We start from the raw sequence: 141,828 nt of genomic DNA, 5'->3' as shown, positions 1-141,828 counted from the left end.
TACACTCTAATTGTCCCACAAAGGGTAAGAGTGGCATCAGCAACCATCTCTTCAGCCACACCCCTAACACCAAGGTTTCACTCTTAGAGGCCTGGAGCCCCCTCCCAGCTCCGGGCCTAGGACTTCCAGGGGTCCTGGCCTGGCAGAGCTGGGGGAGCTTTGCCCGCCCCCAGGTAGGCTGCCCCCACCCCCAGACCAATGTGAAAGGCTGGGCGTTCCCACAAACAGGCAGGGTGCAGCCTTGGAAATCCTTACCAAGAGAAGGCAGGGCCAGCTCCAGTACGAGGCTGCCCACAAGGGAGGCCCCTCCCCAACCGAGGCAGGGCAGACAGGCGCCCTGCGGTCAGACGGTCAGACGGGGAGGAGAGGAGGCACTTGGCCGACTGAGGCATTTACAGCCCGAGCAGGACCTCGTGTCCTCCAGGTCTGACAGCCGACCCTCCAGAAGGACACAGGGGTCCTTTCGGCCACCTTGGACAGCTACTCCTTGTCACTGTCACCCACTCCCAGTATACAGGACCGTCCCCCTGGCATTCTTCCTGATGGCAGCACCCATGAGCCCACTGGCCTCCCCTGGAGCCCTGTCAGGGCAGACCTAGCCACAGGGAGCTTGCTGGACACCCACAGTCCAGAGGACTAGGTCCCCTGACCATCTGCTGACACAGGAGGTCACAGTCGGCCGGGAGGCGGAAGGCTGGAGGGAACAATCTCCGGCCTCAGGTCTGCCTTCCAAGTACAGCCAATGCAGTGACACTCCCACTCCCAGAGCAAGCAGAGGGTCCTGTCATGCTTATTTCTGCAGGAAACAAATGTGTCCTTTTAAAAACGAACACTGACAGTACACAGGCAACCTCATTTTATCGCGCTTCACCACACTATGTTGTCACAGGCAAAATGGCCACCTCACCAAAGGCTCAGGGGATGGCATGCATTTTTTAGTGATAAAGTATTTTTAATTAAGGTATGTGCATTGGTTTTTTAGACATAGTGCTATTGCACACTTAATAGACTACAGTGTGGTGTAAATGTAACTTTTCTATGTGTGGGGAAACCGGACAGTTCATGTCACTCACTTTATTGCAGCATTTGCTTTATTGTGGGGGTCTGAAGCCAAAGCCCCACATCTGCAAGGTGTGCCTGCACTTGACATTCAGGGGAGGGGCAGTGGCGGGTATGGGCAGGGGCCCCACCCTGCCAGCCTCGCTCAGAGGGGTGGTTCTGAGCTATGTCATGACCTCGGAGAAGCTACAGCGAGGGCTCACTCAGTACAGTCGAAAGGTCTGCGACCTCAAACGTAGTGACGTGTAAGGAAACCGAAGGCACCATTGGCTAATTGATTGAAACAAGAGTGAAGTCCCTAGTTATCACACCAATGTTACCACAAAATGACATTTGATGAAATGATGTCGTTCAAGGACCTGCTGTACATGAACCTCGCAGGCTGCAGACAGTTAATAGGAAAATGAAGAACTGTTCTTGAATTCCACCCAGCAGGGGCTCGCTATGCACCCCCATGTGCCCCGGGCTGCTGGAGGCAGGGGTACGGAAGGAGAGGGTCGGGAGGGGACATGGTCACAGTCACAGGCAGCAGCCAGACGCAGCGACGGTTCGGTGGCCCCAGGTTAGGCGGCCTCAGCTGGCCTGCCACGCTCTGCCCCACAGCCCTGCTTCCTGATTGTCCTTCTCCCCTGTGTCTACAGAGGCAGGATAGATGGACAGATGGAGAGATAGACAGATAAAAGCACTTGTTGGGTGAAGAGCAAGCAGATTTTTCTCTGTGTCCTCAGGCTCTGGACGCAGAGGAGGTTAGGAGGGGGGTCTCAGAGCCGACCAGAGATGCAGGGGTCCTGAGACCAAGGACCACAGAGCCCGTCCTGCTGGGAGCTCAGCACCAGGCTCAGGGAAGGGAGCAGATCAAACACCTGGGAAAGCCTCGTACACGCTCCAGGGTACCGACACCCCGACTGACTGTGGAGACAGGAAGAAACCCAGAGAGCCTTCCACTCTGGTGCCCCGAGAACCCGTGTCGGGAGCGCCTTGCTGCGTGAACCTGGATCTGAGCATGCGGCAGCCCCAGCCCCAGAGCCACACACGGGCTGGGGCTTCGGGCTTTAAGAAGAGCAATCAACCAGGGACCAGCGTTGTCAGGAATTTAAACGCAGAGCCAGGGCCTGGACGTTGTCCCCACCAATTCAGTGTCGGCCAGTGAGGCAGAAAGTAGGGCGCTGGCTCCCCGGTGCCAAGGCGCTGTATATTTTTATAACTAGGTTTGAACATCATCAAGTGATGAGCTTGTAACATCGCTGTCCCTTAGGCCACGGCCTCAATTTATGAGCCTTATTTTTAACAGAAGAGGAACGGTTCTGAATCAGACACCACTAATACCTCAGGATCCCCCCGGAGGAGCGGCATCCGGCGCAGAGAGATCAGAGGCAGTCTCAGGGCGGATGGCCTGGCCACAGCCAATCCTGCGTGCTGGGTGCCGGGGCCACCTAGGCCGGGCATCCACAGGGCATGCCGGCTGTGATCTGCCTCCTCCTCCTCTTCCTCTCCCCCCACCCCCCCCCCCCAGCAGAGCACTTTCTCCTCTCTGGGTACCTATACCTGCTCCTCGGACAACTCAGAGGGGCAGGCTGGGCTCATCGGATATTGGAGCCACGAAGGGTGCGAGGCCCCACCCGGTTGCCTGCACGTAAGTCAGGGCTGGAGCCCAGCCTTCATTTTTCTCGGGGTCCCTGGTCCTGTCATGGCACCAGGCTTTCAGCAAGGGGTTCGCCCAGCCTGGAAGATGTCCCAGGGAGACACCCCAGCATTCTGAGGCTGCAGTTGGCCCCCATGTGGCCAAGCCAGGTCTGCTGGCAGAGCACGGAGTACTCACCAGAACTTGATTCCCGCTCCTCCTGGACCTCCAGCTGGACGGCATTTCCCAGCTGCCCCTCTGGTGAGGTGCGGCCATGCACCCAAGTCCTGACCAACAGAAGGTGGGGGCACAGCTGTGGCCCTCGCCAGCCTGGCCCATACAAACCTGCCGTGGGAGGTGCACCCTGCCACCTTCTGTTCTGGCCAGAGTGCCAATGACCACGTGGTGACCATGGCTCCCTGAAGCCGGCCACATCATGACATCGAAGGGACCCAAGTCCGTGAATCAATAAAGCAGCTGCCTGACCAGGGTCACCCCCACGGAACTAGGGCAAGTGAGAAACAAACGTGATAGCATCGCTGGTCTGAGCCACTGAAACGACAGGAATTTTCTGAAGCCCCTAGGTCCCCCGAGGGGCTGTAGCCAGTGCTAACCAGCTAGAGGGCAGACGCAGAGCCGGAGTTTAAGGGTCAGGGACCTGGCAAAGGGCACACAGCAGCCACCCAGAAAAAGAATGGAGACCCTCGAGGGCTCAGTCCTGGCCAGAACTTACCACAAACAGACGCAGCTGGGTCCCCGGTAGGCACTCTGGCCTCGCCCAATGAAAGGCGGGAGAGAAGCGCCTGCCCTTGGGGAGCGTGGCTCCCACAGACCCCACCCCCATGAAAAGAGGCACGCCCACAGCTGCCCACAGAACTCCCAGAGACTCCGAGCAGTGGGCCTGCCCCAGTGATTCTGCTTTGACAAGTCAGTGCATTACTCAACTCCAACTTCTCCAAGGGAACCTCCGGCCGAGCGCTGCATCTCACTAGGCCCCTGCCTTGAATGCTTAGGCTGACTGCCAGCCGTGACCAGCCTGCAAGTGGGACGTGTGTTCGGCAGGCCTCACACGGCTCTTTCAGAGAAGCCTGTGACTCCTGGGCAGGGAAGGAGAAGCAGGACCCTGGGGCAGGCACTCGCTGGAGACCTCAGGCCTGGCTTCGCCGCCCCACTGTCCTGGGGCAAAGGGGGCTGGTGCAGGTGACACCAGAGGCCGCATGCGGGGCACTTGGCGCACAGGAAGCCTTACTGACTGTTGGCTGATGGTCCCAGACAAGGACACATGGGGAAGCAGGAGGGGCTGAGGGCTCTGGCTGAGCCATGGAAGTGCCTGAGCCTCTGCACTTTTCCACCCTCCAAGCCCCGAGGGGCAGACCCCTGGTCCAGAAGCAAAACTTGGTGGAGAGAACTGCCTTCCAGCCTTGAAAGCCCAGCTCGGAGCAGCCACATTGGTGCAGAAGCGCATCCTTACCTCGGACGCCATGTGATTCCAGACCTCCAACGATGGTCCAGCCACAGGCAGCCAGGCGGATGGACTAGAGGCCCTGCTCTGGGGGTGGAAAGGGAGCCTGGAGCTAGGGTGTAGGCAGGGGAGCTCCAAGCTGCCCACCAGCAGTGCTGGGGCGGGGCGGAGCTGGGCACGGGCACAAGTGCCCACCCAGGGCCCCAGGAAAGCCCCGAGGACTTCTGCCTGCCCCCAGAGCGACAGCCTCACACACCTTCTGCAGACTGGCCACTGCCTGCTGTATGCTAACCAGTTGGAAGCCCGGCTTATGGCAGGGGATCGGGGGCACCTTCGGCATGCCAGCATGGGAGCTGCACTGAACAGACCACCTTCTCCCTACCCTGAGCTCATTAAGACCTAACATGGGGTCACCTGGGGCCCAGGAGCATCGCCCTGGACTGTTGCTGCAGCTTCTCCTTTGTCCCAGGGCGCTCTTGGTGTCTGGAGACCAGCCCTTGGGGAGCCTGCCCCCCACTCCTCCCGGCCCAGCCCCTCTCTCTCCTCAGCCTTCCCTACTGACACTCTCTTCTTCCACCTGAGGCCACCCCAATTGCTCAACAAGTAGAGGGAAAAACTGCATTTAATGGTGCCTCATTCAGGGGCTGGGTAAACAAATCCCTCTTTCTCTGCCTGAGGTCTGAACTAATTCACGGAATAAGATACTTAAGAAGGGTCCCCCCAGGGGACCCCCAGGCTCAGGCTAGCAGGGCGGGTGACTTCACCTTGGCCACATAACACTCCCTGAGCTGAGCTGGGGTGGTTAAGTCCCAGCATTGTCCAGAGCTGTGCTGTGAAATAAGTGATACACCTATGGAGCACTGTCACCCACCCCCCTCCCCAACCTACCTGGGAAATTGATGAATAGTGTTTCTTTGCAACCATGGGTCCAAGCTGTTTCCAGGAACTTTGTAGCAGCCTGCCAGCATTGTTTTTTGGTAACAGTGAGATCAGTGACGTACGCCTGGTCTCAAAGAGGCATCCAAAAGGCCTCCACAGTTAGTTAGGCCAGGACCATAGCAAGAAATACTCACTCCTGTGTGACTGGCAAGGTATTAGGAGCCAAAACACCACCCCCAGCTCCTAGGTTCAAGGTGTCCCAGGTACATGTTGGGGATTCCTGGTGCAGGAGAAAAAGTGCACTCAGCCCGTTGGCAAAGAGGACAATTGCTACAGTGCATCCTTGTCCCGCAATAAGCCACAGATTCTTCAGCACCACCCTGCGGGTGCTGCAGGTCTTGCTCAGCCTTCGTCTTCCATGCTGCACTCCAGAACCAGACACTGCAGCGGGATGGGACTCAAAACTGAGAGCATTTCCACCTTCTTTAAGAAACAAAAACATTTTTCTGCATTAAAACTTGTGGTCGTGGCAACTTAAAGTCAAATCAGACTTTCTAACTGAGTCGAACATTATGCAATTAAGCAAATGAATGACTAATGAGATGATTATAAAGCGCTTTGCGGAAATGTCATGTAGACGCAGGCAGAAGAGAACAAATGCAGCGACGCCCCGCCACTGCTGGTCTGGAGAGTGCAGCGCTGCGTCCTCCTGCAGGACACCAGGCTCACCTGGGTCTTCAAAACCACGCCTTGGCCCCACAGCTCTGAAGCCCGGCACTTTGGAAGAAGTCGAGCACCCTTGCCGCAGGGCTTGGGATCTGCCTGTGAGCCTAGGTACCCACTGCGTCCCACCTGGGGAGCAGTTGGGGTGGTGTCCAGTGGGGAAGCTGGAAGAAGTTCTGCCCTGTGTCAGGAAGTGGTCCCTTGCTGAGCCCTTTCCCCATGTAAGTGACTTGCGGCCACATAGATTCGTAACCTGTTTTGAGGCTCAAGACTGTCTGCACATACCCCTTAGCCAGGTGGGAGCAAGGACTGCACCCCCACCCCGTATCCCAGGTCAACCAGGTTCATTACAGTGATGGCTGGGACCCAGGGAGTCCTGAACACATGGCCCTCGGCACGGGAACTGCCTGGGAGCCGCTGGACGGAGTGGTCCCCCAGGCATGTGGGTCCCTGCTCCTTTACCCAGAGAAAGCTTCTCAGGGACTCGGGGGCGTCAGGAAGGGACTGTTGGTGCCAGAGCCAGCTGAGCCCCTCGGAGGGGTGGTCCTGGGGAAAGGTAGGGGTGAGAAAAGAAGAACGAGAAAGGCCGTGCATCCCTTGCCCTGCCGTGCAGCCGAGTCTGTGCAGCATCAGCTCCTGTCCCTCCCGGCTTATTGCCCGTCACTCCAGACTGGCTTGTGCTTGGAGCAGCCAGTCATTTCACAGGCCATCAGTGCCTGGCCACGCACTGGGGACTGCTCTTCTGCAATTAAAGTTTCTAGACTATAGTCACAGTTTGACTGTAAATATGATGTAATTTTAATTAAGTTTGCTTTCCATGAGGGAAAAAACGTCCAGAAGCCAAACAGCATGGGTGGGACCGCATCAAAATTACAACTAAACTACATTCAGAACCGCCTGCAACCTAGCTGAATGGAGGCCCTGCATCTAGGGACTTAAGGAGCCACATCAGACCGGTAGGAGGGGCAGGGACGGAGAAGGGGCTGCTCCCAAACCACGTGTGGTGGACAAAAATCAGGAGGATTGTCTTGGCTTCTGAGGTTCCCCCTAGGGAGCAAGGGGTCCCAGACGTACACCGGGCCCCCTCAGCCCAGGGTTCCAGTGCCAGAAAGAGAAACCCCCATAACTTCTGGCTGTAAACACCAGGAGGGATCGAGACTGAGGGAACCAGAGGGCTTCTGGAGTCCCAGGCAGTTCCTCTTAAAGGACCCATGCACAGACTTACTCGGACTCACTCCCTCTGAGCTCCAGCACTGGGGCAGCACCTTGAAAGGCACCAGGAACAGATGGGGAGGAACTGAATTGCCTGGAGTCGGGGCAAGAGCTGCAGGTGGGGGGCAGCTTTCTCCCAGACAGAAGTGCTGGCAGCGGGCATTGCTCCTGTGATGAGCCCTCCCGGGATAAAGCCGACAGGCTGCTGCAATGTCTGAGTCTCCGTCACCCTGGCTCACACTGTTCACCCTGCCCCACTCAACTCACAGGCCCCACCCAAGACATTTCCACTAGCTTTTCCATATGAATGGTCTGTCTTGGATCATGCTTCAGATTTTCCTAACACTTCTGAAGCAAGCAGCATCTGACCTCAGCGAGCCCCACACCTCTCACTAAGTGGGCCCAGGCCCACCCTAGTGGCAGCCAGCCGTGGTTCACAGCTTGGCCCCACCGAGGCCCCCCCAAGCCCAGCACAGGGAGCGGCCATCTGCAGATCACTTTGTAGCTCATCAGGTGGCAGCTGACATTGGCCTGCCCCTCCCAGGAGGCCCCAGAGCCAGCTCAGCCAGTGGAACGCCAGCCACCTCCACAAGGGACACACTCAAGGGGCAGATTCAGCAGACACCAGAGTCCCATTGAAGCAAGTCCTGCTCCATGGGGCGGGTCCCTGCACAGAGGATCCTCCATGTTGGTTGGTGGTCACAGCCACTCCTTGCAGCCAATCAGCCTGGGGATAAACCCCTCCCGTTGATGTGCCAACAGCAACCAAGGGTCAACTACAAGAGGAGGGTGGGGCAGGGCACCTGGAGTGCCCAGCCTGGAGGATCAGAGGCCGTGCCACTGGGTGCTACAGGACACCTACTACATAAGGCCACTCTACCGAGCCTGGGAGTCATAGCAGCTCCACCTAATACACAGAAACAAACACAGGGAAGCTGCCAAAATGAGACAAAGAAACACGTCCCAAGTGAGAGAACAGAACAAAACTCCTAAAAAAAGAACTAAATAAACTGGAGATAAGCAATCTAATCAATGTAGACTTCAAAACACTGGTTACGAGGATACTCAACGAACTGAATGAGAACTTCAACAGCATAGAAAAGGACACGGCAACCACAAAACAACCAGCCAGAAATTAAGGATGCATTGACTGAAACAAGCCCTGACTGGTGTGGCTCAGTGGGATGGGCGTCATCCTGCAAACCAAAACATCACTGGGTTCGATTCCCAGTCAGGGCACAAGCCTGGATTGTGGGCCAGGTCCCCAATTAGGGGTGCGTAAGAGGCACCCAATGAATGTTTCTATCTCACATCAATGTTTGTCTCTATCTCTCTCTCCCTCCCTTCCCCTCTCTAAATATAAATAAATAAATAAGTGAAATGAAGACTAATTTATAGGGAATTAACAGAGTAAATGAAACAGAGAATCAGATCAGCAATTAGGAATATAAGGAAGCAAAACACACACAATCAGAACAGCAAAAAGAATCTAAACAAATGAGGATAGTGTAAGGAGCTTCTGAGACAACTTCAAGCATACCAACATTTGCATCATGGGGGTGCCAGAAGGAGAAGAGAAAGAGCAAGAAATTTAAAACTTATTTGAAAAAATAATGAAGGAGAACTTCTCCAATCTGGCAAAGGAAATAGACTTCCAGGAAGTCCAGGAAGCCAGAGAATCCCAAAGAAGTTGCACACAAGGAGGAATACACCAAGGCACATCATAATTACATTACCCAAGATTAAAAATAAGGAGAGAGTCTTAAAAGCAGCAAGAGAAAAGGAGACAGTTACCTACAAAGGAGTTCTCACAGACTGTCAGCTGATTTCTCAAAAGAGACCTTGCAGGCAAGAAGGGGCTGGAAAGAAGTATTCCAAGTCATGAAAAGCAAGGACCTATATCCCAGATTATTCTATCCAGCAAAGCTTTCACTTAGAATGGAAGGGCAGATAAAGTGCTTCCTAGATAAGGTCAAGTTAAAGGAGTTCATCATCACCCAGCCCTTCTTATATGAAATGTTAAAGGGATTTATCTAAGAAAAAGAAGATAAAAAACATGTACAGTAAAATAACAGCAAACTCACATCTAGCAACAACCAAACCTAAAAAAAAACAAAAACAAAAACTAAGCAAATAACTAGAAAAGGAACAGAATCACAGAAATGGAGATCACATGGAGGGTTATCAGCAGGGAAGGAGGGGGACAGTGCGGAAAAGGTACAGGGAATAAGAAGCATAAATGGTAGGTAGAAAATGGACAGGGGGAGGCTAAGAACAGTATAGGAAATGGGAAGCCAAAGAACTTATACATTCGACCCATGGACAGGAACTAAGGGGCGGGGGGGGAATGTGGATGGGAAGGGTGTGCAGGGCAGAGGGGAATAAAGGAGGGAAATGGGACTATTGTAATAGCATAAGTAATAAACATCTTTAAAAAATAATCTTTTACTTTGGGAAAGTATTCACCTGGAGTTTGAGCAAACTTCCTTAAGGTATTTAAAATGTGATCTGGCCCGGGAAGGGCGGCTCAGTTGGTTGAAGCGTCATCCCATACACCAAAAGATCACAGATTTGGTTCCTGGTCAAGGCACATACCTAGGTTTCGGGGTATCCCAAGTCAGGGTGCATATGGGAGGCAACTGACTGATGTTTCTCTCCCTTCCTCTCTCTGTAAAATCAATAAACATATCCTCAGGTAAGGATTACAAATAAATAAAATAAACAAAATGTGGTCTGATTTCTAATGTTTGGTGTCCTGCCCATGACCCAGTGGGAACCTATGTTTGCCCCTGGGTACCCTCTCCTGCTGTCCTGCCAAGTTCCCCTGCAGGGAAGGAGGCTATGTCTGCCCTGGGCCGGGGCCTTCTAGCCCAGGGCAGGCTAGTTCCCAGCCCTCTCTGCCGGCCTTGGCTTCTTCCCTTGGCTTCTGCCCTTGGCTTCTGCCCTTGGAGAGAAGTCTGACTCTGTTATTGGTGCAGAGGCCCCCACGCAGGCCCAGACCTGCTCAGTGACCTTGTGTGGGCAGCTCAGCTCTTCATGCAATGCTGTAGGTGAGTAACTCTGGGGCGCCCGGTGTATTCAATTAACGATGTAAAGCACTCGGACACGTCAGCAGTCCATGAGTGGGGCCAGTACATTACCAAGGATGGAGCCCCGATGTTTCGTTTGCGCTTGTTCTCAGTAATGAATAATTATCGTCTCATATCCACAGCCAAACTCCATGTCCAAACATCTCCTCCCCCGCAAGCCTGCTGGACTCTCGAAAGGTCATGGGCATAAGCCAGATGCAATGCTCCGTCTTTGATTGGTTTCTCGTGTGAAGAGACTACTCTGTAAGGCATGGTTGGGGAAATCTGAACACAGACAGGGTATCAGAGGGTGTCAGGGAACTGTCAACTTTGCCAGGTACAATTATGGCTGTAATGGTTAATTTTATGTGTCAGTTTGATTGGTCGCGGGGTGCTCTAACATTTGGTCAAAATTTTTCTGAGTGTGTCTATGAGGGTTTTTTAGGTGAGGTTAACATTTGAATAGGTAGACTGAGTAAAGCAGATTGCCCTCTCTCACATGGGTGGGCCGCATCTGATCAATAGAGGACCTCCAGAGAACAAATAGGCTGGCCCTCCCACTAGTAAGAGGCCACTCCCCCTGCCTGGCTGCTTGAGCTGGGCCACTGGACTGAAACATGGGCTCCTCCTGGGTCTCAAGCTTGCCCACTGCAAACCTTGGGACTCCTCAGCCCCCACATTGCATGATCCAATTCTGATACGAAGTCTTTTTCTATATACCCACATATCTCCTATTGGTTCTGTGTCTATGGAGAACTCTAATTCAATGGCATTATGATTATGCATATTACCTTATTTTTTTAGAGGCACATCTTGAAATAGTTATGGGTGAAATGTAATGTCTGTAACTCATTTTTAAATCCTTCAGGAAAAACAGGTGAAGCAAATATGATGGATATAAACAGTGGTTAAGTCTAGGCAACAGGCATAGGGGTGTCCATCATACTATTATACATATAATGTATGTCATTACACTATTCCCTCTACTTTTCCACATATAAGAGGGAGGCCCTCCAAAAAACTGGAATGATCTTATGGAGGACAAGCCCCTTGTACTACAGGCTTCCCCTGCTAGCTGAGTCTCCTACAAACCCATCTGTATCAGTGTGCCAGCTGGCGTTGTTGTGAGAGGCTGCATTCAGCTTCAGTGAATGTTTTTGAAGACTCTTTCAACACCTTTGCCCATTTCATGATGGGTAATTTACAAGCACACCTGCCCACACCGTGCTGAGTGTTCAGCAGTTTTTGACCAAAACAGGCATGACCCCCATGTCCCTCCTTCCCTATTCACCTGATCTCACCCCAAGTGACATTTTTTTATTTTCCTGGATGAAAAAAGTCCTCAAAGGGAAATGTTCTCCTGATGTGGAAGAGGTGAAACAAAAAAAGGCAGAAGCACTGAAAGGCATCAAAATCAGCAAGTTCAGAAAACTGTTCTGAGCAGTGGGAAAAACATCTCAATAGGTGAATTGTATCAAATGGAGAGTGCTTTGAAGGTGACTGAAGTTTAAATATATGAGAAGAAATGCACAATTTTTTATAAATAAATTTCGGGATTTTGAGAGGTCTTCTCTCATCTATTTTTACAATTTAAAGTTTAAAACAGAGCACACAAGCAGACCACAGTGACTTCCGAGAGCCGCTCTGGCTGAGGGCGCGGGGCACGGTTCTGACCCGCGAGCAAAGGCGCAGGGAGATGAGCAGGTTGGCGGGAGAGCGCAGCCTGGCAGGGCCTGGACCCGGGGTCTCATGCTGGTACATGGTTTGTGGGCAACAGGCACCCAACAGGAACCCTAAATATGTGTAAAGACTGAAACACAATAGCAGTTCTTTCATGCATCACATAACAGCTTAAAGCAAGGGTCCCAGGTGGGCAGAGAGTGTCCCTCCACACAGTGACTCGGGGACCCGGGACGGCTCCGGCTGTGGCTCCACTGTCTCTGACGGCCTGCGGTCACCTTCAGGCAGCTGATGAGAGGAGGGAGAGTCTGGGCCTGGGAGCAACACGCATCCCTCCCATTCGCCTTCTATTGTTGAAACCTGGTCACAAAAACTATTCACACAGTCTTGCTCAGGGCGTGGGAAGGAGGTGAGGGCCCAGGGGTATGACTGGGAAATATCCCCGGCTTTTCAGCTACTGCTCTTTGCCATGGCCAGGGCTAGGCGGGGGGGTGGGGGGGAGTGGATTTTGGTGCCACATGTGGCTGAGGCTAGTGACAGAGTCACTACCGTGTAGAGCAGGTGATGAGTGCCTTGGGTGAGGCAGAACAAGTCGAACAGGAACCCCAACTCTGAGTCTGTCCCTGTGCCCCAAGTCTGTGCTGCGGGGACCACAACAGAGGGCAGTGGCGGGGGGCACCCTGGAGGAACCCCCAGGCCTGCGGGACTCCGATGCATACAGTCACCACCAGGTACCCACCCAAGGCAGGGGATCATCGCGTGCTGAACAGTGCCCGGCTCAGAGGTGAGGGGCAAACTCTTTAAGGGAAGAAACTGGGTCTCTACGTTAAAGGCTGAATCCTCCATGCTCAGCAGGGGTCTGGCAGAGTCCCCAGCCTCATAAGATCTCTGCCCATTCCAATTAAACTGTCTGGAGGAAAAAGGGCAGAGAAGTGGGAAGGGGTGGCCCTGAGTGTCTGTGACCTCCCTTTGAAGGCTTAGTGGGGATGGGGGTTACTTAGTAAAGGCCTGGGACCAGAACCAAGTCCATCAAGCACTGGCTGCAGGGGGGTCCCTGTGGCCAGAGGGCAGCTGGGAGTGCGTCACGGGACTGGGAGTTGATTGAGCTCTTGGTCTTCATGACCCTTGTCATTGGTAATTGTGTTTATTTCCATGCTCATATCTTCAGAATGTACTCCGGCCCCAGGCTGTGAGCCCCCTGAGGACAGGGGCTGCCATTCCTCAGCACCACTGGGCGCTGGGCAGGCCCCGCCCCTCCCTCTCCCACCCCAGGAGCTCAGTGAATGAGTGCATGAGGAAATTGCTGCAAGGCCAGCTGGAGGGACAGGGAGAAACTGTCCGTACCATGACCAACCATGTGTGTCCACCCTGCCTGAAGTTGGATTTTATTTCCAGCCTTAACTGTTGTTCACTCATTGATTCAGTATATACTGTGTTCTACAAAGGAACCTCAAGAAGTCAGTATGGCCCTGGCTCATGTGGCTCAGTGGACTGAGCACCAACCTGTGAACCAAAGGGTCGCTGGTTCAATTCCCAGTCAGGGCACATGCCTGGGTTGCAGGCCAGGTCCCCAGTAGGGGGTGTGCAAGAGGCAACCACACAATGATGTTTCTCTCCCTTTCTCCCTCCATTCCCCTCTCTAAAAATAAATAAATAAACTCTCTTTTTTAAAAAAGATGTCAGTATGTTTTCCTTTTCCTAAAAAGCACACTCTTGCCCTGGCTGGTGTGGCTCTGTTGGTTGGAGCATCGTCCCGTGCACCGAAAGGTTGTGGGTTTGATCCCTGGTCAGGGTACGTAGGAGAGGCAACCGATCAATGTCTTTCTCTCTCTTTCCCTCTCTCCCTCTTTCTCTCTCTCTAAAATCAATAAATGCATCCTTGGATGATAATTCTTTAAAAAAGCAAATTTTGTTTGTCTCAAGTGATCTGTTTTACCTCACAGTGGCCCCCAACCTGGTGCTCCATCCTCTCCCCACCTCCATGTCCCCCTGGAAGCAGTGACCTGCTGTGGTTCTACTCTGTGTCTCCGGAGAAAGTAGGGGGACCTCCCTGGCATTGCCTGGAGGCGAGGGTGAGCAAGCAGCTCTGGGATTCCTCCAGGGGCCCCCGCTGCTGCCAGGTCCCCTCCAGGGGACGTGAGATCCAGCTGTGAGCTCCCAACCTGTGTCCTCGTCCCCCAGAAAGCAAATGTTGGAACACTGGCGTGTTGGGGGACCACTTTTTACTTTAATTAGACAACCATATTCGAACAGCTTCAAACAGTAATGAGGCTTTCAGGGGAGTCGCTCCTAAACAAACTGATCTCATTAGAGTGCGGCCGAGCCCTCTCCCCACTGCCGGGCTGTGCGTCCTCCCAGCGTCCCTCCAGGCTGATTAGTGAGGAGAGCGCCCCTCGGATGGCCATGCTGCTGGGCCAGGGACTCCCAAGTCTCTCCCTGGCCCAACGATGGACTTTTTCTGCTGTCCATTAATCCTCACATCGATTTCGCTATAAACCCACATGGCACTCCCCTCCCAGGCCAGGGGAAGAACCCTCCATCGATTATATTGGAATAAGGTTCGTTGTAAAAAAGCGAAATGCCTAAAACATTGAAATGAAGTGAGCCTTTGAGAGCCCATAAATCACCCAGGATAATGCGGCGAACAAACAGGGCTTCTCAAGCACCCGGAGAGCGCGGCACCATGAGGCAGCTCCGGCGAGAAGGCGCGGCCCCCTCTCCCTGCAGCTGCCAGGGAAAAGCACCATCAATAACGGTTATGGCCGGTGGGTGAGCGAAGCAGGGAAGTTGTGTCCGTCTCCTTTAGAAAGTCCCTCAAAGTCACTTTGCCCAAACGGCAGCGCGGCGTTTTCTCACGCAGCAAATACATCCCAATTATGAGCATGTCATGTTAGCTTTTACAGTTCACTAATCACAGACTTCTGTGTATGTCATTGCCGACCGGCATCTTTCCCTAATCGGAATTTATGACTGTGTTTGGCCGCTCGTGGAGATCAGGAGGGTCACCGCTGTGTCACTGTTTCGGAGCCGGAGGGCCTGACCCAAGGTCATCTCCTCCTGCCCTCCCCCAGTCTGAAGGCCGGAGCTCCGAATGTCCCAGCAGAGAGGGTGGGGGCTCCTGCAGACAGTTCTCCTCTGGGGCCCCCCATTCCCATGGTCCTGGACCCCAGGCCCAACCTAGGCCCCCAGCCTGGCTCGTCTCTGAGGGCCCACCTTGTCCAAAGCTCCAACTGACCAGCAAAGCCTGAAGTCAGGCACATGTTGACGGAATTAGCTTTGGCTCTTCCGAGAGGAATGCTGAGCGAGTAGATAGAACCCCTTCCCTGGGTCAGACCAGGAAGCCACCAGGGTGGGTCCACCACAAGCCTGCTTTCTCGAGCCCTCGGGGCTCACACTGTGCGCTCCCCCAGAAATCCCTCGCCAAATCAGATCAGCCTCCGGGCCACCAGGGCTCACAGCGCCAGGCTTTCTCTCAGTTGCCTCCTGGCCTCCCCAGCCCCCAAAGGGCCCTGCAGTTTGGCCCATCAGCCTTCACAACAGGGCTGCTCCCAACCAGGCAGTTACAGAACCAGCGGTGGAACTCGCAGCTGTGGTGATGACAGTGGCTCCTGACCTGCACATTGACGGCACCTGTGTTGCCTGTCCAGCTACATGGCCCTGGTGCACAGGCAGGGGAGGGGGTGCAGCCAGGCACCAGGTGCCGTTCTGTACTGGGGAGGGCTATCAGGCTGGGGGGGCCGCCCCCTGAGAGAAGCAGCCCTGCAGACACCTGGGCACAGGGCCCAGAGCAGGCCACCCCACAGCTGGGGGTTACATCAGCCACTCTGCGACCATGGCAAATCCCCAGGGGCCACAGCGCAGCTGTCAGGAACACAGGGCCACAGCAGGCTTGGGGCCTCGGGGGTCCAGGCAGTGGTTCCAGATAAGACCAGATGGTATTGAAAGTGCAAGGTCATTCAACGCTGTTCTCATTTCCCATGTGTTGACCTTTTTTTTGCTTTTTCAGGCAAAATTTTTTCTTGGTGCCTATATGAGTTTCATAAGCCTGCCTTAACAAAGCATCACAAACTGGGCAGCCTAAAACAACAAAAATGTGTTCTTTCATATTTCTGGAGGCTAGAAGACCAAACCCAAGGCCCTGGGGGAGAACCCTTCCCTGCCCCCTCCAGCCTCTGGCTTGAGGCTGCGGAGCTGTGACCTCTGCCTGTGCCTTCACACCACCTTCTCCTCCACATTCATGTCTTACTTCTCTGCCTTTATGGTTCTTTCTCTTTTTCATCCTCACCCAAGGACATGCCTATGATTTGACAGAGAGAGAAAGAAAGAGAAAGCATCGATGTGAGAGAGAAACATCAGTCCGTTGCCCCCCCCCCCCCTGCACACAACCCAACTGGGGATCAAACCCTCAAGGTTCTGGCATACAGGACAGAGCTCCAACCCGCCCAGCCGCCCAGCCGGGGCTCTTCTCTGTCTCTTATCAGGATACTCGTCTCTGGATGCAGGATCCAGGCCATCCAGGACCATCTCATCACCTGATCTTAACTTGATAACATCTGCAAAGGCCTGTTTTTCCAAAGGAGTTTACGGTCCCGGGTTCTAGAGTAGGAACACACACTGGGGGAGGGGGCAACTCATGCAGGACCTTTGCTTTGTGGGTCCCTTAGTCCATGCTTAGCATTCTGGCTGGTGGTCTGTTACTGCCCAAGGTCCTCTCCACTTGTCACGACCCTCCTCACCGCAGACATCACCTTCGCCTCGTGACTGATGTACTTCAGAAGGTCTCCCCGAGAGACCCATCTGCAAAAAGGAGTTCAGTGTGTTCTCTGTGCCCTGCCCGTCAGGGGACCGAAGGGGAAAAAACCAGGGCTTCTTGGAAAAACAGCTGATTCCATTTCTAGAGCAGCCGGCAAAATACAAAGTGAACCTGGGATATTTTGGACCAGAAAGCAAGGGACTGACCCTTGTTTTGATGGGGCCATGTTGGAAAGGCACAAGGACCAAATTTGGGACACGTTTCGCATCAAAAAGAACAATGGTATTCAGAGAGCCTGACACATGAAATGGGGTAAAAAATGATCCATGAGTCCATCATGATACTCCAAAAAAGAGGTCCAGGAAAGGAAAAAAGGACAAAAAGGAAGAAGAAAAATCTTTATAAGAAAATGCCAACTAATAAATGCAGAAGAAACGATAGGATTAGAAAACTGAGTCAGTGAAGACTCAGGCAAAGGGGTGTCACCGCAGGGAACCCGGGCAGTCGCCACCCTGCCCATGAGGCCACACGTCACCAGCAGTGTCTCTGCCTGGCCCCGTGCCTCCCGGTCCGGAGGCTCCTGGTGGAAGCTCCCAACGCAGTGTTCTTGCCGGAAATGTCCGCCTTGAATCTAGACATCAGAAAATGCTCGGGCAAACCCAGATTGCGAGATCCAGTGCAGACCACCCATCTCGACCCCAAAGAGCCAGCCTGCTGAAGAACAGGGCAGTGGGGGACAACCGCAGCTAGAGGGCGCTGCAGAACCCCCACAGCCAGGGGCGCAGCAGGAATCTGGATGAAACCCGAGTTCTCGAGACCGCAAGCTGAAGCATTTCAGGGTCAAGTGTCACAATGTCCCGGCCCATTGTTGGGCAGTTTGGTCAAAGAAAAGAGAAAATTAAGTGGGTACAGCAAGATACTAACAGGGGCACATAGGTACTCGCAGCACAGTTCTTTCAACTTTCCTGAAGGTTTAAAATTTTTAAGGAAAAAGAAAGAAATGTATAAGAAGACAAGGAAGAGCTGGAGCACCTGGTGCCAACCCTGGACTGCTGACCTACTTGCTGTGTGACGTGGGTGAAGCTCCTGTGCGTCCCCAGCCTGCGGTCCCCCCTGCAATGGGCACGGCCGAGACTGCATCTCCTGGGCTCCCTGGGAGGACAGACAGGCTGGGGAGCGTGAAGAATTCAGCTCAGAGGTTGGCACCTATTAAGTCCTGATTAATAACAGCTAATGCTACTAACGTTCACAAGAGAACCACTCAGAACCAGAAAGTTCCAGAGGACCAGCCCTTGGGCTTCCCTCGCAGGGCTGGCTGGCTGGGGAAGGATTTCAGGAAAAGGAGGGACTGGAGTTACCAGCAAACACTGAGAAGCACAAAAGGAAGTGCAGTGGGGAGAAGAGGGCTTCAGGGAGGGACTTCCTGCAGCCCCTGCCCCCATCTGGTCAACCCATGACCTCCGTGTGAGTGATGCAAGAGCCCCATGAGTCCCACCAAGGCCAAAGCTACACTGGGGGGGCAGGGAATGGGACTGGGATCAGTAACTGGAGCAGGGGGAAGGGGCCGGGGGAAGGGCTCAGTCAGAGGTGGGGTGCAGATAGGTCTGTGACCAGCACTGGGGCTCATCTTAGAGAGAGGTGGGGGGCCGTCAACAGTCAGAGTTGGGCCCCAGATATGTTCTGGAACACAGCCAGGGGCACAGGCCCACAGGCTGGAAGGCACTCACAGCCGCCGCCTTCCCATGCAGTGCTGGGCCCCAGCCAGGGGATCCTGACTCTGCGTCCTGACTCTGCATGCCCTCAGCCACGAGCTCCTTTGGGCCCAGACGATGTGGCAGCTGGTGCAGGGGCCAGAAGCATGTTGGGCTCTGGTCTCCAGGGCAGAGCAACGACCCTGCACTGCGACTCTCCTTAAAGGGACACAGAGCAGGAGTCCCGTTCTGGGCCGGGAGAGAAGGAATCCAGGGCCATGGAGCTGGAACACAGGCAGCAGCTCACCCACCACCCACCCTCACCTTCCCTCCCAGAGTCCTCCTGACCTCCTCCCAGGGTGTCCTCCAGGGGAACCTCATCTCTGTGCTCTCCTCTTGCCTTCCTGCACACAGGCTCTCTCCCACCCCCGGGGCCTGGAGGCGGCCATCTGTCCCTCTCTGGCCTCTGAGACACTCAGGTGCAGGCAGTGTGGGGTCTGTGTAGGGAGCGACACTACGTGCAAAAGTGGGCTGTGGCTGTCCCCTAGTGCTGGTTTTCCTGCCTCTTTTTGCAGGATCTGAGGCTTGTGACCACCAGCCGTGCCTCATCAGCCCTTGGGGCGCACCTAGCTCTTGGTTTGGGTGATTACCCCCAAGCCTCCCCACCTTGGACAAAGGGACGAAGGGGGTCTTGCTCTGTGAAGTGGGATCTGGACGGTGATCACTTGTGACTTGTATTAATATTTACAACAATAACATTTTTCATGGTTAGGGTTCATTTTGTCACTGCGGGAAATGAAATGCAAATTAACAAGTGTAAAGATTATAACATAATGAAATGGGACATAAGAGAACTAATGAATTAAGTAGCTTCAAGGCATGGAGGGAACATGCCCTTCAAAGGCAAACATGTAAGCAGAGCTGGAGATGAATCACATGGGGAGGGGGCCTGGTCTCTGCCCCCCCTTGCTGTGACTCAGTGGCTCTCCACCGTCCACGCAGTTGCTTTTAGCAAGAAAAGAATAAGCAGAGTCCTCCTGGACCCCATTCTGTCCCCGGCCCCTCAGGTCACTGCTGTACACCTCTAAACCTTCGGCGTCTCTCAAGCCCGTTGCCCCACCATTCCTGAGTTCAGGGGCTTAGTCTCCTGCCCTCCCTCCCCGCCCCTCCCCCAGCCTCGGCCATCTCTGTCACAGCCTGTGGGGAGAAAAGGCCAGGTCTGGTCCTGTCATCCCCCTCTTTAAAAATAAATAAGTAAAGCAAATCATTATAATAAATAGCAAGCATTTTAAATTCATAAACATTTAAAAATAATAATAATGCCTTTTAAAATCGTTTTTTAAAGCGAATAACAAACCACCAAGCAAACAGAAATGCTCTCCAGTGCTTCTCCCATGTCCTCTCCTCCGCCCCCTCTGCTCAGCCCCGGACAGAGGTGCTGACTGGAGGGTGTCCCTGTGGAAAGAAGATTCAGTGCTACGTGGGACAGGGGTCCAACTTGGGGGAACCAGGAGCCTCAAGATGGTAAGGGGGTATTCTCCACATGGTGGTATCAGAGTAGGGGCACATTACACTTTGATCAGAACTCTGGTTGCAAATGACAGAAATCCCAAACTGACTTAAGCAAAACCGGGAAAGTCAAAGTCTGGGGCTTTCAGGCATGGTTGGATCCAGGGCAGAAATGATGTCACAGGCTCTGTGTCCTGGGGTTTGATTCTGTGCTGGCTGCTCACTCCAGTGGGTAAATGGCTGCCAACAGCCTAGGCTTATCCCCCAGCTAAATACCACGAAGGCAGTTTTTGCTTCTTATTCTATGTGGTCCCAGTAAGAGCCCTGAATGCACTCCAATTAGCCTGACCTGGGCCATGTGCCTGAACCAAGCACTGTGGCCAGAAGAATGGCAGACCTGGCGGCCTCCTCCTTGGAGCTCTCATCTTAGCCTCCAGCAAGTGCGCCCTCCCGCTCCTCCTCCCACCTTCTGGAGGCTTCTGTTCAGAAACTTTGTCACGCCCTCTTCATCTCTCCCACGGTTTAACATTGGCTAGCTCAGGGCACAGGCTTCGGGCCTCCCCTCTCTTCCACCAGCAACTCTCCACCTGTGATATCGGCCAGTCTCACGACTTCAAATGCCCTGCATCTGTCCACCCGCCCAACTTTATTTCTCCAGCCCAGGCTCACTGGACAGCCTCTCCTGGGTTTCTAAGGGACAAACCCCGTGTGTCCAAGATGGACGTCCTGTCTTCAGGCTGCAAGCCTGTCCTCCCTACACGCACCCACCTTTTGGCTGGTGCACATCCGTTCTTCCATTTGCTATTCTAAAGTCACACGCACTTACTCTCGGTCTCATCTCACATCCAAATGGACAGCACATATTTTAAACTCTGACCCCTTCCACTACCTCCTCCCTGGCCCAAGCCACCCACTGCCTTCTCTCTCCTGGGTGACACTGTGTGAGCCCCCTAAGGGCCCCCTGCCCTCTCCCTCGCCTCCACCGGCCCGGACTTGCATGAGGTGCCATCAGACCTCCACTCAGAACCTTCCAGTGACTCCCATCTCCCTCTGAGTAAAACCAAAGCCCTACCTACCTCTGCCCCACCGCCGGATCCTTTCTCTTTCGTCCCATTAGGCCATCGCTCTAGCCACCGGCCTGCTCCTGCCTTCGGGACTCTGCGTCCACTGTGCGCCCGGTCAGTCCACCGCCAACCACGCCTCCTCGGGGCTTTCCTCTCACTCCTTCATTCACGCACAGGGCACCTTCTCAGCCTGTCACCCACCGTAATTCCCACTCCGCATACACCCTATTCCCCCCACCTCACCTTTCTTTTCCCCCCAGCCATTCCTAATCTCTCATACAGTCCATGCTTTCCTTATTTACTTTGTTTCTTGTCTTTCTCCCTCCACTTGAAGAAAAACTCCCCGGGGGCAGGGATGTTTGCCTGTTTCATTCACTGCGTAGCCCCAGCGCCCAAACAGCCCCGGCCACGCGGCAGGTGCTCCAGAGTCCTTCGCTGACCGGCCGGGCTGGGCCCAATGTCTTCCTGCAGGTGGGAGTGCGGTGCGGGTGGCCCTTCCAAACCACACAGACCGATGGTGGGTTGGGGGAGGCTCCCCCAGGCAGACCCGACACCCATCTGCAGGGTGGGCCGGCCCCAGCCCCACCCTAGCGGTGCCCCTCCCCAGCCTGGCCTTCCTTAGGATCATCCCCGACCCCCCAACCCACTGGTGGTGGGCAAGGACTTTAGAATTTGCAGCTGTGAGACCAAGGCTGCATGATCGGGAGCAAATAAACCTGCACTGTTGTGACCACCACCGTGTCCCAGTGTCCCAGTGACCCGGTCAGCTCGGGCAGCTGGCAGAGCACCAGACACTGGGGGCCTAAGCAGCAGACACTCCACCCCCCCACCTCCCCCGCCCCCACCCTGTGGTTCTGGAGGCCAAGGTCTGAGATCAGGGTGTGGCGTGGTGGGGGTCCAGTGAGAGCTCCTTTCCTGGCTTACAAACGGCCTCCTTCTCCCTGGGCCCTCGCCTGGGAGGAGCCCTCCTGTCCCTTCCCTGAGGTGCGGGGAGAGAGCCCACCTGTCCCTTCCCCTTCTTACAGGCCGCTCACCTCACAAACAACCTCAGGGCTCCCTCCAGACCTGGTCACTCCCAAAAGCCCCACCCCCAACCCCATCACTCTGGGGACAGGGCTTCGACACACGGGTTTGGGAGAGACACAGGCATCCTGTCCTCAGCACCCGTCCCGAAAACACCACACAGAGGCGAAGCGCCCTGTTCACATGGACAGCAAAAGAGAGTGCCCATTTGCACCTGGTCGGGCCTCTGCCGGCTCGCACCCAGGCCTGGCTGCTCTCGGCGCTCCCTCACCTCACCTCTCACCGGGTTGGCCTGTTAACAGTCATCCAGCCCCAGGCCTCCCCAGCAGCCCTTCCTGGCCCAGCAGGCTGCCGCACCCTCCAGCCAGCACGCCACAGCAGCCCTAGAGGGCCGGGCTGGCCTGGACATCATACCCTTGGGGACGGAGCGACACGGTGTCAATTCTGAAGCAGAAGCTCCTGTGGCCCAGGGAAGCCCACTCCGGCCATAAACCGGGGCCGGATGGCATCCCCCCTCAGAGGCCAGGAAAGCCTCACGTGGGAGCCGCACAGTGGGTGTTGGGCTGGGCAGATTGCCCCCCGCCCCGCCCCCTGGTGCCTCTGCCCCGGCAGCCTGAGCAGATGAGCCCCTGCAGACGGGGAGTCCACTCTCACACGGATGTCTGCGGTTGTGACAAATGCACGGCTGGGAGGTGGAAACATGACATACAAGCCACGTCGATTCTGTGGAAGACGCTTCCTGGTATCTGGGGGCCTTCAGAGAGCCGTGTTGGCCGCCTGGCAGAACCGGGGTGGGAAGCAGATGGAGTTCTTGGAGAAGCACCAGACAGGCCCAACGAGTCTGCACGGAGAGCAGCAGAGTTGCCGGCCCAGGAGCTGCGGTGGGGTGGGCAGTGCCGCTCAGAAGAAGCGAGGACCTAACCATCGGACTGCTCCCCCCGGCTGGGGGACGGAGGACAGCTGCCGCCACAGGAGCTGGCTCTTTCCTGAAGTGTTGCACACGCTCTCGGCCCCCCAAGGCAGCCACCCTGCAAGGGAGCCCAGTCACCCACCCTGCGAGGGAGCCCAGCCACCCACCCTGCGAGGGAGCCCAGCCACCCCTGCCCAGAGGAGCACCACGCACCAGAGCCAAGGATGTCGCCAGATCTGAGGTTCCGGCCATGATGCCCCGTGTCCTCCCCTCTCCATGTTATTTCTCACCTGCAAATGGAGAATGAGACTCTTGCTGCAAAGAAGAAACCAAGACTGAGGGTGAACAGGCTGTCTACGGCAGGACGTTTCTCACTGGAATGAAGGGAAGGCGGAGGGAGGAAGGCTTGCAAGGGCCGAAAGCACAGGGGAACGCCACGCTCAGGTGTTTGCTGCTGCGGGACGGCCCAGAAATCGGGGGATGCGGGACGTGCTCCACTGAGTCCTCCGAGAGAGACTGGAGCTTGCAGACTCGCCACAAAGCTTCCTGGGGGCCTGGAGTTCGTACAGCATGTTCTTTAACACGCTGGATGAGCCGGCTATTTCCAGAGTCAGAATTAGCAAGAACTGATTCCACACTGACCCAGGCTACAAGGCAGGACAGCCAGTCCCTGTCCTGGTCCTGCCCCTCCCTGGGTCATCGTGGGCAAGTCACCTCGCCCCACCAGCCCGGTTTCCCCACCAGGCACACGGCGACCATGGCACCTGCCCTCCCTGCCCTGGCTGCGGGGAGGTGCTCGGAAGGCGGTGCCGGCATCAAAAGTACATGTACCGGTTGTTCCTTTTTCAGCGAAGAGTTCAGCCCTCTGGATCCCTCCCACATGGATTTGGGCTCACTGTCAGAATGTGCCTCTGTAGAGCAGCAATGTTTTTCTAATTTATTGGTTTGATCAATATCTACTGAGCACCCACCATGTGCCAGGCACGGTCCAGGCTCTGGGGACACAGCAGAGGAACCAGGGGCAAGCCCCACCCCCTGGAGCTCACAGAGCGAGCAGACACGCCACCGTCATCAAGTAGGTAAGGGCTGTCAACACCCATGAGGTCTGAGCCCCAAAGGGGACTGAAGGCTTTTCAAATATGACAGATGACAAAAGAAAAAAGGGGAGGGATAAGAACGTTTCCTCTGAGCCCCACCGTTCAGGTTGCTGGCTGGCTTCAGGGAGGGGACATTCTCTCCACCAAATCTGCCTTAACTGAGCTGGCCAAGGCTCTGAGGGTGGCGGCTGCATCCCCACAGACCCAACCCAGCTTTCTTCCTCATCGGTGTCCCCAGAGCACCCTCCGCCCCCGGCGGTGCCCCGGTCTCCGAGCTCCTTTGACATTGAGAGAGAAGGGGAAGCACATGAGACGCAGGTCCGTCCCCTTTCCGTCCCCCACGGGGACTCCATGCAAAACTATTTGTGCTTTCTGGTTAAAAGAGAAAAAGGAGGCATTGTAGAAAGTGATTTAAAGACAATTACTTCACACTCTTGTGTCTTGACATACAAACTCCAGTCTCAGCACTGACCCCATAACCACGAAAACTTCTCTGCCAGACCGGTCCTGGGACCGCACACGGTGGGCGGTGGAGGATGTCACTGGGCCCGCACCAGCCAGGGAGCCGCGGAGGTGGGGAGGCCCCAGGGGGAGGGTGGCGGGAAGGCGGCCAAGGGTGCAAGGCCAGGGGCCATGCTTGGAGTGTGTTTTCTTTTGTTTGGATTTTGGGTACAAAACACAGCTCTCAAAGCCCTTCCTTCCTCTCTCGAGGACACCTTCACCGCCTGCAGAAGTGAGGGAGCCTCAGGTGGGCCAAGCACCCCAGTTCACCCCAGTTCCCAAACGGGTGACGGGGAACAACAGAAATGTCTTCTCTCGGTGCTCTGGAGGCTAGATGTCTGAAATCGAACCCTTCTCACCGCCGCTGGCTTCTGGTGGGTGCCCGCCATCCTTGGCACCCCCTGGTTTGTAGACACATCGCTCCAGTTCCTGTCTCCACCGTCACATGGGTACTCCCTGTGTGTCCCCACATGGCCTTCTCACAGGACACCTTCCGTCTTTAGATCTACGGCCCACCCTAATCCGGCATTACCTCGTCTCAACTAATTACTCGGCAAACCTTTTCCAAATGATACCGCATTCTAAAGTACCAAGGGTTAGAACTTCAACATATGTTTTCAGGGGACACAGTTCAATCCCCTACACACACGCTTCAGCATCTCGGTCTCACTTGCATTTTCTTCATCAGCACCTCAAGCTCTGCCAGGAAGAATATTCCAGAAAGGGGGCCCCGTTGCAGGATGCTGGAGTGGAGGAGAGCCCCGCGTGGGCGGTGGTGACTGAGGACTTACGAGTGCCGCCCCCAGTCCGGCTCTCCCTCCTCAGAGCATCCATGCAGGAGGCTGTGGGGCCCGGTCCCTGGGAGGCCAAGGGCCTGGCAGGGGGCCCTCCAGAAGCACCACGGGCTGCCCTGTCTCCTGGGAGCAGCTCACAAACCTCCACGGGCTGCAGGAAGCCCCCTGCCAAGGGGACCATTTCAGAGGCTTGGAGCCCAGCAGTGAGTCACTGCAGGCCCCCACCAGGGCGAGACATTGCTGCTCCAGTGGCGTCTTCACAGCTCCTTCTCACAGCCTCAGATGTGGGAGGTGGAGGCAGACAGCAGCTAGGAGCTAAACAGATGCAGAGGAAGTGCCAGGCTCAACAGTCCCGAGTTGGGGGCGTTCTGAACACCCGCCGGAAGGCGGAGCCAGTGAAATGCTGTGGGGAAAGTGAAGTGTGGCGGTGGCGCGGGGGTGGGCACAGGAGCCGGCCTGCTGGGAGCGTCAGATCTGCGTGCAAGTCGGAACCTCCTCTCTGCACTAAGTGGGTCACTTACTTTTTTCTGTTTTGTCTTTAAGTTCCAGCGATGACCCTCACTGACTCTGTGGCCTTGGGCAATCAGATGTCTCTGTCTGTTGCCTCCATTCCCTCCTCTGTCACCTGGGAGCGGGAGCAGGTCCACCTCACAAGGCTCCAGGGAAGAGTTGGACAAGGTCGCGTAGGTGAGAGAAGCTCAGCGCCCACCCAGCGCACATCCGACCACCCTCACCGAACAGCAGAGGAGAGATCTGAAAACAGGTGCCGCCTCTGGCTCTGGTCCCCCGGGTCGGGAGACTCCTCCACTCACAAGCGGGGCGGGCTCTTTGCACAGCAGCACTTGACAAATCACTTTACCAATGACCCACGCAAAGATTGATGTGCAAGGATATTTAGTGCAGCAATAGCCAAAAATGGGAAACAGTCCAAATAACCCAAAATCGGGGAAGTGGTTGTGTGATTGCAGACCCACTGAGTGGAATACTGTAAGCCATTCAATCACAGGAAGTGAGCAAAACGCTCTGCCGTGAATCCCCGTCCTGGGAAGGGGACATCCCCACATCAACAAACGTGCCGAGTGGGACTTCAGGGAAAGAGCAAATGAGGTTAGATCTCCCCTCTCGGGGGAGGGCCTGCGCTGAGGCTGCTGGTCTTTGTCCTTGCCCGCATTTCCCAAACTTTCTAAGACACATTGCTTAGGAAAAAATGAGCATGCAGCGGTCCACGAGCCTGCTGCTCACCACAGCTGATGAGACACCCAGCATGTGACAGGTTTGAGGGTGGCCTCTTCCCCGCCTCGAGTCATGCAGTGTTCCTGGGGGTCCTGCACAGGGAGGAATGTTCAGGAAGGATCTTGATGTCTTCGGTCTTCTCTGGTCACCCCTGACATGGCATCAGAATGCATCTCCCACCCTGGCTGGGTGGCGCAGTTGGTTGGAGCGTTGCCCCCACACACCAAAATTGTGTGGGTGGGGTCCCCGGTCAGGGAGTGTACAAGAGGCAACCAATCGACACCCCTCTCACACAGCGATGTTTCTCTGTCTGTCTGTCTGCCTGTCTGTCTCTCTCCCACCACCCCCTCATCTCTCTCTAAAATCAATAAAAACATATCCTTGGGTCAGGTTTAAAAATAAAAGCAGAAAGGATCTCTGCCAGGCCACCACACCTCCATTCTCCCTGAGGATCCAGAGTCTCGAGAGTTTCAGGACTTGGGGGGAGGGGGCACAGGGGAAACAGAGGACACTCTGTGCGGCTTCTGGCCCCCCAGAAGCCTGAGCCTGCCCCTGCCAGGGCCAGCCTACCCTCTGGCTGTCTGGGCTCCCGGCCTCAGGACCCCTGGCCCAAGGACACCCATCAGGTCAGAAACATGGGCTGTCTTCTACTGGGACTAAGTCCGATTTGGTTTAAACACAGCAGGGGCAGCCCCAAGAAGTACCCACGGGAACGTGCCAACAAGAGGAAGACTTTCAGTGGTCTCCCTGGCTGCCTGCCCCCGCCCCCAGCAGTCTCCCACGAGCCCCTCCCAGCTCTCACTGAGCTGCCTGAACCCAGGGCTGTCTGCTCCTTCTCGGCCTGTGTCCTCACACTGCACTTGAGGCAGGAGCTCATGGTGTGAGGCCTAAAACTCAGGGCCTAATATTACGTGCTACCCAGCACCCAGTGAAGCCGGGAGGGCCTCGAATGGCCTAAGCGTCAGCCCCTCCCACTCTGCTCCCGCAGGTAAGGTCCCCCAGCCAACCACCCCCCTAATCTCAGGCACCAGGCCCCATTCCTGCCTGTCCCTGGGGAGGGGGGTTCAGCTCTCTGCCAGCGCATGGAATTATTCAGATAGGAATTATTATTCGCTCACCCTGTGCCCGAGTGCAAGCTCAAACGGCCCCATAGGCGGGAACTGTGGCCAATCCCTGCGTCTTCCCTAGGCCCATCTCTGTGTCTCCTGACACACCGGGAGCCTCGTACCTCTCCTCCTGAAGCCAGGACAGCCTGCACTGCACAAGCGCCCCTCCCCAGGAGGCCTCGCCCCTCCCCAGCCTGCCTTTAGGTGGTCTCACAAAGGTGGGAGACGGTCAGCCAGCAGCCTCACCAACAAGGGCTTAATGACTGCAGGAATGAAGGTGCCCGGGAAAACCACAGTCCCTGGCCAGGTGCACCAAGGCCCCGCCCTCGCCCAGGCCAGGGGCACGGCAGTCAGAGAAAGTCCTTCTGCACAAGTTAGGCTGGGACAGGAAGGGTGTGTAGAAGGGGCCAGTGAGTTGGAGGAGCAAAGAGAAAGGTGTCCAGGGCAGGGAGTAGGCCCTGTCTGGAGTCTGGGCTTGGTGCTCATGAGGTCCCCGTGGCCCTGGTGTGGAAAGCAAGGTAGGGGGCAAGGTGAGAGTGCTGAGAGCAGCCCAGACCCAGACCCACCGCCCAGACCTGGATGTATTCCAGGTCCCTGGGCTGAGCTGCTTGGGTAGAACCCTCCGAGCAGGCCCCAGGCCTGAGCCTGGGAGCTGGCTCTTCCCCAAACTGTCCCAGCTGTGGCCTCCCTCTCTTCTGGTCTCCGAGAAAAACCACTCAGGATCAAGGACCCAGAGGTGTTGCTCTGATCACCAGGGGGATAGGGGACTGGGTGGAGCCATAAGAGAGGGCCGGGGTGCTTCTCTGTGTGTGGCCACAGGCTGCTGCCCTGGGGGCTCCCACCCCACTCCTCCTGGCCAAGCCTGGTAGCCACACTCCAGCACAGACGCCTGGGAGGCCAAGCCCACCACTGCCCACCGGCCCCAGCAGCCACACGCCTCAGGGGCCTTACTTACAGCTCTGCCGCTCCATAATTAAGCCCCCAGGGATGCTGTATTTAAGGTTTTGTCACCATGGCTGTTTATAAAAGGCTGCTTCTGGGTGGGGCAGGCGTCAGAAGCTCAAGAAGGGTTGAGGGATGGGCACGGTGCTCCTCCAGCCAGCTGGGGCGAATCCCAAAACTTTTGGAGTTCCTTCCCACTATAATGATAAGCTTCATCTTCAGGTGTTAAAAGTTCTATCTAGTGCAGTTTAAATTGAAACCTCACACAAAGGTGTGAATATACAGGAGTGGGCAAAAGTAGGTCAAAAATAATAAATAATTCAATAATTAACAAATAATAATGTGAGAATAAACTGTTTTCTATATTCACAATTGTAAACCTACACTTGCCCACTCCTGTACTTAACACTATGGAACTGTACAGTTAAAAATGGTCAAGATCAGACTTCCAGCCAAGATGGAGGCATAGGTAGACACACTGTGCCTCCTCGCACAACCAAGATAGGGGCAACAATAATTTAGAAACAGAATAACAACCAGAACCAATGGAAAATTGAACTGTATGGAAGTCGGACAACCAAGGAGTTAAAATAGACACGTTCATCCAGACCGGTAGGAGGGGCAGAGTCGGGCAGCCAGGAGGAGAGGGATCTCGGCACAAAGAGTGGTGGGACCAGGTGCATAAGGCATCCGGGGCACACAAGACCGCAGCAGGCAGACCCTGGGTGCACAAGTGGCGACTGGCAGACCCCGGCCTCAGGGTGGCAACTGGCAGACACAGCGAGGTGGTGATTGTGATGCGAGTCACTGTGAGCAACCCAGGATCCCAGCACCGGGAAATAGAGCCTCGGGGCACTGATTGAAAGCACCTGTGGAGGTTGAGGTGCAGGGAGAGACACCCAGCCTCACAGGAGAGTTTGTTGGAGAGACCCACAGGGTCCTAGAACGTACACAAGCCCACCCACACGGGAATGAGCACCAGAGGGGCCCAGTTTGCTTGGGGAAAGCAGCAGAAGGGACTGAAGTCTGACAGAGAGCAGAGTAAACACCATTGTTCCCTCTCGGTCCCCACCCCCACATACAATGTCACAACCCAGCAGCGCGGGTTGCTCTGCCCTGGTGAGCAGCTAAGGCTCTGCCCCTCATCACGTAACAGGCACGACAAGACAAAAAAAAATGGACCAAATGAAAGAACAGGTCAAAGCTCCACAGCAAATACAACTAAGCAACCAAGAGATAGCCAACCTCTCAGATACGCAGTTCAAAGCACTGGTGAACAGAATGTTCACAGAATTGGTTGAATTTGGTCGCAAAGTAGATGAACAAATGAAGGCTATGCTAAGTGAAATGAAGGAAAATGCACAGGGAACCAACATTGATGGGAAGAAAACTGGGACTCAAATCAATGGAGTGGACCAGAAGGAAGAAAGAAACAACCAAACAGAAAAGAATAAAGAAATAAGAATTCAAAAAAATGAGGAGAGGCTTAGGAAACTCCAGGACATTCCAATATCCAAATTATAGAGGTACCAGAAGGGGAAGAGGAAGAGCAACAAGTGGAAAACTTATTTGAACAAATAATAAAGGAGAACTTCCCCAATCTGGCAAAGGAAATAGACTTCCAGGAAGTCCAAGAAGCTCAGAGAGTCCCAAAGAAGTTGGACCCAAGGAGGAACACACCAAGGCACATCATAATTACATTAGCCAAGGCAAAAATGAAGGAGAGAATCCTAGAAGCCCCAAGAGATAAGGAGACAGTTACCTACAAAGGAGTGCCCATCAGACTGTCAGCTGATTTCTCAAAAGAGACCTTGCAGGCAAGAAGAGGCTGGAAAGAAGTATTCCAAGTCATGAAAGGCAAGGACCTACATCCCAGATTACTCTATCCAGCAAAGCTTTCATTTAGAATGGAAGGACAGATGAAGTGCTTCTCAGATAAGGTCAAGTTAAAGGAGTTCATCATCACCCAGTCCTTTTTCTATGAAATGTTAAAAGGACTTATCTAAGAAAAAGAAGATAAAAAACATGTATAGTAAAATGATAGCAAACTCACAATTATTAACAACCACACCTAAAACAAAAACAAAAACAAACTAAGCAAACAACTAGAACAGGAACAGAACCACAGAAATGGAGATCACATGGAGGGTTAGCAACAGGAGAATGGGAGGAGGAGAGAGGGGAAAAAGGTACAGAGAATAAGTAGCATAGATGGCAGGTAGAAAATAGACAGGGGGAGGGCAAGAATAGTATGGGAAATGTAGAAGCTAAAGAACTTAGGACACATGGACATGAACTAAAGGGGGGGAATGTGGGTGGGAGGGGATGTTCAGAGTAGAGGGGAATGAAGGGGGTAATGGGACAACTGTAATAGCATAATCAATAAAATATTTTTAAATGGTCAAGATAGGCCCTGACTGGGGTAGCTCAGTGGGTTGGGTATCATCCCACAAACCAAAAGGTCGCCGGTTCAATTCCTGGTCAGGGTACGTACCTGGAGTGTGGTGGGGGGCATGCAAAAGGCAACTGACTGGTGTTTCTCTTGCACATCAATGCTTCTCTCCCTCTCTATCTCCCTTCCTTCCCCTCTCTCTAAAAATAAATGTTTTTAAATGGTCAAGATGCTAAATTTTATGTTATGTGTATTTTGTCACAATTAAAAATAAATTTTAAAAAATATAAAGCCTTTACTCTCACAACCACCTTTCATCTGTCTGTCACCCCAGCTCGGGGACCAGCAGGCAGGCATGTCCTGCAATGCCATGAGGAGAGGGGGCGTCTGAGGGGGAGAGGGGTGGGGTGTAAGGGACTGGCTGGCAAGTCTAAAGTCTGTAGCATGGTGTCCTAGGTCAAAGGTCGTGGAGCAGGGGGATGCTCCTGCTGGGGCAGTTAGCCTTTTGTTCTGGTCAGCCCCACAGCAGATTGGAGGGCACCCATCAGGAGGGCAACCTGCTTTACTCAGTCTACCAATTCAAGTGTTAGTCTTACCCAAAGCCGTCCCCAAAGAAACACCCAGAATAACGGATGACCCAGTTACCTGGGCACCTGTGGCCCAGTCAGGCTGACACAGAAACAAACGTGCCCAGTGGTTAGAGAGCCCACAGTGGGAGCAGCAAGTCAGGTGGCCCGGGGCTCCACTCTGCTCCTGGCCCTCCCTGCCGGCTGACCGCTCGGGGCCTCAGTTTCCACATCACATCAGAGGAGACAAGGCTGATGACCCCTGTGTCCGCTGTGAGTGCCCTACAGGTGTGAGCTGCAGTTGTGGTGGTGATGACAGTCACTTCAAGTGCTCTTGGTAAGTGATGGGCGGGTTCCCACCTATAGCTGGGGTGGGGAGGGGTCATTGCCCAATACCCTGCTGGCACATTGAGCTCGGACAGGATTCATGGGCCCGGCAGCCCTGGTTTCAGGGCCACATCAAAAACAGCCCTCGGCCTCGCTTCCTCCACAGGAACTTGCTTGCAAAACACAAAACATTAGTAATGATGGGACGGAGCTGTGCAGCTTTTCAGCCTGCCTTCCCTTCTTAGGCACTGGGGCTCTCGATTTGGTTCTCCAGGAGCTTGGGAGTTGCCAGAGAGAACAGAATCCCGGAGTCCATTAAGCAAGGTAATTTACAATAGATGCAGACGGAACTGGGGAAATACATTAGAGCGTTTTTCCCATTTGGCTTGTAGAAAAGACATTATTCTAAGCACACACGCAGTGAATGCTGTTCGGTGACGCCGAGGCCACCCGTTAGCTCCGCTAACGAGCTCATCCATCCCCGCGCCACGCCGCGCAGAGAGCTCGATTCCCCACGAAAGCTGCGCCACCAGGTGAGGTTCTCTGAGCCCCCACACAGACCCCGGACCCCATTTTTGACCCGCAAAATGGGCATCGCTGGGCATGGTGGCAGGGAGAAGGGGGGAGGGCGCCTTCCTTTTGGAGCTCTGACTCCGACCTCGGGTCTCCCTCGCCCAAGGAGGGAGGGAGATGAAGCAGCTCCGAACCCCGCGCAGCCGGAGCTTGCCGAGACCCCGGGAGTGTCTGGGGAGAGGAATTGAACATAAACTGCTCTTTGTGAAACTGCTCATTTATTTTTCAGGTTTTAAATGACAACCAAAATAGATGTGTGGCGCTCTTGTAGATTTCTTCCTCAAGAGGGCCAAGAGCCGCTTCAGTCACGGGTTTCAGCGGCTGAAGACCCTGGCTCTCTGCTGTGGGGGCGAAGCGGGGGCTTCCGGCTGCGGGTCTAGTTTTTCCCGCGCGTGGGCCACGTAACGTGTTAGCATGCAGCCCACCTCCCGCGTCCCCCGGGGCGCGGCGATGAAGCAGGGATCGCCCAAAACGTCCCGGTCCCAACACTCTGAGTGCCTCACTGCACAGGGCAGGAGGAGGGAGGAGAAGGAAGAGGGCAGGAAAAATATTACGTGGCTGTCGCCGGTGTCTCCTGGCACTGGCTCTCTCTAGTCGTAACTGCCGTCGCCGAGGGCTGGTGTTCGCTAGACTTAACCTTCCTCTCACAAGTGCTTCCTCTGGGTTCTTTAGAGCCCCCAACTTTGGGGCGTTTGGTTGCATTTCTTTTGGGTGGTTATTGACTTCCTCTCTCCCTCAGTCTCTGCGAATTTGGGGCTCTGTATTCAGAGTTACCTCCCTCTTCTGGGCTATCTTTTTAGGCCAGCCTTCTGCCCGCTGTGGTCCATATTTGGCCTACAAGAGCATTTGTGTATCAGCAGCCTTGCCTTCAGCAAAAGCACAGTTGGCTCCTAATGCCTCTCCCCTCCTCTCCTCCCCTCCCCTCCCCTCCTCTCCTCCTCTCTCCCCACCCCCCACTGCATCTCGTGGTGAGACTCTCTGAGCACATGTCTGACACCAGCCCCCCAACTCCAGAGGCCACCTCCACGCTATGCAAGCACCTTCCTGAAGCTTCTTTTGCTAGACTTGCACTTTCCGGGACATCCAATGAAACTTGGGGAGGGATCCCCGTTTCCACAACACATCACCTTTGCACATGCGACTCCGTGTGCACGAACTGTCCCTGGAAGGGCACACAGAACGGTGACTGCACCAGGGAGAGGGGTAGGATGGAAACTTAGTCTGCACCCTTCACCATCCTGCACTGAGTTTCTCATGCACATGTTTTAGCAATTCAAAAATTACAAACTGATTCACACTTCAAGTTAGACCTTTTTGGAGACTGGCCTCCTTGCTTCTTGCATCCCAGATGCAGTCAGGGTCCCAGCGCAGGGGCGGCACGGCCCTGTGGAAGGTGCCGGTGCGCCAGACTAGACACTGCTGACTAGTTGTGGCACCCTGAGCAGGTCCCTACACTCTGGCCTCGGCTTCCCCTCCTGCCCTGCAGTCCTCCTGCAACTCCAAGGAGTGAATCCGTCCGTCAGACCAACGTGCAATAGGATGGCTGGCCCGAGCCTGAAGGGCAAAGCCATTCCTTCTTGTTCCTAGGACTGTGCAGAGTGGGCTGTGCTGTTCTTGCCAAGCCCTGTGTCCCCCCAAATCAGGTGGAAGCCAGGGCTGGGGTGGCAGGGATGGGACTCTCCTTGGCCAGCCTCCTCCGTGTCCCTTCCCCAAGCCACTGGCTCGAGGCGTCCTCCCTGAAAGACCTTCAGTGTGACCTCCCCGCCCTCAGGTGCCCCTCACATAACAGGGCATGTATACAGTGTATAAAACATGTGATATCATACATTATAATGCATAAAAATATGTAATATTACATATTATGTTATATCTAGCAGTGACATCATAGGGTTCTTGTGGAAATTAAATTGAAGAACGTAGCTGGCGTTAAAATACTCAGAACTGCCCGTCATTATTTTTTAACCGGGACACACAAACAGCCCCCACTCACCCACCAGGTGGGGAACCAGGGATGTTCCCGACCTCGGAGGCAGCTCAGGCCCTTTTCTCAGGATGGGCTGGTGTGAGCGTGCAGACGCACACAGCTCCCTGGAACTTCAGAACTTCGTACAGCAGTGGCCGGTTCAGCGTGTGGCCTGGTGGTGGGGAGCAAGGGGCCTTGAACCTGGGCACAGCCCTGATCAGCAGACATCTTACAGTGTGGACACTTCCTGACTGCTGTCTTCCCACTGGCCACAGGTAGGTGGATGGGAGGGGGACAGAGGGCGGCGGGGGCTGGGAATTAGCAGTCAGCAGTAGTTAGCCATTTTTTTCACAGGGCCCTGAAAAATGGGGGAGGACTTTGGAGAAGCTACAAAGATAACTCAGGGATAACTCAGGGTTGCCCTGGCTGGTGTGGCTTAGTGGATTGAGCACCAGCCTGTGAACCAAAGTGCTGCCAGTTCGATTCCCAGTCAGGGCACATGCCTGGGTTGCAGGCCAGGTCCCCCAGTAGGGGACACATGAGAGGCAACCACACATGGATGTTTCTTTCCCTCTCTTCCCCTTACTCTAAAAATAAATAAACTCTTTAAAAATTTTTTAAAAAGATAACTCTGGACTGCTTTGAACATCTGAACCAAAAGCACTCCTGAAGCTGAGGAGAGGCTGGGCAGCACCGTTGACCTTTAAGTTCATCAGAGGGAGAGCCTCCAGGGTGGGCTGAGCTGAGGGCCGGGATCTGCACGCTGCACAGAAGGTAATCAGGCAGATCTCTCGGCCTAGCCTTCTGGGGACCAGACACAAAAAATCCCTCCTAAAGTGAAAAATCAGCCTTCCAAACCCTGAGCAGTCCCCTGGGTGGGAGTCATCTGTGTATCTAGAAAAAGATAAGGTGCTAAGTTCCTGCTGCAGAATCAGCATTGTCGGCTGAGGCCAAAGCCATTTCTGCAGGTTGTGCCTGCCCTTTGCCCTCCGTGGGTCAGTGGAACCAGGGGTTGAACCTAGACTGACTTGAGGTTGGGAGTGCCCGAGGCTGGGAGGAGGAGGGGTGACGGTTGTGCCTCCTTTCACCCTCACTGTTTTCAGGAGCCTTGGGCCCACCGTCCAAGTCAGAAGCAGCATTCTCCCAGGATCCACAGAGATTCCAAGCTCCACTTTTCCTGAGACCCGCAGCTGAAGGAGAGTGCTCCTTATGGTGTAGTCACACTGCCCCCTGCTGGACAGAAGGCAGCATGGTGGTGAGGCCCCCAGTGGCCAGCAGGCACTTGCCAAGAGCTGCTGTGGGCAAGGCACAGGTACACAGCAGGCTCTCAGCACGTGTTGGTTCTCGTTACTGCTTAGGTAGGCGGCAGTGTTGTTGCCAGTGTCATCACGCAGTGAGCACCACAGGAGGTCAGCGCGGGCTGACAGGGGTCAGGGAACAGGGGGGTCCTGCAGAGCACAAGGGGGATGGTGAGCGGAGCAGAACTGGGAATGTCAAGAGAAGTGGAGAGATGCACTCCACCTCCTGACTGTCCCAGGAAAAATAGCATCTCCGAGACTGAGCTCTGACACAGGGCCCTTCCTCCAGGTTAGAGGGGAAGAAGCCACACGTAGCCCACCTGCCCCTTGCACAGAGGCCGGGCCCCAGCTGCCCCGGAACAAGGCCCTGACGGTGCCCGGTTCTTTCAGCCCAGTCCCACTCACGGAGGCTCCGCACACCCGCCCCTTGCCTGCATCGCACACATTTGCTGTGCTGGTCATCCAGCGTGACAGAATTGTGGCTCACCTATGTCGAGATCATTGTCAACATTAATAATTTAATGATGCCATAGACCTTGTAATTAAAAATAAGCTTTAAGGAGACCGCAAAGTGATTGTAATAACGTTTCAAGGGCCAATGACAGAGCAGCTCCCTCTCCCTGTGCCAGGAGCGTGAGAAGGAAGAGATCAGACTCCCAGGGCTCAGAGCAGTTTCTGCATCACGAACACCCATCTCCGAAGTCCAGTCTGTCAGGGCTTGGGATGCACTTGGCCAACAGTGGCTCACAGTTTCACGTGTTTCCCCAACTTATTTATCTAGTTGGGGGATTGTGTGTGTGTGTGTGTGTGTGTGTGTGTGTGTGTGTTGCTTTATTCAGAAGCAGCTGTGAACTCCTCTTTCTCCCCCTGGCCCCGCTGCCCTGTTCCTTCTGGTGCATTCTGGAGAGTCTCAGCACCGTTCCTAAGCCTTGGTCCCACTGCTCCCTGGTGAGCCTTGCGCAGCACTAACAAACAGGTTACTTGTTTGTACAACAGAGCAGTTGGTAGAATTGCGTCCCCTTTCTCTACTAGCATCTGCAGCCACTCTCCTGAGATGACAGAAAGAGCAGGCATTGTAGTCACCGCCTGGGGATGCCGCACTCACGCGGGTGGGGACCAGGCTCCCCTCTGCTTCTCGGGGCGGGCTCCAGCCCCCCGCCCCCCCGACTCAACAAGCCCATTCCAACCACAGAGCACAGAGCGCCACAGAGTCCTCCTCTTTCCGCCTAGAGAGCCTCCTCCAAGGTATCTTTTCCAGACCTGTTTTCTTTCATTTTTAAATCAATAAATTAATTCTGATCATCATCTCACAGACTTTTCTTCCCTTGAGATAAAAATCTGTTTCCTAAGAAAAATCTAAGCCTGCCCATGGAAGGACACAGTCATGTGAACCTCAGCACCCTGCCCATGACCTTGGACAAAAGGTAGAAAGGGCTGTGCAGCTGGTGGGCGGGGCCGAGAGAGGGCGGAGAAACCAGGACAAGGACTGTGTTCAGGCACACGGTCTGAGGCAGCACCTGACCCTGAACTGGAGGTTTTACCCACCCATGTGACAAAGAGGACCCCAACAGTACCCCCAGCAGGAGGACAGCCCTGCCTGCTGCAGGCCCCTAAGCCAGAGGCCTCATGAGAAAATGACCAAGAAGAGAAGTCAGAGGTGCATTTGTGAAGCTAATGAAAAGGAACCCGGACACCCAGAGAGTATCCGGATCCCCAGACCGTCGGGCCCTGCAGAGACGTCCCTTTAATGGAGACAGGGTTCTCAGAGAAAACAAGGTTTCATCTGAGGGTGGGGAGTCACCTACCCAAAGAACGCATGGGCCCTCAAGTGTTCACCCAGCCCTTGCTGTCCCTGCTCCACAGTGATCCGAGGCACCCCAAAGAAAAACTCCCCTTTTCTGCCTACTAGGCTGGGGGGGCCAGGAGGACGAGAGAGAGGCTCTGGTCCCAGGACTAACCCTGGCAGGGGTCCAAAGGCCCACGCCTGATCCCGCAATGTGGGGTGCCCCCCCCCCAGTGCAGACAGCTGCCCCTCAGACAAAGGAGGAGGGAGAAAACCACAAGCCTCGGCTCTCTACAGCGGCCAGAGCCTGTTCCCAGCCCCACCTGTGGAGACCCGGCTGGGTCTGGGCTCTCCGAGGGGGTCCAAGTGCATGGGGGTGGAGCTGGAGCTGGGGAGACAGGGCCAGAGGCTCCCCTTGCAACAGCGCCCCAGCCTCCAAAGTGAAATATCTCTGGGTCCCTTTCCAGCAAGTAAAGTCAGTGCATTGGTTCTTACATTGTAATAAAAACATGGAAATGAGCTCATTGAAATTTTTTTCCTCAGTTTTCTTTGGAACCAAGATCTGACCCTAGGAGCCAACTCAAACATCGTGTCCCCGGGGAACCTTCCCCTCAGCCTGTCCCCCGACCCCCACGCAGGCCCCCCCGGCTGCCCCCACCACTGAACGTCTGCCGAATGAATGAGCAGCCTGTGGGCTTCTGGCACCCAGCAGACGCCACGCCTCCTGTTCCCCAACGGGGTGTAGCATGTCTCAGAGCAGCTTTTCTGTCTTGGAGTTTGTCTGGGCCGCGCCTCCTTCCTAATGGGGTGAGAGACAAAGAAGCCTCTGTGTGCCCTCCTCTGCGGGGACCTGGGTTACTGCACGGCTCCCACCGGCAGGCCCAAGGCCGGGAGTCTGGCCCACGTGCTGGTGACTCACAGCCTCGAAGAATCCAGACAGACTTCTGAAAGCATTAGCTTCCCATCCACTGTCACCCGGGGAACAGGGCAACCTTTTTAACTTCCTTGATGCACAAGGGCGGGCTAGCACGGGCAGAGCTGGGTCTGCAGTGGGAGATGCACACACCCTGCATGTTGGTGACAATAGGCAAATGACTGATTTGATTAAGTCCATGATCCAAGAGAATCTTGCCGTCAGTGCTCAGGGAGTAACAGTCCTTCCATCTGGAATCCACGAAGAAAGGGGGTGCCAGACACCATGTCTCTGCACTCTCAGAGCCTGGCGAGTGATTCCCCATTGCTCACAGAAGCCTGGCCACAGCAGGGGCCCCGAGAGAGGCTGGCTCCACCTGACGTGTCTTCCAACATCTTTGCCAACACAAAATGCACTTCATCAAGGCAGAAAGAGGGAAACTTCTGCCTCCAACCACGAGGGAGTAGCTAGCACTATAAACAACTAAAAACCTATGTATACACACACACACACACACACACACACACCTCTACATATATACACATGTACATATATATGCATATATGGCTGGTACACTTATATGTGACAACTACTCAGGCAAGAATGGGGGCAGTATAAGCCTGTGATCCCTGAGAAGAGGGACACGTATGAGGTCAGGTGCACAGTCACTCACTGAACCATCCAGCTTTCTGGTGAAGGATGACTTCCCAATCATGTCTAAAAGAGCTGGACTCCAAACAGCACAGCAGTACCGCTGAGCTGAGGAGCAGAGGTCAGAGTTTAGAGCAGCTACAGTAGTGATAGCCTAAAAGACAGGGCATTGGAGAGGAGAAAGCTGTGCAGATAGGTGGCCCAATGGGTCAACATGGGCGTTCCTTGTAAAGCTGTGGCTGATGGCTGGGTCACATGTGTAGCAAGAGATCACCTAGGACTTGCCTGATAGTGGCTGCTATGGGGTGGATAGCTAGGGCTGAGGGAAATTGATGTGATGGCCCTGCCAGAGTAAAGAAATCTCATTAACACATGTTAACAGCACACAGTTGAGACAGCCAGAAATCTCTCAGTTGAAAAATATAACTGAAATTTACTAAAGGGCTTCAGCATCTGATTTGGGCAGGCAGAAATAAAATCAGCAAACTTTAAGATAAGACTACTGAAATTATCAAGTCTAAAGAGCGGAAAGAAAAAAATGAAGTCAACACAGTCCAAGCAACCTGTGGGGCACTGTCAAGCAGGTTGGCATATGCATTGTGGAAATCCCAGAAGGAGAAGAGAGGGAGAAAGGGCAGAAAGAATATTTAAAGAAATAATAACTAAAAACTTCCAAAATTTGATGAAAAACAAATGAATCTACAAATCTAAAAATCCAAGAAGCTCCATAAACTCCAAGTACAATAAACTCTTAAGAGATCCACACTGAGACACATTATAATCAAACCCTTGAATAACAAACAGAATCTTGAAAGCAGCAAGAGAGAAACAACTCCTCACATACAAGAGATCCTCAGTATGATTAACCACTAGTTTTTCATCAGAGACCAAGGAAGTCAGAAGACATATTATATATTTAAAGTGCTGAAAAACAGTTAAGTTCAGCAAAACTGTTCTTCCAAGATGAGACATGGCCAGAAAAACAAAACTGAGGGAATTCAGCACTGTTAGACGTGCCCTTCAAGAACGTCCAAGGGAGTTCTTCAGGTTCGAACAAAAGGGCACAGGACAGTAAAACAAAGCCAAGTGAAGATCTCTGGTAAGATAAGTACATGGGTAAATGCGAAAGTAAGTATTATTGTACTTTTGATCTATAACTCCACTTTTTATTCCCTACAGGGTTTTAAAGACAAATACATAAAAAATAATTATAAATCTGTAACAACAACATGAAGGAGGGAGGATGAAGCTGTATAAGAGCAGAGTTTTGAAATAAATTGTTATAAATTTAGGATGTTAAGTGTAACCCCCCTGGTAATCACAAAGAAAATATCTATAGCATATATACAGATGGAAATGAGACTGGAATCGAGGTGGTTTGCTACCGAAAAAAAAAATCAGCTAAACACAAAAGATGGCAGTAATGGAGGAATGAGGGACAAAGAAAGTATAAGATACACAGAAAACAAATAGCAAGATGGCAGAAGTCGCTCCTTAACAGTATTTTTTTTTTTAGAATAGATTATTTTTTTTTAAAGATTTTATTTATTTTATTATTTTTTAGAGAGGGAAGGGAGGGATGAGAGAGAGAGAGAGAGAGAGAGAAACATCAATGTGCGGTTGCTGGGGGTTTATGGCCTGCAACCCAGGAATGTACCCTGGCTGGGAATCGAACCTGGGACACTTTGGTTCCCAGCCCGCGCTCAATCCACTGAGCTACGCCAGCCAGGGCTTCTTAACAGTATTTTTTTAAGATTTTATTTATTTTAGAGGGGAAGGGAGGGAGAAAGAGAAGGAAAGAAACATCAATGTGCAGTTGCCTCCTGTGCACCCCCCTACAGGGGACCTGGCCTGGCCTGCAACCCAGGTGTGTGCCCTGACTGGGAATCGAATCGACAACGGTTTGGTTCACAGGCTGGTGCTCAATCCACTGAGCCACACCAGCCAGGGCTCAGTAATTATTTTAAATGGAAATAGATTAAACTCTCCAAATAAGTGAAAAGGCAGAGGTTGGCAGAATGGATATTAAAAAGCATGCTCTGCCCTGGCTGGTGTGGCTTAGTGAATTGAGTACCAGCCTGCGAACCAAAGGGTTGCCAGTTCAATTCCCCTTCACAGCACATGCCTGGGTTGTAGGTCAGGTCCCCAGTAGAGGGTGCAGGAGATGCAACCATACATTGATGTTTCTCTCCCTCTCTTCCTCCCTCCCTTCCCCTCTCTTTATAAATAAAAATGTTAAAAAAAAAAAAAGCCAAACCAAGACAGGCAGAAGGGATTTGTCACATATATAACCAACTAAGCGGCTATACCCAGAACAGAAAACTCCCACAAAACAGTAAGAAAAAGGCAGACACTCTATTAGGAAAATAAGGGTCTTGAACAGCAGTTCACAAATTCGAATGTCCAATAAACATGAAAAATTTTTCATTATGATTAAGCACCAGGAAAAGCAAAGTCCGACCACAATGAGATACCACCATATAGCCACCAGATGAGTTAAAATTAAGAACACTAATGATGCCAAATGTTAGCAGGATGTGGAGCCACGGGAACCCCCACCCACTGCTGGAGAGTGTAAACTGGTTCAGTCCCTTGAGAAGACTGCTTGGCACTAGCTCTTCAAGTACGCAGCCAGCCATTCAACTCCTAAGTGCGCACCCGCCAGAAATGCCGACTCTCCCCATTCTCCTGCAGGCAACGAAAGGCATGTATCTGTGTAATAATGTTCCTAAAGTATCATCCACGACAGTTTGAAACTAGAAATAACTCAAATGCCCATCAATAGCAGACTAGGTAAGTATAACACGGTGTATTTTTACAGTAGAATACCACACGGCAATGAAAATGAATGAGCTACACCTACACTCTGAACCAGCTGCTGCATCTCACTGTCGTAATGTAGAATGAAAGCAGCCAGTCACAAAAGAACATATACAATGCACGCTATGATTCAATTTGTATGAAAGTCCAAAACATGTTAAATCATAGTGTGCGGAACATATACTTAGGTGGTAAACCTAGAAAGAAAAGCGAGGTAGTGGTTACCATAAAGGTGAAAATAATAGTTCCCCAGGGAGGGCGGGAGGGAGGGAGGGTGTGGTTGGGAAGGAGAGCTTGGGGTGCTGGCCAAGTCTGACTTCCCCTCCTGCCTTGGGCAATGGCTACACAAGCATTTGCTTTGAAATAATTTGTTAAAGTTGCACATTGCTCAGTGCATTTTCATGTGGTGTGTTATGTTGCATTCACAATAAAAGCAATTTTAAAAGGAAGAGGAGGAGGATACACCTCAGTGTGTAGAGCCTAAGCAGGGGTGTCCAACCTGCGGCCCTCAAGCTGCATGTGGCTCAGGATGGCCATGAATGCGGCCCAAAACAAAACCGTAAATTTACTTAAAATATTATGAGACTTTTTTTGTGTATGTCACAATGTATTTAATGTGTGGCCCAAGACAACTCTTCTTCTTCCAGTATGACCCCGAGACGCCAAAAGGTTGGTCACCCCTGGCCTAAGGGGAGAGGACCTTTGGATAATTTTTCTTCTCACTTTCCTGCTGCGGTCTCATGAAGAACTGGAGTCTGGAGTCAGACCCGCCTTAATTCAGCTCCCAGCTCTCTCTCCCCAGCACACGACCTCAGGCAAGCTGCTGAACTGTAGACTCCTGCTTCCTTACCTGAGAAATGGGCACTACAGATGCTCCTCAACTTACGATGAGGTCGCATCCCCATAAACCCATCGCAAGTCCAAGGTGTCATTAGTGGGAAATGCACTTACCGCACCAGACCTATGGACCACCATGGCTGAGCCTCACCTACCTTAAACGTGCTTGGAGCACTAACGTGAGCCTACAGTCGGGCACAACCATCTCACACTACGAACACACTGCGGGGCGTTGATGGTTCGCCCTGGAGATTGTGCACCTGACTGGGACCGGTGGCTCGCAGCCCCTAGCCTGAAAAAAGGTCACCATTCAAAACTGGCAGTACGTTTTCTACTCCATTTGTATCGCTTTCACACCATCGTGAAGTCAAAGCTTCTTACGTCAGGCCCGTCTCTCCTGGGCTGGCGGGCACACAGACAGTGGTGAGGGCCGGCCCACCCTGAGCCCTTGCCACGTGCTTGCCCCTGCGGTAATAAGTCTAAACTACCATCCCCATGAAGAAACAAAAGTGAAGTCCCATTTTTGGCATGTAAACCTTCATCACCTTTCACTGTGATTGCTTAATTCCTTTTCTTCCCTGCCTGGCAGCAGGCACCACAGGGACAGAGGCGGGGTCTGTCCTGACCTACGGCAGTCCCCAGCACGCAGCACAGTGCCAGAGTGAAAGGGGCCCAAGTGGTTCTCTCCCACTGCAGTGCTGCAGTGATGGCAGGAGGTGGGCACCTGAAGGTGAACCGCGGCGCCCAGGCCCTGCTCCGTCCTGGCCCCCCAGAGGAACAAGTACCCTTAGCTCAGGCGTGCTAAGGAGCCTGAAAGGAGCTCTCTCTGGGTTCCTGGACCCCACCGCCTCCAGTCCAGGGCATGATGGGAAGGATTATTTGGCCTTGTTTCAGGGAAAGGGTGAGGATGGGGAACAGAGGATGGGGTTGGAAGGCTCCAAGAAGCCCCACCTGTCACCTCGCAGGCTGTGCGTGCCCAGATGCTTCAGAGTAGACCAAGCCCTGCTAAGGCGGCCCTGGGGGGCCCATGATGGCAGACCTAGGACTGGGGGCATCTCCTGGGCAGCTCCTTCAAGCTCTCACTCCCTGGTGGGCCTGAGACTCACGCCAGCTCTTCTGTGGTCAGTGACATGCTGGACACTCCTCCCCATACACAAAGTCCTTTCACAAACTCAAATCCACTTTCTCATCCTGCCAAACCTGTGAGCCACCGAGTGCCCCTTTTACAGGGATGGAGGCTGGCAGGAACACAAGCTCAGACCAAGGTCTTCAGGCCTAGACCTCCCCACACTCCTCCTTCCCCTCCATTTCCCCCCAGGTCTGTCTTCTAGAACAGTAGGTAGGTGCAGCGTCAGCGGGATGACCTTAGCCCCAGCAAAGCCTGGGATATTCCAGCCAGCTTTCAAGACCCCAGACTCTTCATGCCCACTGAGGGGATCAGGAGCCTCCTTGGAGGCTGCAAACCAGTGTGTGGAGAGGACCCTGAGTGTAGAGGTCAGGCCCGGAGTGGGAACCCAACCCAGACTGTCTGATGCCAGGGCCCACCATAGTGCTAACGCACAGCAAGTCCCTCAGGTGGGCATGCTGTCCAATCCACAGGCAAGGGGGCGGCCAGAAGACAGGCACCCAGAGCCCAATGAGAAGGGCGTGCAGGAGGTCCAGGACTCCCAGAAAGTGGCGGCATCTCTGGGTCTCCAGCAGAGAAATGAGGCGGTTTGGGGGTAGGGAGAGGAAGCAACACAGGGTTTCAGAGCAGATGTATTGGGTATCAGGTGGAGAAGGGCTTCCGAAGGAGCAAGGCTTTTTGGATCTGGAGCCCCATCACAGCCGAAGGGTCCCAGACTGCTTGGCACTAGGCTGGAAGACAGGCGGGCTTGGGGCTGATGGGGTGAGAGCTGCTACTTACTGGTCCAAAACTCGGGCTCCCCGGAGTCACGTGAGTAGCCTGGATAGCAGGTCAGCACCACGCAGAGCTACTGATATGACAGTCAGAAATGGCCCCAGCCCCACTTCCAGAACCTGCCCCAGCCATTTCCCCTCCTCATGTGGAAGTGAATAAAAATACAGGTGAACACAGTCCAGCCACAGACGAACCTCAAACCACCGGACAGCCTCCTTTTCCGTTCCCCTGGAAGACTCTGGCCCCTGGAAGACTTTAACCTCTCGAACTTCTGCTGGGAGGATGGAACCACTTACTGCTGCTCCCGGGAGGCAGGTAAACTGTTGCACCGCCAGAGCGGACTGACGGCAGAAGGCTGTCAGCCAGAGACAGCCAGAGAGACCGGAACACCTGGCGGCCGTGAGAGCCACAGCCTTCCCCACTCCTCCGCCTCATGGGCAGCAGCTGTGCTGATGGAATCCTGGGCCTGGGGGAGGGGGAGACCACACAGTCAACGTGGACTTCAGGTAAAGCCGGCACGCCACATCCTGCATGCAGCTCCAGGTCCTGGATGCTAGTAAGTCAGACTCTGCCAACTACGTGGGCCGGTGCAGAGCGTGATTTGTCTCGGTTTTCTCATCTAATTTCACGGATATGTCACTGAACCATTTCAACGGGCCCCATGGCTGCCAGGAAGTGCTGTGTGGGGACTACAGCACACCACAAAGCTTGCACTCACCCTCGTGAGTTCACACCTAAAAGCAAAACCCCAGTAGAGACATGCCTGCCTTAACGAACTCTCAATGTCTCTGTCTGCCTTACAAGGTTCAACACATTCCTTTTCAAGTGAGATGCCGAAACGGGAGATAAAGGGTAACCCAGTAACCATTAGTACCCACATTCAGGGCCAAGCCCCTGGCCTGTCCACACAGTGACAGACGACACCACATGTGAGCAGGACGCAGAAGTGCTCTCAGGCTCAAATGTGGGTCTCGGGTGCCACCCAGGCCTGGGCAGGCCTCCTTGGCCTCACGGAGTCCAGACCACTTCTAGGACGAATGTTGACATGACGTTATTGCTGAGCCCAAAACTGAAAACCATCTAAAGAGTCCACAGGAACATGGCTAAATAAATCAGGTAGCTATTAAATGTTTTTAAATAGTAATGATATAGAAAATGCTCCTGACTTGTTAGGTAAAATGCACGATACAAAACTCTATGAGCCCTGACTGGTGTCGCTCAGTTGGTTGGACCACAGTCCTGTAACCAGAAGGTTGTGGGTTCAATTCCAAGTCAAGGCACATACAGGAGGCAACTGATCACCAATGTTCCTCTCTCTCCTTCCTCTCTCCCTTTCTCTCTAAAAGCAATGAAAAAAAAATGTCCTCAGGTGAGGATTTAAAAAAAAAAACAACTCTATAGGACCTTTCTGCTGGAACCACCGCCTTCCAGTAATTCACCAAAATGACTAAGGCAAAGGCAAAGAGGGGAGGCACCTTCTTCACACTCTCTAGGCCTTTTGGAAACATGGAGTTGTCCCTCTGGCCACATACATGCGAATCTACAAGCAAGGTGATATTGTGGGCATGAAGGAAAGGGCGCCATTCAGAAAGGACTGCCCACAGGCGTTGCCATGGAGAAACTGGAAGGGTCTGCAGTGTCACCCACATGCGGTGGGCACTGTTGTAAACAAACAAGTTAAAGGCAAGAGTCTTGCCAAGAGACTTAATGTACATATTGAGCATACTAAGCACTCTAAGAGACAAGATGGCTTCCTGACACGTGTGAAGGAAAATGATCAGAAAGAGAAGGAAGCCAGACTTCCAGCCAAGATGGAGACATAAGCAGACACGCTTCCCCTCCAAACACAACCATAGGAAGGATCACAGCTAACCTCAAAACAGAAGACAACCAGGACTGCCAGAAAATTAAACTGTATGGAAGCCCACCAATTAAGGACTTAAAGAAGAAATATTCATCCAGACGACTAGGAAAGGCGGAGACGGGGAGCTGGAGTGGACGCGGCGTGGCAGCGAGGCGGCAGTGGCCAGGCGGCGGCGGCAGCCAGCAGAAAGGGTGGTTCCACATCCACGTGTGGCAGATGAAAACCAAGGGTGGCGCCTAGGGAGCAAGCAATCCCAGCCGCAGGCCAGACCACGCAGCCCAGGGTTCCAGCACCAGGAAAATAAAGCCTCGTAACTTCTGGCCATAAAAACCAGTGGGAGTTGGGGCAGCAGAGGAAACTGCCAGCCTCTCAGGAGAACCTGCTTATAGATAGGGCCCCATTGTCCTAGAACTAACGGAAACCCACCCGCTCGGGGAACCACCACCAGGGCAGCAGCTAGGGGCAGCAGTTGCATACGGGACATGGGTGAAGTGACTGGAAACCGGGCGAGTGCCGAGCAAGCAGCACTGTTCCCTCTCCGACCCCACCGCACATACAGCACCACAAACTGGTGGAGCAACCCCACCCTGGCAAATACCTAAGGCTCCACCCCTTATAATATAACAGGTGTGCCAAGACAGGGAGCCAAAGCAGCTCTACCTAATACACAGAAACAAACACAGGGAGGCTGCCAAATTGAAGAGACAAAGAAACACGGCCCAAATGAAAGAACAGAACAAAACTCCAGAAAAAGAACTAAGTGAAATGGAGATAGCCAACCTATCAGATGCAGAGTTCAAAACACTGGTGATCAGGATGCTCAGAGAACTTACTGAGTACAGCAACAACATAAAGGAAGAAATGAAGGTTGCACTAAGTGAAATAAAGAAAAATCCACAGGGAACCACCAGTGGAGGGAAGGAAGCCGGCATTCAAATCAATGATTTGTAACATAAGGAAAAAATAAACCAGTACAGAATGAAGAAACAAGAAGTCAAAAAAATGAGGAGAATAAGAAGACTCTGGGACATCTCAAATGTGCCAACATCTGAATCATAGGGATGCCAGAAGGAGAAGAGGAAGAGCAAGAAACTGAAAACTTATTTGAAAAAATAATGAAAGAAAACTTCCCTAATTAGGTGAAGGAAATAGACATACAAGTCCAGGAAGCACAGAGAGTCCCAAACAAGGTGGACCCAAAGAGGACCACACCAAGACACATCATAATTAAAATGCCAAAGGTTAAATAGAGAGAGAGAAGCTTAAAGCAGCAAGAGAAAAGGAGACAATTACCTACAAAAGAGTTCCCATAAGCCTGTCATTTGATTTCTCAAAAGAGACCCTGCAGGCAAGAAGGGCCTGGAAAGAAGTATTCCAAGTTATGAAAAATAAGAACCTACATCCAAGATTACTCTACCCAACAAAGCTATCATTTAGAATGGAAGGGCAGATAAAGTGCTTCCCAGATAAGGTAAAGTTAAAGGAGTTCATCATCACGAAGCCCTTATCATATGACATGTTAAAGGGACTTATCTAAGGTCAAAACTACTAACAGTAAAATGACAATCAACTCACAACTATCAACAACTGGATCGAAAAAAAAACAAAACCAAACTGAACAACTAGAACAGGAGCAGAATCACAGAAATGGAGATCACATGGAGGGTTACCAGCAAGGAGGGTGAACGAGGAAGATGAGGAAAAGGTACAGGGAGTAAGAAGCATAGACAGTACAAAATAGACAGGGTGAGGGTAAGAATAGTATGGGAAATGGAGAAGCCAACGAACTTACATGCATGGTCCATGACTTGATGAACTAAGCACGGGTGGGGGGAGAGATTGCTGGAGGGAAGGGGAGTACCAGGTGAAAGAGGGCAAAGGGTAAAAAAATTGGGACAACTGTAATGACATAATCAATAAAACATACTTTTCTTAAAAAAAAGAAAGAAACCGAAGAGCAAGGTACCTGTGTCCAGCTAAAGCGCCGGTCTGCTCCCCGCAACAGAGCGCGCTGTGTGAGAATCGGTGGAGAGAAGCCTGAGCTGCTGTGACCTACTCCCTATGGATTCATGGCAGGATAAGTGTGTGTGTGTCGGGGGGGGGGGCGGGGGGGGGGGACTCTGGAATGATAAAATATTTTTTTAATTCTGTATGAGATCAAATTCATTTAAAAATTATAAACATACATGTCTGGATTTTTAATCAATGTACGAACTGGTTTTTCAATATCGGAAGCTACTCGATTTCAGCACTGGGCCTGGAGTGGCAGGGAGGGTGCCTCGGGAAGAACCCGAGAGCCCTGGATGCACCGCGGGGGACGACCCCAGGACTGGGAGGCTTCAGCAGGCAGACAGCAGGGGCCAGGATGCTAGAGAGCACGCACTGATTAGCTGCTGTACTTTTCTCTGCAATCCTACATTGCACCAGTTTCCAACCTCAGCACTTAGCGGTAAACTGAACCTGAAGGAGGATTTAGAAACTAAGTGGAATTCATAGAGGCAGGGTCCTATGGCTAAAAGGGACAAAAGCAAGCTAGTCAGCTCAGCGTGCCCCCAACATGACACTAACCCTGTGACCACCCAGATAAAGGACCCCATGCCATCATTAAAATAAAACATTCTCATGAAATCATGGATTGATATGTTTGCCATTTATTTTTTGAAATCTTATTCAAAATATTAAATAATACAATTTCAGATATAAAAAAAATGACTGCAATAAAACAGTGCAGGCATATTTCCGCTGTGCTCCCCTTCCATGTTAGGACAGTAAGCTGTCCACCGCGAGAAAGGACAGACCACCCAGCCGCCCCCACCTCTGTGCGGAGCACGTGCCTCCTCGCTCACCGGGCTTCGTGAGTGGGTGTTTGACGCATATCAGGGGTTATGTTTTCCAAAGGCTATAGTGACACTTGTACGTCGACCACGGATCAAATCACATATTTACACACTGATCAATTCTTTATGATAGACAGTCCAAACTAAAATGCAGTAAGTGATTTCCCATCGCGGTTTAAATAAAAAAGGAGACAGGTACAGCGGGAGAAGACGTCGGTGTGCACATACAGTCTCTACGCACACACCTCCGTTCAGGCTCAATTCTAATTTGAAAGCCCTAAACAATATTACTTAAGTAACAATGGCCCCCAAAATTTATTCAAAATTACTAAAAAATAATAAACAAAGTGAAAAAATCTGATATAATTCTAAACTCTGCCCCCTGCCTGAAAGCTTGGAGGAACCCGTGCTATAATCAATTGCTAACTAAAAGCAATTGTACATGTATTAATATTTTACCACAATTTCTATCTCTAAATTTAATTCAGTAATTCAAACCAAAAAATAATATCTCTATAACATTTTACCCATGTCCACTGCAAACTGCAGTCTCTAGTGCCAGAATTTCTAGAAACGTTTATTAATTGACCTAAAATTGTGATCAGATTGAATATTATCATTATCTAAAATTATGTTTATCTTAAATTATGTTTAAATTACCCAAAAATATCCAAAGCAATTTTCCTGGAGAACAAAAATGTTACTTATATGCAAAGTATTATTACATACATCCTTGTAGTAACAGTTTGGGAGAAAAAAGTGTCCTTAAAAACAGGATTTGGATGGCAGGAAAAAAATCTGAGTCAGCAGTACCAGGTATGCTAGAATTTAGTCACAAGTTTGGGATCTCTTAAAAGTAGCGTTACTAATACTTCCAGAAGTAAAATAAAGACATCTAAAACAATGAAAACTAACAGGAAATGCTTAGCTCCACACTTTGGACACCTGATTGAATTCACCTCTGAAAGTGTGCAGAAAAATTATACACTCCTTGTTTGTGACATTTAATTTCCAAAGCACCAAGGCAAAATAAAGAGAGACCCACCTCTCACTTAATACCAATTGCCTATGGCATACCTCTGCACAGTATATTATAAAAAGTCAAGCAAATAAAATTACATAATAAGCAAACTCAAATCACACAGCTTTAAAAAATATAATCATTGGTAATCTTCAGAGAAGGCATTGCCTCGTTAACGTTCTGGTCTAGGCGATGATACTCCACTGTTTTGGAACAAAGGCCATCACGCCATTTCCTGCTCTGAACCAGGAGGAAAATCTGGAATGAGACAAAATAAATCAGATATGCACAAGAAAACGGAAGAGACGCTAAAAGTCTTTATAACAACTGAAATAGCCCCCTTCTCTCTTCAAACACAAAAAGTAAAAGACCACCAACAACAAAAGGGCTATTTTGTTTCCCATCTTGTAAACAAGCCGAGACAGTGTTTCTCAAGTTCTAGTGGACATGGACTGCTTGTTAGAGACTGATTCCCGGGCAGTGTCTTCAGAGGTAAGTCAGTCAGGAGTCTGTGCTGGAGTCCAGAAACCTACTGTCTGACCAGCCCCTGAAGTGTTTAGAGACGGCCCAACACTAAACACTGGGAAGAACACCCCTGGCACTCCAAACTGTGTCCACCTACAAATTTACAAAGCTAGTGACAGGCACTAAGCCACAAGTAACCAACAGGACTCCAGAATCACTGATTCTCAAAGCTGGAAGGCACTTTGAAATTACTTGGTCAGTTCTGTCATCTCTTACATGAGAAAACCCAGGCCCCTAAGGCGAAGGTGGCTTTCCAGGGATCACAAAGCAAGTAAGAATACAGTCAAAAACAGAGATTTCCTGGTCAGGACATATTACAAAGGATGTTCTGTGTTTGATTTTCCCTTTCAGTATCTGAAAAGCTGAACCCTTCGGCTGGCTGCCAAGATGCCCCCTCACACTGAATTACCCATCCAGTCCTCTGTAAGCCTCCTTTGCCTCACGGAATCCAACAAACCAATTCTAGTACAGAAATGTTCATCGCAACATCATTTCTGAACCAAAAACTGAAAATCTTCTAAATATTCAACTAGAAAACAGCTAAATAAACCATGTAGCTGTTAAATCATGTTTTTAAAGAATATTAATGTAAAATGCTCATGATTTGTTAGGTAAAAAGATACAAAACTCTACATGAGATCAAATTCATTTAAAAATCATCACATGCATATATATGTCTGAATTATATACACATTTGCAGACCAGAAATATGCCAAACATTAATAATGCTCAGCTTTGGGTGGTAGCCTACATTTTCATTTCTATACTTTTCTGTGTTTTCTGAATTCCCTAAAATAAGCATGTAATACTTTTACAACCAGGAAAAAAGTTATTAAAATATCACTAAGTTCAATGGTTAATTAAAAGTACTAAATTAATGATCTTTCTCCACAAGTATTCCCACTGAAACAGCAGTGCAAAATTAAGATATAAAAACTTTTTTAAAAAAATCACTGGGTTTGGAGTTTTCTCATTAAAAAATAATTTTATTTCCTTTCTTAGAAGCACATGTAGTAAACCATTCTGTCCATAATTTGTTAAAATACACTAGATTTATGAACTGAATAGGCATCTCAATGTTTTACCATTTTAAACTTCACTAAAGAAAAAACCCTGAATCATAAAAAGCATTAATAAGAAATATGACTGATGCCCTAACTGGTATGGCTCAGTGGACTGAGTGTCAGCCTGCAAACTGAAAGGTCACTGGTTAGTTCCCAGTCAGGGCACATGCCTGAACTGCTGGCCATGTTCCCAGCTGGGGGCTGTGTGAGATGCAACCTATTGACATATTTCTCGTACATCAATGTTTCTCTCCCTCTCTTTCTCCCTCCCTTCCCCTCTCTCTAAAAATAAAGTAAATAAAATCTTAAAAGACAAAAGAAATATGACTGAGATATTAAAAGGCAACTGAGGGGCTAAAAATCCCCAAACTTACCTTCCTTTTGTTGTGATATGTAATATAAATAATAGCAATGCAAAAAGCAAAAATAAGAAGATGAAAAAAGAAATGGCTGTCTTCCTCCTCTATATCTGAGGACGGGGTCTTGAAAGACCTCACAGACTGTTCAATCTCCACGTAGCCCCTGTTTTCCGCCAACGCCTCACTGGGCTCGTCGTCCCTGGGGCTGGTGGTCCAGTCGTAGTCTGTCTCTCCGTAATCCCCGTTGTCCAGAGTGTCTCTGGCGGTGGATGGAGAGCTATTCAGCGCAAGAAGATCCTCCTCTTCTATGCTAGGGTCTTCATTGCGATCAGCTTCCTCTTGGGACAGGGAAGTGGTTGGTGAGGGATGAGGGGAGACAGATGCCCCCCCACTCTTCTCTGGACTGGTGGTGGGAGGGAGAGTGGTGCTGATCTGGGGAAGAGGAGGTTCGGTTTGTTTTTCAGGTGTTAAAACCGCACTCGCATTTGCGGTGGAAATGCCTTCCTTGAATTCAGTCTGGCTTGATGACTCAATCGGCACCACAGCTAAAAAAAAGTAAATAAAGAACATTAAGCTGAAATCTCTAATTTTATATCCATTAAGCTAGAAGCACGTTTACCTAAATTTTCCACTAAGCATTTCTCTTTGCTGAATTCCCATACCTTGCTCTTGAGAATTAGTTAACCAGTCTCAATAGGCAGCAGTTATTGTCTTAGGTTGATTATTCACCAGATAACAGCTACCCTGCCAGGCAGCAACAGCCTAAGCAGCAGGGAAGACCCAGCCAGCACCAAAAGAGAAAGAGAAAAAACAAAGAGGGTCCGACTGTAGGTCCCAGGGCCACGCCCACACAGCGTGCTCGCCCACCCCGCGGTTTTCATTTCACAGGGGTGGGCTTCAGCAATCCTCGCCCCGCCAGGCTCCAGCCCTCACCCAGAATGGAAAGACCATGGCCGACGCTGACAAGCAGGCCACACACTAGATACGGAATTTGAACTTAAGTACTTTCAACACAACACAACAAATTCACGAATAGCTAATGTACACAGCATTTCTAAATGATACCAGAACTGAAGGATGCCCCCCACATCTTCTAAATTATTTTTTTTAAAAAGCATTCTTATAAAGAAGAAAAGAAAAACTCCTAAAGGGAAAGAATTGGAAACTGGAGCTTAAAACCAAAACACTGGAGAAGGCAACCTAGGTGTGGGACACCAAACATGCACAAGCTCTCTCCCTGTGCCGCACCCACTCAGCGCAGTTTCCAAAGTAAGAGTTAAATCAGCTACAGCAGCCCCGGCTGGGGTGCTCAGTGGACTGAGTGCCGGCCTGCAAACGAAGTCTGTGGTTTGATTCCCAGGCAGGACACAAGCCTGGGTTGCAGGCCAGATCCCTAGTAGGGGGCTTGCAAGAGGCAACTGATTGATGTACCTCTCACACTGATGTTTCTCTGCCTTCTCTTTCTCCCTACCCTTCCCCTCTCTCTAAAAATAAATAAATAAAATCTTTTTTAAAAAGTAAAATTTAAAAAATAAATAAATTAGTTTCAGCAGTAACTCTATATACCAGAAGTTCAGAGGCATGTCAGCTGAAATTTAAGTGTTTCTCATTTACAATCTAATGTAGCATCTGTTGGATAGCTTCAAGAATAGCCAGTATACTTAAAAAACTGTCACGTGAGATTTAAAAATACTCAGATAATATTTTTAAATCTACCACAGTAAAAGAAAACACTTATAGGGCCAAGATTAAACCAAATCATTCCTGGGCTTTCAAAAACATGCATGCGGGCACACAAATGAACAGTCTCACAGTCTCAGACAACTCTTTCTCCGCGAATCCTCTCTGGTGTGTGCGTCACAGCTGGCATCTATTTCATACAGAAGAAATAAACAGCTAGTCTCGACTGGACTGAATAGAACCTCAGAACAAATATTTTAGTAAATTAGTAAAAAGTTTAGTAAATTAGTAGAATTCTCTTAAAACAGCTGTAACAGTTGGTTCCTTGAAATTTTTCACTAGAAGAAAAAAAATAAGCAGGGCTACAACTGAGTACATTATTCAGAAAACTATTAACAGGAATTTCCTTTTTTATTTCATTTATTATTTTTTAGAGAGAGGGGAAGGGAGGGAGAAAGAAAAGGACAGAAACATTGATGTGCAAGAGACACATTGATCAGTGGCCTCTCACACACCCCCAGCTGGGGACCTGGCCAGCAACCCAGGCATGTGCCCTGACTGGGAATCGAACTAGTGACCTTTCAGTTCAGAGGCCGGTTCTCAATCCACTCACTGAGCCACACCAGCCAGGACTAACAGGAATTTCTTACAAGAATTTTTGTACATTTATCACTTCAATTTAATTATGATTCAGGCAAGCATTCACAAATTGCTATTTCTCTGATATATCTAATTTCTCTGACAAAGTGTTAGAAAATACGTTTTAAAGTAAAATTTTAAAGTTGGAAGCCAACAAGCAAACTTTGACTTTTTAAAAAATTATTTTTCTAGACTTGACTTTTAGAATAGTCATGTATATTTCAAGAGCACAAGCTGACAGGGATGGGAATGATCATAATTTGTCCCCAACTCCCACCCCTCCCCACACCCACAAACCCCTCCCTCCAGTGCACTCCAGAATTCACAGTCACTCACCAGCAGACCCCTTCTTTCATCCTTCACTTTCTTGTTATAACTGAAACCTGAAGCCCCCTTAAAGACACTTCCCTGCAGCCCTTTCAATGAATAGCTTTCTCCCCCCACATCCTTGTAGTCCAGCGGAGTCTGGAGAAGGGGGAACTGTTCTACTACAGAAGGGGTGGAGCCCCTTCCACACAGGCTCCCATGCCCCCAGCCTTACTCTCCTGTCATCAGCTTTCACCCACTAACCTTTGTCCTCGAACTTCCCGTCTGGGTCCCTAACTCTCCACCAGTGTAGCTTCTGGCTAGAGCTCACTCTACCCAAGGGCTCTGTCCTGATTTCAACATCCTTGACCCCCTGTATCTATTCTGATGAGCCAGCCCTCCCCTTCACCTTAACTTCTCACTCCCGTGGTCATTATCACTACAGGACTTCCAGAACCTCAATTTCATGTGTCCCACTCACTGACCTGCCTTCTGGTCTTTCAAGTTCATTCCCTGGTATTCTGAATCCATCAAAACTGCGATTCCCCGATCACTCCACCTTTTCAGTCCCTCAGGGATACCACCCCACCCTCACCCAATACACTCTCGTCCCTCTTGACCCAGATTCCATTCTGTGGTCACCAGTCTCCCTCTCTTGCATTCACTTCCCTTCACTCTTGCTCACTCTGTCCCAGACACTCAGTGAGGCTGCATCCTGAGCTAAAGCAAAAACTCTGACTCCGTCTGCACCACGCAGCTGAGCATGGCTGAAAATAAATATACAACCATGCCACTGCTTTTATTTCATTTTAAATGCAATGCCAAAATGCTGTTGGCAATTATACTGTATTTTCCTAGTCCATCCACCCTACTGCTCTCTTAGGAGACCATTCATATTTTCCCCTGTCCTCAAACTTCCACACCACCTCTGTTGTCCTCACTTTCAACTGCTGACTCCACTCCCTAACTTCTCTGGGAAAATGGAGCGATCAGAAGAGAACTCCCATAACTACCCAGACTCTACAGGTTCATAAACCCAACTGCCTACTTGGAATCTCCTCTTACATGGTGGACATCCAAATTAACATGTCCAAAATAAATTCTGCCTCTGGCCCCCAGGAAAATGGAGTAAACATACATTTTCCTATTCTTCCCACCAAACACAACTAAAGTCCTCCATGACACATCCTGGGTTGGCCAAAAAGTCCATTACATTTTTTCTGTAAAATAAAAGACACATTTTTTCATTTTCACCAATAACTTTATTGATTTGGATATTTTGACTGTGTCGACTATCTCCTGCTATTGGCTGTAGTGGGTAGAGGCCAGGGGTGCTGCTAAACATCTTCCAGTGCATAGGACAGCCCCACAGCAAAGGGTCATTTGGCCAAAATGTCAACAGTACCAAGAAAGTTCGCAAATCACTTTTGACGTGTTCGATCAATCACAGCACCTTCCCCATACACTGCACTAATCTGTTTTGCATTTCTGTTGCATTTTAACCTTTCTTGAAATAATAAAACATAATACGCCAAAAATGTTGTGTATCTTCTTCCATCATCAATATTAAAATGGCTGCACAAAAATTTACCGATTTTGATAAGGTCTTTTTTTTAATGCAAGCTGATATGAGAGCTGCCACAATACAGTCTAACAAAATTGTTTCAAATGAAGTTAAAGACAACCGAAGCACTACTAGAGCCATTATGGGAAAGAAACAAATGAACTTTTTGGCCAACCCAGTGCAACATACCACATGCAGACTCTGGAAGGTGGAGACTAACTCAGCAGAGCGCCTATAGACCTTTGGACCTGAGAAATGACCAATGGTGACTTCCTAGATTTTCTTTTTGCCTCAGGTACTAGAGACCTGGAGCTGAACAAGGCAGCGACCTGGAAACATGAGGGGTACAGACAGAAAGAGCCCCACGAGAAGCCTGCTCTCTCTAGCCCGATCAGGAGCAAGACATCCTGGCAAGAAAGAAAACGTTCACACAATGACTGCTCCGCCCGTCCCCACCAGGGGAGGCCAAGTGGGTGCCTAGATCCCCACCCCCCAGACAGTGACAAGGCGCCCCTCCCCTTCACAAGGGGGTGGGGCCAAGAGGCCCAGTAAAGAGTCAAGACTGGCCCATCACCCAGCAGCAAGGCCACCCCCCCCATTATGTGGGCGGAGACCATGAGGGGGACCACCCACCCTCGCCCAGAGGTAACAGGCAAGTGGGGATTCCTACCTCCCTCTGTCAGTGCTGTGCGGCAACCCCTCCTCCTCTCCCCTCCCCTGCCAGAGCAACGTCATAAAAAGCCAAGTAGAAGAAAAAGTTTGAATAAAACCAAAGTCTGAAAACACAAACTACCACAGCTCACCCAATATGAAATACATTATTTAAGTAGTCCTATAACTACTACGGAAATTAAATTCTTAATTTTAAAACTCCCCCAAAAGAAAGCTCTTGACCCAAATGGTTCACCAGAGAATTCTACCAAATGTTTAAAGAAGAATTAACACCAATTCTATATAATCTCCTCCAGGCAACAGAAAAAGAGGGAACACTCCTCAACTCATTTTATGAACCTAACATTATCATCTTGATACCAAACTAAAGGTACTACAGAAAAAGAAAGCTAAAGACCGATACCTTTTATAACATGGATGTAAACATTAACAAAATATTAGCAAACAGAAATCAGCAATATATAGAAAGAATGATGTTCCATGAACAGTAAGGTTTATTCCAGGGATACAAGACTGGTTCAGCCCTGGCTGGCGTAGCTCAGTGGATTGAGTGTGGGCTACAAACCAAAGTGTCGCAGGTTCGATTCCCAGTCAGGGTACATGCCTGGGTTGCAGGCCATGACCCCCAGCAACCGCACATTGATGTTTCTCTCTCTCTCTCTCTCTCTCTCTATCTCCCTCCCTTCCCTCTCTAAAAATAAATAAATAAATAAAATCTTTAAAAAAATAGACTGGTTCAATACTCAAAATTAATCAATGTAATCAATCATATCAACAAGCTAAGTGAAACTTGACCTAAGTTCTCATAATTATATAAAAATAAAAAATGGGTCACAAACTTAAATGTAAAAGGGAAAACTACAAAGTTTTTAGAAAAAGACACGGGAAAATCTTTGGAATCCAGCACTAGGGAACTAGGGAAGTTCTTAGACCTGATACCAAAGACAAAATACATAAGAGGAAAAATTCGTAACTGGGTTTCATCAAAATTAAAAACTTTTGCTCCATGAAGGACCTTCCTGTAAGGATGAAAAGACAAGCTACAGAGTGGGAGAAATATTATTAAGCCCCATATCCAACAAAGGACTAGTACCTAATATACATAAATAACTCTGAAACTCAAAAGGGAAGAAAACCACCCAATTAGAACATGGGCAAAAGTCTCAAAGAGACATTTTACCTAAGAGAATACACTAACTCCTCATCTTCACTCATCAGTTACCAATAGGTTTTGCAACCTTAAGTGAAACAAAGTGTAACTAAACCAAATTCACCACAGGCTGTTATGATATAAACAAGAGTTAAGTTCCTACAACATTACAATGATAAACAAAACCTTATTTCAGGACCTGCTGTGTACAGATGGCAAATAAGCACATGAAAAGGCATGAGCCATTAGGGAAATGCAAAATAAAACCACAATGAGATATCACTGGTCAGCTATCAGAATGACTAAAATAAAAAATAATGACAATACCAAATGCTGGTGAGGATGCAAAGAAACTAGATCATTCATATATTACTAGTGGTAATGTAAAATAGGAAAGCCATGCCAGAAAACAGTTTGGTGATTTCTCAAAAAACTAAATATGCGACTACCATATGACCCAGCAATTGCTCTCCTGGGCATTTATCCCAGAGAACTCAAAACCTGTGTTCACACAAAAATCTGAATGTTTACAGCAGCTTTATGCATAATAGCCAGAAACTGGAAACAACACAGGTGTCCCTCAACAGATGAATGGTTAAACCCAGTGTAGTGCCCATCCATCCCGTGGAATGTTATTCAGCAATAAAATGAAACAAACTATTGACACGTGAAACAACTTGAATGACTCTCCGGAGAATTACACTAGGTGAAAAAAGCAATCCCAACAAGTTATATACCAACTGATTCCATTTATATCACATTCTCAAAATGACAAAATTATGAAACTAAAAAACAGAGTAGTGGCTGCCAGGCTTTCAGGAGGGGTGTGACTAGGAGGGAAGTGGGGGTGACCAAAAAGGGCAACTAGAGGTCCTCAGGGTGATGGCAATGCTCTCTTTCCACCAGACCGATGTCGGCATGCGGACTGTGATACTTCCTTGCAGCTTTGCAAGATGCTGGGGAAAACTGGGTAGAGGGTACACAGTACCTCTATATTATTTCTGGCAACTACAAGTGAATCTACAATTAAAATAAAAAGTTTCATTTTATTTTTTTAAAGATTTTTTATTTATTTATTTTTAGAGAAAGTGGAAGGGAGAGAGAAAGAGAGGAAGAGAAACATCAATGTGTGGTTGCCTCTCACATGCCCCATACTAGGGACCTGGCCTGCAACCCAGGCATGCACCCTGACTGGGAATCAAACTAGCGACCCTTTGGTTTGCAGGCCCATGCTCAATCCACTGAGCCACACCAGTCAGGGCAAAAGTTTCATTTGAAAATGCATTTTTACTTCCCACTCGAAAAAAAAAAAAAAATTTGTTCTACCTACTACCTCCCTCTCAGTTAACAGCAACTCCATTTTTCTAACTACTCAAGCCAAAAACCTTGTAATCATCCTTTTCTTAATGCCCCACATCCAATCCGTGACTCTACCTTGGAAATGCATGCAGAATTTGAAGGCTTTCCACCCCTCCACCGCCGCTGCCCCGCCCCAGCCATCATCATCATACCCGCATATCACAGCAGCCTTCTCAACGATCCATCATCCGTCTGCTCCCACCCTAAGCCCCACTGTCCGCTCTCCACAACAGCCAGAGTCCAGCCAGAGTCGTCATGTAAAAACTAAGTTAGATGACGTTCCTCCTCTGCTTAAACCCCCTGGGAGCTCTCGGAGTACAGCAGAGGGCACAGTCAACAACACTGTGGTAATCAGGCAGGGCACTGCGTGGGCGCTGGAACTATCAGGGGGACACTCTGTAAAGTATAGGACTGTCCGACCACTGTGCTGTACACCTGACACGAACACAAAGTAATACGGAATGTCAACAGTATTTGAACAACATTAAACCCTCCAGGAGTTCCCCATTTCTCTCAGAAACGAAATGCCAAGTCCTCATAACAGCCCACAAGACCCTGCCTGGCCCAACCCGCGTGACTTCAGTCCCGTCACCTCTTACTCACCTCCGACACTCTGCCCCACCGCCAACTCAATGCACAGCAGGCGTTCACTGTGTAGTGCCCATGTTCCTGACCCACTCCCGCTGCACCAGTGCCCGAGCTGCAGAGCTGCACCGTCGCACCTACTGTGCCCTCTGAAAAGCCACTTCCAGAGCTCTCCACCCGACAAAACCCCACTCCTTCTCCTAAGACATCCCATTGTCAATCTGTGTGTTGTGGCAACTCCAATAGGTAGCACCAAGTAGGAGGAGAACTAGTTAGTACTGTCCAAAAACTGAAACCTGGAAATAATATACAGGAAGACAAACTAAGAATTCATCTAAAACATTAGATGCAAATTAGATCAACCTCCTGGACCTCCACTCCTTCAAAACAGAGAAGTGGACCCAGTCAGATAAGAACAAAGTGATAACTTTAACTTGATAGATTTAATTGCTGAGCTTCTAAAAAATATATTACTTTACACTTCTAAATGTTCCATTTCTACCCTTTCTTAGTTGGTATTACCTTTCTACTTAAACTTTAACATTTAAAAAATAAAACTTCCCAAATTTAATTATCTTCTATTAGTCTCTTTAAAAAAAAAAAAAAAAAGCACTGCCTTAAACCTGGCTGGTGTGGCTCAGTGGACTGAGTGCCAGACTGCAAATCAAAGGGTCGCAGATTCCATCCCTTCTGTGGTGCACACCTGAGTTGCGGGCCAGGTCCCCAGTAGGGGGCGCACAAGAAACAAACACACATGGGTGTGTTTCCCTCTCTAAAAATAAATAAATAAAATCTTTTTCTTTTTTTCAAAAAAAATAAATAAACACTGCCTTAACATAACTACATCATAGCTACATCTCTAACAAGAATGCAGAGGACCCTAAGAATTCACTCACACACTGGACTGGAAAGCATTACCTTAAGAAATTAAACACATTACACATTAAATTAGGTGACCGCTTTGGAGCAAATATGAGGGCAAATGTGAAAAAGCAGACACCTTTGACATGACATGGCAAGATTTGGTCATAAGGTGATCATCCAGTGACCCAAAATAATGCTTATATTAATTTTTTTAGACCTTATAAAAACAAAAACATAAAACTTAAAAATTCTTACAGATTGCCAAGAATATACCCAAGCACTGAAATTTTAAGAAACCTAATAAGGAATAAGTTTAAATAAATCTGAGGGGGTAACTTTCTAACTTTCTGTGCTTTTTGAAGTTTGGAACTCAGCACAGTCTATCTAGACTTTAATTTTCTGATTATAGGAGTGATACTCTGAGACCCTAAGGCGTGCTTATAAAAACACTAATATTAGCCAATGCTTTATAAATGCTACACTATATTGTAATTAAGTTGTTTCCCTATTAAAAGTATATATTTAGTTTTAAGTTCTTTTCAGTAGGAAATGATATGAATTATATATATATATGATAAAAAAAGAAAAAGAATCCCTGAGCTGCCCCACTCTAGTTGAGCAATATTTCTGGGGTTCTAATAAATAAAAAGCTACATAAAAGGACACCTTAACACTCCACACTCCCCCTCACTTACCCCACCCCCAATCAAAAGATTTTCAACCATCTCTTAGGGGGAAGTTACTTCTGAAACTACAGTTACTAGACATATATCCCCCAAACCATATATCTTACACATTCCAGCAAGAAATGTGAATGTTTAAATGTCAGTTTTTTCTTGAATGATTAAATGACTAAAACAATCATGCCACTCAAGTGCTTTAGGAACACGACTAGCTGCATCAGCCAGGGAAATCCTCCTTATATTTTATTAATGAGGAAAGGGCCTTGGGAAAATGGAACACAGTCCTTCCCCACAGACTTGCAAACACTTCCGGAGTGGGTTGGGGGGAGGGCAGTTGCCCCACCCTCAGCAACCACAGCACTTTCATAGGAGAATGTCCCCCTAGACAGCCCACTGGCAATAAGAGAACACTACCCCTTTCACACTGTCTTTCACCTGAAAACTCAAAAAAGGGAGAAAAGCAGGACTGTGTCTTGGCCTGAAGGAAAAAAGGGACTACTATGCCCTAGCTGGCATAGCTCAGTGGATTGAGCGTGGGCTGCGAACCCACAAATCGCTGGTTCAATTCCCAGTCAGGGCACATGCCTGGGTTGCGGGCCAGGTCCCCAGTGGGGGCCACATGAGAAGCAACCACGCACTGATGTTTGTCTCTCTCTCTCTTTCTCCCTCCCTTCCCATCTCTAAAAATAAATAAATAAAATATTTTTAAAAAAAGGGACTACTAAATAAAACTGCTTAATCATTGTATGTTCTTATTAGTGGATTTGTTTCCCCTAAGCCTCAGACCCTGGTTTATAGATTTCCTCATTTCTCAATGAAGGCTTCAATATCTTGATTCACAATGTAACATTTCTAAGCAAAGTGAAACTTAACCATACAGCATTGTTTACAATACTCAAGATATGGAAATGACCCAAGTGCCCATCAATGGAAACGAATGACTAAGGAAGATGTTACATATATATACACGTGGAACATTACTCAGCCATAAAAAAAAAGAATGGAATCTTGCCATTTGGGACAACATGGATGGACTCTGAGAGCATTATGCAGAGCAAGATAAATACCATTCACTTATATGTGCAATCTTAAAAAACAAACAAACCAATACAAGACAAACAAAAAAGGCCAAGCTCATAGATACAGAGAACAGAATGGTGGTTTGTGAAGGGGTGGAGAGGAGCATTGGTAAAGAGAGTCAGAAAGTACAAACGTTCCGTTATAAAATAAGTTGGGGGGGGGGAGTGTAAGGTGCCGCATGGTGACTACAGTTAATAATGCTGTATTGCATCTTTGAAAGCTATGTGAGAAAATCTTAAAAGTTCTCATTATGAGAAAATACCTGTAACTACATATGAGAATATATGGTAAGTAGACTTACTCCGGTGATCAGTCTGCCGTGTGTACAAATATCAAATCATTATGTTGTACACCTGAAACTAATATAAAGTTCTATGTCAATGATGCCCCAATTAAAAAATTATAAATATTTTAAAGAGGAAATACTTAATCCTATACAGCCATTAAAATGAAGCAGGATTGCCCCCAGCGGGGTGGCTCTGTTGGTTAGACCATCGTCCCCATACGCCAAGGCTATGGGTTCGATCCCAGGTCAGGGCACATACAAGAAACAGCCAATGCAACTATAAATAAGTAAAACAACTCTCTCTACCCGCCCCCCAAAAAAATCAATAAATAAAAATTTTAAAGAAGGAAATGGAGCAGGACTGTCCGGTTCACCCGGAACACAGAGAAGGGGGACCACGTCTACAAGGAACCTCCCTCATCCTGGAACTCCTCTCCTCCCCCGAGCCCCTGAAGTCTGGCTCTTCCCCGAACACCAGATCCAGAGCTCAGAGGTGCCAGGACCCGAAGAAAGCCTTTTCCCTTCACTTCTGCTTTCCAAAGTACTCCAGGGCTCAGCCTGGCCACCGCTCCTGCCCACCGAGGGCCTGCCGAGCCCGAGTGCGCTCCCTTTGGGACCCTCTGCCGACACCACGACCTCTAACCTCGGCCCCCGCCTCAGCACCTGCCTCCTCCTCCTCCCCCTCTACACCTTCCAGACTACCCCCTCCAAGGGCTCTGGAGACGCCCCCCAGCACCTCTCCCTGCCGCAGCCCACCCAGGAGCCCAGACCACACCCCCCGCCCGCCTCCCCGCCCCTCTGCACGCCGCGCTCGCCGCTCTCCGCGTCCCTGCCCCTCTCGGCCCCTCTTCTCTGGCCTCTCAGAGTCCCACGTCCTCAGACCCGTTCAGACAGCCTCCTCTCCCTCCCCGGCCGGCAGCGACCCTGCCCCGCCTAGACGACGCCGTCCGCTCAGGACACTCGGAAGCGCCCCTTCCCCGGCTCTGCGCGTCTCCGGGTCCGCGCCCCGGTCCTCGAAGCTCCCCGCAGCCGCCCCGCCGCCGCAGCCCCTTTACCGCTGGACACGGTGGCGGACGCGAGCAGGAGCGCCAGGACCAGCGGCCGCTCCAAGCCCCCGGGGACCTGGGTGCCCGGCCTGGGCGGCAGCTTCGCTCGCACGGCCCCACTCATTCTCCTCACAGCGACAGCGGCCATAACGGACTCTGCCCGGAACCTGCGCTGTTGCTAGGCTCTACGTCGTGACGTCAGGCACTGCGTAAGGTTTCTCGGCTCTTACGTTTGGGCGTGATGACGTTGATCCTGGAGCGGGGCTCCCGGAAGGGAAATACGGAGGAAGGATGCCGGGGTGGGGCCGAGGGGGGCTGCGCAGGTCCGCTGCGGGTTAAGGATGTACCGCGCTCGGTGTGAAGAGGGTCAGAGCGAGCCCCTCCCTGCCTCCGGCACGATGGGGCACCTCGCAGCCTACAAAAGTGCCCTCAAACGTCTTTGAACGGAAGAGCTGACTATTTAATACCCCGATCCCTAAGGGACCCCTTCCCTGTGTCCTCCGGGAAACGAATGTTAACAGTGGCGATGGCCAGGTGGTGGGGTTATAAGCAAATGTTTTATTTATTTTTTATCTTTACCCATACTCTTCAGCAAATATTTAGCACTTCTCCATGTTTCGGTGTACAGCAGTGAACGAAACGAACCCCTACTTGTGTGGAGTTAGTTTACTTTCCTAGGAGGGACTCGATCGTGTGAAATGAACACTATATACAGTAGAAAGCGTGTTGTGGAGGAAAAGCCGGGAAGATGGCTAGGAAATAGAGGTGCAAAGAGCTTCCGCGTTTTCTGCAATTTCTATTACTTTTTAAATTATGTAACTTTTAAAACTCCCCGAATATGAAAATTCAAATTTAGAAACGTTCAGGGAGCTCCCCCTATTAAGGACCCGGCACAGTGCTTTGGTCTGTATGTTCTGTAAATGTTTCCTTAATAAACATCTGTAGGCTTCAAATAATAAAAGTTCCATTGGATCAATTTGCAGGAAAATGAGCACGTTCACAAAGTAAGACGTTTCCTGCGCCAACAGCTTCACCACTCTGGGCTCCCGAGCCCCTCGGAAGATTGCTGCCATCCCCCCAGACACAGCTGAGCAGCCTCTGAAGAGGCCTGTGTTCTCCTGAATCTGGTTTCCCTTAACATTCGTCTGGCCCAGGTGACAGATCTGAAACACACAAACTCCACGTTGTTAAGAAAACTGAGAAGCCATTCATCTGTTCATTCCCCTCAGCCCACCACAAGCCTAGACAGGCTGAATGGTGCCCTTATTGCAAAGTTGCCAGGGTAGCCAGGGCACCACGGGTCCCTTCCGTGAGCACAGAAACCACCACTCAGCTTAACGAATTGGCTTCTCAATTCTAGCTTCTGCTCGTTGGGAGACTCAGGTTTAAACAGACCTTTTTCTGTAATAAACACACCTTCAATCCTCTCCTTGGTCCCCAGATTGTTTCAATTCTCTTTCGGTGAGCTATCATGAACTCAAGGCATTTTACACGATATTCTGACGTGCTGTGTGCAACAAGCAGGTATTTGTACCTGGCATGTGACTGGAAGCGCCCAGTACCCAGTGTGTGCTAAAATCTCCGGACAAATTCAACAAAGTTCACTTTGAAATAGCTGCACATCATTCATTATGAACCTGATAAAGACAGTATGACAAATACTTAGGCCAGCAGGTCTAGGGTGATCAGTTACACAAAATCCTAGACATAAATCTGATACCTGTTTGGAATTGTCACTTCCAGATATCCATAAAAAGGAGTGCTGCCTAAAAATGTATCGCTGAATAGAAAAAAAAGGTTCATATTTGCTGAAACTGGGTAATGTAGATGCAGATACTATTCTACTTTGTGAATGTTTGAAATTTAATCTTCACCCAAGGACATGTTTATTGATTTTGAGAAGAGAGAAACATCCATTGGTTGTTTCCCATATGCTCCAACCTAGGATCCAACCAACAACCTAGGTATGTACCCTGAGAACCAAACCCACAACCTTTTGATGTATGAGATACTCCGACCAAGACAACCTGCCAGGCTTCACCATGTTATTTTTTTAGTTATAAATATATGGCAGAATTCTAAACCCCCCAATGATCCATGCCTTCATATGACCTCCTGTTCTTGAGTGTGGGAGGGACGTGTAAATACATCACTCCTGTGATTAGGCTGCTATATGGCACAGGTGACTTTGAGAGATCATCCTCAGTGGGCCTCACCTAATCAGGTGAGTCCTTGAAAGGGTTGGGGCAAGTTATGGGGGTATAATATACAACATGGTAACTATAATTAATGAGGCTGTGTTGTATATTTTAAATTGCCGAGAATAGATCTTAAAAGTTCTTATAAGAAAAAATTGTAACTGTATGTGGTAATAGATGTTAACTAGACTTACTGTGATTATTTTGCAATATATACAAACATTGAGTCATTATGCTGTATACCTAAAACTAAGGTAATGTGAATTACATGTCAATAAAAATAAATAACCTTTACAGGGGGGTGGGGCTATTCCTGAAGATTTTAAGTGTGAGAGGGATTTGACCTCGAGTTTTTCTGTTGTAGCTTTGAGGATGGGGGGGACTGTTTAGCAAGTGTGCAGGCAGCCTCCTTTGATGAGAGAGGCCCCTTGCTGATGGCCAGCAAGGAAACAGGGGCCACTATTCTACAACCAACAGGAACCGAATTCTGCCATGACCTTGGGAACCTGGAAGAAGACCCCAAGCTCCAGATGAGAACACAGCCTGGCTGACATCCTAATTTCCACATTGTGACACTTAACAGAGAGCCCGGCCACACTGGGCTTGGATTTCTGACCTGTGGACCTGTGAGATGAGTGTTGTTTGTAAGCCGCTAAATCTGTGGTAATTTCTTATGCAACAATAGAAACTAAAAATATCACATACACAGAGAACAAAGGGTCAAAGAAAAAGACCAAATGCCCGTTTACTTACACTTTTATTAATAAAGACAACAGAAGAAGGATGAGGTTTCAATATTTTAATTCAAGTTTTATTTTAAGTGATGTTAATTACAGCATTTGAAAGGGGTGATCTAATTCCACACAATGGAAGACTCTACCATGTACCCATTAAACTGCTAAAAAATAAACTGAGTGGTGAGGATCCAACAGAAGTCTAATTTAGGTTCCGAGTGTTATTACCATGTGATTACAGTCATAGAGACTCTTCCCAGCTCGCAGCTGGAGCTCTTAAAAGCTATTTCATACTCTGGTGCACGGGCAAAAAAAAAACCACAATGGGAGAGGGAGTAAGTCCTGAATTATTGGCTTCATCACATCCACCTTCTCCGCCCCAAAATGGCACAAAAGAAACAACTACCACACCCTGCAGACTACTTTTGGTGTAAAAGAGGTGATGGACCAGGGTGGAAACAGGTCATGAAGATCTAAGAAAGTCCCTTCAGATGAGTTTGTACACACCACCGAACAGGGAGCCTCTCTCACTTGGGGCAGGAAATCAAGGTCAATTCTCTGGAAGTCACAAGTTCATTCACTGAAGCAATACAAATTTACAAAGTGCTAACAAACCTTCGGCTTCCACTTGCAGCCACTTCTAGATGAAAAAGAAACCTGACGTCTCTAGAGGGGCTGCCAAGTCCCCCCAAGTCTACAGCTGAAAGGACCTTTTTTGGAATCAGGTTTCTTCTGTACCTCTGAAAGGGTAACACCTTAAAGCTGAATCATCTGCAAACCTGGAGGTCTAACATGATACTTAGCAATACTTGCAATCCCAGACATACAACATTAAAAGGTACACTAAATTCTGAAGGTAGCTATGCTGCAAAATAGTTTAAAATTAAACGATTGTACAGTCTTCATTTATGCTTGAAATTCCAGTCCTAGACCAAGCTTGTGGCCACCTGCGTTGACATTCTTGCCATCCAGCAGCGCGGACAGCGTCAGTTTGATACCTGCAGGGAGGGAAATGGGGGAGAGGAAAGGGGGACGTATGAAGAAAAGAGAAGAGAAGTTAACACACAGAGGAACGCTGGAGCACACCGGCAAAACCACGCCAAAACCACACCGAATCCAAAACCAGCTCCAGCCGTGTGACCAGGGGCAAAACCACAGGGCCCTTCATGCCCTGCTACTCACTGCCATCTGACTACTTCGTAGGAAGCCTAGACTGAGTTTACACAACAACCGGCGTTACTCCACCACCCACCCAAACCCACTCGAGGGACTCTTTCATCGTCTGCTGCTACCACTAATCTCTCCACCAGAGGCAGCTCGCAGTGAGCTTCTTCAGCAATAGCCCCTTGAAATGAAACTCCAGTCAGGAATGAGACACCGACGTCTTACACTCAAATTTGCGGCACGCACATGCACCCACACACCGCTGATATTCTCCCTAGAATCACTTGAATCTGACATCGTGCACTCTTAGATTTCCAGGTTCAAAGGCCCAGCTTATCCAAAGTAACCCCAAGGTGGCATCAGCTCCTGTGGCTCTAACACACCAAGGACTGGCCTGGCCGACTGTGCAGGGGAAACCTGCAAACCAGTTTCACCACAAGGGTGACTCACCGGCTGGTTTTAAGAACCTGCTGGACATTAGTTAGCAAGCATTATACACACTGGGGGAAAGAAAAGAATCAAAAATGTAACAGGTTAGCTTTGCTCTTCTTCTCTCCTACTTACTGCTTCTCCTACTCTCTGAATGTTTTATAATGACTGCACACTTTTATAAACACTTCATTATAAAACTTAATAGACACTCATTTATGATGTACTACATAGGCATTTTATAAGCAGTAACATAAAGCAGCAAACAAGAACTACAATTTTTTTAAGACAAAGAACTAGCCCTGACTGGTGTAGCTCAGTGTATTGAGTGCCGGCCTGAGAACCAAAGGGTCACTGGTTCAGTTCCCAAACAGGGCACATGCCTGGGTTGCAGGCCAGGTCCCCAGTAGGGGGATGTACAAGAGGCAACTACACATTGATGTTTCTCTCCCTCCTTCCCCAGTTTCTGTCTAAAAATAAATAAATAAAATCTTAAAAAAAAAAAAAGACAACTACTTTCACACACAGCCAGCACATACCTGGCTTTAGTGTCTGAGTATATCCAAGCCCGATCAGGCTGGAGTTGTTCACTTTAGCCTGGAAAAGGGAAACAGACAGAATGAAAATGCTTAGGACTTCACGCTTCCATCTCCAAAATAAGTAAGAGCTTTTAAATCAACCACCATTGAACTTCAGAATCAAACTCTCTTTTTTCATGACTACTTTGTTTATGGGATTCATTAAATTAACTATGAAACATATCAAATTTGGGAGACTTGTCTCTGAAGGGAAACTCAACACAATTTTCAATTAAAACAAAGTTATTATTTACATTTGATTCCTGAAGATATGAATGCCCTGTTTCATTTATACTGAGTAGGTCTGTACTCAAGTTATAACGGGGGGACGCTTTCATTTATGAGCAGAGAGAAAAGGCTTTCTTGTATGGAAGATTTCTTCAAGATTTATTTATTGGGATCAGGGAAAACAGAGCAAAAGTTAGACGGGGTTTTGAGGCTTTTTTTTTTTAAAGGCAGAGAAAACGATTAGAATTCTCTCTTCATGAAAAAAAGCCAAAATCACATTGACATGACAGTTCAGCACTGACAGGCCTGAGATTAACATGGACGTGGGAGCGAGAGAACGACCTCGCTCGTTCTCTCGAGCGAGAGAGCCAATCGCTTCCACTTCAGCACTTAGTAGTGAATGAATTAAGTTCAGGAAAGCAGCTGAGTCTGAAGTAATTTTGCCCTCATTCCTCTGCCTGAGTTGTAGGGACATCTGGGCCTCTCCCTGGCCCCTTTCTGGTGAAATGAGGCAGGGCCAGGACCAGAGGACGCTCAGGCCACAAGGACACCACGCCCCAGTGCAAATGGGGCTGCCAAGATGCATGTTTTCCGGCTCACATGCTCTTTTCAGACATGACCGCTGCCCTCAGCCAGAGCAGAGCAGGGGAAGGAAGGCCGGCGGTCAGTGCCCTGTCTAGCTGTTCCCTGTTGCTCACGGCATCCAAATGGCAAGGCCCCTTTCCCTTCAGTTTTTAAAAAGGGAGCCAAATGCAGTTTCTCTTTCAGGAGACTTCAAATGGGCTATCTGTAAATTACACAAACCAGCCCTGAACCCATCTTGCAACATGAAATTTCCTCATTCCACCCCAAAAGGGGTGCAGCCGGCAGTTCCCTGTGATGAGGGACTGAGCCTGACAGAACTTAATGCAAAAACTGTGCAGCCACCCAAGGGCCGGTGAGCAACGCGACAGGGGCTGCAAGGTAAGGGGCCAGCTGCCTGGTCCCCAGGGCCTGTGTTCTTGACGTGTGGCGTGGGGGCTGGGCAAGAGACTGATAAAGGAGGGGGATCAACACTTAGCACCTTAGCCTTCAAGGGAACCCCCTTTCCAGTCTGCAGCGGGAAGAGCAACTGCTGAGAGGCACCTCGCTGAGCCAGGCGGGGGCACATCCAGGCCCCAGCGCTGACCCAATGTCTGCCCCTCGGCGAGTTACTCAACTTCTCTAAGCTTCCAGTTCCTCATTTCTGATAACAGGGATGGGATGATTTGAAAAAGGGAAAAAAAGGCACCTTCTTCAAATGGGCTGTGTAAGAAATACAGTAATCCACGAATAATGGACTCCACACAGTGCCTGGCTCCCACAGAAAGTAGTATTACTCCTAACGATTTCCTTATTTCGACCTCTGTTCACAGTGAGAAAGTCTCTAGCCAAAGCACGGAACCCCAGCAATCCGAACTGATTCCAACCCCGGTCGTGGGGCCCGGGCAACACCCGACTCCACAGGTACCCACCGAGAAGCAGGCGTCAGGGTCGATCTGATACTTGGCTGCTATTCCGAAGCGAGTGTTACTGTTTCCTGCTGTCCAGGCGAGATTGACGGCCGTCTCCAACTTCTTGTTCACCTTCTGATAAATGGAGCCACCAAACTCTGTCCCGTCGTTTCTGCAAACAAGCACAGCACAGATGCCCAGCCGCCCAGGAAGGCAGGCAGGGGCAGGGCAGAGCTGCCCAAGTCAGAGAGAGGGCAGGGAGGCTGTAAAAGGGTGGACCTGATCACAAAACAGGCACCAAATTGCAGGAAGCCTGGCAGGAATGGAACAGACACCAGAGCTGGGGTTGTTTGGAGGCAGGGAAGGCCCAAAGGCAGCTCAGTCAACTACTCAGGCTGCACTGAACTTGCAGTTTGCTTCCAAAATATTCTTTAAAAATAGATGCAGCAACAAGGCCACTGGGGTTCTGGATTCAGGGTGATTTCTTTCTCCTGCTGCTAATGTTATTACTTTTACAAATGTTCCTATCGTAAAAATGGTAAGGGGGCGCAGCAAATGAGACAAGAACACAGCCAGACCCAGCAAGCGAGGCTGGGATGGCAATCCCCAGACGGCATGGCACAGCCATTAGCACTGCCAGCTACAGCCACAGCGGAGCCAGCCCCCTGGAGGAGAGGCGACGACCGAAGAGCTTCACCTGTGATCCAGACTGGCCCACCCGTGCACACTGCTGGTCCACACAGCAGTGTCTATGGTCCGGGTAGGGTTTGAAAAGGAGCTACTTGCTACTTACAAAATGTTTCTGGTCTTTCCAAACGGAATGAAACCCAGCTGGCCAGACTGCTTCCTCTCTTCCAAACACACCACGTCGACTCCAGCCTCAGGAATAGGCCGTTCCCCTCCCTGACATTCTCAACATAAACAGTCAAAGTTCTGCCTCATCATTTTGGTGGTTTCCAGTGGAAATGCCACTGGGAACCATTACGGCAGAGCCCACATGCTTTGGAATCTAGAACTCAGAACTCATTAACCCGAGAACGAATGTACTGCAAAGTCTGTCTCTCACCATACAACCTCCGTAAGGTAGGCGCTCATGAACACATTCTAAATTCCCACACTTTGCCCTGAAATGCAGCGGGACAGACATTGCACTTCCTGAAACTACAAGCACCACCTGGCTCACAGGCAACCCTGGCTTCTCCGGGAAGTCCAAACAGGCCACTCAACAGCCGTTTGTCAAGCACAGTAGATATGAGGCCTGAGCAGTGTGGCTCAGTCTGGTGGGGCGTCGCCTCACAAAGTGAAAGGTTGCCAGTTCGATTCCCAGTCAGGGCACAGGCCTGGGTTGTGGGTTCAAGTCCCCAGTTAGGGCACCTGTGAGAAGCAACCAATCGATGTTTCTCTCCCTCTTTCTCCCTACCCTTCCCCTCTCTCTAAAAATAAATAAATAAAATCTTTTGAAAAGAGAAAAAGAAAAAAAATAACAGATTTGATTGGCTTTGGTATAACTCAAATGGGGATGTTTTCTCAGGCTTAAATGAGTTTTCTAAAAAAACAGATTTTTCTATGTATTCTAAAAGCAGCAACACAGCCTTCCTGTACTGAGCTCTGAAAACCACAAAGAGAGGGGCCTCATTCAAATGCCTCCCCGTGGAGCACAAAGAGCATCTGTTAGGCATCCGGGCAGACTCGGGGCAGCCAGATTAGCTGTATCAGCTGATCCCACGCCAGGTTCCCAGATAAGCCACGCCCACTTCTCAAAACCCAGGAAGCTCAGGTACAAGGAGGAAAACAGCAACCAGCCATCATTCTCCCTACACCGGCGCCAACTCCTGGCTCCAGACCAAGAAGCATTGTCCATCGCAGTCACGACTCTAAATTAAAAAGCACGTCCACGCTTATGGTAGTTTCCCACGACTTTGTATGTTACCTTTTCTCAACTGACATAACCTTTCTGCCCCCTTTGGGTGTCCATTTCTATGAGTTCTAGCGCAGTGCAGATGCGAGTGCCTCCCAGCACAGTGAGGACTCAGGGCAGTCCCATCCCCCAGCCGCTCCTTTGTGGTCACAACCTCCCCCACCCCCCACAAACCTCTGCGGTGTCCATCTCTACAGTCTTCCTGCGACTTTTTTGTTTTAAAAGACTCAAAATTTAGACCCTGACCAGTGTGGTTCAGTTGGTTGGGCATCATCCCGCAAATCAGAAGGTCCAGTTCCTGGTGAGAGCACATGCCTGGGTTGCAGGTTCAATCCCCAGTCAGGGCACATACTGGAGGCAACCAATAGATGTTTCTGTCTCACATCAATGATTCTCTCCCTCTCTCCCTCCCTTGCTCTCAAAATAGATAAATAAACCCTTAAAAACAAAAGACTCAAAAATTTTAATAACATTTATTTATTATACTATGTTAATTATAGAAATTTTCTCCAAAAATTGCACTAGTGGAAATGTGATTCATTTAGACACTAATACCATTTACTTGTCTTTATGGTTCAGGAGTCACTTCTTTAGTGCCCTCTAGTGGACAGAAAGAAATTTGGTAAAGTTGTACCCCACCTGTGCCACAGGTTAGTTCCTGGTGCCTACCGGGATTTTATGGATGAATTTCTTGTTTCCCTTAATCTAAATCAGCACTCCAACTCTCCAGTTTGATTCCAAGGGGCTCCCTCTAACCTAACCTATAAGTGTCTCTTTCCTTCACTACACTGTCCGGGAATTAACGTTTAAGTGCTCCGCCGTCCAGCGAGGACACCACTACGCTGAGAAAATCGGCTCCTAATTTGTGTCCCGTGCCTGGGTTCCGGCAAGCTGACCCTTGTAGGCAGCACGCAGGGAAAGAGACAGAGCTGCACCTCCGCCTCCCGTTCTGTTAACTAAAACCAAAAGGACCTCCATGTCCATGTTGCTGCAGGGAGGAGCGTCCCCTCCGGACTGACATCGCACCCTGGCTGTCACTGGCCAGTCACCCTGTGTGTGCCAAGGACAGCGTTTACTGTGCACAGAGTAGAAGGAACCTGAGTCGCGTCAGGAGACTGTTAGGTGGGGCACAGAAAACAGGAGCCCTCCGTTTGCTCACCTGATGCCAGCAAACTCACTTCACGGCGACTGAACCTTGGGCTTAGAAAACACCACGAAGAACAGCCCCCTGCTGCACACGCTCGCACACCCACACTCACACACACTTACACATTAGTGTGCAGCTGGAATTCATCAGTCTTGTAGCCAACCGCAAAGTTGCTCTGGGTCACTCGAGACTTTGCGGTCTCAAAATTCATCTGGTAGCCGGCCAGCCAGCCCTCGTAGCCCAGCACCAAGGCACCGCGGACCGAGGGCCCTGCGATGTCGAAGTCCACGTCGCAGCCCAGGTTGATGTGCTCCCGCTTGTACCCTGTCTTGATCTTAGCATTCTTTTTCCTGAAGGAAAAGAAATCATGTCAGAATCAGAAGCTAACTCACCTGGAGACAACCATGCCAAGAAAGGCAAATTTTAAAAGAGAATTCCAGTTTCAGTAGGGAGGTGGGGGTCCCAGGTCTCCCTTAGGCAGCTGCTAAGTCACAATGGGAAGAACTCGATCAAATCCAGTCTACAGAAATGCCACAAGATGAAGTGAGAACACAAACTTGAAAAACTTAAGTCACTTAAGTCACTTTCTCTTACTCTCCTCTCCGTTTCATGTAGTGGCCTACAGAGGCATTTGGTAGGTAGAGCACCACCATGTAATTACGAAACAGATGCCTCTTCGAGATTCTCCAAGACTGTGGTAAAGATACATCTGTCTGCTCTGGCTGGTGTGGCTCAGTGGATTGAGTGCTGGCCTGCAAACCAAAGGGTCACCGGTTTGATGCCTAGTCAGGGCACATGCCTGAGTTGCAGGCCAGGTCCTCAGTGGGGGCACATGAAAGGCAACCACACATTGAGGTTTCTCTCCTTCTCTTTCTCCCTCCCTTCCACTCTCTCTAGAAATATATAAGTAAAATCTTCAAAAAAAAAGATACATTCCTCATGGAGGCACTTAAGGAAACAGCTGATCATCTTCTTACTTTGTGGCTCACTTAAGTAAAAAAGAAGCAAATACTAGACCCTGTCTAAGTAAAGTTGGACAGCTATTAATTCCGTATCCCTGAGATGCCAGGCCAGGAAGACCCCAGATCTCGTCCGCTGACCCCGGGTTTGTGTGTCTGACCAGATCGATGCCTCCCTCCCTGCCTGAGACTCAGGAAGCAGCAACCCAGCATCCCTCGGGAAGGGCAGGGGGTTGTGTCGCCTGCAGACACATCACCACCGTGCCTTGCACCGCAGGTCAACACTGGAGACAAGATCACAGCTATCACGTGACACTCAGACTGTCTGCACCTGAGTGTTTCTGTCCCTCAGCTGCACAGTGGACGCCTCCCACTTGGTACTCCACAGGCTGCGTTCTCAGCAGAGCTCACAGGAAAACCCTGCACAGCCCTGTCTGGCCCAGCTCCATTCGAAGTGAGACCAAGGCTTCCCAGCGCCCAGCCGGCAGGTCCTAAATTCCATTCCCTCCTAAAAGAAACATGTGCTCCTCGGAGAAACAGCTGGTTCCAGGTCGGGGCAGGAAAGCTGTGAGGCGAGCCTGAGGCACCTGCCAGAGCTGCGAGGCCTACGCATGGGGCCGGGGCAGGAGGGCTGGGGAGCTCACCGGGAGAGTCTTCCAGGGGCTTCAGACATGGGGTCATGTGAGTGTTCTTAAAAATAGCCCTGGCACCCTGGCTGTATATGTTGTTTACTTCAAAATAATCTGCAGGTGGGAGGGATTCATTGTGATTGTATAAGTAAAACATGATTCTCCACGGGTTGACAATTATTAAAGCTGGGTGACAGGAACATGATGAGGGTTTAATAGCTTTTCTGCATTCTTCTGTATGTTTGAAACTTTCCACAATAAAAAATGTGCAGGTGAAACATCCCAGGTTCTCAAAGAGTCAAGAATTTCAGGTCACAGCTAGAGATAAAGCCAAGACCCTTCCCAAGCAACAGCGACACTTGCAACTTTTGTTTGAGTTGCTTCTGCACATTTTCACAAGCTTTGGCGGAAAAGCCCAAGGACCAAACCAATTCTCTCTCATAAGACAAACTCAAACCTGTTGGGGTCAGCCTGGTCTTTGTGGGCAGCAGCCTGGATTTTGGCCAAGCATCTGCCTGGCACCCGGCTGGGCGGGGTGATTGATGAAAAGACAGCTGCTCAGAGCTGACGCTGAGGAAGCGAAGGAGACCGAGAAATGTGCCCACCGGCCAGGGTGTGCCAACTGGCCTGTGCGCAAAGCACAGCACCTCCACACAGCGGCCCACTGGGCTCTGGCCAAGGACATGAGGTCCCGGTGAATGGGCAGTGACTCCAGTATCCCTCCGGGTTTCTGATCTGACAGAGCATTCCACTGATCGGAGCATTCCACTGGTCGCTGCTGCAGTGGTGGTGCTAATGTGACAAGCACTTGAAAGAGGCGCCGACTGGTTTGTGGTTAACAAGGCGGCTTTATTACCCACGCTGGGTGCTCAGCATGGGCGCCGGTCCCTAGAGGAGGTCTGCAGCCCGCCCAGATGTGGTCTCCGCTCCGCTCTGCTCCTCAGGGAAGCCGGGGGGCCTTCCCAAGCACCACCCCCGCCCCCGGCCGCCCTGGAAACCCGGCTTTCATTTCCAGTCTCCACCCAGTAGAACGCCTGTGCCTTGGTTTCAAAGCACCATTCTTCAAGAAGAGGAACCTAGGCTTTTTGGAGAACTGGCAGACAGCAGGACTATGGAAAGGCGAGAAGATGAGCCTGGAACAGCCTCTGAAGAAGGCCCCCCCAGCAGAAAAGATAGGGGCTTGTCAAAAATACACAGTGGCCGTGTCCAGGGGCAATATGAGTAAGAGAATAAATATCCAGGAACCCATACTGATATATCAATAAATAAGTGGCAAGATAAATAAATGGAAAAGAAAGAAAAGCTCTTCCTTACAGCAGAACCCCAATTAATAAATGTGGAAGGAATGACCGGAACAGGAAATCACCATTTGCCAAATATGTAAACACCACCAACAGATACTTTATGAGTCAAAGTATAAGAAACAGAATATTTACAAAGTCTCGAAGTATCTCCCCACAAGATAATAAGTAAATGATAAGTATCTCCCCACTTACTACTTACAAAGAGGAAAACAGCAGATGCATGGAGAAAGCTGGCAAGCACCGCTTTAAGCAAGTGGTGGAAGTTAACGTCACCACTGGTGAGGCACATTGACCTACATAGCTCCTGATACTATGAAGCCCCACAGTGGACACAACACAACCTCACTCCTCAGGTCGAAAATCTGCATAGCATAACCTGCCCTGGCTGGTGTGGCTCAGTGGATGGAGTGCCGGCCTGCGAATGGGAGGGTCGCCAGTTCAATTCCCAGTCAGGGCACATGTCTGGGTTGCAGGCCAGGACCACAGTGGTGGGGGCGGGGGGGTGCAAGAGGCAACCACACACAAGTGTTTCTCTCCCTCTCTCTCCTTCCCTTCCCCTCTAAAAATAAATAAAATCTTTTTTAAAAAAATGCATAACCCAAGTTTAAGCATGAGGAAACATCAGACAAATGCAAGCAGAAGAATTCTAGAAAAGAACTGGCCAGCCCTCTTTCAATGTGTCAAGGTCACACCCTGACTGATGTGGCTCAGTTGTTCGGGCGTCATCCCACCGAGCAAATGGTCACCGGTTTGATCCCTCCCAGGGCTCATGCCTGGGTTGCAGGTTTGGTCCCGGGTGGGGGTGCATACGAGAAGCAACCGATAGACATTCTCCTCACACAGATATTTCTCTCCCTCTTTCACACTCTCTTCCCCTCTCTCTAAAGAGAAATAAAGTCTTTTAAAAATCATACAAGTGTCCAGGTCGTGAAAGACAGAGAAAGACCGTTCCAGGTTACAGGAGACAAGGGGACATGACATAAGTGACTGCGGCCCCCTAACCGGATCGCAGACTGGAAAGAGACACCAGTGCGACACGGGCCAGTCGGCAGTGTCAGAGCAGCAGAACTTCCCGGCCCCAGCAGTCACAGAAGATGTTCACATTAGGAGGAGCTGGGTGAAGGAGGTAAGAAAACTCTACACACCATTTGTGCCACATTCTTGCATATGTTAAATACAAAATATTTCAAAATAAAAACCTAAATTAAACAAAGGCCTTTCCTCTTATGCGTATAATTGCAGAACCCAGAAACTCCTCTGCCACCTCCCAAAAGGAGTGCAGAATCCCTTACAAGTCCCAAAGGGTGCCACCCAGGGCAGCGGCAAAGTCCCAGCAGCACAGTAAAGCATGTGGGCATGCGCGCCAGCCCCACGTCCTATCACAGGCTCTCTGGATAACTTCTCCCACCACACCAGGTGCTGGGCAGGGAGGGGACGAGCAGGAAGGCAGTTCTGCTGCAGGAGAAACACCAGCAGACATGAGAACAAGAGCAATTCAGCTCCTGGCCACGGGCTTCAGATCATCCCTATCCGAGTTACAAAGAGACTATACAACCTGCAGAAGCGGGAGCCCCATCTGCCCAGCCCTTTCTAGTTGCCCCACGCCTAGTACAGGGTCTGAGCTCGGGAGATCCTCCCTCTAAAAAACACCTGTCAGGTGGGTGGGGGGGAGTAAAGGGTAAAGGAAGACAAATATACGGTGACAGAAGAAGATCTGACTTGGGGTGGTGGGCACACAACACCATACACAGGTCATGTCACAGAAATGTGCACTGGAAACCTGCATCATCTTAACCAATGTTACCCAATAGATTTAATTTAACACACACACACATGCACACACGTACACCCTGGCTGGGGGGTTCAGGTGGCCGGAGCATCACCCCAACACACCAAGGCTGCACGTTCAGTCCTGGCCAGGGCACGTGCAAGAAGCAACCAGCGATGCATGAACAGGTGGAACAACACATCCACACGTCTCTGTCTCTCTCTCTCTCCAAATCAATAAGTAAAAAAAATTCTTAAAGGCACTTGTCAGAAGGGAAAAAGAAAGGAAAAAATACTACAGAATGGCAAAAAATGCATTTCATAATGCCACTGAATTGTACACTTAAAGATGGAGCAGACGGTCGACTTCATGGGTGTACCTGACCACAATGTTAGGAAACTAAACTATGAAATTAAGTACACGCCCTTGAGCCTGCCATCAGTGTGCAAAACAGCCCTCCCCAGGTTTGGGAGACCGCTGTTCTGCACAGAAAACAGCAAAAGTGGGCTCTTCTCTTCTAGAGGGCGCTCACTCCTGAAGGTGAGACAGACGGACACCCCACCCTGCCTCTCTGGAGGTGCCCAGCAACCATCAGGCCTAACTAGTTTGTGGCTGGGGAGCCTGGGGCAAAAGGTGGGGCCTCCCTCAGGAGCCACCTCACAGTGAAGCCCACACACTCAGTGTCCCTAGGAAGCTGGGCACAGGGCCCTTCGCACCTGAAATATGGGGCTGGCACCAGAGACCAGCTAGCCCCTGCTTCCCAACTTCCCCAGCGGCCCTACAGCCCCTGCCCCTCACGGGGCCTGCAGCCTCACTCACGCGCAAGGGAACGGAACAGGACCTGAAACAGAGCGGCCCCCATGGCTGAGGCCGGGACAACACACGCGGGCAGCGCAGGGAAAACAGACGCGACTCTTACCCAGTGTTCGGTGAGAAGGATGAATCAAAGGTCAGCTTCAGTCCACGCGCGAGCTGAACAAAAAGAAAGCGGCCAGGAGGTTGAGTCACGGGGCAGGCCAGCAGGCGTCAGCGGGAACACCGCCCTCCCGCGGGGGCGCATACCTGGTCCTCCACGGTGATCTCCGTGCCCAGCGTGTTGTCCGTGTTCCACTTCTCCGTGAACGTCAGCCCGTACTCCGTCCACCTGTACTTGGTTTCCAGGCTGCCCGTCACTTTGGTGGTCTCGGTGTTGGCAGAGCCCGAGCTTGTGAATTCCTGGAAAGGAGGGAGGCGGTCACGGCCTGCACACCCATCACCCCACCCTGCACTTTCCTTTATGCAACAGGAGGCGCCTGAACAGGTGGGGCAAAAGCTAATTCTACAAGGCATTCAAGTATTTCAACAGAGGGCGCTAAAGGGACCTGCAACTTCAAAGAGTCTCCTGGGGAGCCCTTCCTCGGGAGAGAGCCTCCTTCCTCCCCTGCAACTCTTCAGTCCCCACAGGAGGGCGCTGGTCCCTCCCTCCCGCCTGCAGCCTCCAACGTAGAAAAAGTACGAGCTAAAGCTGACATTGCGGTAATCCAACCCCAAACCTCCTGCCTTCCAACAATTACCATCTGCACCATCTCAAAGGGACTAAAATTTTTAAGGGACTAAATTTTCAAAGGGACTAAAATTATGTGGAATTGAATACAGATCAACTGTGAAATTAAGAAACACAAGAAACCCTGGCCAGTATGGCTCAGTTGGTGGGAGTGTCATCCCACAAACAGAAAGGTCGTGGGTTCGATTCCTGGTCAGGGTTCATACCTAGATTGGGGGGTTGATCCATGTTTCTCTCTTGCATCAATGTTTGTCTCCCCCTCTCTCTCCCTCCCTTCTCTCTCTAAAATCTGTAATTATGTGCTGGGATGGGGTGGGAAGGGAAGGGAAGGGGAAACACAAAATAAAACTGACTCCCGCCCCATATACTTGAGAGCATTCAGAGTGCTGAATTGAGGACCTATTCGTGTGGTTCCCCTGGGCCACCCATCCCGCAGAGGATGAAATAAATGTGACAACTACGAGCTGCCACAATCATGAAAGTCCCTTCATTTGACTCTGCCACCCGGACACCGCAGCTTTTTGCCCATCTGTAATAAACAGCCGTGCCCCACGGGGATCAGACCACTTACCAGCCCATTCTCAGATTTTGTTTTCAACTCAAGTTTTATTAAGCCGAATCCTACGGAAAGAAGGTGATAACAGTTAACAGGTGAAGTAAGGAGCTCCAGAGCAGCCCCTCTGCCTCCTTGCGCACTTTCAGATGCCACGGGGCGCAGAGCGCCGCTGCCGGGGCTCCGTGGCAGCCAGAACCCGCACCGGCCCCGCCTGGCCCCCGCCTGGCCCCGCCTGGCCCCCGCCTGCGCCGCCAGCCAGCGGGTCTGAGGAACAGGTGCGGGGCGGCGGGGCGCGCACGTGCCCGCGGACGGGCTGCACGCCGCGGTGTCCACAGACCCGCCGCCGCGGAGGGCGAACAGGGACGCCCGCCCCCACTGGGCGCACAACCGCGGCCGCTCTCCCGGCCACAGGAAGCTTAGCTTTTTTCCCTGGTGTGAAAGTTCTCAGGGATGACCGACCCCGACCTATGCGGGGCAAAACCGCAAACACGCCGCTCCGGCCCGGGAGCCGAAAGGCCGCCGCACTCACCGTAGCCCTTGGTGAAGACGTCCCTGGCCGGCTTGCCGAGGTCAATGTACGTGGGCGGCACAGCCATGGTCTGCTGCGACGGAAGAACCAGAGAGAATGCGTCGGTAACTGCGGAAAGTAGTGCCCACCCGTGAAAATTAGCGGTGCGGTGAGCGATGAAGCCCTCAGCACCGAGCCCCGGGCACTGCCCTCTCGGGCGTGGGCAGAGCGGCCGTGCTGCCCGCGCCTCCCTGGACGCCGGGGCCCGAGACGCCGCAAGTTTCTGTGGGCAGCAGGTCAGCCGACTTCAGCCCGCGTCTCCCCTGAGCGGAGGCCAGCATACGGCAGGAGTCGGTAAATATTTGCTGAATGAATGAATTGTCAGACGCGTTCCCGTGAGCCAGCTACTTTACTGAACTGCAGGGCGCTTGCCAGAGAAAGATATCGTCTTACAGAATTTTGACGGCAGGGCATTAAATGCTCCGACTAGAGATCAGAGTTTTTCACGCAGACCTATTTTCCCCACAGGTCTGATTTCATTAATTCAACAAATATTTATGGTGTACCTCCTATGTGCCAGAATGGACCCAACTTTCTTTTTAACATTTTATTTATTTACTTTTACAGACAGGGGGAAGGGAATAAGAAAGAAAGGGAGAGAAACATCAATGTGTGGTTGCTCTCTCACACCCCCAACTGGGGACCTGGCCTGCAACCCAGGCATGTGCCCTGACTGGGAATTGAACCAGTGACCTTTTGGTTTGCAGGCCAATGCTCAATCCACCGAGCCACACCAGCCAGGACCCAGAATGGACCCAACTTTTCACTAAACTTTTGCATCTTAGGGGAACCCACTTTTGCAGTATCATATTCCTCACGGGAATATACTAAAAGCTGATTAGGCAACTCTTCACATGAAAGGCAATGTAAGCACATCCCCCCCAAAAAAATTTTTAATTCAAACATTTGAGCTCCAATGTGACTTTTTCCTTTAAAACCAGCTATCCGAGTACTACTTGGGACTGTTGCATATCACTAAGTCAGTCAACAAGCATTTATTAAGCGCTCAGTACTCAAGGAAGGCGAGCAATTCACACAGTCCTTGCCTCAGAGACTGCACCGCGCCCCTCGGAGGCTCTGCTCGGACACACAGGCACCCGGAATTAAAAGCCCAAAGCCGGACAGCGTCATCCTCTGCACCTTCGCCATCTCCAGAGTCATTAGCCCGCAATTCAATTAACCAGAGGGTGGCTCCATCAATTCGTGAAGTGCAGCACATCTAAAGGGCCAGACTGACACTGCACACGCCGCACCCGAAGCCACAGCTACTCACAGGAACAAACACCTGTGCGGCACGCTCCTGGCGGGGGAACCCACTGAGAAGTGGGCCCCAGGGCCCCGGGGGGACACCACCACAACCGGAAGCCCCACTCCTGACCCAGACCAACTTCAGACACCTTTCGGGGGGCCCACAAAACCAGTGAGCGCTTTGGAAAAGAAATGCCGATAAACTTCCACAGTCTTACATGGTACACTGTGCTCCGGGTCCTATCTCCCTTTTTCCCGGGTTTCGCTGACTCTGCCCCGACCCACTTGTGTGACAGAGCAGAGGAGCAGCGCAAGCCGCTCGAGCTGTCCTAGTTTCATTGCTGCTATTTCTCACACATGGTCAGTCCGGAAGCACGGGCAGCTCCGCCCACATGAGGGTCAGAGCACAAAAAACATGGGGGAAGATCCATTTTTAAGCTGCCTGCCACTGGCTCTATCAAGTCTAGAGACTCCCCCTCCACCCCAAACCAACCCTATGGGCACGCCCACCCCTGGGACAGACCAGGAAACCATCCGCCCTTCTCCCATTGAATGACCCCAGCCTCAGGCAGATGCCCCGGCATGGCCCCTCCCAGCAGAAGCAACCAAACAACCCCAGATAGAAGGCTGAGGGAATGCAGCCCCAAGAAAACTTGCAGAACATCTCTGCAAGCCTCCCAGAACATTCTCCACCCATGCCAGCACCAACAGGTATCTGGACTTCAGCACGGCCACCTCCCCAGCTGGGCCCCAGAGGCAGCCCTGGGGTGAGGGGAGAGCAGTCCCATGGTATTATCTCTGAGTCAGCCAAGACCTCCCTGCACCCCAGGGGCCAGGGCCTTCCCAGGACCCTCCCTGGCTCCGGACCAGCCTCCCCAGACAGAGCGGTTGGTGCATCTGGAGAGGCCCGTCCCCCAGGGAAAAGGCGGAACACTCACCCTTTACCGTTCCCCAGACGCCCTCTCTCATCACTAATCCCCAGCACTGAACAGGCAGAGCCACCTGCCAAAACCCGCTCCTCGCTCAGCAAACATCACCCTGAGTACAGGTTGCCAAGGAGATTACCATCCAAGGACAAAGGAGGTCGGGTAGCAGAGGGCTCCCAGGCCAGGCTGGACTCTCCTCAGGGCTCCGGGTCAGCCCCAAACCCACCCCTGGGCCAGAGGGAGCACCCACCAAGGGGGCAGGAGGATGACCCCTTCACTAAGCACCCCCAACTCTCCGAGGGAAAGCCTGAGGCCACTCTGCCTCTCTGAGCTCAGCTTTTTACAACTGCAAACATCAGCCAGAAAATGCCCATTGTACACAGTTCTCAGCACCACTTGAGAAGAGTTCTATTGTAGAAGTAACAATTCCATTCATGTTTTTCAGGCCAGTACTGGAGGGGAGGGAATTCCACATTCTGCCTTCTCACTGAATTCCCCGCCTGCACTGACTGGGAGGTGGAACCCTAGCCCTGGGCCCTCCCTCTGCCCCCATCAGCTCACCACCTGTCCCTACAGGGTCCACCCCACGTGTCTGCAGAAGCCCGGCCTCCAGAGGCTGAGCATGAAGCAGGGCACTCTGGCATGGGCAGAGCCACCAGCCCTAGATAGAGAGAAATCAGACAACTGCAGAGGGGGAGGCAGGACCCCAGGTCTGGGCCTTGGGGATGGAGCACACACCCCAAGGAAAAGTGAGGGATGGGCAGGGCCAGCGGAGCAGACCTGCCTACAGTCACCAAGGACTTTGAGAAGGACCAGTAAACCACACCAGGAGACAGGAGCCCCTGGCTCCCCTCCACTGCCTGCCAGCCTACCTACCCAACCTTTCCCTGGCTGACCTTGAACAATTATGCAAGCTCCTCTCCGGCTCAGGAATGAAAATCCAGTCCACACTGGAAGCTCATAGGGGAGAGATAGTATATCACCCGGCATGGACTGCGTCACACTTACATAACCTCTGTCTGGGGGGACATACCCTCCTCAGCTGGGCGTCTACACGTCAGTGACAGCTGCTCTGCTCCCAGCCCCGCCTCTGCCCCCACAAATGCACACCCACTCCCAAATCACACCTCAAACTCAAAGCATCCCAGAGCCTGTCGTGCATAAATTTATCCAAAACATTGAAAAAGCTATGTGTGCAAAGATGCCAAGGCCTAGCACATAATAGGCATTCAATATAAATGTGTGTTTCATGTGTAAATGGGCAATGAGCATCAAAGTGCTTTTACAAGTAGGAGGAAAAAGAAAGAAACTAAGTATCTGACAACAGGGACTAAATCAATGACAATGTAACCAGGAAGCAAGAGCTCCGCCCAGCGGCACCACCAGAGATAGGGGACAGAGAGACCCACGACAAGACTAGCGCCCCTCCCCCACTCGGGCGGGAGGAGAGCTGAACTCAGACTGAGGAGACCCAGTGCCCTCAGAGGCAGCACTGCCACTGACCCCAGAACCACACGTGGGCTCCTGGGCCGTGAGGAGCCACTTTAGGGGGACCGACACACCTGTGTTTGGGAAACTCACTCCACCAACAGATCAGCAAAAATGCAAGTGGCAATATTGACTATCAGGGTGGAAAGTGGTCACTCCCAGTCACGCCAGGTGGAAGAACTGGGTACAGTGCAGCCCTTTTGCAGCCAACTGCTGGCAGTGCCCAAGTGGGCATGCACAAACCCCGAGGACAATTCTACAGCTGAGGGCTCACCCACCACAGTCCCCAAGGAGTTTGTGAGGAGGCTCACAGGAGTGTTATTTGTAACACAAAACCCAGAAGCAACCTAAATGTCAATCAACAGGCAAATGAATGAATAAAACTTAAGGTACCAGTACTTGCAAATGAAGGAGCACCATGTGGTAAGCCAAAGAGTGATGTGAATTTATACATGGTGGCATAGAAAACTACCTGTGATAGAGTTAAATGCAAAAAGCAAGTCACAGGAAATCTGCAGTCCCATAGACTTAGGGGAAAGCCTCTTCATGCTCATGCACTTGCGAATGAATGGAAAAGAGGGGAAGGGCACGGGCCAATCTGCACATGGGGCTGCCCAGGGGCTGCTCCCACAGAGCAAAGGGCATGTAGGGAAGGGGCGGAGTTAAAACAGTATTTTCATTTCTTATCCTACTTCACTATTTGTATATACCGATTTTTTTTAAGGACAGAAAATTTAAACATCCAACCAGTGAGTCCAAAACGATCCGTGTTGCCTTTGCCACATCACAAGTCACATCCTAATCAGCCGCTGCAGCAGGAGCACCAAACGGAAAGCTCCCTGGAAGGTGTCCACACGGGTTCTGAGCCGCAGTTCAAACCACACTGCGAGGGCAGGGCTAACAGGAAAGGCCAGTAGTGGGCACGCTCTGCGCCCGGTGACCACCTGCGGCTTTGGCCGCCCAGCCCGGTAGGCAGGGGCAGGAGCAGGGCAGGGCTCCCCAGGGTTGCTCAGCCCGGGGAATCGCCTGCGGCACTGGTTTCAACAGCCTCCTTCCCGCCCTCTCAGCCTTTTGCTGTCCAACCGGCAGGGCCGCCTGCAGGCGCCACTGAGAAGGGCGGGCTCTCCCCTGCACAGAGCACCCCCGATCCCCCACTTGAAGTCTGCGTGATCTTCTCTCTGCGGAGGACGCAGGCAGCAGAGCCGTGGTGGCCTTCACAGAGCCAGCCACCAAAGCCTCGGCTGACACAGGGAGTGGGGTGGCCATGGTCTCCAAACTCGGTCAGGAACAGCTGGGAGAAACAGTGTGGACCCAGGGAACACCCAGTGGGGTAAAGACCACATCTGGACAAGCAAGGGTGTCCCAGGGCTGGGGCCAAACACCAGGAGGCCCCTGCCAAAGCAGTCCCCAGCCCACCAGGGTGCCCGGTCGCAGGCCAGCAACTGCTGGGAGAGGTGGGAGCCGGCAGTGGGCCCAGCGGGCGCCGGCCTTCCCAAGCTGTGTCACATCGGACAAGCCACTTAACACCTCCTATCCCCAAGGTCTCATTTTGCTCATCTGTAAAATGGGCCTAACAATAGTGCCTTTTTATCAGAGCTGCCGCAAGGACTGGGCTAACAGGCAGAGCACGAGGACCGTGGGGCACTGCGGGCCCCCAACAAGCAGTGGTGGTAACCACACCCCTTACTCCGGGCAGTCTGTTTGCCCCTCCACATCCGCTTTCCTCCTCCAGCCAGCTCTGCGCCTCCAGCCCCGATCGCTACAGACTGCTGCCAGTGGGCTACGCTGGGTTTGGCCAACAGGCGGCATCTGCAGAAGATGGGCGTGAGGCTGGGGCACACACTCCCAGGCTCCCTCCCTGCTGGACCTTGGATGGGCAGTGGCTACTTTCTATTGCCCAAGCCCACAGCTCCTGCCAAGGGGCTCCTCCCAGTTCTGAAGAATCCCTGGGGCCCCACCCTCTACCCACACCTTTGCAAATGACCCTTTCATTATGCTTTTTAACTTTTTATTGCCCCATGTGAGTATGTACCCAATTCCTGTGAGGTTCTTGACCAACAAGGCAATCCTCACCATCACCACCAGCATCCCAGACTCCCCTGGCAAGGGACAGCTGTGGGAAAGCTCTCGGTTCTGCTGTTTCTCTAACTCTCGGATCCCAGGTGGTTCGCCAGGGCAGAACTGGGCCAGCCTGTAGGAGGAACACCAGACCAACCAGGGACTGATGCGCAAGCACCTTCCCCCAGTTCTGGGTGCCAGGAAAAGCAGCTTCCCTAGCAGGAGGTCAGCCAGGCTGTGAGGGCCAATCAGCACCCTCAGGAGCCTCCCCACACACTCCACCCCATACCTCCTCGCCAGGAAGAGGCAGCCCAGGAGAACAGCCCTGGGAGGCTGGCAAAGCCCATGTCCCATGTTCTGGTACCAGGTCTGTGTTCCCAGCGCAGCTGTCTTCCCCTCCCCCTCCCACATCAGACTCAGGCAGGGCGGCCCTGCAGGCGGTGCTTCTATTTTAATATGTGCTGGGAGCCGGGCCACCACCTGCACCGCCTTCCACAAGCCTCGAGAGAATGTAGCTGACTTGGGGGCAGCCTGCCCACCCACCCACCCACCAAGAAGAGAAGACCTGGGCTGGCAGGAAACCTGCCAAGGGCTGGGTCCCAGGAGCAACCAGGGCTCCTTCATGGCCTCCGGCCCCTCACGTTCCCTGGAGCCTCACACCTGGCCCGACACACCAGGTTAAAGGGGACAGTGCCGGGCCGGTGGGTTCGGGAGCCCAGCGGCCCTGAGTTCCTATCCCACTCTACCACCCTCCAGACAGGCGAGTGGGGGCAAGTCACAACCTACCCGCACCTTGATTTTCCCTTGGCTCTGACACGAGGAAAGGACACCCAACTTCACATCCTTGTGAGGACTGAATTGGATTAATGCAAAGCACTTAGTACAATGGCTGGTACCTGACAGGTGTGCGACAAGCACAGGTATTTTACTTCAAGCTTTCATTTTATATGCTTCTCACCATAATTAGGGCTGCTGTGCAAGCTGCCAAAAGGTCACCCTGAACCACAGGGTCCAGAGTCCTCCCCGACCATAATGGGGTATTGTTTAGCTGAATGCTGTCCAGCCAGGTCCTGCAAGAATGCCTCCCACCTCGTTCCAGGAGAGCACACCCCCCTGACAGACACCCAGCGCCAGTGACCTGGCACCGAACACGAGTGACCCTGCTGACCGCTGTCCACACTTGGCCCACACACAAGGATGGGCATGCTCACTCCCTTCAGCGTAAAGGAACGACTTTCCCAGAACAGCAAAAGGTGGTCACCTCTATCATCCCCTCCCAAAGGCCCCCTGGAGGGTCCACCACAGTGTGACAGCCTCAGCACTGGGCAGCCCGACGTGGAGCTGGGTGGCTCTGGCTGGCTACCTCGCCGCTCTGGGCTCCAGCCTCCTGACCTGGGAAACGGCAGTGACAGGCCCTCTCTGCCAGGGCCTGTAACACGGTCCCAGTGCAGCACCCCGGGGGGGAGGGGGAGCAGGCAGGGAGACCCATGACCGGCACCCCTACCCCCACCCTGGCCCGAGGAGTCACATAGCATCAGTCAAGCCCCCAGGGCGGTGCTGGGCAGGCCCTTGGTAACCAGTGACTGTGAGAAACTGAGGAACAGGAAGAGCGACTTGGCCTGAACTGGACCCTGTGACTCACGGCAGAGCTGAGCTGTGCTGGCAGTCTGCTCTCCAGGACTCTTCAGCACAGCTCTGGTCAAAGGGCCGAGATTTCCCTTCCTCCCCCAGAGCAGGCAGGAAATCAGAGCACTGGGCTCAGGCCCAGCTGAACCTTCACTCCTCACCTGTCTTCGGTGGCCACCAGAGCAGGCTGGGGTGGGGCTGGGGGGCCCAAGACCACTGAGCCACAGGGTCAGACCTCTGAGCACCAAGGCACTGCCTTCAGGCTTGGCTGGCTCTCAGCCACACACATGCCTCCTTGTCACTACGCCCAAAGATGTCACGCTGTGAGAAATGTCATCAAGGGCAAAGTGGACTTCGGGGCCTCAAGCGCATTTTACCGGAAAAGGTTGGAGTGAATGTAGCCCATGACCACCAGCTTGGAGGTCACTGTCCACCAGGAGGCTAGTGTCCAGCAGGACCAGAGGCCCACAGGCAACTCCTTACTGTAAGGCCCCAGAGCCCCTGTGTTTGCGTCTACAAACAGCCCCTGCCAGCAGCCTAGATAAAGCCGAGTGATCAACCGACAGCAGCGCCCCTACCCAGGGTCAAGCTCTTCATTCAGGTCAGCCGCAGAAGCCACGCAGAAGCCATCAGAGCGGGAAAGGCGCAGGCCCAAGGCCTTTAGGAGAATTCCCGCTCGCTCTGCCCTGCCAGCCCAGAAACACCAGTTCCACAAGTTTCCCACTGGACTTGGGAAGTCGCAGAACGAAGACAACGCGTTTAAAAAAGCAGCAGCTTTTCAAATAAGAAAGTGTTGCCTCACTCACTGCTCTAGGGCTGCACGAGCTGTGGCCGCTCTTCGTGTGTGTGGCTCCGGCTGGGCCAGGCTACTTTCTGGGAGGGAAGGAGATGCGTGTGTCCCTCGAAAAGGATCTCCAGGACTGTGGGACTCTGGTCTGGGCCTGCAGCCACTGCATGGCCATTCAGTGAGTCCACAAATGCCTAATGAGCACCTACTATGGGCCACATGCCGGAAGGGTAAAAACTATCCTGTCAACAGGGTGAGTCAACTCTTAGATAAAAAGCCAGTGTATTCACCCCACAGCGCCTTCTCAAGTACCTACTGTGTGCCGGGTGCCACCACCCTGGACACGGAAAACAAAGCCGCAAGGGCTGAAGCCTGCGGGTGTGGGCTCCCAGTCCAGGGCTGGGGTGGAGAGCAGGCGACAGCCCCAGGCAGCGTGCCCTGGCCCTGCCAACTGCGTAGTAAGCGAAAGGGCCCACCCCCCTGCCTCCTCTGGAGAGACGGGTGGAGGGGCCAGGACCGGCCTCAGGGGGAACAGGCGCAGGCTCAAGCCCAGGTCTGCACCCACACCCGACTTCCTGCTCCAGCCTGACCCCGTCTGTCCGTAAACTTAGAGGATTGTTCACGAATATCCTGAAAAGTACTCGACATCTGGCACACAAATGCTTAATAACTCCTAATGTTTAAATCAGCAGGGGCTACGTTTCCTGGCCCCTTTCCAGAACACCACATGGAGCACACAGGTCTGCTGGGCAGAGGTCAGACGCCCAAAACCTGCCTCAAGGGTCAGCGTCAGGTCAGCTTCTCCAGGGGCCTCCTCCTCGCCAGACAGCTTTCCAAGACTTCACATTCACCAATTCATGTTACACTTCCCGAAAACCCAAGGAAGGAGAGCTGTAAGCGTTCCCATTCTATGGATGGGAACACTGAGCCGCGGCGTCCTCCCCGCTGCGTGACCTTGGACGAGTCACTAGGCCCTCGGGCCTCAGATCCAAAGGGCTCTGAACCAGTTTCCTGAATGCCACGTTTGACTCATGAACGAGCGACACACACAGGAGTCCTTGCTAAGGACAGAGAGGCCACGTTGCTCTTGCGGGGCCTCCTTATCCGGAGCCTAACCTCCTGCCCCGGCCCCGGCCCCGGCCCCGGCCCCTGTGGCCAAAAATCCACTCCGGGCCTCCAGTTCCGCCCTGATGGCGCTGGCACGCGCGTCCAGTGCTGGCCGCCAGCTTCTCCGGGTGTGGATCGGACAGGGCGTGAGGGGCTGGGGGCGCCGGACCACGGTGAACCCATGAACTCACCCCCTCGGGGACCGCATGGCCCGAACCCGGCCAGGGTCTCCGCCTGGGGAGCGTGGGTGGCGGGCGGGTCCTTCCCAACCCGCGCTGGCGGGATCCAGGGCCAGAGGGCGCCGCCGGGGAAGGTCACCTAGACCTGCTGCCAGCCGGGCCTCCACGCGACGGCCTGCGGCCTTCCACCAGTGAGACCCCAAAGCTCTGGCCCCCGGCGCCTCCGGATGCCCGGCCTCCAGCTCCCCGACCCGGGCCCGCTCGCCGCCCGCCCGTGCGGCCTGCTCTGCCCGCTGCTGACCCGGCAGGCCCACGCCGGCCGCTCCCGCTCCCGCGCCCTCCTAGGCCTTGGCCAGTCCTTCCCCTCCCCTCCCCTCCCCCCAGCTCCCCGGGCCCGCGCACGGCCCGGAGCGAAGGCAGAGCCCCAGCCTGTCTCCGCTGCGCCTACCTCAGAGGCGGTGGCGGCGGGCTCAGCGGCGGCTACGGCGGGGACTGCGGCGCAAGGAACCCAGCGAGCGGCGGGCCGAGGGAGGAGCGCGGGACAGCGGCGGCGCGGACCCGCCCCGACCCTGCGCGCCGGGACCGAGAGCTCCGCCCCAGGGCCCGCCCCGGACACCGCCTAGTCCCCGCCCGGGTCCGGGTTCCGCTGTGCCGCGTGTGCCCGGGCACGGGTGGCGGAGCCGAAGCGAGCTCGTCGTGTGCGTGCGCAGGGACACGCGTGCGGACCGCCCGCGCCAGACGGTCTGCCGGAAATCCCGTGGGGCCGAAGCATCCAGGGCGCGGGGCGGCGGAGTGTTCGGGTAGGCTCCCGGGTGGCCAGGGGATGCCCTGCGGTGATGCGGACGGCTGGGGCCGGTGCACTTGCTGCACCCTGCGACTGAGGACAGCCCCCACTCCGTCCCCGGAGTTGATGTGGCAGGTGGCTCTGAACCGGGGAGACCTAGCTTGGGCGGCTGAGGTGACCCCCAGGTACCCCGGCAAAGCCCGCGCGGGGCATTAAATCGGACACCCAGATGGGCTGGGGCATCCGGGTCCAGGAGGCGCGGGTACGGAGGAGTGGCCACCGCCCGCTGTTCCTGCGCCCTCAACACCTGCGGCCGGCGTGGCCGACCCCAAAGAGCGGCTCACAGCTCGCGCAGCTCGCACAGCCCTCCGGTGGCCCGGGCGAAGCGCCCAGCCAACTCCCCGGTGCGCCGAGCCTGCGCTCCGGGTGAGCGGTTTTCCCGGCGGTGAAGCTGCGAGCAGCCATTTCTGCAGCGTCGGAGAAGTGGAAAAAGCACAGCGCGTTTCGCAAGAACGTCCCCCGGGTCTTGCTGCGTGCGGAGGCACCGCCCGTTCCGGCCAGCGAGGGGTCGCTCGGGCCCTGCCCTCCCCACACGGAGCCCAGTTAAACGGCCTGGGGTGTCCCCGCTCGGCCAAGGCAGGTGGTCCCGATCACCACAGAGTATCAGTGGCATTCCACGCGACCCCCAAGCGGACTTTTCCAAGCCGACTTCAAGAACTGATGAATTCTTGGCTGGATAAAGATTCTGCAAGGCTTGGGGCGTCTACAGCCCGGTAGAGGGGGCTCCGGGCTACAGAGAAAGGACAGGAGCCCACAACCAGCTGTGGCACAAATCAAAGGAGTCGGCAGCTAGGACGTGCAAAGATGCCGTCAGGGCAGGCTGCTGGGAAGAGGCGGCAGCTTCAATAGCAAAGCAGCAACTGGTGTTCCAGTAGCGGATGGGACGTTGAGGAAGAAGCTAGCTAGCTTGGGGGCGGGGTGCGGGCAGGGTTCCCTGTGCGGGGCTCCGGTGTGGCTGGAAATGTGAGGAGGAGCCCCTAAACCCCTAGCGTCCTCCGGAGTGAAGGACCCATCCTAGAACTCCCCCCAGGCCCCTGGGCCGCTCCGTGGGGGACTCTGGGCTTCCCAACCTGGCCATCCCCAGGGGGCGCACAAAGGCCCCCTCCTGGAGAGGATCAGGCAGGGAAGGCTACGGAGTTGTCACGCGTTCGGGAGGGCAGGACCTCGAGGAGGCAGGACCGGACCAGGTGGCCCTGAGGGACGATGGAGCTCCAGACACCTCACCTGAGCGTAGGAGTAGATGCGCACCCTGGCTCAGTGAAGCCCAGGTGTGCGCTTGAACCCAAGGTTCCCGTCCAGTACCTCCCCGCCAACCCCCCTTTCAGGGCCCCAACGTGGGGAGAGTTCCCCCTGCCCACCCTCCCTTGGTCCCTTTGGAGGCTCCCCTAGGTTTCGCTTCCAGATTAGGAGCCCCTGAGCACCTTCTGCGTCACTTACTGGCTGCGCGAGTCTGGGCCACAGGCCTTGGCTCCAGCTTCGGAGGGTGGCTGTGAGTTTACGGCGGGTCACACGAGAAGCGGGTGCTCAGGAAATGGCGAAGAAGAAATCGCTGGGACGCGGAAGCCCTTGGGCCCACTGTTGACCTCTCCCCGCCTCGACCCTGAGGGAGGAGCGGAGCCCAGGCCAAGACTCTGGCCTGGGCTCTCCGGCCCCACCCCCACACCAGCGCCACTCCTCTGCCACAGCCGACTGGGCTGGGCGTGAGCTCCTGACCTGAGAGCGGCCATCGGGTCCTCTCTTCTAAGGCTGAACTAAGAAGACCAGGCCGGGTCTGACAGTCTTTCTCTGAGGGAATGACCCTTCTCTCTCTTTGCACAAACTCTGATGGAGCTGACTCCATCCTTGACGCTCTGGGGGTGGCCCGGTGGCTTAGCCTGACCGGTCAGAGCACTGCTCTCCCCTGGCCCTAGAGATGGACCAGTGAGACCTGATCGGACTTCCTCGGCTTTTAAAATAAGGACGCTCAAAATGACCCCAGCCCACAAGAGAGAGACAGACACCTGGTCTGGGGACATCATCTGGATCAAGCCATGCCTCTGCTTTTCAGCTGTCTGAGCAGAAAATTTTCCTTTTGGCCTCTTCCAGTCCTGATTAGGTTTCCTTCCAGATCCTAACTCAGTTCCGCTCCTTCCTTCAAGCAGAACAATAATATACAACATCCAGAGATGATGAGATTTTTCTATTATTTTTAATGCAGGCATGGCTGAACAGTGTAAGAGTGTTTCATTTTAGGGAAGTCTTTTTTTATATCTAGCTTGCAGCCATGGGCCTGCTACTCGAGACAGTTACTAAGATGGAAAGCAGCCAATCACCTTTCTAAGAAGCCTCGTTGACACACTTCCCTCCCTTTTCAGGACCAGATGTACCGCAACATGATTTTTCAACGTCGTCTTTGCCAAATAGCCAGAGCTTGAAGATAACGTCTATGAAAGTAGAAAAGGAGGATGTAATGCATATCAATTAACTTTTAAAGAGAAAAATACCCTGCTTGGAATGAGCATTAGTGAATTGGAGTATAAAGCCGAATCGTCATACAAGCCAACCTTTTTAACCATCTCCCAGCCTGCAGTCCAGGGAGGAGAAGTCAAAACTGAGAGTCTGTGGTCAAGAACCACAAACCGGCCTGGCCAGGCAGCTCGGCGGTTGGAGCGCCATCCCCATACGCCAGGGCTGCGGGTGTGCTCTTTGGTGAGAGGACAGAGCAGGATCAACCAGTGAACGAATAAACAAGAGGAACAACAAATTGATGTCTCTCTCTCTCTCTCAAATCAATAAAATAAAAATAAGAATTCTCAGGCCATACTTTCCACTTTGTTCCCTGACGGTCAGTCACCATCCAGGGAAGGACCTGGCCAGGCCCCCAGACTCTGAGTGACAGGACGAATCAGAATCAACCGGGAAACAGGATAAGCTGATAAAAATTTTCTCCTGCATACCCTGAAATATGCAGTATCTTAGATCTGAAACAGTGCCACAAAATTCCAGCATCAGATCCATACTTTTTAAATTATAGATACATAAACACAGGTAGAAATATTGGAAAGTAATGCATTAGTGAAAAAGTACTAGTGAATGTATGGGACTATACATGATTTTTTCTTATCTTTCTATGTCCCGAATATTCTTTTTTTTTAATATTTTACTTATTTATTTTTAGAGAGAGAGAGAGAAAGACAGGGAGAGAAATATCAGTGTGTGGTTGCCTCTCATGTGCCCCCTACTGGGGACCTGGCCCGAAACCCAGGCATGTGCCCTGACTGGGAACTGAACCAGCAACCCTTTGGTTCACAGACCAGCGCTCAGTCCACTGGGTCATACCAGCCAGGGTTCTATGTCCCAAATATTCTTTAATGAGGATATAATATCTTTACTATAAAAGAGGACTTTTTTTTTTTATTTTTAAGAAAGCCAAGAGAGGTTGACCAGGAGAAATGTAAACTAGGCAATCCTGGAAATCAGTTAGGCAGTACATAGTAAGAACCAGAAAGCCATGGCTTCTGACATGTTCTGGGGAGCCTAATGCTAGACAGCCACGCCTCCGCCACGCCCCCGGGGCCAGCCGGCAGATTCAGGAAGAGGTCTAGCAGCCCAGAGTGGAATGCAGCCTGGTTTGCAGCTTGAGCAAATTGAAGCACATTCCCTCTGTGGATTCATAGCCTTGAGCAAAGGTTACGAAGACTTCCTGTGGGGTAATATTTCTGTAACAGTGCTAATCGAGGGCAATCATATATTCAGTATTAACACTTGCACTACAAACTACGGGAGAGAGAGTAATGGCCTCCCATCAGTGTCTACGTCTTCATCGCCCCAACCTGTAAATGTACGCCGCCTCCTCGCATGTCCAAAGCAGCTTAACAGATGGGGTCAGGTTGAGGGTCCTCAGATGGAGAAATTAACTGGGCTGTCCGAGTGGGCCCAATGGAATTACAAGGGTCTTTTTTTTGAGACTTTATTTATTTATGTTTAGGGGAAGGAAGGGAAGAAGAGAGGGATAGAAACATCAATGTGTGAAAAATATATTGATCAGTTGCCTCTCTCACGCCCACAACTAGAGACCTCGCCCACAACCCAGGCATGTGCCCTGCCTAGGAATTGAACCAGTGACCCTTTGGTCCACAGGCTGGCACTCAGTCCACGGAGCCACACCAGTCAGGGCTAACTATGAGGGTCTTTACAAGAGAAAGAGAGTCAGAGTGACGGGAGGAGGGGCAGGAATGAGGGGGAGAGAGCAAGAGAGAGATTGGAAGGTGCTACCCCGCTGGCTTCGACGACGGAGGAGGAGGCTGCAGACCCCACCATGCAGGCAGTGTCTAGAGAGCGTGACAGGGTTCTCCCCTAAGAACCTCTCAAAGGCACCGGCCCGCGTGTTAGCCCAGGAAGGCTGACTTTGCGCTTCCGACCTCCAGAACAGTAAATCATAAATTTAAGTTGGCTCAAGCCGCTACGTCTGTGGCAGTTTGTTACAACAGCGACAGGGAACTAACGCCTGGGGAAGACACGCTGTAAACACCTTGTCCGAGTGGTGCCCTTGCTCAGGCTGTGGCCCCAAGACACCGTGGGTGACGGGCTTGAACAGCAGACGTTTGTTTGCTTCTCACGGTTCTGGTGGCAGGAAGGCTGAGACCAGGGTCGGGTTCTCGGCGGGAACCCTCTTCCCGGCTGGGTCTTCACGCAGAGCGAGTCGTGCAGGCAGAGACGCAGCCCTGGTGTGGGCTGGGCTGTTCGGTCTGCCCATGTCACAAAACATGTCACTGCACCCAAAGCCGGGTCTGGCCTCTGCCCTCGGCTTCTGAAACATAATCTCTAAGCCCTTGCAACGTCATGTCAGGTGGGAGTATCTTTGTTTAAGGTGAGGGTGGCCACACAGGATGACCTAACAATGCACTTTAGGGTGGGGTTCGAGTCACTGGAGCAGCTGGGCTCCGGAGGGACCAGAGGCTGCTGATGTCAGTTACAGGGAAGGATGACCACAGAGCCCAGCGCATCCCCGCACACCGAGGCTGGGGGGTCTCCCGGGGCTGGCACTGCTCCAGGGGTGCTGCCGTGCACGTTGCCGGAGTCCACACCGCCCGTGACTCCGCTGGGGGAGGACAGCCTCCTGTCCTGGGCACCCCGCCTCTCTTCTCCAGGCTGGTCTGAACCCGTAACCCTTCCCTGCGGTCGACAGCAGCAGCGACTACACTGGCCACGCTGAGCTCCTTAAATCCTAATATAATTAAGGGTGGGTGTGGAGACTCCCAAACTTGCAGTTCCTGTCAGCAGGGGAGCGGCCTGGTGGAGTGCACACCCTCTAGTGCGGCACCACCCCGAAGCCGCACCCATGTGTGCACACACACACACACACAGAGTCTTGTACAAGGAGGACTGTCTTCTCCTGATTCCTCCGGGCTGACCGAGGCCGGCTGGCAGACTGGGAGGCGGCTGTCCTGGCTGAGGCCACCCTGCCCTCTAGATCTTACTCCCCAAAGGCCCCTTCCAGGAGCTGGAGCGCAGCTGCTTCCTCACTGCACCCGCCTGTGTGCCGCCTCCTCCTGGAGGGTGCAGGGAGGACTTTCTTTCTGACCGGGCAGGGACAGGTAGACAACCAATCAGCCGCCAAGCTGGCTGCAGAGCCTAAGAGGCCCTGTCATTGTCCCCCCCCCCAACACCCTACCTCCCCACGACCTACTCTGATACTCTGATCTTCTCTGATCATCGAAGGAGGAGAGACTGGGGCAGGAAGAGCTGACCCCCAGGGTTTTCTCTGGGAAAGGCCTAACTGCCCTAAAACTTGTGAGGCCCCTCCTTCCCCTAATGCCCTCCACATCCCCCAGCCACCCAGGACAGGCCTGTGGAGTCACAGACACAGCCCTCCCTCCCTCCGGGGGCAGAGCAGCCCAAGGCAGCAGCGGCCTCAGATGCCTCTCCAGCCCAGAAGTTTCAGGTTAAAATCTAAACTTAGCAGCCCTGTGGCCTGGGGTTACAAAACAAGTTCTTCCATGACTCTTATGTAAGATGATTAGTCCCTTTGCCCCTCCCTCCCCCTCCCCAGTTTCTCCTCACCCCGGGGTGGGGGCAGGGCGAAATGCAGGTTCTCCTAAACTGTGCTGAAGCACCCCCCACATCAGAGTTCCCATCCACCTCTTCTCTCCCTAAGCCCAAGCCCGAGCCTCACAATCCACACACAGTAGGTCTGTAGGAGGACAGAACCCAGCTTTGCCTCTCCCAGCCTGGTGCTGAAGCAGATCCTGCTCCACCACAGGGGGCTGCACCATTTGACCTCTCTCTGACCTTGAACATCAGGCTTCCCAAAAAATAAGAAAATACACCTTATTCTCCAGGGATCTTGGAACAGGCTGGCTGTTTTCAAAGGCTGCTGGGGGAAATAAATAACTAGAGCTCCAGATCTTCAGAGACACGTGGTCCAATGGGAAACCAGCCCAAGAAAACCAGACATAGACACGAGAAAGGACGGACGATGTTCCTCAGAACGGGGTGCACTGGGGAATGCGCCAGGGACTGGAGGGCCTTGTGGTGGTGGGTCTTGCTATTCAAGGTTCCCCGTTCACATTTCTGGGGTGAGGCCAGCACCTGCGATGTTCACAAGCAGCCGGCTCGGCTGGGAAGAATGCTGTGACCTTACAGAGCCTCGCAGAAGAAACGCAGGGTGTGGCTGCTCTGAACGCCAGCTCCCTGGGGTGGGGGTGGGAGCAGGACATCTTTATTCACACCCCTCCGCTCTCCTCCGAGATCCTGCATCTGCTGCTGTGAAGAGAGAGGCTCTACAGGAAGGTGTGGCGACCTGCCCTCCATCCTCTCCCTCCCACTCAGAGCCTGTTCACTTGACCGTATTCACTGCGGGTCTCTGCTGTCCAGCCGCTGCACTTAGAAGTGAGGACGCAGCCCTGGCCGGTGTGGCCCAGCTGGCCAGAGGATCGTTCTGCGGACTCAAGGGTCGTGGGATCAGTTCCCGGTTGGGCCACACGCCTAGGTTGCCGGTTCAGTCCCAGGTGGGGGCGCAGACAGGAGGCAACGGATCAATGTTTCTCTCCCCCCCACCCACCCCTCTCTCTGGAATCACGGGCACATCCTCAAGTGAGGGTTGGAAGTGGGGCTGCAGTGCAGCGGTGGGTGGAAACGGATGCTGTCCCTCCCCGGGGCAGGCAGGCTTTGCTCAAAGCATCATACAAATAAACATGTAATGACGACCTTTGACAGATGTTACGGAAATAACTTTCATAGAAACATTCACTCATTCAACACGTATGTACTGACCTCCCACCACAGGCCAGACACTCTCCTGGGTGTCGGGGACTCAGCAGTGGACTGAGAAGATGGTCCCTTCCCTCTCATCACTCGCTGTATCCCAGGCAAGACTATCAGTCAACACGTAAACATGAACGGCAATGCCAAGTGCCAGTGGGTGTCCTGCAGAAAATTAAGGCAGGGTGGAGGTAGAGACGAATAGGACAGTCAGAGAAGGCAACTCCAAGGAGGTGACTTTTGAACAGAAACAAATGATGTGGATGAAATGAGTGAGTGGATTTTTAAAAGACTTTTCTTTTTCTTTTTTTTTTAAGAGAGATGAAGGCAATGAGAGAGAAAAACACTGATCTGGGCCCTGACCAGGACCAAACCCACAACCTAGGTATGTGCCCTGACTGGGAATGGAACTGGCAACCTTTCAACGCAAAGGACAACACTCCAACAGACTGAGCCACACCAGCCACGGCTGTGAGTGGATGTTTAGTGGAAGGCCTGACCTGAGGGAGGTGGGCGTGTGGGGGTTACCTTGGGAGCCAGTATCTCCCAAGCGCTCCTTGCATCCAGAGGTGCTTACTCCCCTCCTGTCAGAACTGGGCTGGCCTGGGGCTCGCTCTGACGACCGAACGTGGTGGGAGGGGCCCTGGGCCAGGTCAGGCCTATACCTTAGAGGCCGGGCTGCCTCCCTGCCCTCCCCCAGCCCCCAGCCAGCTGAGGTACTGCATGTGTGAGTGTAGCCATCTAGAACATTCCAGCCCAGGCCAGGCTCCCAGCTAAATGTGGCCACAAGTGTGAGCCCCACAGCACCACAAGGGAGAGAAGAACCCTATAGCGAGTGGCTGCACTGGCCCTGGCCCAGGAGGCAGTGGCTTGGACGAGGGTGCGAGCGGCCGTGAGGGTGGAGAGAGTGGACTGAGTGAGGGGGTGCAGCCTGCGGGACTCGGTGGCGGTGGCGGGGGTGGTGTTTCTGGCTGCGTAACTAGGGCTGGCGTTGTCCCTCCTGAGCTGGGAGCACTGAGGAAGGAAAGGTATCGAGAAAGACGGTGACTTGGGTTTGGCCATTGGACCTTCTGCCTCTGCCCCCCAAGCCCAGTCTGGGGGAGGGGTTGCTTCTGGAAGCACCACGGGTCTAGCCAAGGGGAGCAGCTGAGGAGCCAGGACCTGGGCATCCCTGCAGCTCTCAGGGTCCCTGTCCTGACACCGAGCCCCACATCAGAGGGGTCTGAAGAAGAGGGAGTGTGGTGTCCTCTTAGGGAAAGGGAAGAGAGAGATAAACAAAGTTGGCCTTTTTTTTTTTAACAAGTATATCATTAAACATTTGACCAAAATGAGAGGAAAATGTCCCATTTCCACGAACTCTCCTGGTTTCTGCACACACTGGCTGGTCTCATCTGGGGCTTCCCTGGCCCAGTCGTGGGGAGAGGGCCTCACCTCCAGCCCACCCGCAGCTCACGGGCCAAGCAAGTCGCTTCACTGTGGCCCTGGGTTGGTGGGACCGTAGGTGCGCTCCCACCTTTTTACCAACAGGTGGCAGCACACCGCGCCCGTCGCCTAGGGGCTCTAATAAATTCTCCAGCGCGCGTTTCCAGAGCGTGAGGCGGGCGTGAGTCTGGTCGTTTACACTCAGCTCACATTCACGCAGAGCTCTCAGGCCCGCTAAGGCTTGGTTATCTGATCCAGCTCCAAGAGCAGCACCCGCGGGGCATTTGGCAACATCTGGAGATGTTTTTGTCACAACAGAGGAGGACATGCTTCTGGCAAGTGCTGGATAGAGGCCAGGGACGGTGCTCCACTTCTGGCACAGGACCGCCCCCACGACCCAGGATGATCCAGCCCCGAAGGCCGACCGTGCCGAGGCTGGGAAACACCGATTCCATCAGACTCTGTGAGGTGGTAGGTGCCCTTGGGTCTGGGGCCACGGGACTGGCCGCCCCTCCCCCACCAGGCGTGAGTGGCTCCTACTGTCCTGCTCACCTGCGGCACGCCCTCCTCCCCCGCACACCCCACCTCGTGCAGGCCTCAGTGCGCAGTTCCTGAGCAGCAGGCGTGTCCAAGGCCCTGTGCTCGCCCAGAGAGACCATGGGGACACAGACACAGTCCCTCCTTTCTTCACGGAGCCCACAGGCTGCAGGGAGAGACGACCTATTTGCCTATGTGACAAATATTAAGTGTGGGCGAACCAGGCGTTGGAATACCAAATAATACAGAGGGAACCAACTTTAACCAAGAACATTGGGAAGCCCTGGCCAGGTAGCTCAGTTTGTTAGAGTGTTGTCCTGATACACCAGGGTTGTGGGTTCGATCCCTGGTCAGAGCTCATACAAGAAGCAACCACTGAATGTATAAATAAGTGGAACATCAAATTTATGTTTCTCTCTCTTTCAAATCAATAAATAAAATAACAATACTAAAAAAAATTAAATAAAAAATATAGAAATCTAATGGAGCTCCCGGAATCATGCTCAGCTCACCATTTTTCCACACTGGAGCTGCCTTGCCCTGTCCCCTGCTGTGAGTGTCCACTGAGCCAGGTACAGAGGGCCCCTGAGGGCCAGGCGACCTTGTGAGGGGCAAACTGGCTGCATCTCCGGGGTCATCAGGGGGCCTGATGAAGTATGATTTCTGGGGGCCAGTCAGGATCTCAGGTGCAGGAGAGTGTGGGGGGTTTGAAATGCATCCACTAATTCTTTCCCAATCCTCCCTTCGAAAGGTGGGCCCCAGTTCCCCTCTCTGGGTCCATGCACCAGAGGATTCTGTGACTTGCTTCTAATGGAGACAGGCAGCAGAGGTGATGCCACGTGACCTCCAGGCAGGTCGGGGAAAGGGGGAGCCCTGCTCAGGCCAGCCGGTCACAAGGTGCCCCCGCAGGCATGGCAGGGGCCCCGCCTGGGGGGGACTGAGCACCCCTGCCAGTGACTGTTCCCTTTGTCTGGGGCAGTCCCCACTCTCACAGTGGAAGTCCACATTCCAGGAAACCTCAGTCCTGGGCTAATGGAGACGCGAGGCCACCCTCACAGGCAGCACTGTTTCTGGCCATGGAAACGAGCCCCTGGCCAGACTGCCTGCCCACCAGCACCAGCCAAGCCTTCAGTGCCCCCAGCCCTGGGCACACCTCACCACAACCTCCAAGAGGCTCTGAGCCCAGAGACACGCTGGTCACCCCTGAACTCCTGACCTGCAGAAAGGGTGGGAGACCATAAGGATTGATTGTTTGAAGCCACTACACTTGGGGATAAGTGATCGTGCAGCAACAGATAAGTAATGTACTCAGAAACCTGTGTTTATCGCATTCCCGGGTGACTCAGTCTACAAATCAGCACCTGCAAACTGTGGACCTGATCTCACTCCCCAAAGCAGCACTTTGCAGTGGAACCTTCTGCAACGAGGGAGCGGCCGCATAGCTGTGCCGCCCAATGTGATGGTCCCCAGCCAAGCTCGGCCACTGAGCATCGGAAATGCAGCTGGTGTTACTGAGGAGCTGAATGTATTTGATTTAACTCAATGAAGTAAACTTCAAATTTAAATAGTGCACATGTGTGACTCCATCTATATAGCATTCTCAAAAGGGCAAAATTATAGGGGTGGAAAAGAGATTGGTGGTTACTAGGGTCGGTGTAGTGGGGGAAAGAGTGGTGGGCGGAGCGATAACAGGGCAGCGTGAGAGGTCTTCGGGGTGACAGAACAGTCCTATATCCTGACTGGTGGCAGTCACACACATCTGCACACGTAAGAAAATGGCACAGTGCTTCCTGATTCTGCCACTAAGCTATAACAACATAGAATGTCATCACTGGGGGACACTAGGTAAAAGGTCCATGAAACTTCTGTACTATTTTTAAAAAATACTTTTTGGTGAGAGAGAGAGAGAAGCATTGATTGGTTGCCTCTTATATGTGCCCCCCCCCCACCCCGGAGACTGAACACACAACCTGGGCTTGTGCCCTGACTGGGAATCGAACTGCCAACCTTTTGTTGTATGGGGCAGTGTTCCAACCAACTGAGCCACACAGGCAAGGGCTCTGTACTATTTTTGTAACTTCCTGTGAATCTACCATCATGTCAGATTAAAAGTTTATTCAATAGGAAATAAGCACAAAGCACCAAAGAGCACAGGGGGCATGCTGTCCACGGTGGGCAGCGGGGCCCTGAGGAATGTGCAGACCCCCCTGCTACTTACTAATCCTGGTCGTTCAGCACCCGGGCAGAACTCCTCGGGACAGGGCGCTCGCCAGCTCACAGAGAGCGCTAATAATAGGAAAGCTCGGACAAGCAGCTTCCAGGGTAGAAAAGTTCTACCCGAAGTTCTGCATTTGTGTTAGAATCATGAAGTAGGCCCAGATTTGTGGGAACAAATCCTCTTCCCCAAGGACCCCAACAGGAAAAGAGCTCCAGCCACCACTCCCATTACCGTCGCTTGTCGTCCGTGGGACAGACTACGAGGACCTCGCACTTCGACCTGAGGCAGCCCCCAAAGGACCCCCTTGTGGGGGGATCGAGGTAGCTTTAGAAGCGGGCGCCACGTGCTGGCCACTCCAGCTGGTGGAGACAGAAACTCACCCAGGCATAGGATTCGAGACACTGAGGCATCTTAAAGGCCTCCTGGTTTTATCCTTGCCTCCTACAGCTGGGAAAATAAAGAGCAGAATAAACCTATAGGGACTTAATTATTTGGTTTTTAAAAGCATGTATTGCCTGCGCTAACTGAATAAGTCACCCCCCCGCCCAGACATCCAGGTCCTAATCCTTGGACTCTTGAATGTGACCTCATGTGGCCTAAGGGTCTGTGTGGATTAAATTAAGGATCCTGAGATTATCCAGATGGGTCCTTAATGTAATGTAATCGCAAATGGGTTTTTTTTTAAGATTTTATTTATTTTTAGAGGGGAAGGAAGGAAGAAAGGGAAAGAAACCTCCACTTGTGGTTGCCTCTTGCACACACCCCACTGGGGACACAGTCCACAACCCAGGCATGTGCCTTGGCCAGGAATCGAACCTGCAACCCTTTGGTTCACAGGCCCACACTCATTCCACTGAGCTACACCAGCCAGGGCACAAGGCTTCTTATAAAGAGGGAGGCAGAGGGCAACTCTATACACAAGAAGGAGACGTGACAACCGAAGGGAGAGGGGACATTGCTGGTTCGTGAAGGATCAGCTCCCGAACCAAAGACTGTATGTCTAGATGCTGGCGGAGTCCAGGAAACAGAATTTCTCCCAGCGCCCTAGGGAGAGCGTGGTCTGACAGGACCATTCCAGGCTTCTGGCCTGAGGAATGGGAGACATAAATCTGTGCTCACGTTGGCTCCTTTAAGCCACTCATCTTGTGGTCATTTGTTACTGCGGCATGAGTGAGTCAGTACGCTACCTGACAGAGCTGCATCTGCGCTTTTGGCCCAGCACCCCTCTTGCAGGAATTCACTCTGAGGATCCACCTCCGACAACACCAAACACGCACACACAAAGTCATTCACTGCAGAACTGTTCTGTCATTGCCCAACACCGGACGTCCCCAACGTCCTCGTGGAGGAGAGTGCTCGAACAGACTATGGCATGACCGTGGAGCAGCATGCAGCTGTACATAAAAATGAGGGGACCGCCCTAACCACTGTAGCTCAGTTGGTTGGGTGTCCTCCCACAGAGCAAAAGGTTGCCAGTTCGATTCCCAGTCAGGGCACATGCCTGGGTTGCAGACACAGCTCACAGTTGGGGTGCATATGAGAAGGAACCAATCAATATTTCTCTCTCACATCGATATTTCTCTCCCTCTGTTTCCCTCCCTTCCCCTTCTCTAAAAATAAATACATAAATTATTTTTTAAAAATTAAAATGAGGAAACCAATACAAATAGATTCCCAAGAGATAATAAGTGGAAAAAAAACTACAAAATATTGTCTACTTTTCATGTAAAAAGAAGGGAATTTAAGAAAATACATATGTGGGCCCTAGCTGGTGTGACTCAGTGGAATAAGCACCAGCCTGCGAACCAAAGGGTCACTGGTTCAATTCCCAGTCAGGGCACATGCCTTGGTTGTGGGCCAGGTCCCCAGTAGGGGGTACACGAGAGGCAACCACACATTGCTGTTCTCTCCCTCTCTTCCCTCCTTCCCCTCTGTCTCAAAACAACTAAATAAAATCTTGAGGGGAAAAAATAAAATACACATATATCTGCTCACTGTGCAAAAAGAAATTGCAGAAGGAGGAGCTATTAATCAATGAGCTGGGGTATCTAAAGGTGATGTGGGGAACAGATAGTAAGGAGAGGGAAGGGGAACAGGTGGGAGTAATGATGGGGGTGCCTCTTCTCTGTATAGTTCTGAGTCTTAAGACCATGGTGATATTTTACATATTTAAAAAATTAAATTAAACTCAACTCAGATGTGAGGGAGCCCCAAATGGAATAAACATTATATAAGTGAATTTAACTGTATTAAAAAAAAATAAAAGAGCCAGCTACACTGAAGAAGTGGGGAAGAAAAGAACTAATCTAAGCAACTTTGAAAAGCATTATTTTGATATACATGGTAAGACTAAAGAAAAACAAAAAACTCTACACATATTTTAGTAAGTAAATCTGTTCTTCAGAGGAGGATGGGTTAGCAATTTGAAAACTACTTTATGTGTGGAGTGGATCGAATAGTGTCCCCCAAAAAGATATGTCCAGGTCCTAACTCCCAGTCCATACAAAGGTGCCCTTGTTTGGAGACAGGGTCTTTTCAGGTGCAATGAATTAAAGATCTTGAGATGAGAGTGGGCCCTAAATCCAATGACTGGTGTCCTCACCAGAGAAAGGCAAGGTCTGGCACACAGGGACCCGCAGGGAGGAAGAGGCAGTGGGTGGAGTCACGCAGGTACCAGCTGAGGACTGACCACCGAGGGTCGCCCGGCAACGGCCAGGGGCCCAGTGAGAGGCGGGAAACAGATTCCACCTCAGAGCCTCCAGAAGGGACCAGCCCTGCTGTCAGATTTTGAACTACTGGTCTCCGGAATTGTGAAAACATAAAATGCCCTTGTTTTAAGCCACCTGGTTTGTGGTAACTTGTTACAGTAACCTTAAGAAATAATACAATGTATACATTGGGATTGAGCAAGTAAGTAAATGTTTGTGGATAATGGGCAGATTCTGTTACTTTTGAAGAAAGAAGTTACAAGTAAGGAAAAGGGGAAAGTTAAAAATAAACACTGTAGCACTAACTTGGGACCAGAGGTATCAGTACACTGGTAAATTTATGATTTTTTTAAGAGAGAGGAAGAATTGCTATCTATATCTACATGTATGTCCCAGTTCTGCCCACTAGAGGGCACAGAAGCAGTGAGGCTGCAGTACCAATGAGCCCGTCTAGTATCCAGACCTTGATTTCTTAAGCACCATGCTCCGGTAGAAAGAACCACGACTCCTTGCAGAAACGGCCGGCCCCAGAGCAGAGGCAGGGAAAATACAGATGAGCCTGGCTCCAGAAACCACAGATTTTTCTGAGAGGTCAGTAGGAAGACAGGTGCCCACAGGAGCCAACCTGCAGGAGTTCTCAGTTACCAAACGTGGGACAATTTGAGCAGCAAAATAAATCATGATATTAATAGGTTATAAGTCAGAATAAAATAATGTCCATGCATCCAAACGGATATGAATAACTTCCTGAATAAATACATGGGGGATAAGGGACAACTCCTCCTTTCGATAGAATCGCAATGAGTACATGCAGAGAAGGAAAAGTACTGTTTGCCAAGCACACAGGAACCATCACAGGGCAAGAATCATCGGCGGCCGCTAAGATGAGTGAGCCAGAATGCAACGAGAAATAGAAGATCTGCACAGTCTCAATGTGTTTCCTCCCAAGATTGTTTTTATTACAAAGAGAAAAAAATCGTAGCCCCCCCCCCCAGTAGAGAAAGCTGGCGGACGGCACCTTAACCCAGTGGCCGAAGTGAACGGCCCTGTAATGAGACTTGTAGACACACGTGCCTCCTGCCGTCCCAGCCCGAGGAGAGCTCAGCATCGCCGCGGTGGTGTTCCTGCCCGACTGCATGATCTCGGTCTCATCGTGAAAAAATACCGAACACACACGAAGCGGGGGCCATTCACAAGATAACTGGCCAAGACTCTTCAAGAGTGTCAAGGTCATGGAAGACTGGGGAATGGCCCCAGATCAGAAGGAACTGCAGAGATGTGACAACCCAAAGGATGGAGTCCCTGGATGGGAACTTCGACCAGAAAAAGGCATTGACGGGTCTGTTGAAGTTCTGTTAAGATCTATAGATCAGTCATTTGTATTGTGTCCATGCTAACATTTTTGGATCCTCTTACTATGGTTATCAATGACAGTGACATTCGAATAAGCAGAGTGAACATGTAGTTGTATTCTTGGTAGTGATTTTTACAATTAAAATTATTTCAAAGTGAAAGAGTTTTTAAAGGGTGTGTATTAAGGCACATCTCCATGCCAGGGGCTGTGCCAGAGAATGAAGACACTGTAGCCAATGCTAGACATGCCTCCACCTTCAAAGAGTTACCAGGGGTGGGGCTCACAAACAATTAGCAGGAAGACAAATGCTTCAGTGATACATCTGAAATAGCGAAAAGTGCACTAGAGAACACAAAACAGAAAAAACAATTAGCCCTGACTGGTGTGGTTCAGTGGATTGAGTGCCAGCCTGCAACCCAGAGGGTTGCCCGTTCCATTTCCGGTTGGGACACATGCCTGGGTTGCAGGCCAGGTCAGGCCCCCAGTGAGGGGTGTACAGGAGGCAACTACACATTGATGTTTCTCTCCCTCTCTTCCTCCCTTCTACTCTGTCTAAAATAAATAAATAAAATAAAAAAATTTTAAAGGAATTAAGTAAGGGTCCTAGTTCAAGTAGGCTGGTCAGGAAAGGCCTCTCCGAGGTCTCAAAGAACTCAAAGAGTGAACCATGTAAACATCTGGGGCAAGAGTAGTCCAGGCAGCGCAAACAGCAAGTGCAAAGGCCCTGTGGTGGGAACAAGTTTGACATGTTTGAGAGGCAGCAGAAAGCCCAGTGTGGCTGGAAAGAAGCTGGTGGGGGCAGGGTGGTGAGAGAGGAGAGTGGGAGGAAGGCAGGAGCCAAGGGTTTGCCTGCCATGGTCAGGAATGGAGGCTTGCTTGTTGTCCCAGTGGTGACGACCCCTCACCCCCCCCCCGTCCCCACCCCCGCCCCGCGCCACTCACAGTGCGAATGTGTGTGGGACAGCATGCAGGCAGATGCTGGGAGTTCAAAATAACTGCAGCGCTGTTTTGCAAACATGAAAAGATTTTTGAAAAGATGACTCAATTCTCCCAAGCCCTTTGTTAAACTGCTATAAAACCTTCTCTTGTAAGATGTTCTGGAATGTTCTTTGAGCTTTTGCCTGGTTCAGACACATTCTTCACCAATTAAGCCCTTTCACCCATCGCTAATTAGCTCATGACAGTGAAAGTCGTTCTGCCCACTCTAGCCATCTCGGACACCAAAACCGGGGGAGACAGCCCTCCCGAGGTAAGGAAGGTGTGTCTACGTTGATTTCTGATTCTTGTCACTGAGATAAGACACGAATGGACAAATGCCTGGAGAAACCCCGTGGGCCCCAATGAAATGTTCACAGACACTGGAGAAAGGCCCAAACAGACACAGTTCCGTATCTACAGCGTTCTCCATGGCCATGGTCATGGCCACGATGCGCTGATCTGCGTGCCTCTGTGTTTTCAGCGCGCTGCCCCCGCGGCGCGCACAAGGGAAGTGAAGCCTGTTCTTCAAAGAGCGCCGGCCCCGCCCTTTCCTTGCCGGTTGGCAAAGGACCAGGGAGTAGCCTATTGGTGTTACAGTGATTCTCAACTCTGGAGACCTCTAAAAACATTGATACTGCCCCCCCTTCCCCCACAGAGATAGTGATTTAATTATTCAGAGATAATCCCCAGACGTCTCTTTTGAAAAGCTCCGGGATGAATCTATTAGTGCAGCTAGGGCTGAGAACCCTCTGCAACCACGCGGAGACCCGCGTGCTATTAGAGACTCAGTCACCAGGTGGCGCTACACACTGCCTAAAGAAGTGCAACGGGCTGCCTGCCCCACCGGCTCCCAAACCCCGCTGAGTCTCCAGGGAGGAGGTAGAGTCCTTGCATTTGGGCAGCAGTCACCAGCCTCTGGCCACTCCGGGTTTTGCTCACCCTAAGAGTGTGGGGTGTCGTGTGTACCAGAGGCGTGTCCCCCAGATTTCCAGGCTGGTCCTGGTTGGAGCCTTGGTGAGCCTCAGCAGGCTGCAGGGGGTCCCAGAAGCGGCACCCACTGCACCCAGCACCCCCACAACACACACAGTGCAAACCCCCATACACCTACGCCCTGGCCAACTCAGAAAACCAAAGGGCTGCCAACACCCCCTCCCCATGCAGGGAGCCCCAGGAACATCAAAAGAGGCTCCCCCCGGGGCCCAGGGGTGGGGACCTCAGGTCCCTGGGCCCACAAGAAAGTTGCCTCCCCTTTTGGCAACCAGGGGAGAGACCTCCAAGCAGACAGCACTCACACCTTAAATAAGAAGCCACCAGGTCCACATTTCCCCAAAATGCCCTTGAGAGAAAAAGCCAGTTACCAGATGACACCTACTCCCCAAAGAGACAGACCCCACTGGGAAGTCCCGTCTCCTCGAAGCACCTGGACCTCTCCAGGGTTTGACCTGGAGGGCTATGGACCACTCTCACCTGGTGCGAAATTCCGTGTGTGCATTCTCTCCCCCCGGAGAGAGTCTGTAGTTTTCACTAGAAAGACTTAAAAATACACATGATTAAGAACTGTCAAAACAGATGGACTTTAATAAAGATATTTAAAATTTGGGGGATCCAGTTACTACTCATCCCTCTGCCACAGCCCTCTTGAGGGGGAGACACTGTCAGACCCCCACCCTCGGTGGCTGGAGGACTTGGCTGGCCTGGGACCTCCCCGAGAACATCTCTGGACACCTGTCGGCTCTGGGTGTGATGGAGCTCACCTTGCTTGAGAGGCACCTTTTCTTGAAAGGAATCAGAAAAGAGATTGGCCCTGGCTGGCATAGCTCAGGGGATTGAGTGTGGGCTGTAAACCAAGGGGTCGCAGGTTCGATTCCCAGTCAGGGCACATGCCTGAGTTGCGAGCCAGGTCCCCAGTGGGGGGCTGCATGAGAGGCAACCACACACTGATGTTTCTCTCTCTCTCTTTCTAGCCCTAATCCTTCCCCTCTCTAAAATAAATAAATAAAATCTTTTAAAAAGAGAAAAAAGAGATACTGCTTCAGATACCTGCATGCCCTAGGGGAGGGGGTCACAGGCCCCCTGGGGGGGCACACACATGGATCGTGGACCCCAGGTGCTATGGGGCCACTACCTGACAAGAGGGAAGATGAAGGAGGGAAGCTGGGGCTTAGGGAGACCAGGCCTGATGGTGAAAGCCCCTGCAAGGTGCTTTGCTGATGGACCCAGCACTGGCTGCTTGCGGGGGGTGGGGGGGGGGTCCTGAATTCAGTGGTGCCTCCCCAGCCCTCTGCCAGCAGGAGAGGCAGAGACAGGGTGGGACAGCCCGTTGCCTCGTTTTACCAGGGAGGAAACTGAAGCTCAGAGAGGGGCAGGCTTTGCCCAGCATCACACGGCAAGAGTCCACAGAGCCCTGCCTCAGACCCAGGCCTCCTGCCTTCCATGCAGGGCCGTCCCCTGGCCCAGGAGGCGTCCCCAGGTCCAAGCGTCCCCGCTGCCGATGGAGGAGCTCCATGGGAACAGGGCCCACCCAGGGTGGGCTGCAGGCCTGACCTCCAAGGGAGGGAGGGAGGGAGGCGCCGCCCTGGCCGCCCACCACCCCTCCGCAGACACCCGCACACCCCCTGACCGGCACGGCCACCCTCGAAGCTCCTGAGCTGACCTGTTCCCCTCACTTTCCTCTCAGCTTCAAAACAAACCAGAATGCAGACCAACATCCTTTGTTTGTTTTGGGGGATCAGAGAAAGGGGAAAGCAGCTCTGTGGGTTTGCTCTTAAAAACAAAACTGCTCCGAGCTGCCCGAGCAGAAACCAAACCAAAGGTGAATTTGGAGGCCAGAAACCCTCGTGGCAACGCTGTCTCAGAATGAGTCAGGGGAGGGTGTGGTGCGCTCGGAAACGGGGCGGCCCGCTGGCCCGGCGCTGCTGGCCTGGGGTCAGGCAGCCGCCCCGTGGCTCAGGCCACGACCACCTGAACTCGCCCCCACAGTGTGGGCTTGACAGAAGGCCTCCTCCCTTAGCATGGGGGTGGGGGCAGGTGGGGTGCAGCAATGGAAACAAGCCCAGCAACTCTGGACCACACTGCCCCACCTATTCTCTGCCTTCACACCCCTTAGCCCCTAGGCCCTGGCTGGGCACCCAGGGCAAGGGGGCAAGGGAATAGACCTGGGCCCTGCCCCTGGGAGCTCCTGGCCCTCGGGTAAGGCATGGGGACCCACCTAGCACTGGGTGCTTCGTGAGCGTTGCCCAGGCTCTGCCTCGCCTGCCTGTTGGACTAATGCTCCACAATGGAACTGGGCTCCCCAGCCTCCCCCTCTGGGAAGGGGCGCACAGTAGGGCAGAAACCAGGATGCTCCAGGTATCCACAGGATCCCCTCTCACCAGCCAGGCTATGTGGGCCGTAGGAGACATGCCAGGCGGGGCCCCTGTGAGACTTTTCCCGAGTCTGGGTGAGGGAGCACCTGAAGGCTGACCACGGGGCCTGGCTGGTGCTGTGGGATCCGGCCAGCGGCCTCAGCGGACACCTATGAGCCAGGTGTGACAGACAGCAGGACAGTGGTCAGAGCCTCCCGGATGGACGGCGGATGGGCTGGCCTGCAGCTCAACACCATGGACATCAAACATACAGAGGTGGCTGGAGATGCTGACGCATAAGAGAGGACCCCTCCCTGCTCCCAGAAGTTCAGATTCTGCACAGTCTCACGGGGGCCTCACAACCCTCCAGGCTGGAGAACTCGAGGCAGCTGGGGTTTAGGTGGGCGAAAGATTTCTCATGTTTGCACAGCCAGCCGGCGCCAGGTCAGCAGGACCAGACCCCTCCCAGGACTCAGCCCTCCCAGGTCTGCTCCTTGGAAGTCACTGTGCAGTTCTGGGAACACAGAAGAAGATTCTAGACTGTGGGACCGACAGGTGGGAGGTGGCTGGACAGGGCTCCCCACCTCCCCTCTGGCTATTCTGGCCTAGGACAGGTTAGTAGACTTGGAACTGAACGCTCCCAGTTTCTTAGGCTGCCTTTTTAAATTTTTTTATTTTTGTCTATTTATTTGGCAATGAGCTGAGCACTCCCCTCTGATTCTCTCATCCAATCCTCCCTGCTGCCCTGACAAGTGGATGCCTTCCTCAGCCCATCTCAGAGGTGGGGCTGGCACCAGGGAACCAGCCCAGGATCACGCAGCTGGCGAGAGGCAGACTGGGACTCAGCCCAAGTTCCCTGCACCCCCCTCCATCTCTGTGCCCGCAGCACCTTTAGCTAGCACGTCCTTGCTTCCAGGATGACAGCCGCCAAGTAGGGCCCCCCCACGAACCAGGTTGGGTTGCAGTTCATGGCCTAGATGTCAGGGGCTCATCCCCCCTTGTGGGGGGCGGACTCAGACATCTGTGCCAGCTCCTGTCACACGCAGGTGTGCGTGCCCACCAACGGCAGTGGCATCTGGCGACCACCGCCTATCAGCGGGAGATCTGCTCCATCCTTCCTGCTGGGCCCTCCCAGAATGGGGCCCCCCAGGGAAGCCCCTGCTGCCCGTGGGCTCACAAGCTCTTCCCAGCCCCTGCGACGCCAGCTGGCATCTCAGCTCTCTTGGTGGGACAGCAGGGTCCTCTCTTCCTCCAGAACAGGGGCCCAACAGCTGTGTGTGTGTGTGTGTGTGTGTGTGTGTGTGTGTGTGTGTGTGTGTGGTGTGTGCAGGAGCCTATCGAGGTGTGTGTCTAGGCACAGAAGTGTGTGATGTGCTCAGGGTGTGTCTGTGAGTGTGTCATTCATTCATTCAACACACACTGCTTGAGCGCCCACTCAGGGGAAGCCACCAGCCAGTGCGGGAAACACAGATGAGGGTCCGGAGTCCTCAAGGGCCCACCGCCGTGTGAGGCATCCTCGCACCTGGTCATTCTGGGAAGGGGGGCCTGGACAGAGGCTGAAATTCTGCACGGGGGCCACAGGCAGCAGCGGCCTTCTAGGGGTTTGGTCCCAAGACAAGGCCCAGCACAGGGGTCCAGCTGCCCCCAGCACGGCCCACCCTGCAAAGCTACTCTCTGTTCCTCCAAGCCCTTCACGGGCTAACCCCCCAGGGCCACAGGAGACAAGCTGCAGTTCCTCCCATGGAGGAGGAAGAACAGTCAGGGTTCAATTCTGCAAAGAGGCCCTGGCCAGGCAGCTCAGCTGGTGAGAGCATCATCATTCGACACGCCAAGATTGTGGGTTCAGTCCCCAGTCAGAGCACATGCAAGGAGCAACCAATACATGCATAAATAAGTGGAACAACAAATGCATCTCTCTCTCTTCTTCTTCCTCTTTAAACATCAATAACTTTTTTTAATTAAAAAAAAAAGATTCCCAAAGAAAGTCCCCCAAACCAGTCAAAGCGCGCCCACGCCCTGCTGGCCGGGCGGCAGCACCAGCTGAGACCGCACAGGGTGCAGGCCCGGGGCGCCGCCCACGTGTTGACGGCGGGACAGCTGCGGCCCAGCACGGTCGCTTCCTGTTGCTGCTGCCGCAAGTGACCACAGACTTGGTGACAAAACAGCACAGGTTCATTACCTTACAATTCCCGCGATCGGAAGCCCTACAGCAAGGTGCCAGCTGGGGCGCACTTCTTCAGGCTCGAGGGGGAATCATTTCCTTGTCTCTTCCAGCTTCTAGAAGCTGGTGGCATCCCTTGGCTCATGACCTCACCCTCCCTCTGCAACCCCAGCAGAGCAGCACCTTCGAGTCTCCCTCGGACTTCTGCCATGGTCGTCCCAGCTCTCCTAACCAACCCCTGCCTCCCCTTCCGCCCCGCCTGGCAGGCCAGGCACCCACCCTTCGCCCAGGGCTAACTCATCTCACCTGGGAGGCTCCGGCCACTTAGGGAGCATGTGGGCAGGCTCTAAGAGCAGGGTGAGGTCAGTTCTGGAGGAGGAATATTTTTCTGCCTAACGCACCAGAAACGGAAGGACCAACCTGAGGTCTAAAGAGATTCAGTTGCCCCAAGTCCAGGTCCCTTTGGGCAGCACCTCAGGATAGAGGAAAAGGAGGCCTCCCCCAAACTTCAGTTGGCCTAAAACATGCTGCACACAGTGTGGCCGCAGCACCTGGTGTGCATTTTAGCCCAGTCACTATCACCTGCTAGTGGGGTGGCCTTGGCTGTGGCTTAGCATCCCTGGGCCTCAGTCTTCCCATCTGTGAAGTGGGGTGATGTGAAGAGCCACCATGTGCCTGGTCTGGGGTCGAAAAGAGTCTGTGTCGTGGCCGCACCCTTAGAGCCATGGCATGACTCCCTCTGCAAGGGAGCCATGGCAGAGGCCCCCCTCAGCCCCCGCCCCTACACCCTGCTCCTTCAGAAATGAGGCAAGTGAGGGCCTGGGGTTGGGGGGAAGGGCTGAATGGTCCCACAGGAGTGCCCCTGACCCTGGGAGACCTTCTCCTGCCCCTGGGGCTGCTCTCCTGGAAACTCCCCAGGGAGTGAAGCCTTTGGCACCTAAATGGGTCCTAGAAAGGGAATAAAGGGATGATTTTTGCCTGAAAAGCCACCTGCTGGTGCAGGGGAAAAGCCTGGTTAAAAAAGGGGGACAGTGTTGTGTGACTGCGGACACACAGGCAGGGTCTCCATGGGGTATGGAGGGGGGTACCCACAGGGAAGAAACAGAGACCCAGGAAGAGCCCGCAGAGCTTGGGGGGAGGGCAAATGGCAGAGGTGCTGCCACAGCCTCTCCAAACCAGAGGTCAGGATAGGGCGCAGGCTGAGCCAGCCTCCAAGGACCGCTCCTGTAGGGAAGGGAAAAGATGTTCTCTTGTCCCTCTCCAGGCTGTGGGGTCTCCATTCACCCCCATAGGAAGGAACCCTGCCGGGCCCCCACCCCTCACGGAGGCGGCTGTCTGCTCATGGTCAGGGGGCCAGGAGGTGCCTCCTCGCTCCCACTGCTGCAGGCCCAGCCATCCGCGGCAGCCCTAGGGTCTCTCCTTGTTTTCCTATCTCCTGTCTGAGTCTGCACGCCTCTCCGTGCGTGTGGACATGGGCGGGGCTCCTCGTCCGCACCTGCCCTGTGCGGGGAGGCGGGCTGAAGGGGAAGGTAACCCGGGCAGGGGCGTGTCTGAGACTCGCAGCCACAGCGCCCCGCTTATCACACACCGCACATGTGGGAGCATAAAAGGCTAATCAACACACACCATCACTTTTCTCTCACTTTTTAGATGTACAGAAGCTCGAGGACGACTCGTGAAAGAAATTCGCAGTCATTACAGAAAACTGGGCATAAGGACTGACCACCCCATGGCCTTGCTCTCTATATTCAGGCAGTCACAGCTGGCAGCTCGGTCTATTTCCTTCCAGTCTTCTTCACCCCGGAGAGCTTCCTGTTGTTATCACTTATTTATTTCTGTATTTTTACAGCTCTTCACTTTGAACCCATCCGTGCTCAGCCTGCACACGTGCCTTCTGTTTTTTCACTGAGCACTAACATATGTATTGCTGCAGCTCTGGTAGTCAGAGCGGCGCTTGGCACAAATAGACATCAATAAATACTGATTTATTGCACTGCCCTGGCCGCGTAGCTCAGTTGGTTAGAGCATCACCCCCATGCACCAAGGTTGCAGGTTCAATCTCCAGACAGGGCACATACAAGAAGCAACAAACAAGTGCAAGAAGTTAGTATCTCTCCATCTGTCTCTCTCCTTCCTCTCTGTCTCTAAAATTCAGTAAATGAAAATTTAAAAAGTACTGCTGTGTTAATGAATGAATGGCATAGATGATTTTCTATAGTACGCAAAGTAATAGCCATCAGAATATACATGTGACGCAAGGGATTTGTGCCGAGTACTTTACACATGTTTTCTCATGCGATATGATAACCCTGGGAGACGGGTGCCATTTTCACCCCGTTTTTGCACATGTGGAAACTGAGGTTCGGGGAGAGAGTAAACCCCAAGGCTGTGCAGGTGGCGCTGGGGGTCTGACCCGGGTCTGACCCAGCTCTGGCTGACCACAGGCCTGTACATCACTGCCTCCCGGCAAATGTTTTTTAGAAACCACATTTAAAATGACTTCATAATATTCTTTTAAATGGACTTATCCATTTCTTAAGCACTACAGATTTAGGTTATTTTCTGGGTCTTTTTTCACTGTCATAAATAATTCTGCAATAAACAACTTTATGCATAACTGAACTCCACGGTCAAGGGCATTCATCAGTAAAAACTCCCCAGAAGCTGAATTACCGGTTCAGAGGGTGCGAGTGTTTCTAAAGCTCTTGAGTCATGTCCTCACTCTGTGTTTTACATACGGGAATTGAGGTGGATTATTCCCACCACCTTCTCTTTTATCACGTTGTCCACGATTTCCAGCTTCGAAACACCTTCCCTTCGCAGGGACGTTAACGATTCTGCTTCCCAGCGGTTGTACAGTCTGCTTTTCAATTGTTCGACCTGTTGGTTCTTCAGCGCACCCCACTGAAGGGGGCCCCCACTTACGCTTCGAAGCCCCCCCAGAAACCACCCCTCCCTCTCTCCCGTGTGCAGGGGCAGAGGCACAAGAAAATGTGGAACGGGGAGCGTGTGGAAGACGGGCTGGTGTTCGCCTCCCTTCGGGGCAACCGTTGCCCCTTCTCCTCCTGCCTGACTCCCTCACGTTCTTCCACTGAGTCTCAGAAGCTTCTAAAACACCCCAGCTGACTTGGCGGTGAGACAGAGCTGTCCCAATGGCTTAAGAAACTCCTTGAAAGATTCAAAGGATGTGAGTATTCTTTAAATGGAGTATTAGAAACATGTCAAATCGGAGTGAGGGTGTTGTCACATATATTGGTTTTTGGTGACTTGGCTTTGGGCATGAGGGTGATGGAGTCAGGGCAGGGATAGGGCCACGACCCCAGTGGATAAAGACCTACCACTCCCCAGCAGCCGTGGGGGCATCTGGCAGATTGAGGCACCGGCCTCTGGGTGGTTCTCAAAGGCGTGTGTGACCCTGGCTGTGGCCAGAGCAGGCTGTGTGGCATGCAGGAGGAGGCCATGTGGTCAAGGGGGCCAGGGAGGCTGAAGTCCAGCCTTGCCCTCCAGTGGGGAGCATGGAGCAGCTCCCAGTCTTCTCCGAGGTGCCTTGCGGGCCGGTGGCTGCCTGAGCCATCTGACAGAGAAGGAACGCTGGACCGGGAGCCAGGGGGTGGGCCCTGAACCCAGCTCTGCCGAGGGTCTCCTCCGCACCGGAACCCAAACCACCCTCCCTGGCCTCAGTGTCCCATCTGTACGATGAGGGAGTAGCTAGCCAGTTCTGACGTCCCGTGCAGCTCTGATGCCGAGTCTATTCTGAGAATCTACATGCAGCTCTTATACGAAGGCCCCTACTCTGTTCGCATGTATGCAGCACCCACTGTGGGTTCAGCTTGGGCCAGAGAGAAGGCGCCCTAGGTGCTTCCACAGTTACCACCAACCTCTCCCAACGGAAAGACTGTTTCAGAGTAACTTGCATTTTGGTTTGGGATCGGAGCCCCTCGCTTTGTCCGGTTCATCCGGCTTTTTTTTGTGGGCTCGCTTATTTGCAGGAGCCGTGCTGAGCAAGTCAGCCAGGCCCCCATTCCACTCTCTTTCCCCCTCCGGTAAACCCAGCTGAAACCGTACTGACCATCGACACTGACGGCTTTATGGAGCTGGGCCGGTGTGCCGTTCCGGTGCTCGCTGCTGCCCTGCTGACTCATCAACCCTGACCTCCCAGCCCCGACGAGGCCACTCTCCCCATTTCTGCGAGGTTAAGAAACAGAGGCCCCGGATCCCACAGCATGTAACCAAGCGGGATTTGAACTCAGACCCCTCTGGCTCCAAACCCAGGCCCTCGTATCGGTCCCACCTCTTCTGCAGGTGAGGAAACTGCACACAGGGAGATCCTGCCACTTGCCCCGTCACCCAGCACGTCAGCAAGAAGACGACTCTCGGTTCCTCTCAGGAAGGCCCTGACCCTAGTCTCGAGGGCCCTCAGAACCGTGCCCAAAGCCTGGGAGGTCTGTGTTCTGTCGATTTCCTGCGCATCGGTGGGCCCACTGCCCACCCATCCACCGTTCCCCAGGGCCTTCCCCTGAGCCCTGTGCTCCAGGGAGGAGGCCGGCACCATCCTGGAGGAAGAAGTGCTCAGGGCGGCCTGCATCGGGGAGTCGGTCCCAGGGAGCTGGGCCAGGAGGAAGCCTGGTTGGGGGTGGAGGTGGGAGGGTAGGTAAGAGGAGGGGCCGCAGGGCAGGTTGCAGGCTCTCCATCCTGCCTGCCTCAGGCCATGTTCTCAGGCAGGAGCGGCAGCCAGACACCCCACACTCTACGGGAAGGGTCTCCCCTCCAACCCTCAGTTTGCTGGGCAATTTGGGCAAGTCTCTCAGTGTCTCTATGCTACCCCAGGCCCCCGCCCACCGGCTGGGGCAGATGTCCAACCAACAAGGCTGGCCCCGCCAAGCCAGCCAGGCAGAGGCAGGGCTTCCCCTCTCTATCTTCGAGGCGGGTTTCTCCCGGCTGGCATTTACTCACAGGCATTACAAATGCAAAGAACAGAGCACAGCAAAGTTACGAACTTCCTGTGGGCTCCGGAGCCAGGAGGAGGAAACAACCCGGCCCTTTGTTGCCAGGGTGGCTGTTTGTCACTGACAATGGCATTCTTAAGGAATTATGATATTAAAGACTTAATCACCGTTTGATACACGCAGTAAAACATTTCATTTACGGCATTCTGGAAAGTGCTGTCTTCATCTGTTACAGGAATTTGCTGAGTGTCTTTTAATTAAGTCGGCCCTAAGTGAGCTGCCTCCTCCCCGGTGCGGCGATCTTCTGAATGGAGCTCCCCCGAAGTACTAATTAGTCTGTTTTTAATGCTTCATTTACTCTGCCAGCACCATGGTTCGGGTGGGGCTGCCCGCTAGAACTGGACAGGGTCCCGCAGCCGGGCCCTCCACCGCTCACCTCGGGGCTCTCGGGCCAGCCCAGAGATGCAGCCACTTCGTTTCAGCTGCCCACTGAGAACTGACCGCAGACTTGAAATTGACTGCACCACGGCCCCTCCTCCTATTAAGCCAAGGAAGACACTCACCCCCTTCGGGAAGGGGACTGAGCTGCCTGGGGTGGCAGTGGCTGCCCGACACTCGAGGTGTCGAGCCGAGGGCATTGGGCATTGGGTAGGAACGGGGACCTGGTGGGCTCAGAGGTCCCTTCCCACCCAGCGTCCCTCTGATGGTTCCTACATTATTCACTTTCGTGTCGCTCACTGAACATCTCACGGGGCCCCTCTCCATACATACAAATGAAGAGCGCAAAGGGGCAGGGTCCTGTGTGGGTGGTGCCCAAGGGGTAGGGGTAGCTGCGTGGGATGGGGCGGGGGTGTCATCAGGGTGAAGTGGCCACAGAGGAGACAGGCCGGGGGTTCTGGGAGCACAAATTGGGGCAGAGACATCCCCAGGGAAGTCCCGGGAGGAACGGAGGGTAGGCGGGGGAAGTTGTTAGGAATGAGAGTGAGGCGCAGCTGTGGCTCCCACCGGGAGAGCTGGCCGGAGGGAATGTTCCCGCCGTGGGGAAGGCGGGAGGAACCTGGCCCACACCTCCCCTCTCACCCAGGGGTGTCCAAACTTTTGGCGTCTCTGGGCCACACTGGAAAAAGAAGAGTTGTCTTGGGCCACACATTAAACGTTGTGACACATAATCACAAAAAAATCTCATAATGTCTTCAGTAAAGGTACAGTTTTGTGTTGGGCCGCATTCACAGCCCTCCTGGGCTGCACGCGGCCCGTGGGCCACAGGCTAGGCACCCCTGACACACACATGCATTCAGGTCCCCACGTGGGTGAGGACAAGGGCCTGTTCTGTTGTTCACTGTTTTCTTTTTTATTGGAAGTGAGTGCACACTTGCCCTGGCCGGGTGGCACGTCTGGTTGCAGCATCGTCCCTTACACCAAAAAGGCTGTGGGTTTGATTCCCGGTCCGGGGCACTCGGTGTCTCTCTCCCTCTCTCTCTCTCTCCCTCTCTCTCTCTCTCTCTCTCTCTCTTTCTCCCCACCTCCTTCCTTCCTCTCTCTCTAAAATCAGCACACATGAAAAAAGAAAAGAAGTAAACGCACACGTCTAAAGGCATCACACAACCTAGGAATAGGCTGAAAAGTAAGCCTCCCAGTGTCTTGATTATCAGCCCCTCCTAGAGAAAACCACCACTGACTTCCTTCAAAGCTTTTCCTGTGTGTGGACATCACACCCCCCCCTCCATGCACTTGTTTAACGGGTCACATCAACCACGCGGTCCTGCGACTCACTTGCACTTTGCGCTGCGTCACGAACATCCTTGCACGCAGGCCTGGCTTCATGCACACCTGCCTCACTCCTGTGCACAGCGGGGAGCAGGAGCGGGGGGGGGGGGGGCAGGGTCACCACCCGTCACCCTCCTGAGGGGCGTGGGGCTGCTGCCACTTCCTCCCACAGCTGCGGGCGAAGCTGCCTTGAACATTTTGAACATAACTTTTTTGTGATATACACTTAGAGAAATCCGTGACGTTGTAAAGTGTTTTTATGTCACTGTGTACATGTTTCTACACGAAATGATCTTAGAACTGTACTGCTGGGTCACAAAAAAAGTATAAAACAAGTATCTGTCTTCTGCAGGCTAGCGAATGCGGCCCGGCCCGCAGAGACAGGCGCCCGCGCTCCCCGACACGCAAGGGCACCTGCTCCCCGCACGCGCTTCAGTCCTGGGGGTCACCAGTCCTTCCGTTTTGTTTGCCGATCTGACGAGCAGAAGAAAATCAAAAGGCACTCCTCACCGTCTTCACTCCTGTCCTTGTTTGCAAGAAAATATGAAAGAAGGCCGAGCGAGTGGTGGGAGGGCCCAGGCCGGCGGCCTGGCTGTCCCCGGGGGACCCGGGACCCTGACTCGGAAGAGCTCCTGCGAGACCGGGGGCGCGGACCCCGGGGCTCCAGCCGCGGCTACGCGAGGTCTGCCCCAGTCCGGGCGGATGGGCGCAGAGCCCCCGCGAGGGCGGAAGGGCCCGGGGCTACACGGCCCGGCCTCCGAAGGCCTCTCAGGAAGCCTCTCTCCAGCTGCCCCGGCAGACGGGCTCTGGGGCCCGCCCCGAGCTCTGCCGGGCAGCCAGAGGTGGGCTTCACCTGCCCCAGGGCCTCGGAGGGGCTGGGCGCCTGGCACCCCTGGCAGCACAGGCAAGCCCGAGTGACTCAGCGCTGCCCGTGAGTCACAAATTACAGGCCTTCCTTCCAGCAGGCTCTGCCAGCCTGCGAGCGGCAGCGGACGCTGGCAGGCAGCTGCGGAGCCCCAGCCTGGGGGCGGTGGGGGAAGAAAGGCCCGGACAGGAGCAGCCGCCTGGATGCTCGTACAGATTCCCGCCCTGCCAGCCAGCCAGCCAGCGAGGCTCCCAGGCTCTCCGGCCAGAGAGCCAAGGCCTGGTTTCAGGGGTGCAAACCCAAGAGGGAGGCCTGGACGTGCTCCAACCCAGGTCTCCCCGGGCTCCAGACCAAGACCAAGCAGAAAGGGGCTGGTGTCAGAGTCTAGTGGAGTTTCAAGGCCTGCATCTTCCCACTGAAACTACAGGAGAGGCGCGTGCTAGCGCCTGCCGCCGCACACTCTGGGTGCTGGAGCACGAGGGGCTCGCCGCTGCCCTCCATGGTGTCTCCCCACCCAGGGCCCGGAGCAGCCTTGCATGCCGTCTCCTCGGGCCTTTTGAGCATCGACAGACCCCCCCCCCCCCACCAAGACATTTAAGGTGTTTTGGCAAGGCAGCAAGGGCTTCCAGGGTTTTCAGAAACGAGGTGATTCTTTGTTGCTCTAATGACGGAACCGGACACTCCTGCCTCCCCCACCCCACCCCATCTTACTGAAACCTTCTTAGTTGATACAGTTTGCCCGTAGATTTCCTTGAAATTTTTACGTAAACAGTCATATCATCTGCACTTCGAATTGCAATTTTTTCTTCCATTGTAATTTTCATTCTTTTCATTTCTCTTTCTTGCCGTAGTTTGCTTCCAATAGGCCGTTGTCCTCACCCACACGCAGCACACGCAGCACACGCAGCACAGCGTCCGATGGTGTCACCAGCAGCCGGAAGACCTCTGTCGCGTCTGATTTCAATGGAAATGCCTCAGCATTTCGGCAGCAAGCAGACGGGGTGCTGCTGGTGCTTGATAGATGGTTTTGTTATTGGGCTCAGGAAGTTTCCTTCCATTCGGAGTTGCTCGAGAATTCTTGTGATGGATGATGTTAAGTTGTTCTCAAATCCTTTCTCTTTGCATCTATTGATACAGTAACATGGGTGTTCTTTGCTCTGTTAACTTGGTAAATTACTTGGAGTGTTCTGATTTCACACTGTCCTTGTACTCCTGCTGGATCAATTATATATATTCATTTTCAGACTGCTAATATTTCACTTAGGACTTTTGCCTCTTCATAAGTGAGATTGGCTTATAATTTTCTTTTTTATTTTATTTATTTATTTTTAGAGAGAGGGGAAGGGAGAGAAGGAGAGAGAGAGAGAAACATCAGTGTGTGGTTGCCTCTCACACACCCCCTACTGGGGACCTGGCCCGCAACCCAGGCATATGCCCTGACTGGGAATCGAACTGGCAGCCCCTTGGTTTGCAGGCTGGCACTCAATGCACTGAGCCACAGCAGTCAGGGCTAATTTTCTTTTTTCATATTGTTCTTGACTAACTTGCATATCAAGCTTATGTTAACCTCATAAAATTAATTAGAAAATATTCTTTCTTTATCGAATTTCTGTAACAGTTTAAATAAAGGAAGGATATCTGTTCCTTGAATAATTTGGCAAAAATCACCAATAATACAACTGGGCCAGTTTTTCAGCATGTTGGAGGGTTGTTGCTTTTAAAAATAAATAAATAAACTTTTAATTTTGGAATAAGTTTGATTTACAGAAAAGTTTTCTAAAGATAGAAAGAATAGGTTCCCCTATTCTTCTCACCTAACTTCTTCTACTGTAAGAGTTATATAACCCTGGCACCTTCGTCAAAACGAGAAACTGTGATTGGCACATCACCAGACTCTACATGGATTTCACCAATTTCTCCACAATGTCCTTTTTCAGTGCCCAGTGTGGAATAATAGCACATTATGTTGAGGGATGGCTGATTTTTATGTTTTCTTGACATAAACTGGTCGACTGGTGCAGCAGCGGCCCATGAGCGTCTCTCCCTGAATCCTTACCCTGCGTAAGCCTCCCACGTCGACTTGCTTGGGCCAAGACTTGTTGCCATTTGGCCAAAGAGACATCGGAAAACATGACACACGCAGAGGCTTGAAAATACCTGTGCACCGGGGCTGGTCCCATTCTGCTGCTTGCTTCTGCTCACAGGAGAAGCCCAGAATGCCTGGTGGAGGCCCTGACTCGGCTGGCAGCCGGCAGCACTGCCAGGCTCGTGAGGGAGGCCACCCCGACCCCGGGCAGCTGCTGGTGGCCACCACCGTCTGAGCGGCCCCAGGTGGGTCCACAGAAGGCCTGTTCCCGTGATGAGACCCAGCTGACCTGCTGACCGGCAGAATCATGAGCCAAAAGAGTGGCTGTTGTGTCTGTCAGGCACTGTGTTCTGGGGTGATTTTGTTACTCAGCAATAGATAACTGGTAGAGAGGATATGAATCTTTTCTGTATTTCTATACATTTGTAAACATTTACGTGTTGCTCATGTTTCTAGAAAATAATTTCTTTTGAAATTTCAAATTTATTGGCATAAAGCTGTTTGTAGTATTCACATGTAATATTTCTTAAATCTCTAGTCTTTTTATGACGTTTTAATATTTTAAAATTAATCCATTGACTAAATTAATTTAGTAAACCAATCTAGTGTTAATTTGTTCCTTTTCTCTCGCCCCCTCTTTTTTCTTTTTTCTTTCTTTCCTTTTTTTTTTTTTCTTTTTTGGTTGGTACATCTTGCCAAGGTTTGTCTTGGTTTTTTCAAAGCATTCTTTGTATTTTATTTTGTTTATGTCTATTCTTATTTCTTCTTCACTACTTCCTGTTATTCTTTTTTCAGTATTTGAGTTAGATACTCAGCTTATGGATTTGTATGTCTTTTAAAATGTATTTTTAAAGGATATAAACTTCTCCAACCGTTGCTCCAGCTGATTCCACCTTAGACAGTGTTGCAACGTCTTCCACTTCCGGATATTTTGTGATTTCCTGTACGGGTTCTCCTTTTCTCTGTGCATTCGTTAGACAGAATTCCAAGTGTAATGGGGTTATTTTTCCTACCTCTTTGACTTAGACTTCTCATTTTATTTAATTAAGACTAGAGAACATGGTCAGTATGATAGCTATCCTTTGATACTTGTTAGAATTTGCTTTATAAGTGACTTTGGGGATCATCAGACTTCTTCTGCAAAGGGTTGAGTAGCCATTGTCTTTGACTTTGTGGGCCACACCTCTCCGCGGCGACTGTGGAACTCCAGCAGTGTGACTGCGAGCCGTCCCATGAGTGCGACCGTGGGCCGCACAGGACAAACCAGAATGGCTGTGTTTGCTCCAGTTCGGTTTTTTCTTATCCTAAACTGCAATCATTGTCTTTTAACTGGTGAGTCTAATCCATTTACTTTTACTGTGGTTTATAACATGTTTATATTTACACCTACTAAATAAGTTAGTATGTTGGTTCAGATGCTTTTGCAAAGATATCAAATTAAAAATGGCTTAAGTGGGATGGAAATGTTTATGTCGCACATAAAAGTTCTCACTCAGATGCTGGCGCTGCACACGGTCACCAGGGGCCAGCCCCCTTGGCCTGTGCGTTCTGTCATCCTAGCAGGCACCCACCTACCTTCAGGTACAAGGCAGCTGATCTGTAGCCCATGCTGTCACATTGAAATTCCAGCTACTAGAAGGAGCCGAGGAGACAGAGAAGGGAATTCCCCTTCCTTCTGATGCAGCCCAGAAGCTGCAATGCCACTTCTGTTCACCAACCACAGCCGCACCCATCTGTGAGGAAAGGTGAGAGGTGTGGCCTTCACATCTGAGTGGCTGAAAGTGCCACCACCGTGTGCGAAGGGCAACCCAGACATCAATGGTCAGGTGGACATCCGACCACATTTACCATTCCAGTTTGTGTTTTCTACTTATGATGTCTTTCCTTTGCCCCGCCCCCATCCTTTCCTGCTTTTGATTGGTTCGATCAAATTGTCTTATCTTAATTTACCCTAATAAGTTAGAAGTTACCCATTTTCACCCTGGCTGGTGGGGCTCAGTTGGTTGGGCATTGTCCTGCAAACTGAAAGGTCTCCAGTTCGATCCCCTAGAGGCAACTGATCGATGTTTCTCTCCCTCTGTTTCTCCTTCCCTTCCCCTCTCCACAGAATCAATAAAAGAAAAAAAAAGTTATACATTTTGTTTCTTATACTTTAATAGTCTTTACATTTTTCTACACACATAACTGTTTTAATAAAATCTAAGTATGAAACATTAACCGTACCCCAGAGGCAGATCCAGTTTTATGGGACCAGAAGCTTAATCAGTTTGGGAGTCTCTTTAAGAAAAACGTTGAGGCCTGCAGCTGGCGCTTCCTTCGCTTTTTGATAAATTAATTCGCTTTCTGCCCTACTTTCTTCCAAAACAACAAAAGGATCATAGAATGTTTTACTCAGATGATCCCCTTTCCTCTGATCTATTATGGCTGCCCAGTGCTTTTTCTTTTTTGTTAAACCCTCCACAATTCGTTGCCACTATTATTATTGTTGTGTGTTACTTTTTATATACAAGGCTTATTTAGATTTCCCCACACAGCACACTTTTTGTTTCTCACTATTGCTTCGTTCATTCCACTGCTTCCGTCAAGGTGGAGTCCCCTTCGTCCTGAGGAGCCTGTTCAGCAGAGGTTTCAGAGAGGACATGTGCGCGAAACCCCTTCTCAGCCCTTTGCCGTCCGTCCGCGTGCACGCTTCGCCCTGCTTCTAGAACAACACGTGGTTCAGAGGGGAACTGGAGAATGACAATCCTCTTCCCCCTGCGCGGTGAAGACAGCATTCTCACCGCCTTGGTTGCTGACAAGAAGGCTGTTTAATGATCATTTCTTTGTAGGTAATTTTTCTTTTTTCTGTGGTTTCTTTCAGGATTTTCTCACTGTCTTTGGTGTCATGAAGTTTCAGTACAGCACAGCAAGATAAGGAGTCTTTGATACTCTTTCTGCTCAGAAATCACAATGCCTAAGACCCACGGACCCGTCAGCTCTGGAGACGCTCTGGAAACCTCGTAGCATTGAGTATTGCTTCTTTCCCACTCCCTCCGACGCCTGCCTCTGAAATCCACATTAGAGGTGTTTGATCTGCTTATTCTAGCCTGAGTGTTTTTGTCTCCTTTTCTTGTTTATTTTCAATCTCTTAAAAATCTCAGTGTTGATTCGGTACATTCATCTACAGTGAATTTAGAACAACAATGAAAAAGTTTCTCTGGGAGGTGATTTTTGTGTGTTTTAGTAAAAGTGAGTTTTACTTAGTAGCAGAACCTTGGGCGGGGGCAGCAAAACTGCCACCCACACAGCGCCCACTCCGCCCCAGTTTTACTGGGCTTTCAAAAGAAAACAAAGATGAATGCTAAAGAAATCGGAAGCGTAGAATGACTTAGAGTAATAAACTGCCAAGTTAGAAGCAAGAACATCAAAAGGTCCCCAAAGCTAACTAGAGAGACAGGAAATTTTTTTAGTGTTCCCTAGTCAGTCTGGTGAAGGCGGAGGGGCCGCTTCAGGACGGCAGCCTTCCAGCCGGGCTCAAGCTCTGTGAAAACGCCCCAAGACGGCGGGCCTCTCCTCAGCACTTCCGTCCGGCGTCCTTGCCCTAATCGTTCAGGACTGTCCATGACCATGTGAGAGACCAGCCATGAGTGGATCGGTGGGGAGGGAGTGGAGAGGGGAGCATGACCACACAGAGGTGGAGGGACCCTCCCACGGCTAGATAATCACACCTTCTAGAAAGAAAGCTGAATGTCTGACAAGTCCAAGTCCTGTGGAAGCTCCCCCACCTCAGTCTCCTGCGTAGCACCAAAGAGTAAAAAAAAAAGAGACCCAGGACCCGTGGGAGACCAGGCTGTGGTCGGGGGTCCTATCCCTTCTGTGTACCTTTCCAGCATCCTCACTGCTGCATCGCTGAGGGCTTGGGCTGCAGTGGGAGTGGCATGCATGCTGACGGAGCAAGGAAATCAAGGATACCTGGGTCCTGGCCACACCTGAAGGGGACATGTGGCTGGCAGCGGCCAGAGCCCAAGGGAGCCTGCTCAGGAGGGTGCTGCTCTGCCCACACCCCCCACCCCCCCCACCCCCCCCACTCACCCCCCCTACCTCCCACCCCCACTCACCCCCCAGTGTCCACTCCCTGACTCCAGGCAGGCTCTGCAAACTGGAAGGAGCTCTTTGTGGTTGAAGGTCAGCCTGGCCCTGCTCTGCCTCACCCCTGCAGGCCATCCGTCACTTCCCAAGGCACCAGCCTCCTCTTCTGTGACAAAGGGGTGACAATAATTGCCCCCCAGGCTGGAGGCTGTTTTGAAAACAAAAGAGAGAAATATACTAAAGTCTTACAGGGTGCTGTTCCAATTCAGAAATTGGGAAACCCGGTAAAATTTTGTTCTCTATTTTTAGAACTGAAGTTTTTTTTTCTATAAGATTTTTAAAAAGATTTTATTTATTTATTTTTAGAAAGAGGAGAAGGTAGGGAGGAGAGAAAAGGTAGGGAGGAGAAGGTAGGGAGGAGAGAGGGAGAAAAACATCAGTGTGTGGTTGCCTCTCATATGTCCCCCACCAGGGACCTGGCCCGCAGCCCAAGCATGTGCCCAGACTGGGAATTGAACCAGCAACCCTTTGGTTCACAGGCCAGCGCTCAGTCCACTAGGCCGCACCAGCCAGGGCTTAGAAGTGAAGTTTTATTTCAATAAAATTTACTTTGAAATATGTGACTATGGTAAAGAGTGTTAATAATGTTGGCATCCTATACACGTTCCAGTCTTTCTTCCACACAAGTACACGTAGTTATTGCTTTGGTTTAATACCAGGAGCACTGGGGGCAGTAAACTGTTGGCCTATGGCATCGCTGCTCGTGCTTTGAACTCGTGGACTTTCCCAGCGGCACCTGGCCCGCGGTGAACTAGTCAGTGACTACCACCAGTCTCCGCGGCCGTCTTAGGCCACAGTTCCCCGCTCCAGCAGTTCCAGTGTGTTGAATGCACAGACGTCTTTGCTCGCCTCTGCCAGATCATTTCTCAGCACTAACGGAGCTGCTTGATCAAAGGCGCGCACAGCGTTCAACTGCTGGTACAAATATGCTGCCAAAACGGCCGGTTGAATTTCCCCTGAAAACCAGTCTCCGCATCCCCCAACCCAAGCTGCCTCCTCGGTGCGGAGGTCCTGCCCCCACCCTCCTCCAGGGGAACTCCGGGGGCTCTGACCCGCTCGCCCTGACTGCTGGGGCGGGGGGGGGGCTTGCGAGGCTAACCCTGCACTCCGAGGCTCTGCGACCCCAGAGGCGAAGTACCCCGGAGCTGCCCCTGGGCCGGGCCTTCCGGGGAAAGAATTCACAGAGAGCGACCCGCGGGTGCCACCTGGCTCTTTCCCATGCAAAGCGCCGGGCCACCGCGGAGGTGCGGGCGCAGCGGGGGCGGCGCCGGGCTGGGGAGGGGGCTCCAACCGCGGCCATTTCAAAGTGCTCCGTTTGGGGCCGTCAGGGAAGGGCTGGGCTCCGAGGCCCACAAAGGGAAGCCTCCAAGGGCTGCGCCTTTTCCCCACCCGTCCGGGAAGGGGAGCGCGTGGCGGGTCGCGCTGGGCAGGTGGGAACATCCTTTTCCTCCGGCCTGGGGTGGGGGAGCCCTTCTCCGCGGGGCCGGCTGCTCAGCCCCACCCCGGGGCCCGACCCGCACCCTTGGGCTCCCCTAGTCGGGGCACTTGAGGTGCAGCCCCTCCCAGATCTGAAGTAACACCCCGAGCTTTTCCACTGAGCAGAATTCCCCCAGCCTGTACTTTCGCTTTTTGGGCTAGGAGTGAGTGTCTTGAATGAAATGAGAAGTTGAGTTTTGAGTCTGAAAGGGTTAAAATAGTCCCTCCGCTCCCCCCAGTTCCACTATTACTGCAGAACCCGCGGGTGAAGCGTGGGTGACAGACGGGATCCGGGACAGCTCGTGTCCTTGCCCGGAGCGCGGCCGCCACCCCTGCGGCCGGGCTGGGAGATCCACCCCAGCGTTCCTCCCCACACCCCCTTGCCTCCCCTGGAAGCCCCTGCAAAGGAGGCAGAGTCCCCCCCCCCGCCCCCGCCCCGGGGCCCCCTTCACTGCGGAGGTTGCGCGGAGGTTTTCCAGGTGGGACCCAGCGCCCTGCGGCCGGGGCGGTGCGCAAGGGCCTTGACTTGCTGGGTCGCTAGCCCCGGGGCCTGGCCTCCGCCCCCGGAGAACCGCTGCCCGAGCCCATCTCGAAGACACATACTAAGATATTTACTTGTTCATTTTTAATTTATCCCACAAGGGTCTGTTAGATTCTCATTGTGTGCTAGGTGCTGAGGTTATAACCATGAAAAATCAGATAAGACATTCAAAACTTCGGCGTACCCCAAAAGGAAGAGGCCCGCCAGCCTGCTCCAAACATTTCTGCGCCAGAGGGAAGCCAGACACCAACGGTGCCCGGTGCTGGGTGCCCTCGCGGAAGGAGAGGGGCCTGGAGGGCTCTGCTGGGGCCAGCGGGGCCAGCGTCCCTCACTGCGGCTGGCCCCGAGGCTCTCTCCTTCCCCTGCTGCCACCCGCAGCAAACAAAGAAGCCGGCAGTCCTGAGGAAGCTTCTTTCTGACATCACCTGGAAGTTCAAAGGGCAAGGGAACAGGTAGGCTGCAAGGTGTGAAAAGTCGGCTCAGGGAGGAGGCACTGACCAAATGTCCCTTGGCGTCTGGCCCTCAGTCTGCAAGGGGACCACCGGCAGACACAGAGCCGTCCCTCTCAAAGCCACCAGGAAGGCCTGGTCAGGGGGCATATTTGGTTTCCAGGTCCAGGCTCTAGGTTCCCTGACCCCCTTCCAGTGACACTGTCCCACAACCCTCCCGGGACCTCCTACAGCCCCTCTGGGAGCAAGAGTGCCTCCATCCCGAAACCTCAGACCTTGAGAAGCGCCTCTCTGGGGATGTGGTCTGCTGTTGTTTCTTTCATGAAAACCTCAGAGCACTCCCCAACCACGCCATGTAAACAGCTCAGCACCAGCCTCGGAGCCCTTCCTCAAGCTGCACAGGGAAGAATGGGGTGAAGGGCAGGGGTGGGGGTGCCCAGAAAAGGCTGGTCCTGCAGGCTGTGTCTAGAGTCTACAGGCCCCTGGCTTCCAGGCCCAGCTGGAGTATCACCAGACAGCCTGGCTAGCCAGCCCTCTGGACCTACCACCCGTGGCCTCCCGGCAGGCCAGGACACCCACTCCTCATCAGGGGAAGAGCCTGGGGTGATTTCTTCTGAGCCTTGTCACCCAGCAGCCCCACCTGGGAACTTGTTAGAAATGCAAATTCTCTGGCCCACACCAGACCTCCTGATTCAGATTCAGAAACTCCAGGCATCTGGCCCAGCCACCTGCATCTTTAAAAGCTTTCCAGGTGATTCTCACACAAAATAAACTGTAAGCATCAGTGTTCTGAGGTAAGGAAGACATTATTTCACCTTTTACTTGAATGCCTCCTCTGATGGAGATCTCATCACTAACCAAAACAGCTATCCTTGAGTTGAGCTAGGCTGAGAATCACATGAAAGGGTTTGTTTGTGATGCTGACAATCTGGAAACAACGTGAATGAATGGGAGAATGGGTAAATAACCCATGGGAATATGTAGCTGGAAATGCTATGCAGTCGTGAAAAAGAATGCTGTGTAAAGATCTCTAAGATGTAGCGGTAAGTAAAAAAGGAAGTTACCAAGTGATACAAAGAACTCAGGTTTATGTAAGAAGAAATATTTACACCAAACAAAACTATCTGTCCTTGTATCTCCATACGTACAAATGAAACTGCATCGAAAATGGGCTAGACGAAGACTCATCTGAATGATACCCCCGGGGGGGGGGGGGTGCCCAGATGAGAGAACACCAGCTTTAACCAGGCTGTTGGCTTTTCCCCCAAGATCTGTATTACTCACATCATTAAAAGTCATCCTTAAAGAATGAAGAAAAGTTTTGAAATAAAACCTAATTTGAAAAAAGAACTTATCCTGAGAAGCAAGCACGGGGGCCGGGGGGGGGGGGCATCCTGAAACCTGGGGTCAGGCACCAGCCTTCTGCAGCGGGGAGGGGGGGTGCTGGGGGCACCAGGCGACCTGCGGAGGGAGGGAGCCTGAGAGGGAGGAAGCAGCCCGCGGCACCAGTGGAAGGCGGGAGGTTCAGGGGCCTGGGGGCTGCTGCTCTGGTCAGGTCCTCCTGACCAATAGGACAGTGGTGGTGTTCACATTTATTTAAAAGATGTATTTTATTTATTGATTTTAGAGAGAGAGAGGAAGGGAGAGAGAAGAGAACTTGTTTGTTCCACTTATTTATGCACTCATGGGCTGCTTCTTGTTTGTGCTCTGACTGGGGATCGAACCCACAGCCCTGGTGTAACAGGACGACGCCCTAAGTAACTGAGCTACCCAGCCAAAAGGTAGTGATTTTCAACCTTGTTCTTCTCATGGCACACATAAACTAATTACTAAAATTCTGCGACACACCAAAAAATATATTTTTTGCCAATCTGGCCCCAGAAATGGGTATAATTTTGATTCACTTACACCAGACAGCTACCATTGTGTTGGCTGTTGTCATTTTTTTATTTGACCATCTAGGGGAAAAGAGGGCAGTGCCCCAGACTAAGTAGTCGTGTACTGCATGTTTTAAACATTCTGGGGGCACCCCGCTGAAAATCCTTGCTCTACGGCACCTGCGGCAGCCTCGCCCCTCCCAGGTCTCTTCCCTCCTGGCTCCCCAAACCCATCCCGATCACAGTCTGAGCAGTGGGAGGACCCTTTCCAAAGGGCACTAGGAGTTTTCAAAAGAAACCTTGGAGAAAACAATGCTTACCCCACCTTGTAGGGAGTCAGGTGTGGATGCCAGGAACTCCGAGCAGGTGAGCGGAGGTTGGGCTTGTGGCAGTTCTTTCTCAGGGATGTGGTGAACGTGGGTGTCATGGTGACTGTCCCTGGACCTGGGGTCCGTGTCCTGGCCCCCTTCCCCAGATCTCCCGTGTCCTTGAGCGCTGTCCGCTCTTCGCCAGCCTGGGCCTCCGTGGGCACCTTCACAGTTCTGGGGGAAGGTCTGGCTTATGACCAGATAATAATTATTATTAGTTAGCATTAACCTTGTGAATAAAGCACTTGAGGTGTTTCTTCTTCATTTTAAAAATTCTATTTATTGATTTTAGAGAGAAAGGAAGGGGGAGAGAGAGAGAGACATCAATTTGTTGTTCCACCTATTTTTGTATCCATTGGTTGTTTTTTGTATGTGCCCTGACCTGGGATCGAACCCACATCCCTGGAGCATCAGGACGACGCTCCAACCAACTGCACCGCCCAGCCAGGGCAAGGTGTTTCTTCTTTCAAGAGACTAAACATTCACCCTTATGCCTCCTTCCTCTCCCAATTGCCTGGCAAAGTCTTCCTTCCCGAGCACAGGAGAAAACTTGACCTCAGCGTGGTCCCAAAAAATCAGAAACTCTAGATCCTTCCCACAGACTCCTACTGAGCATTTACCATGCACCAGAAGCAGCCTCTACTCTCCCCGAGCGGATCCCCCATGAGCGAGGGACCTGAGGCTCAGCCCCATGCCCATGGGCCTCCCCACTGTGGCCCGGACACTCCCTGCCACTAGAATCCATCATCAAGATTAACATATGTGGACATAACCTTGCTGTTTAAAAGCTTCACGCGTGTTCCCTCATTTAATCCTCACAAGAACCTCACGAAGCAGGGACTCCCCATTGCACAGATGAGGAAACTGAGACACAGAGAGGGCTAGGCCTCCCTTTGGCCTGTCCAGCACCCACCCAATCCAGAGGGGCCATTTCTCCAGGAGTCTAAGAATGCTTTCTTGCCCTGGCTGGCGTGGCTCAATGGATTGAGCGCAGGCTGCGAACCAAGGCATCGCAGGTTTGATTCCCAGTCAGGGCGCATGCCTGGGTTGCAGGCCATGGCCCCCAGCAACCGCACATTGATGTTTCTCTCTCTCTTTCTCCCTCCCTTCCCTCTCTAAAAATAAATAAATAAATAAATCTTTAAAAAAAAAAGAATGCTTTCTTAGGAGCTGGGCAGGTTGGCTGAGTGCTCCAGTCTTGGCCACAGGTCAGGCCTACGGCCACAGGCAAGGACATAAAAGGCATTCAGCATCCACAGAGATTCCCTTGGACATAGACCCTTCCCCTGTGGCCCTGTCCCCTAATTATCAATTCCACAGGATGCGTTTCTCATAAAGCGAGCTGCACAAGGATCCTGGGGATAGGAAGTCGCTGTCACATGCCAGCTGCTGCCAGACCCAAGGCAGATTCCCTGGGGTTGTGAGAGGGACACAGGGACAGCTGTCCAGCACATGCCTACCAAGGCCCTGCTCTGTGCTGGACCCTCCTTGGAGGGACAGGGCTGGGCTGAACTCGGACACAGAGCCCTGCCCTCAGAGGCTGGAGATATGTGTGCCTGGGTGGCACATGCAAAACCGCACCGTGCACACACACAAGAGCAAGAAACCAATGCTGGCCATTTCTCAGGAAAGGCCGAGGGGAACGGGGGTGTTTGGGGGGGGGTTCAGCTGAGTGTGAGAGTTGTCGCCCTGGGGGGTCCAAGGCCAGGCAGGGCCCATTCAGAGCATCGTGTGAGGCCCAGAGTCCGGGAGACGAGAGGCCGCCTGGGGAACCCTGGGCAGCTGGGAACCCTCCGTTCACAGGGCTCTCATCTCTGGGAGGCGGCATGAGTCTGAGAGCCCGGAGGCCACCCTGGGCCTTACAGGCCTCAGTAGAGACTCCCAGTTTGCCACCAGTCTAGGCAAGGACGGTAAGCAAAAAGGTTCATTTGTGACAGGGTCGCTCCAAGGATGGTTCGGGCCGCTGTGCCGTGTGTGGGCGGAACCGGGGCAGGAGAGACAGAGGAGAGAGGGAGGGTGCCATGTGCAGCCCGGGGTCTTGGCTATCACCGAGAGTGGCTGGGGAAGGGGTGGGTCGGGGAAACACTGAGGAAGGACAGGTGAGCTTAGTGTCGACTCCGGCGGGGAATGAGGGAGCAGAAAAGCCAGGCAGGGGCCTCCCTGTGTCTGGCCCAGGGTTGCAGCTGGAGGTGGTTTTTGCTGCGCCAGGAACCGAGGAGGAGATGCCTCTGTTTGGGGACATATCACATTTCCATCTAGATCAGTCAAGCAAACGCGCAGGGAAGGCCTACTGTGTACCTGGCCACGAGCTGCCTTTGCTTTCAGCGCCCTGGGTGAGCTCGGTCCTTCTCACAGCCTGCTGCACGAAGCAGCCTCCCGGGCCTTCCAGGCGAGGGGTCTCTGGCCAAGGCATCTGCTGGTGGGGTCCCAGAGCCCACCGTTACCCCAGACTTTCAGCCCAAGAAACCCACTATGCAAGAGAGCCCAGAGGCCAGAACAGAAAGAGAAATAAAGGCTGTTGTTGACATGAGAGGAAAAACCGGGCTTCCTGTTTGAACTCGGGCAGGTACTGGAAGCTGTGAGTAATGTCTGAATCTTGGCCTGCCCCGAGGGCGGCCTGCGGTGGGGGCTTCTCACACTTGCTGTGAACAGTGACTTTGAATCACTCCCTTGCAGGGGACCTGGGGCCCGGCGGGGCTGGCTGTGTAGAACCAGGCACACAGGCCACAGGGTGCGTGGCGACAACTCTCCATGCCCGGCTCACCATGGTCCATCATCCTGGATAAGGACCCAGCATGAGATGCCGAGGGGTTCTCAAGGCACAGTGCCCAGTGGCCCTGGCTCCCAACAGCCAGACCATCCCCAGGTCCTCAGAGGCTGGGATTGTCCCCTTCAGTCCTGCTTGGGGTCAGGCCAGTGCAAGGTGCCACCAGGCCGGGGACTCTCCCAGGACTGGGAATGCTGGCCTGCGCTGCACCAGCTCCCTGGGAGGCCGGGGCAGTGTCCTGAACCTGTCCCAGCACCGGCCCCTGTCTGGAAAGAGATCTCCTATAGGAATGGACCCCTCTTGAGAGGTGAAATGCCAGACCCTGGGCTCACCTGTGTCTCAAGTCAGCTTCCCCCAGGTCACAGATGAGCAAACCATCCTATTAAAAAATGCACACAGTTTTCAACTTCATCGAAGAATAGTTGAAATATACTAAACTATCCAACATTTAAAGTGTATGGCCCTGGCTGGTTGGCTCCGTTGGCAGAGTGTCGGCCTGTAAACCGAAAGGTCACAGGTTCGATTCCTGGTCAGGGCACATGCCTGTGTTCAGTTCTAGTCGGGCTGTGTACAAGAGGCAGCCAGTCAATGTTTCTCTCTCATATCAATGATTTTCTCCCTCTCTCTCTCCCTCCCTTCCCCTCTCTCTAAAATCAATAAATGAAAATTTTAAAAACAAAATATACAGTCACTAAGTTTGACATGTTTATAGTCATGCAATCATCACGACAATCAGCACAGCAAACATCCCCATCGCCCCCCAAAGGGGCCTCCTGACCCCTTGGAAATTGTTCCTCGCTCCTTCCACCCCAGGCCAGGCCGGCTGCTGTGACTTTCCTCCTTCCTTCCTTCCTTCCTTCCTTCCTTCCTTCCTTCCTTCCTTCCTTCCTTCCTTCCTTCCTTCCCTCCTTCCTCTGTTTATTTGATTTTAGAGAGAGAGGAAGAGGAAGGCAGGGAGTGAAAGAGAAAGAGAGAGGTGTGGGTTTGTTGTTCCACATGTTTACACACTCATTGATTGATTCCTGTATGTGCCCTGACTGGGGATCGAACCCACAACCTTGGCATATGGGATGATGCTCTAACCAACGGAGCTGCCCAGCTAGGGCCTCACTGTCCACATAGATTCCTTTACATTTTCAAGAGTTTTATATATCAAACCATATAGTATGCACTCTTTTGTCAGGGTTTTCTCATTCAGCATGTCATTGCGAGAGTTAGCTGTGTCGTTGCAAACAGCAATAGTCCACTTCTTCCCACCGCTCAGGGCCAGTTTGCTGTGCGGGGGACAATGCGCTGCAATCCACTTACTGATTCGCTTATTAGTGGACGTTCGGGCTGTTTCCTGTTTGGGGCTCCTGCAAAAACAAGTTGCTACACACATTTGTGTGCAAGTCATCGCATGCACGTGGTTTCACTTCTCTGGGGCGAGTATCCAGGGGTAGAACGTCTGGGTCATATAATCGGTATTTGTTTAACTTTTCAAGAAACTGCCAAACTGCTGTCCCAGGTGGCTTCCCAGCCCCATCGGCGGCACAGCTGCTTCCTACCTTCCCCAGCATCCGGTCTGGTCAGTTTGGCGTGTGTTTTTATGTAGCCATTTCGATGCACATGGCAGTGGTATCACATTGCGGTTTTAATTTGCATTTCCCTGATGACTGATAACATGGAGCACCTTTTCATGTGTTTATCAGCCATTTGCATATTATTTTTTTGTGAAGTGTTTGTACAAATCTTAACATCTGTGAAACCAAGATACGCCTCACAATTGATACTTTTTCTGTCTTGGTGGGAATTTACAAGGGCCAGAGCCTTAGATTCATGAAATACACGAAGTCACTAGCCCTGGGTCGCACAGTGGATGGTGACAGGAAGTTCCACCAGTCCCTGCGCGTTTAAATGGCACAGCACTCTGTGTGGTTTGGAGAGTCAGGAGCAGGTCTGTGGTCAGTGTGCGAGAAAAGCAAACTGGGTCGCCCCACAGCTCCACTGTGCTCTCAGCGCTCGGCCAGCACCTGGAGCGGTCAGCAGCAGCCCCCGGGCTTGTAGGCCCCTGCCGGCCTGGGACCCCTCTGCACAGCAGGTGTCTGCCCTCGCTGAGCCCTCTGCTAGCGAGGACTCACCCAGGCCCCCTCTGTGCCAGGCAGGTGTGTGGGGTGGATGGTGCCAAACAGGATGCAGCCCCTGACCTGCCGGACCCGGAGCCCAGAGAGGGAGACGAGAGAGACCCACAGAACACACGATTCTCTCAGGCTGGGGGAGCTCAGGAAAGGAAGGGGTGTCCCCAAGTGCCTTGGGAATGGGATAAAGTGTCCTTTAGTACATGAGGTCCTAGGCCTTGGAGGTCATAAGGTTCAAGTCCTGGCTCCAGCCCCTATCAGCTGTGTGATCTCAGCCATGTGGCTTAACCCTCTGAGCCTCAGTTTTCCCATTTGCAAAACAGGAGATAAATACTGGTACAAGGATCCTGCTACTCCCATTCCACAGGTAAGGAAACAAAGAGGATTAAATATGATGTCTGTAGAGTACTTGGCTTAAAGGAGGGCTCTTGGGTCTGGGCTTTAAGGAGAGCTAGGAGTTTGATGGGCCGCAGGAATGAGGGGGTCGAGGGAGGGGGACCTCTGTGGTCCCAGGTACGGGGTATGGACACAGGAAAGGGCTGAGGGGGGAGAGTCTGCTGGAACGGTGATCCGCTGCCTCCACCTCAAAGTCCAACTCTTGGAACGCTGCCAGGAGTCCTGCATGGGCCGTGGGGCCCGGCAATTGGAGATGCACACGTGAGCAGGTGCATCTCAAACCCACTCAAACCCAACCCTGAAGCTCTGGCCCACATCTCGGGCCCCTCCAGGATGGCACGGTGGGGATCTCTGATGGAATGAGCTGCCCACAAGACATTCTAGGAATCCCCACAGGTCTGCTCAGGTCCTTGCCAGCCGCCAGCTTGCCAGGGTTCCCATGGCTAGCCTCTTCACCTCTTTGCACCTCAGTCTCTCAGTCTCTCAAGTGGGTTGTGAAAACATGACATGCCTGACTGCCCACCCCACAGAACTGCGGCCAAGATCAAATACACTGCTGAAAGGTATGTGAAAGTACTTCGAAACCTATATGATGCTGTGCTTATGCAAATCCAGGGTAATTCATAGAATTACCAGATCACAGACTGGCATGTACGGCAGGGATCCTAAAGCGCTTTTACTATGACACCTGGATTTTCCGGATGAAGAAGCTGAGGCCCAGAGAGGTTAAGTAACTCACTTAAAGTCACACAGCTGGTAAACCAGATTCACACCTCAGTTCTTCAGATTCAAGCCAGCTCCATTCTCTCTGCCTCACGGGCTGGGGAATTTCTGGGGTCCCGGAGCATAAGATAACGCTAAAAGTGAAGTCATCAGCCAAGGTGGTCTCTCCTAAGAGACTTGGGAAGCCACCAATCTTGGTCCAAAGCTTAGAGGTCTTTGCAAATGCCTAGTCTCTGCAGACTCAACTGTGGGACTGTCCCCGAAAACCCCTTCCTGGGTCCTGGGGTAGTCCTGTCCTTGTTGCTGTTAGTCACGCTTCCCTTATCCAGAAAACAAGCATCATTCGCTGCTGGGGTTGGCCAGGGCCGCCATATTGATGCCAGCCTTCTCCATAGAGTGGGAGATGAGATAATGGGCCCGCAAGAGCTGTGGGAACGGCAGCCTGGGCTTGCACAGCACCAGGGCCTGCTCCTGTTGTGATGTAACGACTCCAGCTGTGGGCAGCCCTCGTAGATTCCAGGCACTGATGCGCTTCAACTCAGCCACAGGGGAGGCTGCAGCACTGTTCACAGAACCTCCAGACCTCCCCAGGACAGCCAGCATCCCGGCTGTTCCCTCCCTCCCTTCCTCCCTTCTTTCCTTCCTTCCTTCCTTCCTTCCTTTGCTAACTGTTTTTATTTCGATATAAAAGATGGCGAGGAATGTTACTGTGGGTAGTCACGCTCTACCAGGCTGCCACCGTCCGTTCCCACTCTCGGCGTGCCCTCCCCGCCCCACATACTTTAAAGAAAACCAACGGGCATTGAATGCTCGGATTCTCAGCAGCTTTCACCGGGGAGAACATTTCTTTCTAGGACATCGCCCACCATTTTCTCCTCTCACAAAATCCCCTTCTGACATGGGCCTGGTTCTCTTCTCTTTTCTTTTTTTTTTTTTAATGCAAAATCTCTAACACGGCAGCAGAGAGGAGAATTTCACAGACTCAGCACATTCCTACCTGACTTCTCATAAGCTCGGGCGCCTGATTTTCCCTAGTGACGCGCATCCTAATGGTGAGCATGAGGTACAGTGAGTGGTTTTGAAGGCGGCCCCTTATCATGGAGCATTATCTGAGCCATCAAAGTACACTTTAAGAAAAAAGCAGTTTCGACATCAAACTTGAAGGTTTGACTGTTAAAAGTAAGAGCCAGGACAAAGCGACCACAGCTTTATCGCACATTTATGAGGGCGGCATGCGGTGGGAATACTCTGTATTTTGGGCCTGCTGCTGAGAAGGCCTTCATGGCCTTTGAACAAAAAACAAACCAAGCTATGGAAATTGCCGGTAATCGCCTTTACCTACAGTTTCAGAGGGCGCACACCGGGCCTTGTGGTTGTGGGCGCCGTTTCATGCTGGGGTTCGCGGCCCCCGCTCTGCTTGGCACAAAGAATGGAACAGATCCGGGCCTCCCGTCTGCCTGCACCTGTGGTCGCTGCCAGGAGGCCGGCGGAGCGCTGCGAGATAAGGCGGCAGTGGAAAGTTTCTCACCTGAAAGGTCCTCAGAGGAGCCAGGAGGCCTGTGGGGGCCTCGGGGAGACTCATCTGCCCCCAGAAGTGGGGAGTGAGGAGGAAACCAGCCCCTCCCACCTAGGGACCCCCGCCCCCCACGAATCATTTTCTCCCACGGCTTCTCCAACAGCAACATGGAGGGATCCCTTTCACCCATTAAACAGCGGTACCTGCCTTCATCGATCAATATTCTTGAAGAAAACAGAAAGAGCAAACAGAACTTTGAAGATCAGAGATTCTTCTTTCTTTTTTTTTCCTCAAAAAAAGGTCTTCATGTTCTAAAGATAAGCCCTTGGTTCACGGAAAGGCACCCCAGGGCATCCCTCAGAGAGAGCGGATCTTGTCCTGCCAGAGGCCACCCGATGGCTGTCTGTCACGGAGGTCCCCTGGCCCCTTTCCTCCGCCTGCAGGCAATCCCTGCAGGGACCCAGGAGAGGGTCCGTGCAGCCCTGCGGATTCCTGACCCGTCGAAGGGTGATGCAGAATCTCTCCAAGGCAGGGAATTTGTCCCCAGGGATGCAGCACTGGGCTAGGCCCCCAGTGGGCCAGGGGCCACCAAGAAGGGGGACTCATAGCTCCTTGAACTTCCAGGTTCTCTGGGGCTCAGTAAGCCCCCTCAGCCTGTGCTTCCACCAGCACCAAGGAGAGCCCGGGGCCTGAGCCAGGCTGGGTGGGCCCGGTGGGAGGGGGCTGACTGGGGTAAGGGCGGGGGAAGGGCAGGGCTTCCTGGGACCCTGAGCAACTGTTGGCTGGAGAGAAGAGGCAAGCTGGGGGGTGGGAGGGGGGGCAGTGAGAGCCGTGCTCAGTCAGTCCTCATCCCTCTGGGTTTGTTTTCTCAGCCTTCTTCATGGTGAGAAACAACACATCCCGTAAAGCACATACAGCATAAATGTCCAGCCTAATGAATTATTAGGGTGGTTCTCCTGCGGCCACCTCCAAACTCAGGAGCCAGAGCAGGGCCTGGCCAGGCAGCTCAGCTGGCTGGAGCATCGGCCCCATGGGCCCGGGCTGCGGGTTCGGTCTTTGGTTGGGGCATGTAAAGGGTCAACCACTGAATGCACACCTAAGTGGGACAACAAATCGATGTCTCTCTCTCCCCCTTTGGCTCTCTCTAAAATCAATAAATAAAAATTAAAAAAAAAGATCTAGAACATGGCCTGTCCCCTAGGAACTGCCCCCAAGCCCTCCCCTTCCCTCCTCACTAAAGGTTACTCATGCTTCAACTCTTAGAGTACTTCCAACTTTGTTTAACCTCCTAGGCTTGCCTCCCCTGACACCACAGAACAGTTTCTGCCCAGTTTTGAACTTGACAGGAATGGAACCGAGCGTCTGTATTCTTTCCGCTCCATTCACTCAGCACCGCTTGTCTACGACGTAGCCATGACGTCGTGCGTGGCTTTGGTTCCCTCGCCGCTGCTGCAGCCTGCGCCCGGGGCTGCCCTGCTGCGCTGCCCCCAGGTGTGCAGGAATCAGTGCCTGGGGGGCCCAGAGTCCTCCACCCCCTGAACCAGCCCGGCTCACCCGGCCTCCCACGGGCCTGGGGCTTGGGCCACATTCGGTTGTTTCCAGGCGACTTTGCTCTGGGGGAACAGGCCCAGACGGACAGCGGTGTGCTTGTAACCGCCTCCGCCGTGCTTCGCACGGGACGCGCTGGAGGTCGGGGGGACTCCTAACAGAGGCTCACCCCAGCCTCAGCGCAGACGCCGGGCGAGGGCAGTGATCCGTGGCTGCCCTGCCGTCTCCGAAAACCAGCCGGGCCCTGGAAACAAACAAGAAACCCAGGCACATCCCAAATGAGAAGCAGGTGGCTTCCTGGGACCAGATTTCTGAACATTCTGCCCTCTCGGTTTACCCCTTCTCCAATGTGGTTCCCATTTGAAGGAGCCGGAGCCTTTGGAGCCTATAACCCATATGAAAAATGATATAAATTATAGCTCACCATCATAGCCTGGCTGTTTGACATCTTGGCATGAACTTTAAGGAAGGGCCACCCTGATTATAAGGTAGAGGCACCGGGAGAGGTGGGCAGGGCCGGGCAGCCCCCCAACACGCCTCTCCCGACTCCCGTCTGGGTGCGGGGAGCAGCCAGTTCGCCTCCCCTAGGCGCTTTTGAAAATGATGGCCCATAGAAGTTGGCGTGGCTGGCTCGGAAGAGCTGGGAGCAGGGGCAGGCCGCCCCTCCTGTCTCTTCGAGCTCCTGTCCCCGCCACATGTCTCCCATCCTTCCCCGTGTTCAGGCCCAGCTGGCTCTTGCGCCCTGGCTTGTGCCCGGGCCACTGAGCCATGCTCTCACCTATTCGAGCTTTCCCAGACCCCAGGAGCTTATCTACTTGTCCATGAACTCTGCCTGGGAGGCTGGTTCAGAGACCCACTGATGTCCTGCCCCCCAACGCCTGGCATTCCTCCTCCTCCTCCTC

The 141,828-nt window shown here is 52.4% G+C and overlaps 3 protein-coding genes across 5 annotated transcripts; 1 reads left to right on the top strand and 2 right to left on the bottom strand.

Moving 5' to 3' along the window:
* Window positions 1-48,849: 48,849 nt before the first annotated feature.
* On the bottom strand, window positions 48,850-64,121 carry CUNH5orf15 (chromosome unknown C5orf15 homolog). Its single transcript, XM_045823595.1, has 3 exons — window positions 63,944-64,121; window positions 52,036-52,565; window positions 48,850-50,330 (listed from the first exon to the last, which is right to left on the bottom strand). Exons 1-3 carry the CDS (start codon window positions 64,080-64,082, stop codon window positions 50,199-50,201), a joined length of 801 nt encoding a protein of 266 aa, XP_045679551.1. The 5' UTR covers window positions 64,083-64,121; the 3' UTR covers window positions 48,850-50,198.
* A 2,795-nt stretch (window positions 64,122-66,916) lies between these two features.
* Window positions 66,917-91,128, bottom strand: VDAC1 (voltage dependent anion channel 1). Of its 3 annotated transcripts, none has more exons than XM_045820237.1 (9): window positions 90,997-91,128; window positions 81,091-81,163; window positions 80,577-80,626; window positions 79,525-79,677; window positions 79,382-79,434; window positions 73,925-74,152; window positions 70,759-70,909; window positions 68,999-69,056; window positions 66,917-67,864 (listed from the first exon to the last, which is right to left on the bottom strand). In XM_045820237.1, exons 2-9 carry the CDS (start codon window positions 81,155-81,157, stop codon window positions 67,773-67,775), a joined length of 852 nt encoding a protein of 283 aa, XP_045676193.1. In that variant the 5' UTR covers window positions 81,158-81,163; window positions 90,997-91,128; the 3' UTR covers window positions 66,917-67,772. The 3 variants fall into 3 exon arrangements, with proteins under 3 accessions (XP_045676193.1, XP_045676204.1, XP_045676210.1); XM_045820248.1 differs by having other exon boundaries at window positions 81,091-81,198; window positions 90,997-91,127; XM_045820254.1 differs by having other exon boundaries at window positions 81,091-81,160; window positions 90,997-91,121.
* On the top strand, window positions 88,880-94,139 carry LOC123812904. Its single transcript, XM_045829817.1, has 3 exons — window positions 88,880-88,959; window positions 90,933-91,348; window positions 93,747-94,139. The coding sequence occupies exons 1-3, from the start codon at window positions 88,880-88,882 to the stop codon at window positions 93,854-93,856; spliced, it is 606 nt and encodes a 201-aa protein (XP_045685773.1). The 3' UTR covers window positions 93,857-94,139.
* Window positions 94,140-141,828: the final 47,689 nt, after the last annotated feature.

Source organism: Phyllostomus hastatus, unplaced genomic scaffold, assembly GCF_019186645.2.
Source record: "Phyllostomus hastatus isolate PE091 unplaced genomic scaffold, TTU_PhHast_1.1 phas_contig_150, whole genome shotgun sequence".
NCBI lineage: Eukaryota > Metazoa > Chordata > Mammalia > Chiroptera > Phyllostomidae > Phyllostomus > Phyllostomus hastatus.
This window is presented reverse-complemented; position numbering and strand designations above follow the sequence as displayed.

Coding starts and splice junctions, on each gene's coding strand:
- CUNH5orf15 (XM_045823595.1), bottom strand. CDS start 64,082: ATGGCCGCTGTCGCTGTGAGGAGAATGAGTGGGGCCGTGCGAGCGAAG. Junction 52,566..63,943: donor GTCCGCCACCGTGTCCAGCG/GTAAAGGGGCTG, acceptor ACTTTTTTTTAG/CTGTGGTGCCGATTGAGTCA. Junction 50,331..52,035: donor CATATCACAACAAAAGGAAG/GTAAGTTTGGGG, acceptor GTCTCATTCCAG/ATTTTCCTCCTGGTTCAGAG.
- VDAC1 (XM_045820237.1), bottom strand. CDS start 81,157: ATGGCTGTGCCGCCCACGTACATTGACCTCGGCAAGCCGGCCAGGGAC. Junction 79,678..80,576: donor CAAAATCTGAGAATGGGCTG/GTAAGTGGTCTG, acceptor CCTCCTTTCCAG/GAATTCACAAGCTCGGGCTC. Junction 74,153..79,381: donor TCCTTCTCACCGAACACTGG/GTAAGAGTCGCG, acceptor CTTTTCCTTCAG/GAAAAAGAATGCTAAGATCA.
- LOC123812904 (XM_045829817.1), top strand. CDS start 88,880: ATGACCACCAGCTTGGAGGTCACTGTCCACCAGGAGGCTAGTGTCCAG. Junction 88,960..90,932: donor CCCACAGGCAACTCCTTACT/GTAAGGCCCCAG, acceptor CCCTCCCCCCAG/CTCCCCGGGCCCGCGCACGG. Junction 91,349..93,746: donor CGGGGCGGCGGAGTGTTCGG/GTAGGCTCCCGG, acceptor CTCCCTTTTCAG/GACCAGATGTACCGCAACAT.